Source organism: Hyperolius riggenbachi, chromosome 6 (assembly GCF_040937935.1).
Source record: "Hyperolius riggenbachi isolate aHypRig1 chromosome 6, aHypRig1.pri, whole genome shotgun sequence".
Lineage (NCBI taxonomy): Eukaryota > Metazoa > Chordata > Amphibia > Anura > Hyperoliidae > Hyperolius > Hyperolius riggenbachi.
In genome coordinates, this window is record NC_090651.1 from 243,100,994 (window position 1) to 243,245,172 (window position 144,179).

Genomic DNA, 144,179 nt, shown 5'->3' on the forward strand with positions numbered 1-144,179 from the left:
ACACACCAGAGAACAGTGCAGACACACACCAGTGTACAGTGCTGTCACACACCTGTGTACAGTCACAAACCAGTGTACAGTGCAGTCACACGCCTGTGGTACCACACACCAGTGTACAGTCACACTCCAGTGTACAGTGCAGTCAAATGCCTGTGGTACCACACACCAGTGTACAGTCACACTCCAGTGTACAGTGCAGCCACACATCGGCGTACAGTCACACACCAGAGTACAGTGCAGTCACACTCCAGTGTACAGTGCAGTCACACACCAGAGTACAGTGCTGTCACACACCAGAGTACAGTGCAGCCACACACCCTTGTACAGTTACACACCCGTGTACAGTCACACACCAGAGTACAGTGCTGTCACACTCCAGTGTACAGTGCAGCCACACACCAGTGTACAGTCACACTCCAGTGTACAGTGCAGCCACACACCTGTGTACAGTCACACACCTGTGTACAGTCACACACCAGAGTACAGTGCTGTCACACTCCAGTGTACAGTGCAGCCACACACCAGTGTACAGTCACACTCCAGTGTACAGTGCAGCCACACATCTGTGTACAGTCACACACCAGAGTACAGTGCAGCCACACACCTGTGTACAGTCACACACCAACAGTCCAGAGTACAGTGCAGTAACACACCTTTGCACTCACACACTAGTACAGTGCAGTCACACACCAGAGTACAATGCAGTCATACAAAGCTCGCACTGTCAATGCAAAGCTTCGTCATTGAGCTTCCAGGTCCAGCCTGACAGCTGCTGGATCACGTGACCACCATCTCACACAGCCAGAGAGGATCTCTGGGTAAAGATCAGGAGAGAGGAAGTGAATGACTGTGACTCTCCTTTATTTATGCACGAGAAAGACAAGAATAAGACAGAAGCATAAGCACCAAGGAGGACTACTAGCAACTAGGATCGTGTTGTTCCTTCCCTGCAGGTGAGTGAGTCCTGCTGCACAGTGGACGTTCTGTTACCCTACTGCACAGCCGCGTGCATTGCCCTGTGTGTACAGATCAGTCTGCTCTGCATGCAGAGTCCCAGGCAAAGCACTGCAGTGACACTGTCCTCTCATCAGATGCCGGGGAGGGGATACAATGCTGGACTTTGTGTATTGTGGGGGAACAATCTAAATAGCTTGTACATTGCTGGAACTTTTTACACACGCACGCGTTCGCTTTTGTACAGATCATAGTACTATTGTTATTGATATACTATTAATTACTGAGCCGGGGAGCCCTCACATGTTTCCATTGCTTGTTATCTGATAAGCCCTGAGCAAAGTTCCAGTTCAGCCCCTACGCCCGTTTCCGATAGCACGAGAGGAAAACACATTTAGTAGATCTAAATGCCTGGCTCTGCCAGTTTTCAGCGACTTGTCCCTGAAGTCCAAAGTATAGTTTGTTGCCAGTAGCCACTTGTTTTTGACTGGATCTATCTTAGTAACCATCTTGTATCAGGCTGAGAGCACAGTTGTCAGTCAGTTTTATGTGGTGTTTTTCTGCATGTGTTTTATGCACACCATGGGCCCTTATGCAATTCCCCCTTTCTTCTGAGTTTTCTCCTAGATCATTTTTCTTGTTCTGTTTAAAACACATTTTCAGTACTCTGAAATTGAAAAAGTACCAAAAAGTATGTGTAAAGAACTAGCAAAATTATTTTGAGTATTTTCTTTCCTGCTGGTGGTTTAAATGGCATTTTATTGACAAGTTGTGAAATATCACCTAGGAGAAAATTCATGAGAACATTGTAATTGCATATAGGCCCATGTGTGTATGTATGTGGGAAAACCTGCTTTTTTCGTATATAGCAGCTATACTCTCCCATGTGTAGCTTCCCATCTGCAGTCTTATCTTTCATCTCCAGCCAAACCCTTTGGCAGCAGCTATCTTGTGCTGCGCCTAGGTGAACTTTCCAGAAATCCTGCTCTGGCTTGAGGTCAGGCATAGTAATCCACACTTTACATGTAAGAGGACTTTTAGGCCTTCTTCACACCAAGACGTTGCGGTTTAGGGGACGTTAAGGTCGCATAATGTGCCCCTAACGCAACGCATGGTGGTGTTGAAATTGGACAGCACATTGAGCCGCTTTATGAGGCTCTTGGTACTATCCTGGGAAGTCTAGATCTTTTCAATGATGCGGATGATTTGAATCGGATCATTGAAAAGATCCGGATCTTTGAACCGAATATTTGAATCATTTTACTAGGGAAGCAGGGGTGCAGCAGAGTGAGAGGTGCAGAATGAAGGCACATTGAGGGTGCTAATGGGGAAGGGAGAGATGCAGCAGGAAGATTGTGCTTGTGCACAGAAGCTGCAGTTCCTGTTTCTTCCAGACATCCACTGTGAACCGAATCCTACATTGTGGTGATCCGGATGATTCAACTCACAAAAAAGATCCAAAGATCCGAATTGTTCATGAGCTGGACAACGCTACAGTGCAGTGAATATTAATTAGCCATGTGGCTAGGAATAATACTCTCTCCTTACTGAGCATGTGCAAACAGTCTAACGCAGCAAAAACCACCTATAACGCACAGCATGCTGCACTTTCTTTGAACGTCCAGCGTTACACTGTAGCGCAACGTGGGCACTGTGAACAGCCCATTGATTTTTCATTACTGTGAGTTGGGCTGCGTTACAGGCTGCTCTAACCTGCGCCTGTAACCTCCCACTGTGAAAGCAGGGCTCTTTTGCACATGCGTCTGAACTGCGTGCTCAGTGAGCATTTACCAAGCAACAGCGAGCAGTTGCCAGGCAGCAGCCAGCAGTTGTGAGAGTTCATAAGTCTTTTCTCTGCCTATCAACGGCTTGTGGAAAAGGGTCCTTCTATAACTTGTAAACTCTTGTTGGAAGTTTTAGTAACACAATCAGTCCCCAAATTAACCTCCCTGGCATTCTGGGTAATGCGTACATAAGTACGCATTACCCTTTTTGTTAAATATTTTTTTTTCCGCTTGCTGTAGCTAGCGTATTGCTAGCTACAGCAGTACGCTATGCCGTCCGCATCCACCCTCCCAATCCCCGCCGGCCATACTTGCGCATCCGAGATCCCGCGAGAAGGGTACTTCCTATTGTCTCTTCTCCCGTCGCCATGGTGATGATTGGACATGACATCATGGGGAGCTCCGATCCTTCCCATTGCGCAGCCTGGCGGTGATTTGCCAGGCTGCGCTGGGCATTTCGGGGGGGACAGCCCCTTTATCTGCGCATCGCGGCGGTCGGACAGAACATGTAGCTAGCAAAGTGCTAGCTACATGTTCTGAAAAAAAAAGTAAGTAAAAAGACCCTCCAGGGGCTGAGCAATCCTCCTTGGCGTACATGGACGAGCTGAGCTCGTCCATACCGCCAAGAAGGTTAATTCCTCCATAATCTTTAATCTCCCTGGTAGTAACCCCACGCAGGAGGTTTTCTCAGGCCCTACTGGGCGGATTTGCTTAATTTTTTTTTTTTTTTTTTTTTTTGCTGCACGCAGCTAGCACTTTGCTAGCTGCGTCAACACACCGATCGCCGCTGCCCCGCGCTCGATCGCCGCTATCCGTCGCCCGTGCGCTGCCTGGCCAATCAGTGCCAGGCAGCGCTGAGGGGTGGATCGGTACTCCCAATGACGTCCCGACGTCGGTGACGTCATCCCGCCCCGTCGCCATGGCGACGGGGGAAGCCCTCCAGGAAATCCCGTTCTTTGAACGGGATTTCCTGATCGAAGCAGGCGGGGGGATGCCGCTGAGCAGCGGCTATCATGTAGCGAGCCCTGGGAGTTGTCTCATTCAGTAGTAGTGATTTGATTTGTGAGCCGCTCTGATGGACAGTTGGTGACATGACTGTACACTCTGTAAAGCGCTGACATATATAAATATTAATAATTCAGTTTTGTTGAATGGGGTTAGCTTTTGCAACGCAGAGGACATGTTTGTGCAGAACGCATGGCTACCTGCATTGCAAAGGAATATGATAATGTGTCCCGGCCCTAAAATAACAAAACAAACATGGGTTATTTATAAAATGGCAATGCTTTGGTGCAGGCGGATTGAGTGATAGCATTTGGCTGCAACTGCATCTATGATTAGAGAAGGAAAGATTGGGTACCCAGTACTGAAGACAAAAAAAGATGAAGGCACAAAAGATGACTATTAGTTAGGTTTAGGTGTAGATAGGAGAGTTAAAGTGAACTAGAGATGAAGCACCCTCATGTATTTTACCATATATATCAGTGGGAACATTCGAGGAAAACACCTACCCTGCTCTCTGTTTAATCCTTCACTGCTCAGCCTGCTTATTATCAGCCCTGATAAAATCCCTGACTGAGCATTCAGTCTGGCTTTGCTCAGGAATCATTATAGCTGAGTCTGTCTTCTCTGATGTCTTTTCAAGCCCAAGCCTGCCCCCTTCTGGCTCTGCTTTCCTGTTCTTCATATTCACAGCATCACAGAGAGTTGTGATGAGATGGAAGGAGCTGCTAATGTAAGGGTATATTGAGAAAACTTTTTTTAATCTATATTTGTTAGTCATAAGAGGTTTTTTAGAAATGGTGATTTCATTTTGCACACAGCCCACTAAATAATATGCTTTTCTGATGAACTGTGTTTTGCATGTAGTTTTACTAAAAAAAACACAAAAACCGGTACACCAGAGAGGCGAAAATACCAGGTATAACATTTGTTTTGTAAAATCTATCGGGGGATATATTTATTTTGTGCCAAAGCATTCGTCTCTGGTTTCCATTAAGGGATAGGGTAGGGCTAGGATTGGTTTAGTTATTATGGTCAGAAGGTTATGGGAAAGGGGTTATTGAAAGGAGTTAACGTTAATGGGGAAGGTTTACAGTTAGCCTCCAGGAAGAGGTTAAAGCAATCCTGGGTCCCTCTAAACCTATTCGGAGTAGCAGGTTGAATACGTTTCTTCGGTGTACTATTGGGAGTACCATTTGCGCAGGCCTAGTAGAAAGAAGGAGCTTGTGCACGTTTTTTTTGGGTAGCCTTTTGAACTACTAGCATCCCCGTTAATTTAGTCTTTTTATGTTGTGGTGCGAGTGAGGAGATGTTAGAAAGTCTGGCATGTTTTTACTGACCTTGTGATACATACAGTAATAAAAACCTGACAGAGGTACTAATCTATCTACACCCTACCCAAAGCTGATTTATTTATTTTTTTGGGTGTGCTCCACTTTAACAAGTGAATAATGTGAGGTGGTTTAATGAGAACATCCTTTTATGTCAATGTTTTTATTTGCTTTTTCAGTTTTGCAGACTTGAAGGAGTTTCATTGGTCTTCACACAGGAGGAATGTGCTGTAATTTCCAGTGCTTGTTTAGTATTGAGTAGATTTAACAAAAAAAAAACCTCATCATTACTATTGTTGTTCATGCATCAAAATCCTTTTTTTATTTATGAGAAGGAACTTCAATAGCATGTCCATGAATCGTCTTGCAACCAATCAGATTTTATCCATTGGTGATATGGCTGCAGAAAATGCATATGATACTGCAATGAGAGCGGAATATAGGCTTCCATATCTAGTCCTCTGAGTTGCAGACACAGAACTAGTCAGGGCTAACTTTACTGGGTGCATGAGGCATTTTGTAAAAATAAATAGGGATGGCAACCTATACCTCCATCCCCCCCCCCCCCTTTTTTCCCCCTTTTTACTACAGAATTATCTTAAAATGGAACTAAACTCAAAATTTCCTCTTTGCTGTAAAACAGTAGCCACTGCATGATAACCTTTATGGAGAAAACCATTTCTTCATTACAATTTATAAAAATCCTAAATGAACTGAAGTTTACAATTTTTGGTTTCACTGTGCAGGGAGCACTGAAAGTGTTAAGCCTCCGTGTTTACTGTGTTGGGAGAGCTGCCTTGGCAGTGCTCCTGCATTATATTCAAAGCTGCAGTGGATCTTTTCAGCAACTATATGTTGAATAAATACTTTTTATTGTATGCTGTGCAAGAGATCGGGTCCACTTTAAGTAAGTGCAGGTTTTTGTCCCCAATGTATATACTGGTAAAAAAAAACTAAATTCCCCCCCCCCCCCCCCCCCCCCCCCCATTGCATTCAGCCTCTTTTTTTTTTTCCCCCCTCCAGGCTATGCACTGCAATGTGTCTCTGTGAACATAGCCTAAATCTAGCCACACACTGTACAATTTTTTTTTATTTATTTATTTTTTTTTTTTTTTGCCCAATTAGACATTTGAGTAAAAAAATGGCAGATTGGAAATTGAAGTGAATTTAAACGTTTGTGATCAATAATACAATCAATCTAAAGACCGATTCGCAGTATTGTTCTTTAGTGGATTGTAAAGAAATCAATCATAATATCGTCTGAAAACAGAATTGAATTGTAACTGAACAGTGTATGGCCAGCTGAAGTGATGTCACTGCCTATCTTCCAAAAGAAGATGGAAGGTAAACGGGTAGTGCCATAGCGGATGTACTGATGGCTGAGGCTGTGATTTGCCAGCCAAGGTTAGAGCACTCTGTGATGGGGTTTACGTTCTGCTAATCGGCCATGATGACATCACTATCTACAGACCAGATCTCACTATCAGGATGTCCTAGGTAGAAAGTCCAATGTGCTTTTTTTGGGAGCAAAAGGATATCTGTGAACACCTGTAGGGAAAAGCTGCCATATACTGTATATGCTCACTATTACCATGGTGTGCTTCCCACTCACTGGTACAGCACAATAATTGTTCACTATTTTTGTTACCATTACCAGACTTTTAGGTCCCTTTGTATATGGAATGGCAGTCACCTCAAATGTCAACTTTTGGCTGGATTGGGTGAAGATGGCACATCTCCAGGATTTAGGGCTGGTTCACATGGGCGGTCCTGGGACGTGAAACGACTGCTTTGATGCTTGTCGTTTAAACGCTGTCCATTAAGATTAATGGACAGCCGACGGTGCGATCGATGCGGTCGCTAACTGTCGTTAACCGTTGCACACACACCCTGCATTTTGATCCCGATTTTCGTTGTCATCTGCCCAGCGCTTAGCCGATCCTAGAAGCAACATGGAACTTGCTGGAGTTGCGTGTTTATTTAATATTAATAGCAAATTTAGTAACTTAGATATACAGTATATACAGTCTGTGGGTTAAATGTGGAAATGTACACACTTTTTTTATCCTCTTGTAATAATAATACATTTTGATGGCATTTAGGACAATAGACTATTTGTTTGGATGTCATATAGGATAGGGGGACAAATGTCTGAAAGGATTGTTGGTTTTTGATCATTTAGATCAGGAATGTCCAAAGTCCGGCCCGCGGGCCATTCGCGGCCCGCCGGGCAGTTAGATGTGGCCCTTTGGACAGCCATCACTGTTTTAGGCAATGCGGCCCGTCCGCCGCTATTCTGGCCGCATCATGGGCCGCATTCTGGCCGCATCATTGGCCGCGTTCTGGCCGCATCATTGTCCGCATTCTGGCCGCATCATTGTCCGCATTCTGGCCGCATCATTGGCCGCATTCTGGCCGCATCATTGGCGCGTTCTGGCCGCATCAGCGTGGTGTGGGGCGTGGCGGTGTGACGCGGCTGAGTGGAGGGGCGGGTGACGGCGGCGAGGGTATACACACCCCCTTCTCACAGAGCACAGCTGGAGGGGCGGGCACAGGGGCGGGCACAGGCGAGGGTTACAGACAGAGAAGTCACAGAGGCGTGTGACGTCATATGCCGGCGCCTGTGACACAGTGGACGGACTGCCAGCACTGAGAGCCTCAAGGTCAAAGGAAAGGAGAAAGGAGGGGGTCAGGAGTACTGCAGAGTGACGTGAGCTGAGACAGGAGCCAGAGAGACAGCCAGTTGAACAGAAGACTGTGAGACAGCAATTTAATGTGCTTGGATATCGGGAGCTGGACAGGGGTAGGCCTAGTTGTGAAAGCAAGTAATACTTAAACCTGCCAAGTTCAAACAACACTGCATCCTTCACCCTGCCCCTTCTGTCCAATTTAAAAAATGGCTACTACAAGTAAGAAAAGGAAAGTTGACAGTGAGGGCCGCCGTTTCCAGGAAAGGTGGAAAGTGGATTTTTTTTTCACAGAAATAAGGAATAACTGTGTTTGTCTGATATGTCAAGAGACTGTGGCCGTTTATAAAGAATTTAATATCAAAAGACACTACCAGACAAAGCATAGCAGCACATATGACAAACTAACAGGGCGTGACCGCAGCGAAAAGTTAAAGCAACTTGAAGCAGTTTTAACGTCACAACAGCGATTTTTCACAAGAGCCCGTGAGTCAAATGAAAATGCCACAAGGGCAAGCTATGATGTGGCATTGTTAATTGCTAAAAATAGCAAGTCTTTTACTGAGGGTGATTTTATTAAAGAGTGCGTTATGAAAATGGTTGAAAATATCTGTCCTGAGAAAAAGCAAGAGTTTGCCAATATATGCCTGGCTCGTAACACTGTAGCACGCAGAATTGAAGACATATCATCAGATATTAAGAGACAGTTGATGTCCAAAGGAGAGGTTTTTGACTTCTTTTCAATAGCCTGTGATGAAAGCACAGACCTATCTGACACAGCTCAGTTGCTGATTTTTTTGAGAGGGGTGGACGATGAAATAAATGTGACTGAAGAGCTACTTGACCTCCAGAGCCTTAAGGACCAAACTAGAGGAAAAGATTTATTTGTTGCTGTTAGTTCTGCAATAGATGACATGAAACTGCCCTGGAACAAAGTTTCTGGGATTATTACTGATGGGGCACCTGCTATGGCTGGTGAACGAAGTGGCTTATCAACCCTAATCTGTAACAAGGTTATTGAAGAAGGAGGTGAAGCTATTAAACTCCATTGTATCATTCATCAACAAGTTCTCTGTGCTAAATATTTCAAATATGATCATGTTATGAAACCGGTTGTAAAGACTATTAATTTTATTCGTGCTAAAGCTCTGTACCACCGTCAGTTCAAACAATTTCTACTGGACATCCATGCTGAATATGAAGATGTTTTATATCACAACGATGTTAGATGGCTCAGTCGAGGGTCTGCGCTGCAGCGTTTTAACTCTCTCAGAAAGGAAATAAAAGAATTCTTGGAAACAAAGGGACAACCGATGCGAGAACTATCTGATCCTATTTGGCTGGCTGATTTGGGGTTTCTAGTTGACATAACAAGTCATCTGAATGTACTAAACACGAGTCTTCAGGGAAAAGATGCAGCGGTGAACCAGCTTTATTCACACCTCAAGGCATTTGGAAGAAAGCTGCAACTTTTCCAAAGGCATTTGTCACAAACACAGGCCAATACCATACATTTCCCAGCATTGCAGGAAATAATGAACAGTTTTTCACAGGACAATATCAGTGTGCAAATGAGCAGGTATGCAGCAGACATCGCATCTCTGGCTGAAGAGTTTAAACGGCGCTTTCAAGATTTTGCAGCTATTGAAAAGGAGATCAGCCTTTTCTCCTCTCCATTCTCTGTTGACCCAGATGATGCTCCAGAACAGCTGCAGCTTGAGCTCATTGAGCTGCAATGTGACAGCGAGTTACGCAGTCGTTACCAACAACTCTCTCTTGTGAACTTTTACCGCCAACTGGATAAGGGCAGGTTTCAGGAGATTCGAACACAGGCTAAGAAAATGCTGAGCTTGTTTGGCTCAACATATTTGTGTGAGAAGACATTCTCTGCCATGAACTTCAACAAGAATCGTGTGAGGACAAGACTAAGTGACTCTCATCTGCGTGACATTTTGCGCATCAAAACCACTGCCTTTGTACCGGACCAAGCCTGTTTGCTGCAGCACAGATCTCAGTTTCACCCTTCCCATTAGTGCAGGTAAGTTTTTTTTTTTTAATTTATTTCAAATACATTTTGAAAACTCAGCTTTTATGCAAAATAATTCATTTGCATTTAATTGTAATTGTTCAAAGAATGTTCGGAAAAATGTTCGGCCCTCCGGCATGTTCACTTCATCCAATCTGGCCCTCTTTGAAAAAAGTTTGGACACCTCTGATTTAGATATACAGTAATCATGCCACCAAATTTCTGATAAATTTTTGGACATTTTTATTGATGTACAAAGCTACCAGCTCAACCGATTCTTGATTGTATTACTGCTAAAATTCAACTGTGAGCGAATGGTGAAAAATACTAAAATGGATCGCTACTCCCAGACTTTTAATTTGCATTTGTTGTGTGATTTATGCCGTACCTTACAGGGTTTCCGATGGAAGATTGTTGCTGCATCCAGACCGTTGGGGCTGTTCTTGGAGTGTTGGTGACTACTGTGCTGCTATGGTTGGGGCATCGCTTGGGGGTGATTTACCAGCTCTTCCATAAGGTGAGATACCTGCCAGCTGCTGACAAGCACATCTAAAAGCAGATGTTTAAATCGCCAGTTTAGGCGTGTGGCTTGTTTATTTGTTTTGTTTATGAATATTAGGCCTGACGCCCTAGCTCAGGCCTTTCTTAAGTTGCCCATACAGTACTCTATTTGCGGCATAGCTATTTGGCAGATGCACCAGAGATTGATGCTACAAAATGGCTTGGTCGGGTGCACAGCAGATGGATAGGCCCCCTGCCAGTCTCCCTTCCCCCCTCCCCCCCCCCCCCCCCCCCCCAAATGTGTACCTCCTAGGCGGTGCAGAGTGTTGCAGGCGCACCCCTTCTGTGTCCTGTGACTTTCAACATTGCCACTGGGAGCGTCTGTACCCCATGATCCTGCTGTATGTACATTTGGCGGGGTCACAGGGTACATGTGCCCCTGGCAATACCGGAGGGGGATCGGTGACCGTTCAACACTTTTCACAGCCAGGGGAACTTATTACACCGGGCAGACCGGGGGAGGGGTGGGGTGGACAGCAGGCAGAGGCATGCAATCTGTCTGCAGATGTGTGGCAGCAAAAGATCCCTCTCTGATCTGATTCAGTCATCAGAAAGGGATCTATTTGATGATTGGATCTGCTGCCCCATGTGCCAGTGTATGGACACCTTTAATCTTTTCCATGAAAATGCGCCTATAATAACCTAATCCTAAAAGCCATACACTTGTTTAAAGGTGCATTTACTGTTGCCCATAGAGATCGGTAATCGGGGCTGAGAGCTCTACAGATGTGTAGCTAGCCTATAGGCTAACAACACATTCTGTTGTTATGGAAGTGGGAGGAGGGACAACAGTGTGGCTTATGACTGAGTGGAAGGAGTAAGCAAAAGAACAGTGGGCTCTGCCAAGATGATGGCACTTCAGATCTCTCGACGACGCAAGTGAGCCACCATACTGATGCTAGATTCTCGGCAGATATGGCCTCAGTTGAGAATTTTATAGCGTGTGTAAAAGGCTTATCACCAATATCCTATACCCCTAGCCAGGCCAGACTTTGGACTAAACTTTCTAACCCCTGGTACTATATTATTTCCCAATAATTGGATCTCTTGACACTGCGTCAAGGTAACCTGGTGCTGAAAAAGCTAGTTTGGTTGGGGCACTGAGCTACTGTAACCCCCTTTCCCATTATAAGGGGGTTTCCATCTCTTTGGTGAGTGCAGACATTATTAATTTTCAGATTCATTCAAAATGTCAAATTGAAATCGCACTTGAAAACTCAGTTCAGTAAAATATGAACACCTGCACACAGTAGGTCAAACTAAAGAGGAAGTGAAAGGCATTGTGGAGATCATGTGAGTGAGAAGAAGAAAACCAAAAACTGCAGACAGCACAGCTTGAGAAATCGAGGTCAGGCTTGGTACATGTCTGTTGTACTTTTACATTTTGCTATGTAAAGTCCTGATGGTGATTGAAATAAATGGTTATCTTCCCAAATAGATAGGAGATGTGGGTAGAGTTCACTGGTTACATTATAGCAGGGGTGCCCATTAAGTAGATCGCGATCTACCGGTAGATCGCGAAGGCCTTAATGGTAGATCCCGACCCAACTACATTTTCCATTCTGTATATACAAGTGTGCTCCTAAAATTGTACATAGGTAGATCACTTTGACTTGCTAATTTTTAAAAGTAGCTCACGAGCCGAAAAAGTGTGGGCACCTCTGCATTATAGAATAATGTGTAGCACAGAGCAGTGATGTGATGTGACCTGATCTACCAGTCATGAGAGTAGCTTTCACACAGAGATGCAGAGATATTACAACTGGTATTTGTAAACAATAGTCATCTGGGGGACCTCTATTTTTTTTTGGGGGGGGGGGGCAAAATCAATAGTACATCATTGATATAAAGAGTGGATTAATACATTTAATAGTACATTTTACCCTATTAATTAACAAAGCATTTTTTCCATGATTTTTCTTAATTCTCTTAATGTTTTAAAACTAACAGAATGCATAATTCTCTGCTCCACTGTTTACTGCAGGTGGAAGCTCAAAGTTCTTGTCATGGAGGAGAGGTAGTTGCTAAAGTCTTACAGTCCCACGGAGTGCAATATGTGTTCACACTGGTTGGCGGCCACATTTCACCCATCCTGGTGGCCTGTGAGAAACTGGGAATACGAGTGGTGGACACGAGGCATGAAGCCACTGCTGTCTTTGCTGCTGATGCCGTGGCCAGACTCTCAGGTGAACTATTTTCTGTTATTTATAACAACTGTTCTGAAACTTCGTTGCAGGGCAACCAATTTAATGTTTTCCGCCGGTTGCTTTCCTGATTCTACGAGCTGCTGTGTTAAACTCTAGTTGGGTGTTCACTACTGCAGAGAGGCATAGTTCAGCCCTGTGTCAGTATCCCTGTCATTGCTGAGGACTCGTACTAGAGAGGTGTTGAAATGGTAAGGTTTTTGGACAGAGGAATAAGGTACATTGTTGTGGACTTGGTGATGTTGGAATTGTAAGGTGTGGGCAGACAGCGCATGAAGGAAGTAGGCCAAGATACTCAAACTGGGGTATAGGAGCTATTAAGACTTGGGGTCCTACCACCCACCCCGAACACTGCATGTGCGGCCCCGTGCTGTGTGCCCACTCCATCTGTGCGCTTGCGCAGGACATAATACAGTATTTGCTATTGTGCATGCACAGAACACTCCCAGCCATGGGAGCACAATTGAGGACACGTGCAGCCTGGCATGCGCAGTGACCGGTGACTAGCCGAGTCAGCCAGCTTTCAGAGGGGGACAGCAGAGGAACAGAGCAGAGTGACTACAAGGGATCACAAGGACTTCAGAAACCTTGAATAAGCCCCAGGTAAGTAGCTGGCCACATTTCTTTTCCCCAAAAAGCATCACCTATCACTTGGATTTCAATGATGACCTTGCCAGAGTTTCACATAACAAGCAGCAGGTGCATGCTTGAGGCACATGCAGCCCACCCAGAGAGTGGATCTACATTTATGTATATTAACTATTTAGAACATTTTAGAAAGTCGATGAAATTGAACATTTCAGCAGATTTCGCATAACTTTTTGCTGTATTGTTGCAGGTACTGTGGGCGTGGCTGCAGTGACGGCAGGTCCTGGCTTAACCAACACTGTTACCGCCATTAAAAATGCCCAGATGGCAGAGTCACCACTGTTGCTGATTGGTGGGGCAGCTGCCACTCTCTTACAGGTAGGTAGATAAACCAGTTCTTGATCTGGTTTTCTGGGTGCAACTGCTCATCCTACAGACTGTTGTCAAGCTGTTACAACAACTCCTCAAGCATTCTGATTGTTATCGAATAACATGGCTAGCTGCAGACTGAAGTGAAGAGATCATTTTGAATAATATTGAATTACAAAATGTAACAGTAGTTCAGCAATTTTGCATCATATACAGTAGCTTATCTTGTGTATAAATTACACTTATCAAATCTTAAATTAAATGCACTTTCATCAATAGTATGTCACCCCTAAATATTGTCTGTAACCTAAACTAATGTCCAGCGCTGCGTAATATGTTGGCGCTTTATAAAGAATAGGTAAATTGCAATAATTCATGAACTGTTGTGCTATAACATTCTCAGATATGTGTACTTGTGTAAGGTGACAAAACTTATGTTATAATAAACATTTAAAGCCCAATTGTTCTTCTAAAATCATTCGCTTGGTAAATATGTTCAACTAGGCTAGGGTGATAACTATTAATACCAAGACACTAACCTTACACCCCCCCCCCCCCCTTCCCATATTGTGAGGTTGGCAATGGCAACCTCCTCATCTCTGTCATGTCAGGTGTACCTTGATAATAATTATCAAGGCATATACCTGACCTAATGATGGGAATCCCTTTGGTGAGGGAAACATATTCATCACATTGGGTTGGATTAGAGAATACAAATAGTGTCCTTTGAACTTGGGCATCTGATTGTGAATACATTTGATTGCCTTTGTCAGGCATCTGTCTGTCGTTTTGAAATACAGTATACTTTGTTATATGAAAAACAGAGAATCATGGAGTATTTTTAAAGAGAATCTCAGACCAAGAATTGAACTTTTTCCCAATCAGTAGCTGATACCCCCTTTTACATGAGAAATCTATTCCTTTTCACAAACGGACCATCAGGGGGCGCTGTATGGCTGATATTGTGGTCAAACCCCTCCCTCAAAGAAATTCTGAGTATGTACTCTTGGCAGTTTCCTGTCTGTGAACCTTGCTGCATTGTGGGAAATAGCTGTTTACAGCTGTTTCCAACTGCCCAAAAAAATGCAGCAGCTACATTACCTGCCAACAGTAAAATGGCACCATGTAATAAATTTTAGAATGTAAATCAGGGATTTAAAGGATTTTACAATGGGCAAACACTGACTAAACCATTTATACATAATTATTGTAAAAATGAAGCACTTTTTTATTACATTATTTTCACTGGAGTTCCTCTTTAAGCAATAAACTTGATGTTCAAGGTGACTCAGTTTGATGTCGTAATGCTCTATTTATGTCAGGTATTATTTATTTATTTATTTATTGTATTTATAAAGCGCCAACATATTACGCAGCGCTGAACATTAATTTAGGTTACAGTCAATATTTAGGGGTGACATACAGCAATATGACAATACAGGAATAATAGAAAACCAGATCACACGGCACAGTATGAGTGCCAGGTAATGCTTAGTCATTGGATTGAGCATGTAGATTAGGCAAGTTAGGTTCACTCAGATGCATAGCATGGGTTCACAGTAATGGAGGTGCATGATCAGGTAGGACACAAAAGGAGGAGGACCCTGCCCAAAGGCTTACAATCTAGAGGGAGAGGTAAGGACACGAACGGTAGGGGACCAGAGTTCAGCTGTAGGTTTAGAGCACTTGTGAGGGGTAGTAGGCCAGAGTGAAAAGGTGAGTTTTGAGGGCTTTCTTGAAGATGTTGAAGGAGGGGGCTGCCCTAATGGGTGTAGGTAGGGAGTTCCATAGTGTTGGAGCAGCTCTTGAGAAGTCCTGGAGGCGTGCATGGGACTGGGTGATGCGGGGGGCGGTTAGGCGAAGTTCATTGGAAGAGCGGAGTGAGCGGCTAGGTGTGTACCTCTGAGTAAGATCGGAAATGTAGGTTGGACAAGTTTTGTCGACAGATATGTAGGTCAGACACAGTATCTTGAATTTGATTCTGGACTGGATAGGAAGCCAGTGGAGGGATTCTAGGAGGGGATCTGCCGTGGTGGAGCGATGGGAACAGTGGATAATTCTGGCTGCCGCATTCATGATGGACTGCAGTGGGGCTGTTCGGGTCATAGGGAGACCAGACAGCAGGGCATTGCAGTAGTCAAAGCGGGAAATTATGAGGGCATGGATGAGGAGTTTGGTGGTGGCAGAGGTCAGGAAAGGGCGAATCTTACAGATGTTACGAAGGTGGAAGTTGCAGGACTTTGTGAGGTTTTAGATGTGGGAAGTGAAGGAGAGTGCGGAGTCCAGGGTGACACCCAGACAACAGGCTTGAGAGGTAGGGCGAATTGTAGTGTGGTTAACAGTGACATGCACATCTGGGAGGTTCGTGGATGGCCGGGGTGGGAAGATCATAAATTCCGTTTTGTCTAGATTTAGTTTCAGGAACCTAGCGGACATCCAGGAGGAGATGGCTGATAGGCAGGAGGAGACCTTGTCCATGGTAGTGGTGGATATGTCAGGGGTGTGGAGGTAGATCTGGGTGTCATCTGCATACAGATGATAGTTAAAACCCATGGAGGAGATAACCTTGCCAATGGAGGATGTGTATAGCGTGAACAGTAGGGGGCCAAGGACCGAACCTTGGGGGACTCCCACCGAGAGGTGGTTGGGGGTGGACGAGGACTCATTGAAGGCAGTCGTGAAGGAGCGGTTGGAGAGGTAGGATGAAAGCCAGGACAGGGCGAGATCGTGAATGCCCAGGGACTGGAGGAGTAGGGGATGATCTACTGTGTCAAAAGCTGCTGAAAGGTCAAGGAGGAGGAGAATGGAGTATTTACCTTCAGCTTTAGCTAAGGCAAGGTCATTGACCATTTTGGTGAGAGCAGTTTCGGTTGAGTGGGCAGGCCGAAATCCAGATTGCAGTGGGTCTAGGAGTGAGTTGGCATTGAGGTGCTAGGTCAGGCGTTTGTGAACCAGACACTCCAGGAGTTTTGAGGCAAAGGGGAGGAGGGAGATAGGACGGTAGTTAGAGGGTAGCGAGGGGTCGAGGGAGCGTTTCTTGAGCAGGGGTATTACAGTGGCCTGCTTGAAGTCTGAGGGGAAGGTGCCTGTGGATAGGGAGAGGTTGAACAGGGTAGTGAGGCTGCAGTAAATCAGAAGGGATGGGGTCAAGGGGCGAAGTAGTGGTATGGGAAGTCTGCAGTAGGTGGTTGACTTCCTCGGTGGTAGTAGGAGTGAAGGATGTGAGGGGAGAATAGGGTGGAGGAGGAGCTGGTTGGGAGGGGGTGGGAGGTGAAGATTGGAGATTGGATATTTCTTGGCGGATGGAGACAATTTTGTTGGTGAAGTGGGTGGCTAAATCTGTGGCAGAGAGGGAGGAAACGGAGGGTGGGGGGGTGGGTTTAAGCAGGGAGTTGAAAGTGGCAAAAAGACGCCGGGGATTGGAAGCTTGTGCTCCGATAAGCTTGGTAAAGTATTCCTGCTTCGCATGAGCAAGGGCAGCGTGGAACTGCAGCAGGTTGGTCTTGTACTGTAGGAAATCCTGGTTAAGTCTAGTTTTTCTCCATTTCCGTTCAGTGGCACGTGTTTTCCTCTGGAGGTTGCGAGTATGGGTAGTGCGCCAGGGCTGGGGGTTAGGGGGTCGGTGGCGGCAAAATATTGGTGGAGCAGCTTTCTCTAGGGCTGATGAGAGAGTTTGGCGATACTGAGCTGCAGCAAGATTAGGACAGGTTAGGGTGGGGAGAGTGGAGGAGAGGGCATGGAGGGGGTCAGCAAGGACGCTAGGGTTGAGCTTGCGTAGGTCTCGCTGCCATCGACCAGGTGGGTGTGTGGGTAATTTGGAGGTGCTTTCCGTGAGGAGGTTGAAGGTGAGAAGGTGATGGTCTGAGGGTGGAAAGGGTGCGATGTCAAGGTCTGCAATGGTGGTGGATTTAGTGAATATAAGGTCGAGAGTGTGACCTGCAGTGTGAGTGGGGGTGTTGGCGTGTTGTACTAGTCCAAGTGAGTTGGCAATGGTGAGTAGCCGGGTCACAGCGGAGCTCTGGGCTTCATCGATGGGAATATTGAAATCCCCAAGGATGATGGTGGGGAGGTCAGAGGAGAGGATGTGAGGGAGCCAGGAGGCAAGGTCATCGAGAAATTGTGGGGTGGAGCCCGGAGGGCGGTATAAGACCGCAACAATGGCAGGGAGAGGGTGGTAGAGGCGGATGGTGTGGGCCTCAAATGATGTGAATTGTAGAGAGGTAGGTGGGGTGAGGACACGGAAGGTGCAGGATGGTGAGAGGAGCAGACCCACCCCTCCCCCGGTCCTATTGTCTGGTCTGGGGGTGTGACTGAGGTGAAGCCCCCCGTAGGAGAGGGCAGCCTCTGCGGCAGAGTCAGAGGAGGTGAGCCATGTCTCAGTAAGTGCGAGGATGGTGAGCGATTTGGAGAGGAAGAGGTCGTGGACTGCTGTAAGTTTATTGCGGACGGATCTGGCATTCCAGAGACCGCAGGGTAGGGGGAGTATGTGTTTGTGGGTGGGATGGATGGAAATAAGGTTGGAGCGAGGATGGGTGTTGAGGTTATTTGTGGACAGATGGCTGTGAAGTGTATGAAACAGGTCAGCAGGGGATGCTTGTCTGGCAGCAGGCTGTGGCCCAGGATTGGGTGATATATCACCAGCTGCAAGTAAGAGTAGGAGGGAGAGAGTGAGCAAATGTGAATGGGATTTAAATGTTTGTGAGGTTTTTGAGCTGCTGGAGGGAGAGAGAGATTTCAGGAGAGCTAACAGTTCATGAGAAGCTGAGTAAGGTGAGGAAAGCAGAGCAGGTGAAATGAATATGGAGTGTGGTACACTGGGAGGGTGCATATTGCAATGCAACTTGTAGATGTTTGCAGACAGGCAGAACGTAAGAAAAAGTGCAGTAAACATGGTAATGGTCTCTGATTATAACCAGGAAGTTCCCAACCACTAAACAGTTTATATGAGTATGCAGTTAGTGCAAGCAAACCTGTGTAAATAAAGAAGCAGAGTCTACTTGGCTGTGCAGCATATGTCCAGCAGTGGCATTTGTAGCAATAGCATTGGAGGCAGTTGTAGATGCAGAGTAGTTGTTTCCAGCAGAGTCCTGTGGCTGTTGAATCCTGTTTGAATTCCTGGGTGAATTGTTGGTAAATTCTTGGTAAGTTGTAAAGCACTTTGTAATAAATGGCACTTCGAAATTAAATGGCACAAGTGACCTAGGCCACGAGTGACCAAGCTCCAGCGCTTGGGCAAACTTGGCCCTCCAGGTGTTAAGGAACTACAAATCTCACAATGCATTTGCCTTTGAGTCATGACTGTGGCTGTCAGACTCCTGCAATGCATTGTGGGACTTGTAGTTCCTCAACATCTGGAGGGCCAAGTTTACCCATGCCTGCTCTATGTAAACCCCCATTATTATTATTATTATTTTAGTATTTATATAGCGCCGACATATTACGCAGCGCTGTACAGTATATATATATATATATATATATATATATATATATATATATATATATATATATTGTCACTAACTGTCCCTCAAAGGAGCTCACAATCTAATCCCTACCATTGCCATATGTCTATATTATGTAGTGTAAGTACTGTAGTCTTGGGCCAATTTTTAGAGGGAGCCAATTAACTTACCTGTATGTTTTTGGAATGTGGGAGGAAACCGGAGTGCCCGGAGGAAACCCACGCAGACACGGAGAGAACATACAAACTCTTTGCAGATAGTGCCCTGGCTGGGATTCGAACCAGGGACCCAGCGCTGCAAGGCGAGAGAGCTAACCACTACGCCACCGTGCTGCCCATTGGTGATTTGTTTCTTTAATGTTACATTGTAGAGGTGGGAGGAGATCACTGCTTATTTATTTGTGCAAAGGAGTGAGGCAGGCACACCATCAGAAGCTCGGTGCTTAATGGGGTGACACAGGCAATGTCACTTAGTACTAGATACAAACACAGTCCATCAGCACACCAATTAGGATGCAACACACTTTATTGTGCAGTATTCCAAATCCTACAGAACCGACAGTTTCGGGCCTCCCAGGGTCCCCCTTTATCAAGGCGTGTGGTAAAGGGGGACCCTGCAAGGCTCTGAAACAATTGTCGGTTCTGTATGATGTGGAATACTGCACAATAAAGTGAGTTGCATTCTAATTGGTGTGCTGATGGACTGTGTTCGTACTTATTATTTGGCAATTTATGTACTCTATGTTGTGTTTAATCTGTTATTGTGGTTTTTTTTGTTTTGTTTTTTTAAGGGGAGAGGGTCTCTGCAGGATATAGACCAGTTATCTCTCTTCAAGCCTATATGTAAATTCTGTGCTTCTGTCCGGACAATACGAGATATAGTCCCTATATTGCGTAAGGCATTGGCTGTGGCCCAGTCTGGAACACCAGGTGAGCACAGCTTTTTAAAAGAGATTACACTTTTATCTACCGTATTTTCTCAAGTATAAACTAAGATTCTTTGCTCCTAAAATAACCTTCAGAGCAAAATCTCAGTTTATACTCATAAAACCGGGTTTCCAGTGGTTCACCCCCAACCCCCCCCCCCCCTCCCCCCCCCTCCCTCTCCCATAGATTGTTCCCTGGTGGTCTAGTTAACCTTTAAACCAACGGATTGCTGGCAGCTTGGTGATATGCAAAACCTTTTCAAAAAAATAATTACCCATAGAGCCACATCAGCCCATACCATGCACTGATGAGGAATAAAACTCTGAAACAGCTGTATGCATGTTGGATCGCTGTGGCTCTGTAAAATGTATAATCTACAGGCTCGCTATACACCAGGGGTCAGGCACGTGCATAGGGGGGTGCTCTCGGTGCCCAGGCACCCTTCCTTTTTAAAATCTTCAAAAAAAGCCTCTCTAGTCTCCCTAGCTGCACCCACTGATCTCTCCCTCCCCCAGCAGCCACACTGACCTCTCCCTCCACCTAGCAACCACAGTGACCTCTCCCTCCACCTAGGACCCATTCTGACCTCTCCCCCAGCACCCGCAGTGACCTCTTCCTCCACCTAGCATTCACAGTGACCTCTCCATCCACCTAGCACCCACAGTGACGTCTCCATCCACCTAGCACCAACAGTGACTTCTCCCTCCACCTAGGACCCATACTGATCTCTCCCTCCCCAGCACCCACAGTGACCTCTCCCTCCCCCAGCACCTACAGTGACCTCTCCATTCACCTAGCACCAACAGTGACTTCTCCCTCCACCTAGGACCTATACTGACCTCTCCCTACCCAGCACCCACAGTGATCTCTCCATCCACCTTGCACCCACAGTGACCTCTCCCTTCACCTAGCACCCACAGTGACCTCTCCCTTCACCTAGCACCCACAGTGACCTCTCCCTTCCCCAGCACCCACAGTGACCTCTCCCTCCACCTAGCACCCACAGTGACCTCTCCATCCACGTAGCACCCACAGTGACCTCTCCCTCCACCTAGCACCCACAGTGATCTCTCCATCCACCTAGCACCCACAGTGACCTCTCCCTTCACCTAGCACCCACAGTGACCTCTCCCTTCCCCAGCACCCACAGTGACCTCTCCATCCACGTCGCACCCACAGTGACCTCTCCATCCACCTAGCACACACAGTGACCTCTCCATCCACCTAGCACCCACAGTGACCTCTCCATCCACCTAGCACCCACAGTGACCTCTCCCTCCACCTAGCACCCACAGTGACCTCTCCCTCCACCTAGCACCCACAGTGACCTCTCCCTCCACCTAGCACCCACAGTGACCTCTTCTTCCACCTAGCACCCACAGTGACCTCTCCATCCACCTAGCACCCACAGTGACCTCTTCCTCAACCTAGCACTCACAGTGACCTCTCCATCCACCTAGCACCCACAGTGACCTCTCCCTCAACCTAGCACTCACAGTGACCTCTCCATCCACCTAGCACCCACAGTGACCTCTCCCTCCACCTAGCACCCACAGTGACCTCTCCCTCCACCTAGCACCCACAGTGACCTCTCCCTCCACCTAGCACCCACAGTGACCTCTCCCTCCACCTAGCACCCACAGTGACCTCTCCCTCCACCTAGCACCCACAGTGACCTCTCCCTCCACCTAGCACCCACAGTGACCTCTCCCTCCACCTAGCACCCACAGTGACCTCTCCCTCCACCTAGCACCCACAGTGACCTCTCCCTCCACCTAGCACCCACAGTGACCTCTCCATCCACCTAGCACCCACAGTGACCTCTTCCTCAACCTAGCACTCACAGTGACCTCTCCATCCACCTAGCACCCACAGTGACCTCTCCCTCCACCTAGCACTCACAGTGACCTCTCCCTCCACCTAGCACTTACAGTGACCTCTCCCTCCACCTAGCACTCACAGTGACCTCTCCCTCCACCTAGCACTCACAGTGACCTCTCCCTCCACCTAGCACTCACAGTGACCTCTCCCTCCACCTAGCACTCACAGTGACCTCTCCCTCCACCCAGCACTCACAGTGACCTCTCCCTCCACCTAGCACCCACAGTGACCTCTCCCTCCACCTAGCACCCACAGTGACCTCTCCCTCCACCTAGCACCCACAGTGACCTCTCCCTCCACCTAGCACCCACAGTGACCTCTCCCTCCACCTAGCACCCACAGTGACCTCTCCCTCCACCTAGCACCCACAGTGACCTCTCCCTCCACCTAGCACCCACAGTGACCTCTCCCTCCACCTAGCACCCACAGTGACCTCTCCCTCCACCTAGCACCCACAGTGACCTCTCCCTCCACCTAGCACCCACACTGACCTCTTCCTCAACCTAGCACCCATACTGACCTCTACCTCCCCTAGCAGCAACTATGCCATTCACAGCAGCACCCACAGAGACCTCCCCTTCCTCCATCACCCAAAATGACCTCTACTTCCCCCAGCAACCACACTGACCTCTTCCTACCCTAGCAGCAACTATGTAATTCATATCAGTACCCACTGTGACCTCCCACCCCCTGCACCCAAAACAATCCCACCAATATTCAGCACCCACATTACACTCAACCAGTAACCCCCACTATAACAAGCACCCAGTACTTGCACCAAGTACCCTGCACCCAATACTCACATCTGGCCTCCATATGGCATTTAGTACTTGGATCAAACAGCCACATGACACTCGCTACCTGCTCCCCTTCACCCCATAGCTGGCACCCAGTACTCACACCTACATGGCACAGTACTTGCACCCAACCCTGACATGGCACCCACTACTCACACCTGCACACAGCCTCCACATGGCACCCACTATCTGCGCCCACATAACCAGTACTAGCACCCGAAGTACCTGCAACACAAATGACACACAATGCCCACCCATAGCTAGCACTCAGTGCAGGCATGGCACCAAGTATTCCCACCTATGTGATACCCAGTACCTGCAACCAACACCCACATGTTTCATCTGCAGTAGTTCCAGTTGCACTAAGCCTCCACTTGGTGCCCAGCATAAACATCAAGCACTCACATGACATCCAGTACATGCATCCAGAACTCACAAGGGACTGAGTACCTGCAATCAACACCTACATGATGCTTGATACCCACCTATACAGCTGGAATCCATATGACATTCTGTGCCAGCACCCAGAACCCACATGGCACCCAGCATCTGCATTTAGCACCCACATGCCAACAAATACCCCACTAGCCAGCACCCATCGTCCATATGGCACCATGTACCCACTTGACACCCTATAACCCCCCCCATACTCAACACCCACATGGCACAGTACTCGCACAGCACCAAGTTCCCAGGCCATTATATGCACTTAGTACCAGTCCCTTACGTCCGAACCCATATGCGACTCAGTACTCGCACATGGCACTCCCTACTCACTCATGTCCAGCACTCACATGGCTCCCTGTATTAGTTAGCACTCACATGGCACCCACTATTGTTTATTACCATCTGCTACTTATGCAGCACCCAATACTACTTAGCACCCACTGCAAATAAGCACCCAATACAAACTGGACCTTGGTACCCACAGCAGCTTGACACAGACTGTACTTTGGCACCTCAGCACCCACTGCAACTTAGCACAAACTGAACCTTCGCATCTTACCACCTATTGCATCCGGGCACCCACTGCACCTTAGCACTTACTGCAGTTTTGCACCTGCTAATGCTTAGCAACCACTGCATATTGGCAACCACTTCTTCTTTGCCTGAAAAGAAGCTTGGGTGCTGATCAAGAGGGACAGAGGTTCCCAGTAATAAAAGGTGAGTCCGTGCCTACCTCAGGCTCCACTGTGCCCACTCTAATAGTGGGCACCTATCACTGCTGAGTTGAGGGTGGTGGCGCCAAAAGACTTGGTTGGAAGGAGACACCAAGTCTGCCTGATACTGCTATAAAAAGGTGTGTGTGTGTGTGTGTGTGTGTGTGTGTGTGTGTGTGTGTGTGTGTGTGTGTATACTGCTTTCTGGGGAGGGGGTATTACATACACAATTCAGCATGATTGATCGATTAGGGCCCCTTTTTCAAATTTGAGGATCCCCTGCACGGCCCTGCCAGTAGTTCTGGATGTGTGCCTGCCGTTTAGGAGTGATTGCATTCTGATAAACCACACTTGCTCACTTAAAGCTCAATTATTTAAAATATCTTCTGTTTTTAAGAAGTCTAAATTACATTTCTCAACAAAACAATCTCAGTCATTTTCACTCTTTTGGGCCGCCTCCCTATAGTGCATTTAAAACATCGGCTACATATTACCTCTCTTGCTGCCCACATTCATTTAGCAACCAGCCTAGCCAAGACAGGGCACCTTGCTCCACTCACATCTCTTCCAGATCTCGTGGTAATATGGAAGGTATGGCTGTGATGTCATTGCACCACACAGCAAGGGGCTGGATCTACACATGTAAGGCTATGTGCATAGATCCAGCAGCTAGGGAGGGTGCACAGATGTATTCTTCTCCTGTATGCTGCTTCTGAATTCCCCCCGGAAGAAACGTGAGTGAAGTGGGTGTCTGACCTCAGGCCATACTGGGCACTGTACATCGTCTTCAGGCAGAGGGAGAGGTAATGTACAATATTCTTAATACACTATGAAAAAGAATAGGACTTTTCGAGGGGCAAGGAGGTAATTACCTTAGGCTCTGAGCACCAGAGGGTCCCCCAAATCACAGGTTACAGAACTCTGGTTCAGAAGAGGACCTGGCTGGGATCCCTTTCTCCATCTGCAATACCAGCACAGCAGTCGGCAGGGATGGATGAAAAATTCAGTATAATCAACAGGCTCCATTAATGAGCTGTCTCCAGTCCTCACCTGTCTCACATCCACCTCTCTCTGCCAGCGCATGCCAAGTGGCAGGATTCAGATGTCTACATTTGATATCTCTTTGGCTGTGTTTGCTTTTTTAAAGGGAACCTGAAGTGAGAGTGATAAAGAGGCTGCCATATGTATTTCCTTTTTAAAACCATACCAGTTGCCTGGCAGTCTTGCTGGTCTCTTTGGCTGCAGTAGTGTCTGAATCACACACCTGAAACAAGCACGTGGCTAATTCAGTCAGACTAGAGTCAGAGCACCTCATCTGCAACAGCCTATGAGGGCTAAACTGAAGTAAATCATTAACTCATTCCCTTCATTCATCTGAAGGGAAAATCATGGGATAAAGGTCCATAAGGGAAACCATTAACAGTCAGATGACAAACTAGTAAAAAATTAGTAAGTCACCAGTTCCCAAATGTTTGTAGATAAGTAATTTGTGAACCATGTAGTGAAAAAAAGCTCAGCTCAGTTTCTGTTGAAGATCATTCCCCGTTAATTTTTTTTCCTGTTTGCTGCTCAGCTCATCATGCGGATGCCGTCCATAATAAAAATACTACTCTATAGAGGGTGAGAGATTTGCAAAGCGTTTCCTATTCAGTGGCTCCTGTTTTTGCATAAGTAGAAAAAGTATTGAGATATGTGGCCTTTTAATACAGCGGCTCTAGACTAATAGCACAGATGTAGGAGTCTTGAGGTCATCGGCCTGTCCTCTATACTGTATTACAGGCAGTCATTGTTCTACCATGTGGTACTACCCCCTCCCACCTTCCACCAATAGAGCTGGAACTTGCTTCACAGATCCAGTGAGCATACTGTACTTTCTTCTTTTACAGTGCAAATAAGTGTGACAAGGTTTATAAAATATTTTATTCATTTTATAAGGCTAAGTGGAGAATGTCTATGTTTAAAGTTAGTTTGTTGAAACTCTGGAAACTCTTTTAATCTCTTCCCTTATTTTGTTCTTTGTTTTGAAGGACCTGTATTTGTGGAATTTCCAATAGACATATTGTATCCATATCATGTGATCCAAAAAGAACTGGCCCCTAAAGGAGCACCTAAAGGAATTGTTGGCAAAATTATCAGCTGGTAAGGGCATTGCTTCATATGTAGAGCTGAGAAGCAGCAAGTGCAGTGATTGGCCCAATGACGGAGCCATTGTCCTGCCTGTGAGACCATCGGCTCCAGTAGAAACACAAGTTGCCATACTTTTTTTCCCCTTACTGCAGCTAGGGCTTACTTTCGTAATAGGGCTTATATTTCAAGCATGCTCGAAATTCCTGCTAGGGCTTACTTTCAGGTGATGTCTTAATTTCAGGGAAAGAGGGTATGTTTCTATGAGCTTTGGGCCAGCTTGCACCCGGATGCCGTCTTGTTTATCCGGGAAAGAAATGGCCACCACCACACCCGTAGTCCAGCACTCGCCAGTGGTTCCCAACCTTTTCCGGCCCGGGGAACACTGCCTGACCAAATTTTTCTCCGGGGAACGGCGGGGGGGGGGGGGGGGGGGGGGGGGCGACGGGCGGGGTTGCGGCTGCATAGCTAGCATAGTTGCCCCAGTGTAGGGAGTTTAGTTGCCTCAGTATAGCTAGTATAGTGCCCCAGTATAGTGCCCCAGTATAGCCAGTATAGTGCCCCAGTATAGCCAGAATAGTGCCCCAGTATAGCCAGCATAGTGCCCCAGTATAGTGCCCCAGTATAGCCCCCCAGTATAGCTAGTATAGTGCCCCAGTATAGCCCCCCAGTATAGCCCCCCAGTATAGCCAGAATAGTGCCCCAGTATAGCCAGCATAGTGCCCCAGTATAGCTAGTATAGTGCCCCAGTATAGCCAGCATAGTGCCCCAGTATAGCCCCCCAGTATAGCTAGTATAGCGCCCCAGTATAGCCCCCCAGTATAGCCCCCCAGTATAGCCAGAATAGTGCCCCAGTATAGCCAGAATAGTGCCCCAGTATAGCCAGCATAGTGCCCCAGTATAGCTAGTATAGTGCCCCAGTATAGCCAGAATAGTGCCCCAGTATAGCCAGCATAGTGCCCCAGTATAGCCCCCCAGTATAGCTAGTATAGTGCCCCAGTATAGTGCCCCAGTATAGCCAGAATAGTGCCCCAGTATAGCCAGAATAGTGCCCCAGTATAGCCAGCATAGTGCCCCAGTATAGTGCCCCAGTATAGCCCCCCAGTATAGCTAGTATAGTGCCCCAGTATAGTGCCCCAGTATAGCTAGTATAGTGCCCCAGTATAGCCAGAATAGTGCCCCAGTATAGCCAGCATAGTGCCCCAGTATAGTGCCCCAGTATAGCCCCCAGTATAGCTAGTATAGTGCCCCAGTATAGCCCCCCAGTATAGTGCCCCAGTATAGCCAGTATAGTGCCCCAGTATAGCTAGTATAGTGCCCCAGTATAGCCAGAATAGTACCCCAGTATAGTGCCCCAGTATAGTACCCCAGTATAGTGCCCCAGTATAGCCAGAATAGTGCCCCAGTATAGCTAGTATAGTGCCCCAGAATAGTGCCCCAGGATAGCCAGTATAGTGCCCCGGTACAGTGCCCTCCCGCCCGTCCCCGCGGCCAACGCTGTTATTACCTTAACAGCTGCCGCTCTCCCCTCTCCAGCGCGTGTATATTCTAGCATCCGGGCAGCGGCTTCCTGTAACGGCGATATGTATCGCCGTTACTATGGGAACCGAGCCCTCCCTCCTTCCGCATCACACAGACAGAGCAGCCGGAGATACGCTGCTAGCATATACAGGCGCCGGAAAGGGGAGAGCGGCCGCTGCTATGCTAATAACAGCGGCGGCACGGGCGGGACGGGGGAGAAGAGGACGGCACACCAGGCAACGTTCCGCGGCACACTAGTGTGCCGCGGAACACTGGTTGAAAAACACTGTTCTAAGACCCTCTATCAGGGCAATAGACACCTCCAGGACCATTATCGGGTCATCCATCACCTCCCTGGCAATAGCTGCTTCCTCTCTGGGCTCCTTGACAGATCTGTCCTTTTGCCTCATCACAATATTTGCAGTCAGCCAGTACCTCAAATTAAAAAGTCTCACATAGTGTAAAACCATATATATTTATTTAAAATAAAAAGCCATTACACTCGCATGGCAATAAATAGTAAAATCACTCGAAGTCATTTTGCCACAGGCTCTCCCCCCATTTATGGGCCACCACTGGTGTGCTCTGCACCACGTTTCAAACACCCCGTTCTCTATGTAACTTGTCAGAAGCCACACATACAGCTGGCGTACACTCACTCTCAGTCTCCAAGATCCAGCTGGGGAAACACGTGGGTCTACTTCCGCCTGGTATCGCCTGGTTCAGTAGTGACCATCTTTACTCAAGACAAGGAAAAACGGGGAGTATCCCTAAAAGCAAATACTAGTGTAGTATACAAAGCAGGGTTTTAGGATAAATAATAATCTAAGCTGGATAACTTGCATGTATGGGTATCCAGATCAGTCAAACACCCTCACTCCGGTTTAAGTGTTGAAACGAATTAACCATTAGGAGGTTCAAAAAGTTATATGGTAAAACAATAAAAAAAAGGTTAAAAAAAAAGTGGCGCACTTACTTTAAAAAGAATCAACTCTGCATGCATGCTGCCGCAAATCCTCAAACGTTAAAATCTAGTTCAATATACAATAAGAGTACCACTGCTCACCAATACGATCCAGGAGCAGGATAAGGTTTCAGCCACAACAGGATCACATATGATGAAAGGATCCAGGATGTAAAAGAGTCCAATCTTTATTTAGACAGTCGCAGACAAGGCATTATGATCACGTGTATTACAGCTGCAATCGCTAGTTAGTCATAGCTATGACTAAAGAGCAATTGCAGCTCCGATACAGGTGAGCATAATGCCTTGTCTACGACTGTCTAAATAAATATTACACTCTGGTTTGAGTGGATTCCTTTCTCGTTAAATCTATTTTTATTAGAACATTTAACAACAAATAATAGATATGCAGTCACGGAATGAGAATGGAAACAAACCATACATACAAAGTACATACAGTCCCAGAAGAAAAAAATTATACATTAACCTAGGCGCAATAGGCAACTGTATAAAAAGCACACCTTTCAAACTGTGGATAAGGAGAAAGAAGAGAGAAAAAAGAAAGAGAGAAGGGGGAGAGGAAAAAGAGAAAATGGGGGGGTACGGGGACTGGAGCCGGCTTCAGACCCTCCCCATAAGAGAAAGAAAGGGAGTGAAAAGGGAAGAGAAGAAAGGAAGGAAGGTCAGGGGAGCCATGAGATGAGAAGGAAACTACAGTAAGAAAGAGGTAACAGGAGAAAAGGGAGAAGAAACAGAACAAAACATATCATACAGGTAGAAATCCTCACATCACAACTGTTGAGATTTGAAAAAGATCAAGCATCACATATTTAAGTAACACAGCCAAAATCAATAACTGAAACAAGGGGCCACTTAAACCAATGGCAGCCGCCAAGCCAAGGGTTTTAGGGAAGGAGATACCTTAGAGGGAGGCACGGGGAAGAGGGGGAAACCCAATAACCATGGGGGGAGGGTGGGGTCAGCAAGAGAACATCTGTTTAAATAAACCAGAAGACCTGTAATCAATCCAAATGGCCCAAGTCATTTTTGGATACTTTTCCAATTGTAAAATTCTGAACAGTTATTTATAGAGAATATGAAAATTATCTCCTGGGAGAGAACTTAGGAGAAAAATATTACATATGGGCCATAGAGCTTGATTCACAAAACAATTATTAGCTGCTATGCACACTGTGCTCGCTCTTTGCGCTCATGCCTTATTTAGTTATGCGCTACACTCGTGCCTTATTTAGTTATGCGTGTTGCTTTCCTAGCAACGCGCGCTCCTTTAAATACTGGCCGCTGCTGTGAAGTATCGCAACCGGGATACTTCACTAGTGTGGCTGCTACTATGTTAACCATTTTAGCCGAATGGACGTGACTGTCAAGTCCATTTGGCTGCTGCGCGCTCCCGCGCCGCCCCCAGTTAGCCCGGAGATCAATGAATGGGTACATAGTTCCCATTCATTGGTCTAAGTCCTTGGCAGAAAGACTGACGGCTTATCAGAAGCCGCAGTCTTTCTGAGGAAAAAAAAAAGTTTCCCGTCCTTCCTATACTTCCTGGAAGTGAGAGCGTTCGCTTCAAGGACTTTAAAAAAAAAACTTTTGACTGTGACCAAATAGTAAAACTACACCCACATACATTTTTTTTTATTTTTTTTTTTAAATGAAATAAACACATATTATTACATTTAAAATTAACTGTTTACCTCCCACACCAAAAATTACCCAAATAAAATTTGTAATCATAATAAAAAAAAATTACACTTAAAAAACAAAAAAAAAAAAAAACACAAATAGTTACCTAAGGATCTGAACTTTTTTCATATGCATGTGAAGAGGGTGTATTACTAATATTTTTTAAATGATAAGCTTGTAAATAGTGATAGATGCAAAACTGAAAAAAATGCAACTTTATTTCCAAATAAAATATCGGAGCCATACATTGTGATAGGGACATAATTTTAAATGGTGTAATAACTGGGACAAATGGGCAAATAAAATACATAGGTTTTTAAATATGGTAGCATGTATTATTTTAAAGCTATAATGGCCGAAAACTGAGATTTATTTTTTTCAATTTTTTTTTATATTCCTGTTAAAATGCACTTAGAAAAAATAATTCTTAATAAAATGTACCACCCAAAGAAAGCCTACTTAGTGGTGGAAAAAACAAGATATACGATCAATTCATTGTGGTAATTAGTGATAAAGTTATTGGCAAATGAATGGGAGGTGAAAATTGCTCGGATGCATAAGGTGAAAAACGACTGAGGGCTGAAATGGTTAATTAACATAGTTACTATGCATAGTAACTATGTTAACATAGTAGCGGCCGCACTAGTGAAGTATCGCAGTCACGATACTTCACAGCAATGATCGGTATTTAAAGGGGTGCATGTTGCTAGGTCAGCAACGCACGTAACTAAGTAAGGCACACTATGCTGCAAGGCGTAGTGTGCATAGCAGCCGCTGATTGGTTTTTAACGAGCGCTGCTGAAGCCGCGCACATTTGTGATTCAAGCTGATAGTGTCTACTTACTGGAAGAGAGATCACATCAATGTGTGAATTCTTTTCACAGTCTAATCAGCAAGGTTTGTATGACAAGTTTCTATATTTGCTTGGTGCAGAGTACAGAAAGTGAAGTTAGGAAGATGGCCAGGATGTCTAGAGCTCTTGTTGGATATACAATCTTTTGTCAGTAAAGCAGTTTGCATGTATTTGTCTTTAATGTGCCTGCAGTTTTGTCGGAGCACAGTAAGACTTAAAATGTTTTGTTTCCCATTATTTTTAGGTATCTGCAGAATCATCTGAATAATTTGTTTGCTGGTGCATGGGAACCCCGGGACACCAAACCTCTGCCTGTCGACATACCTCAAGCATCAACAGAGCAGGTGTGCTAAATGTGTTAGGCTGAATGTTTTATGTACATGGATAAAACAAATAAGGAGACAAAGGTTTTCAGTTACATTATTAATTCTTGTAATACAAAATCCCCTGCATGGGAATAATTAACAGTCTTAACTTTATTGATCTCAGATTCCCCATTAAAACCTCATTAGGGTCCTTCATGTACAGTACATGGAGAGCATACTCCAACTCCCGAAACTGGTCTGCCACCATGCTCATACGAACCACAAAGTATTTCCAATTACTCAAAACAAATATAAAAATCTAGCAGCAACATGAGTTAAAGGGAAGGTTCAGGGAGTGGGAAAAAAAAAATCCATATCCACTTACCTGGGGCTTCCTCCAGCCCGTGGCAGGCAGGAGGTGCCCTCGCTGCCGCTCCGGAGGCTCCCTGTCGTCTCCAGTGGCCGACCTGGCCTGGCCAGGCCCGGCTGCCAGGTCGGGCTCTTCTGCGCTCCAATCTGCGGCTCACAGGGGCACGCTGATGTCATCGGACGTCAGCATGCCCGCGTGGAACGCAGAAGAGCCCGACGTTGGAGCGCAGAAGAGCCCGACCTGGCAGCCGGCCTGGCCAGGTTGGGTCGGCCTCCGGGAGCCTGCAGAGCGGCGGCGAGGGCACCTCCTGCCTGCCACGGGCTGGAGGAAGCCCCAGGTAAGTGGATATGGATTTTTATTTTATTTTTCCCACTCCCTGAACCTTCCCTTTAAGGACACTTTGGGGAAAATTGTGAATACTGTACAGTGTACCATATGTTCTCTGTTTTAAAGTTCAGCTGCAAGAAAAATGTTAGCTGGTTTGAAATGGGGTTAGAATGTCGCTTGTGTTTTTATTGCTGTCCAGTGTCCCTATTTGTGAGAATTCATCTCATTTTGTGCTCTGACAGGAAATTGAGAAATTTGTTAAATAGTGATAATGTCAGCTAAAATAGAATATTTTTGCGTAGTGAGGAAGCGTTAGAATCCCGCACAAAAGTTTTATTGCTGTCTTTCATTTCCTGTCCCAGGGACTGCCATTTTCCGTGTTTTTAGCCCTGAAATTCAGTGGAGGTCCTTGAGATATGAAGTGATGGAAAATCTCTGCAATGGGAACACTGGCAGTGTCTCCAATTTATAACTGCCTGCCAAGACTGTCTCTCCTGTACACTTGCAGAGTTTGGCAGCAGAATCTATGCTTTAAAGTGTAACTGTCGGGCATAAAATCAAAGATCCATTCTTTATTTGTATCTGGTAAATAAGTAATACGGATGCTAACCAGGCAATCCAAAAGTTAAAATCTCGATTACTTTTCTTGTTTATAAATGATCATTCCCCAGTTTACCTGACTCTTATTTGGTACATTGTCGCACAAAGGAAGTTGCAGGGCACTCTGGGTTGTCTTTTTTTGCTTCTGTACATTAGTTACGTCTGAGGGTAAATAAAGAAGCAAAACAAAAGACAACCCAGCATGTCCTGCAACTTCCTTTGTGCGGCCACGTACCAAATAAGAGTCAGGTAAACTGGGGTATGATCATTTATAAACAAGAAAAGTAATAGAGATTTTAACTTTTGGATTGCCTGGTTAGCATCCGTATTACTTGTTTACCAGATAAAAATAAAGAATTGATTTTTGATTTTGTGCCCGACAGTTACACTTTAAGGACTATATTCCCTTCGCTATGCTTTGATCCCCAGCATCCTTGCCAGCCTCCTGACCTGATAATGTTGTTATAGACTGGAACTTGGAGGTCGTGCCAAAGGAAGCTGGTGAGGAGACTTGGGACACAAGCACCAACAATAAATAGCTGCGTGCATCACTGGAATGAGTGACATGTAAATGCAGCATTGGTTCTGCTGCCAGTCTCGGGAGAGGGGTATTGAATTGAAGGGAGGACTTCCTTACTTAATGCTCTATTGATCCCCAGTGGTAATAAGCACAGGTGTGTAATTTGCCCTTTGTGCTCATTGGTAGACCGCTAAGGAATGAATATATATATACATATATATATTTTTTTTTATTTATTTTTTTATGTACAGATCCAGCAGTGTGTGGAGTTATTGAGCCGAGCTAAGAAACCTGTGTTCATCCTGGGCAGTCAGGTGACACTTCCTCCAACACCTGTGGATAAGCTCAGGTAGGTGATTGTTGGCCTTGTTTATGAAAATGTCCGGGGGGTGAATTTTTAAGGTGGCCCCATACGATTAAAACTAAAGTTTGATTTTCCTGTTTACAGAAGAATCTTGTTATTGTAAACTCCCGATATAGTAAACCTCTGGATTTAGTAAACTCAGTCCTCAGGTCCCAGCAAATGTGCTGTTTAAATATACATGTAACACCAATTCTGATATAGTAAACTTCTGATGTAAATGACTGCGGTGGGAAAAACCTGAAGTGAGGGTAATGTGAAGACTGCCGCTACCGATCTTTAAAAATGTCAGTTGTCTGGTTGTTGTGCTGATCTGTTCATTTCAGATGTTTGAATAAGACATCTGGAACAGGCATGCGGCCAATGCAAATAGAATACCATAGGCTAGGTTTGAGCTCCACAATTCAGAATCTGCAGAGGATCAGCAGGACAGTCAGGCAAATGGCATTGTTTAACCACTACAGCGCTAAAGTATTATTTCCCAGGGTCGTCTCCAGGACAGCAACCCAGATGAGATTACCCTTCCACCTACTATTGGACAGGAAGAGGTTAATCCATGGAACCAGGCAGGGTGTATATATATATCTGCCCCTACCAGACATACCTCAGTTTTATTCCTGTCCATGGACGGAGGAGGTCATGGATTTTCTGAGGGCTGACGCCAGATGGTGGGGTCCTGGAGCGGGGGTCTTCCGTACATGCTGGCCAGAGTGGATCAGCTAGGGAGAGCGGCCGTCTCCCTGTCATTACAGGTTGTGAAATGTCCGGCCGCTTTTGAACGCGTGGACGTGCGGGCAGGGCGGCTGTGATTGGCTGGCAGAGTCAGATGACTCTTCATGACGTCGGCAGGTCCTGGAGCAGAGGATTGACCAGGAAACGGGCTGTGATTCGCGGCGGCGGCAGCGTGGTGGCAGCGACACGCCCCCTAGTCTTGCCGGAAGCCGGATTAGCGTGGCCACGGGGGGAGGAGGAATTAACCCCTTCAGCGCCAGGAACTTCAGAGTTGGGAGGCGAAATGATGTTCCAGGAACCCTAAGGTGGGTCATGGTGGCCGGAGGGAACTTTTGTTTGCGCACATCCCAGATCTTTTTTAAAGCATCTTCCTCTGCTGGCTCATTTTGTTGTAAGCCAGCATGGAGGCAGCCGAAAGCACACCGGACGCTGGGGCAGTGGTATGTGCTGTGATTTGTGGCTGGACATGCTTGTGTATATATATATATATATATATATATATGTATGTATATATATATGTATGTATATGTATATATATATATATATATATATATATATATATATATATAATGTGTAGACAGGTATGTTATTGTGAACAGGTTGGGCTCATTAGTTCTTTTCTCTCCCATTACTTTTCAGCCAAAAATTGACAAGGCTGCCAGGGGGAGGGAACCCAAAAAGGGTAGCCAGAGTCAGGCTCGCCCCTCCGGCGATTCGTCTGCTGCCCCTATGGCATCTGTGGCTGTTTCTATTCCAGAGCCAAAACGGGATAAGAAGAAATGTGTTTTGTGTGCTGCTAAAATACCTCAAGCTTCTAGTAAGCCTCTATGTCAATCCTGTATCCAGGAGATGGTTAAGGAGGAATCCCCTTCTATATTTAAGGTGTATGCCACTATGGACATTAAGGAGGAGGAGCGTAATCTGTCCACGTTAGATAAGATGTACCAAAGTTTAGCGGAAGGCAAGAAAACTTTCATTCCGGTTCATAGCTCCCTAAAAGAAATGATTAAAAAAGAATGGGAATTTCCAGAGAAAAGAGCCTTCTGGCCTAGATCTATGAGTAGAAGATATCCCTTTAGACCAGAAGACCAGAAGTATTGGGGTCCGGTCCCAAAGGTAGATCCTGCACTATCCAGAGTTTCTCGAAGATCAGCTTTGCAGTTTGAGGACTTTGGTGTATTAAAAGACCCACTAGATAAGAAGGTTGATAATCTTCTAAGGAGAGCATGGGAATCGGCCTTAATTTCTTACCGGGCATTGCAGCCACGGCTTTTTCTAGGTCTCTTAACCACTTCCCGACCGCCCACTACACAGGGGCGGCGGGGAAGTGGAGCCCTGCAGGACGGCCTCACCCACAGAGGCGGCGGTCCATTTAAGGGCATGGGCGGAGCGATCGCGTCATCCGTGACGCGATCCTCCGCCGGCGCCTGTCACCGCTCGCTCGCCGCAACATCCCGCCGGCTATACGGAAGCGCCGGCGGGATGTTAACCCCGCGATCGCCGCATACAAAGTGTATAATACACTTTGTAATGTTTACAAAGTGTATTATACAGGCTGCCTCCTGCCCTGGTGGTCCCAGTGTCCGAGGGACCACCAGGGCAGGCTGCAGCCACCCTAGTCTGCACCCAAACACACTGATTTCTCCCCCCCCTGCCCCAGATCGCCCACAGCACCCATCAGACCCCCCCCCTGCCCACCCCCCAGACCCCTGTTTGCACCCAATCACCCCCCTAATCACCCATCAATCACTCCCTGTCACTATCTGTCAACGCTATTTTTTTTTTTATCCCCCCCCCTGCTCCCTGCCCCCTCCTGATCACCCCCCACCCCTCAGATTCTCCCCAGACCCCCCCCCAGACCACCCCCCCCTGTTTACTGTATGCATCTATCCCCCTGATCACCTGTCAATCACCTGTCAATCACCCATCAATCACCCGTCAATCACCCCCTGTCACTGCCACCCATCAATCAGCCCCTAACCTGCCCCTTGCGGGCAATCTGATCACCCCCCCACACCAATAGATCGCCCACAGATCCGACATCAGATCACCTCCCAAATCCATTGTTTACATCTATTCTCTCCTCTAAACACCCACTAATTACCCATCAATCACCCATCAATCACCCCCTATCACCACTTGTCACTTTTACCTATCAGATCAGACCCTAATCTGCCCCTTGCGGGCACCCAATCACCCGCCCACACGCTCAGATTGCCCTCTGACCCCCCCTTATCAATTCACCAGTGCATTAATTACATCTGTTCTTCCCTGTAATAACCCACTGATCACCTGTCAATCACCTGCCAATCACCTATCACCCATCAATCACCCCCTGTCACCCCCTGTCACTGCCACCCATCAATCAGCCCCTAACCTGCCCCTTGCGGGCAATCTGATCACCCACCCACACCATTAGATCGCCCGCAAACCCGCCGTCAGATTACCTCCCAAATGTATCGTTTACATCTGTTATCTTCTCTAAACACCCACTAATTACCCATCAATCACCCCCTATCACCACCTGTCACTGTTACCTATCAGATCAGACCCTAATCTGCCCCTTGCGGGCACCCAATCACCCGCCCACACGCTCAGATTGCCCTCTGACCCCCCCTTATCAATTCACCAGTGCATTAATTACATCTGTCCTTCCCTGTAATAACCCACTGATCACCTGTCAATCACCTGCCAATCACCTATCACCCATCAATCACCCCCTGTCACTGCCACCCAACAATCAGCCCCTAACCTGCCCCTTGCGGGCAATCTGATCACCCACCCACACCAATAGATCGCCCGCAGATCCGACATCAGATCACCACCCAAGCGCAGTGTTTCCATCTATTCTCTCCTCTAAACACCCACTAATTACCCATCAATCACTCCCTATCACCACCTGTCACTGTTACCTATCAGATCAGACCCTAATCTGCCCCTTGCGGGCACCCAATCGACCGCCTACACGCTCAGATTGCCCTCAGACCCCCCCTTATCAATTCGCCAGTGCAATATTTACATCTGTTCTCCCCTGTAATAACCCACTGATTACCTGTCAATCACCTATCAATCACCCATCAATCACCCCCTGTCACTGCCACCCATCAATCACCCCCTGTCACTGCCACCCATCAATCACCCGCTGTCACTGCCACCCATCAATCAGCCCCTAACCTGCCCCTTGCGGGCAAACTGATCACCCACCCACACCAATAGATCGCCCGCAGATCCGACATCAGATCACCACCCAAGCGCAGTGTTTCCATCTATTCTCTACCCTAAACACCCACTAATTACCCATCAATCACCCCCTGTCACTGCTACCTATCAGATTAGACCCCTATCTGCCCCTAGGGCACTCAATCACCCGCCCACACCCTCAGAATGCCCTCAGACCCCAGCCCTGATCACCTCGCCAGTGCATTGCTTGCATCCATTCCCCCCTCTAATCACACCTTGAGACACCCATCAATCACCTCCTGTCACCCCCTAGCACACCTACCCATCAGATCAGGCCCCAATTTGCCCCGTGTGGGCTCCTGATCACTCGGCCAAACCCTCAGACCCCCTTCCGATCACCTCCCCAGTGCATGGATTGCATCTATTTTCCCCTCTAACCACCCCCTGAGACACCCATCAATCACCTCCTGTCACCCCCCTAGCACTCCTATCCATCAGATCAGGCCCAATACAACCTGTCATCTAAAAGGCCACCCTGCTTATGACCGGTTCCACAAAATTCGCCCCCTCATAGACCACCTGTCATCAAAATTTGCAGATGCTTATACCCCTGAACAGTCATTTTGAGACATTTGGTTTCCAGACTACTCACGGTTTTGGGCCTGTAAAATGCCAGGGCGGTATAGGAACCCCACAAGTGACCCCATTTTAGAAAAAAAAGACACCCCAAGGTATTATGTTAGGTGTATGACGAGTTCATAGAAGATTTAATTTTTTGTCAAAAGTTAGCGGAAATTAATTTTTATTGGTTTTTTTTCACAAAGTGTCATTTTTCACTAACTTGTGACAAAAAATAAAATCTTCTATGAACTCGCCATACACCTAACGGAATACCTTGGGGTGTCTTCTTTCTAAAATGGGGTCACTTGTGGGGTTCCTATACTGCCCTGGCATTTTAGGGGCCCTAAACCGCGAGGAGTAGTCTAGAAAACAAATGCTTCAAAATGACCTGTGAATAGGACGTTGGGCCCCTTAGCGCACCTAGGCTGCAAAAAAGTGTCACACATGTGGTACCGCCGTACTCAGGAAAAGTAGTATAATGTGTTTTGGGGTGTATTTTTACACATACCCATGCTGGGTGGGAGAAATTTCTATGTAAATGGACAATTGTGTGTAAAAAAATCAAACAATTGTCATTTACAGAGATATTTCTCCCACTTAGCATGGGTATGTGTAAAAATACACCCCAAAACGCATTATACTACTTCTCCTGAGTACAGCGGTACCACATGTGTGGCACTTTTTTACACCCTAAGTACGCTAAGGGGCCCAAAGTCCAATGAGTACCTTTAGGATTTCACAGGTCATTTTGCGACATTTGGTTTCAAGACTACTCCTCACGGTTTAGGGCCCCTAAAATGCCAGGGCAGTATAGGAACCCCACAAATGACCCCATTCTAGAAAGAAGACACCCAAAGGTATTCCGTACGGAGTATGGTGAGTTCATAGAAGATTTTATTTTTTGTCACAAGTTAGCGGAAAATGACACTTTGTGAAAAAAAACTATTAAAATCAATTTCCGCTAACTTGTGACCAAAAAATAAAAACTTCTATGAACTCACCATACTCCTAACGGAATACCTTGGGGTGTCTTCTTTCTAAAATGGGGTCATTAGTGGGGTTCCTATACTGCCCTGGCATTTTAGGGGCCCTAAACCGTGAGGAGTAGTCTTGAAACAAAAATGACCTGTGAAATCCTAAAGGTACTCATTGGACTTTGGGCCCCTTAGTGCAGTTAGGGTGCAAAAAAGTGCCACACATGTGGTATCGCCGTACTCGGGAGAAGTAGTACAATGTGTTTTGGGGTGTATTTTTACACATACCCATGCTGGGTGGGAGAAATACCTCTGTAAATGACAATCTTTTGATTTTTTTACACACAATTGTCCATTTACAGAGGTATTTCTCCCACCCAGCATGGGTATGTGTAAAAATACACCCCAAAACACATTGTACTACTTCTCCCGAGTATGGCGATACCACATGTGTGGCACTTTTTTGCACCCTAACTGCGCTAAAGGGCCCAAAGTCCAATGAGTACCTTTAGGATTTCACAGGTCATTTTGAGAAATTTCGTTTCAAGACTACTCCTCACGGTTTAGGGCCCCTAAAATGCCAGGGCAGTATAGGAACCCCACAAATGACCCCATTTTAGAAAGAAGACACCCCAAGGTATTCCGTTAGGAGTATGGTGAGTTCATAGAAGATTTTATTTTTTGTCAAAAGTTAGCGGAAATTGATTTTAATTGTGTTTTTTCACAAAGTGTCATTTTCCGCTAACTTGTGACAAAAAATAAAATCTTCTATGAACTCGCCATACTACTAACGGAATACCTTGGGGTGTCTTCTTTCTAAAATGGGGTCATTTGTGGGGTTCCTATACTGCCCTGGCATTTTAGGGGCCCTAAACCGTGAGGAGTAGTCTTGAAACGAAATTTCTCAAAATGACCTGTGAAATCCTAAAGGTACTCATTGGACTTTGGGCCCTTTAGCGCAGTTAGGGTGCAAAAAAGTGCCACACATGTGGTATCGCCGTACTCAGGAGAAGTAGTATAATGTGTTTTGTGGTGTATTTTTACACATACCCATGCTGAGTGGGAGAAATATCTCTGTAAATGGACAATTGTGTGTAAAAAAAATTAACAAATTGTCATTTACAGAGATATTTCTCCCACCCAGCATGGGTATGTGTAAAAATACACCCCAAAACACATTCTACTACTTCTCCTGAGTACGGCAATACCACATGTGTGGCACTTTTTTGCAGCCTAACTGCGCTAAGGGGTCCAAAGTCCAATGAGCACCTTTAGGCTTTACAGGGGTGCTTACAATTTAGCACCCCCCAAAATGTCAGGACAGTAAACACACCCCACAAATGATCCCATTTTGGAAAGTAGACCCTTCAAGGTATTCAGAGAGGGGCATGGTGAGTCCGTGGCAGATTTCATTTTTTTTTGTCGCAAGTTAGAAGAAATGGAAACTTTTTTTTTTTTTTTTTTTTCCTCACAAAGTGTCATTTTCCGCTTACTTGTGACAAAAAATAATATCTTCTATGAACTCACTATGCCTCTCAGTGAATACTTTGGGATGTCTTCTTTCCAAAATGGGGTCATTTGGGGGGTATTTATACTATCCTGGAATTCTAGCCCCTCATGAAACATGACAGGGGGTCAGAAAAGTCAGAGATGCTTGAAAATGGGAAAATTCACTTTTGGCACCATAGTTTGTAAACGCTATAACTTTTACCCAAACCAATAAATATACACTGAATGGGTTTTTTTTTATCAAAAACATGTTTGTCCACATTTTTCGCGCTGCATGTATACAGAAATTTTACTTTATTTGAAAAATGTCAGCACAGAAAGTTAAAAAAATCATTTTTTTGCCAAAATTCATGTCTTTTTTGATGAATATAATAAAAAGTAAAAATCGCAGGAGCAATCAAATAGCATCAAAAGAAAGCTTTATTAGTGACAAGAAAAGGAGCCAAAATTCATTTAGGTGGTAGGTTGTATGAGCGAGCAATAAACCGTGAAAGCTGCAGTGGTCTGAATGGAAAAAAAGTGGCCGGTCCTTAAGGGGTAGAAAGCCCTAGGTCCTCAAGTGGTTAAGGTCTGGTTGACGCAGTTAGAGATGCATATTGCAGGAGGTTCTTCCAGAGAAGTTATCTTGAAGTCTTTGCCTAATATATTTCATGCTGTGAATTATCTCTGTGACGCGGCAGATGACTCAATTCGGCTAACAGCAAGAACATCAGCCTTAGCAAACTCTGCGCGGAGGGGGATATGGGTCAGAACATGGAATGGAGATACATCATCTAAGGTGAATTTGTGTGGAGTACCTTGTGAGGGCGCTTTGTTGTTTGGCACCAAGCTAGATGAGACATTGGATAGAACGGCAGACAACAAGAAGAACTTCCCGGAAAGAAAGAAAGTTTTTAGGTTTAAACGGTCCTTTCGCTCATCAGGAGGTCAAGATCCAAACTACAGGTCCAGTAGAAGGCAGTGGAGACCACAAAAGGATCAGAAGGGGAAGCCCTCCACCCCTTTCATGCATAATCCCTCTAATCAACCAAAGAAGCAATGACGCCAGGATACCAGTAGGGGGAAGACTGGCACACTTCTTCGAGAACTGGGAGTCCCTGTTCCAGAACGAATGGTTACTAAAGATCATTTTGGAAGGTTACAGACTAGAATTTACCGAAGTCCCCCCAACCAGATTCTTTCTGACATCACTTCCCCCATCTCAGGCAATGTCCTCAGCTCTACAGGTTGCTGTGTCAGATCTGTTAGAGAAAAGGGTTATAAGGCAAGTTCCTCGATGCCAAGAAGGGAGAGGGTTTTACTCGCCAATCTTTCTAGTACAGAAACAAGGAGGCGATTACAGGCTTATTCTCAACCTGAAGCTTCTCAACAAATCCATCAAATACAGGAAGTTCAAGATGGACAGCATCCGCTCGGTGCTGAGCCTACTACAAAATGATGCATTTATGGTGTCACTGGATCTCCAGGACGCTTACTTACATCTTCCGATCCATCTGGACTCACAGGCATACCTGAGGTTTGCGGTCCGTCATCACGAAGAGGTAAGGCATTACCAGTTTACGGCATTACCGTTTGGCTTGTCATCTGCCCCCTGGCTTTTTACTAAAATTATGACTGAAGTGTTAGCCTATCTGAGACTGAATAATGTACAGGTGATTGCCTACCTGGATGACCTGTTCTTTTGGGGGGACTCCGCTTTGGCGGTTGCTACAAGGGTCCAGACCTCACTGGAGGTGCTGGAATCCCTGGGATGGATTATTAACTGGAAAAAGTCTTCTTGGGAGCCATCACAGACTATTTTGTTTTTAGGCTTTATTATTAACACTGTCGATCAGAAAGTTTATCTACCTTCACCCAAAAAAGACTTGTTACTAACAAATGTTTTCTCCTTTCAGGAAGTTTCTACCATCTCCATAAGGGGCGCTATGTCCTTACTAGGACTTATGACATCCTCATTCCCGGCTGTCCAGTGGGGCCAACTGCATTCCAGACAGCTCCAACTGTGGATTTTCCAGGTTTGGAACAGGGGAATCAGAAATCTGGACAAAAAGGTGTTCATCCCATATTACATAAAAATTTTGCTTCAGTGGTGGTCGGAACCAAGTCAGCTCACAGTGGGTTGCCTGTGGGACTTTCCAACCCAGAGGATCATCACTACAGACGCCAGCAGTTGGGGGTGGGGCGCTCATATGGACAGTTCGCCAGTCCAGGGAGCCTGGAACGGTTCCTTGAGGCTAGCACACTCCAACATCAGGGAGCTGGAGGCAGTGAGACAAGCTTGGTTGCACTTTCAGGATCAGATAAGATTTCAGCATGTAACCATCAGGTCAGACAACAGCACAGTTGTAGCTTACCTAAATCATCAAGGGGGAACAAGGAGCAGGACCATCATGATGAGAGCAGAGAGAATCCTCTTATGGGCAGAGAAGAATTTAGCTTCGTTAAAGGCAGTACATCTCAGGGGTATGTTGAATCAAGTAGCAGACTTTCTCAGCAGGTCAGAACTGAATCAGGACAGTTGGTCCCTGAATCAGGAAGTCTTTCTAGAAATAGTGTCCAACTGGGGAATGCCGACCATAGATCTTTTTGCAAGCAAACAGAATGCCAAGTGTCAGATGTTTTGTTCCCTGTGTCCGAGCGACAAGCCCTGGGCAGTGGACGCTTTCTCACTCAAATGGAATTTCCCTCTCCTATATGTGTTCCCCCCTTTCAATCTGATTTCCAGGACTCTCAACAAGATCAACCGGGACGGTTCTGTGGCAATAATGATCGTTCCATTTTGGCCAAAGAGATCGTGGTTTTCACTGCTGAGGAAGCTAGCTGTAGTGGAGCCAATACTGCTGCCAGATCGCCAGGACTTGCTGACGCAGGGCCCAGTCTGCCACCCTCAGGTAAAGATGTTACATCTATCAGCCTGGATGCTGAGGGCGAACTCCTGAGAGGTAAGGGTTTTTCTAAAGACCTGACAGAGACTTTGTTACTGAGCAGGAAAATGGTTACGAGAAAGATATATCTCAAGGCTTGGCGTGTTTATAACAACTGGTGTATGGAGAATGGTAGGAACAGAGATGAGTCCTATTCTGCTTTGGAGTTTCTGGAGTCTGGCCTGAAAAAAGGACTGAGTGCAGGTACCCTGAAAGTACAAACTGCGGCTCTCAGTGTTTTTTTGCAGAGAAAACTGGCAGAAGATGAGTTTTTCATTCGCTTCTTTAGAGCAGTACACAGAATTAAGCCGGTGATTAGGAGCCAGGTTCCTCCCTGGGACTTAAATCTGGTTCTGCAGGCACTCATGGAGGAACCTTTTGAACCATTAGAGGAGATTTCAGAAAAATTATTGACTTTAAAGACTGCCTTCTTGTTGGCCACTTCCTCTGCAAGACGGGTGGGGGAGATCCAGGCCTTATCCATTGCTGAACCTTACTGTATCATTTCAGAGGATAGAGTGACTCTTAAGCCTGATGCAGCTTTCTTGCCTAAAGTGTGTTCTCGTTTCCACAGGTCTCAGGAGATCTATCTACCATCATTTTGTAATGAGCCATCTAATGATAAAGAAAGACGGTGGCACTGTCTTGATGTTAGACGTTGTGTTATCAAGTACTTGGAGGTTACAAAACCTTGGAGGAAATCTCAGGCATTGTTTGTTCTTTTTTCAGGTATTAATAGAGGTGGTCAGGCCTCTAAAGCTACCATCGCAAGATGGATTAGACAGACTATTGTTCTAGCTTACCAATCTCAGGGCAAGGAAATACCGAGTATTGTCAGAGCTCACTCGACTCGATCCATTTCCGCCTCTTGGGCGGAGAGGGCTGGAGTTTCGATTGATCAAATTTGCAGGGCAGCTACTTGGTCTAATAGAAATACTTTTGTGAAACATTATAGGCTGGATTTAGATGCTAGGAGAGACTTGACCTTTGGGAGGAGAGTTCTTCATGCTGTGGTCCCGCCCTAATGCTATGTAATCTTTGATTCTCATCTGGGTTGCTGTCCTGGAGACGACCCTGGGAAAGACACTGAGTTACTTACCGGTAACGTCTTTTCCAGGAGTCGGAAGGACAGCACCCTTACTACCCGCCCTAAGTGGGTTATTTGTATTTGTAAATAAAGTTTGTTGAAGCAGTATATAATGGTATCTTTGTTATTTCTGAGGTATGTCTGGTAGGGGCAGATATATATATATATACACCCTGCCTGGTTCCATGGATTAACCTCTTCCTGTCCAATAGTAGGTGGAAGGGTAATCTCATCTGGGTTGCTGTCCTTCCGACTCCTGGAAAAGACGTTACCGGTAAGTAACTCAGTGTCTTTCTCAATTTTCAGCCATTAACCCACATATGTTATTTGCCCATTTGTCCCGATTACAAAGACGTCTAAATTGTGTCCCTAGTACAATATACAGTGACAATATTTTTTTTCGAAAATTAGGGTGTATTTTTTTTCCATTTTGTGATTTTGGTTTTCTCGTACTTTATTATTTATTATTAGCCATTATTTGCAAAAATAATAATATACTCTAATGGCATACATATACAAAAAGCGAAGTCCCTAACATAACAGTTTATGTATTCTCTTTTAAAGAAGACCTGTGATGCATTTACACCAAAGTAAAATAAACATATTACCGTTTCCCCCGTCATTCCCCTCTTCATTTTGCCTATTTTCGCCGCGCCCCGCTGCCAATAAATAGCTTAATTATTAAAATGTAACTTTTATTCATTTGGCCAAGATGGCTGTGATGCAAGTTAACTCTGGAAGTGCTTCCGGGTCATAGCAGATGATGACAGAGGATGAGAGGAAAGCGCTGTCCCTGACTATCTCCTTTGCAGGGTCGAGCTGAGCTGAAGCAACAAGAGGCAGCTCTCCCTCCTGCTGTCAGGGATGACTCATAGGATGAGGGTGCAGCAGGGGGAGGGAGAGGCAGATAGCAGGGAGGAACAGCTGCTGTATTGTTTGCCTCTTCCTGCAGCACAATATTCCTCTAACTAGACGAATAATTAGAAAGGAGCAGAAGAGAGACAGCACAGCTGTTTCTACATGACACAGGGAAAAAAAAGATTAGTACTTATGAAAGGAACATATCATTTCATTTAAATTGAATTTTGGAAAAGGGCCACAGAACCCCTTTCAATTCCTTCAATTTGTTTTTCTTAGAAGTTATTTATTTTGGTAAGTATGGGGGCAGGTTAAGGGATAAAGAGTTCATGGCTTTTATTCTTTTTTATTATTATTATTATTATTTTTACACACTGTAATATTAAATGTGGCCACTAGATATCACCTGCTTAGAATGCTAAAGCATTCCCATGCGGCTGGCACAGGGAGGACGTGATGAATATCTACACCCCCTGGGGCTAAGATGAAGTCCTGTGGGGTGTAGATATACTGCCTAAATTTCAGTAAGTGGTTAAAAGGCAAGAAATATGTCAGCCTTCATATCACTCTCAGTTCAGGTGTGCTTAACCCTCTGGGCGATATGACATTTTTAAATTTATTTTTTATATCATGAAGCGAGCCCTGGGCTCGCTACATGATAGCCACTGCGCAGCGGCATCCCCCCACCCACTCCGATCGCCTTTGGCGATCAGAGTAAGCAGGAAATCCCGTTCAGGACAGGATTTCCTGCTGGGCTTCCCCGGTCGTCATGGCGACGGGGCAGCATGACGTCACCGACGTCATGGACGTCGTCACATTAGAGGGAGTCCCGATCCACCCCTCAGCGTTGCCTGGCACTGATTGGCCAGGCTGCGCAAGGGGTCGGGGAGGGGGGGGCTGCACGGCGGGTAGCGGCGGATCGGCGGCGAGCGGTGGCGATCGGAAGTTACACGCAGCTAGCAAAGTGCTAGCTGCATGTAACAAAAAAAAAATTACGCAAATCGTCCCACCAGGGCCTGAGAACTCCTCCTGCGCGACATACCCCGAGCTCAGCTCGGGATTATCGCCCAGGAGGTTAAGTAATTTACCATTAAAAATCAGTCATTCTTATAGTTGTGTTCCATTTGACTATTTTGGTCCTTCAACATTTTATATTAATAAATCAAACATAGAACATTTTTTGGATAGAAACGGTGGGATTAGAAACGGAAACGGAGGAAAGCTAAATAAATCATTGTACTTTCAAACTTTTAGCTGCAGATTTATTTAATAGAACTGAGTGTGACAGGAAACCTAAAACTGCAGAAACGATGGACAATATCTAGCAGTGGCAGCAGTTGATTCAGGCTAAATAATGATCTATTTAAATCCCAGAATCTTATGCTGTAAACTAGGAATTCTTTATAGCACTGTACTCTTCAAAGAAATCAAAGTTTATTTTATTGGTAATTTTTATTTTATTTTTCAGAAGTGCAGCAATATGACTGACCATAGATGAAGAATTTGCATTTTCACTTAAGGCCTGCATTAACTTTGAATTGCTGTTTTTGTTTTAGACAGGCGTTGGAGTCCCTGGGTATTCCATGTTTCCTGGGAGGAATGGCCAGGGGCATGCTGGGAAGGAACAGCCCTATACATATTCGACAGAACCGTAGGGATGCACTAAAAGATGCAGATGTGGTTATTCTAGCAGGTAAGAAAGTGCACAAATCTGTCAAAGAGGAATGCCACCTAAAACTTGTTTTACTTATGGATAGAAGAAGGCTTACAGCCTTTGTCAGGCTTCTATTGCTGTCTGAGGTCTACTTGGGGAGATTTTCACTAATTTCCTGTACCAGAAAAAGGGCCTGATTCAGTGGAAACGTCTTACAAACCCATCAGGGCTCCTTATATATGCATTATCTCTACTAATAGAAGCGCTTACCAATGCATATCTGTAAATGTTTAAAGTATCTCAGTGAGGAGCATTGTGTTTTGAGCAAACCTGTTCTTTATACAGGTTTCCTTCCAAACAAAGACCTGCACCGCCAGCAATTTGTACAGAATGCCGCCTCAAGGCTGTTAACTAGCCAACCCCACCATTGCCATTGCTCAGCCACTACACCCCTCACACCACAACCACCCCCTGCCGCCGCAGCAACGTCTGCACAATCATCGCAAGGCCGCAATGCGCATGCCCACAACACGCATGCCCCAACCTCCTGTACTGTCCAATGTCCGCCCGCGTGCTGCGCATGCGTGCTTGCAAAAAAGGCATGGACAGATGCACACAGGAACACGGGTTTTATTGTATACAATGTTTGTAAAATGTTGCCCTATCTCCATCTTAAAGTAATTGGCATGCTTACTATGATTCCATTATTGCTTCTTTCCTATAGGTGATTTCTACTGCCTGTTTTTGCCTACATTGTTGCTGCCATCTTGTTTTATTACATCAGCACTATGTACTGCAGTATGTGCTTTATCAGTTAATTATTTGCAGGGGAGAGAATCCTGTGACAAGAGTACCCAAGTACTGTACACAGGAAATAAATGTATCTCTTGATCAGATTGCCGTTTGTGCAAAGGCTTTTCATTATGAATATTTCTGTATTCAGTCTGCCTACTTTAATATTGGCAGCCATTGCCAAAGGCATATGTGAATAAGCAGTCTATTGTCTAAAGGTGCCTACACACGCACTACCACCGGCAATGACAGGTCCGCCGGACCCTCCCGCTGGCCGGACGTTCAGCCAACAGTAGTGTGTGTGTATGTGCTGTCGGCGGACTGATGAGGCTGTTTCTGAATGATCCGCTGAGCGGATCGTTCAGAAACAGCCTTATCAGTTCGCTGACAGCGTGTACACACGCACTACTGTCAGCTGAACGTCCGCCCAGCGGGAGGGTCTGAAAGATGTAGTGCGTGTGTATGCACCTTAAGCCATTCTGAAATGACCAAGCAGTCAGCTTCTCCTACCTCATTGTTTTTGATCCCAGGTTTATTTTAATGTTTATATGTGTTGTTCTTCTAGGCACAGTGTGTGACTTTCGACTTTCTTATGGGCGTGTCCTGAACAGACGCAGTAAAATTATTGCAGTGAACAGAGACAAATCCCAGCTACTGAAGAACTCTGATATGTTCTGGAAGCCTGCTGTTGCCATACAGGGTAATTCTATTTATCACCACAAACTGTAGTTCAGATGCATGTATTTGTCGCCCTGCTAAAAGCTGTCATAAAAATAACGTTTTGCCCCTGCATGGAAATTCTACTTTAGTCTTAAATACAATAGTTCTTTATAACAAAAACACAACCCTCTTCAAGACGGGTCCATACATTGCAAGGATTAATTTACTAACATTACAGATTCCTACCTTATCCTGTTGTACATATGAAAATCCCTTTTGCAAAACACACTTGGTCAGTGCCAGGTTTGTAAAAAAAAAAAAAAAAAAAAAAATTTTTATAAGTGTATAAAGAAGGGGGGGGGGGGGTTGAGCAATTTCGATCGATATTTGTTTCATCTAAATCAGTAGCATGTGCACATGTACTTCCTTTTAATGTGCTTTTTTTTTTCTTCTGTTGGAGCTTCCTTCACTACATAATTGACAAAACATTCATTTCCGTGCAGGCGACAGATTCGTTTTCGATCAACTATTGATATTTTTATCAAGAAGTTTTAAATCAGGATGATACCATTTATTGGCTAACTAAAAATGAATAAAAATAAGCAAGCTTTCGGCCTTGCAGCCTTCGTTTATGTAACCTGTACATTGAACTGAAAGTCAATCAAACTTAATCGATTCATATTTGCCTAGTTTTACTGAGGGGATAGTGAGTGACGTGCATTGCTCACTACTGTACTCACTAGTTACTGACAAAAATGTTTTTAAAGAGGAGCTGTCAGCCATACTATCTCAAAAACAAACAAACACATATATAAGTAGATAAATACTTGCTCTACGTACATAACATTGCACTGTCCACGTTTTGATTTCAGTGAATTCTGTTTCAGGAATTTACCGTATTAATGCCCTCTGACTGAAGCCAATACTGATGTCATTTCCTCCCTTACTTTGGGAGGAGGGCGGACAATGCAAACACACAGTCTTAAGACACTCCTACCGAGCTCTACAATAGAAAGTGCATTGTCATTGTGTGAGTCTAGCTTGAGAAGCATGAGAAATATTGGCCAATCAGAGAGGAACAGAGGTGTGGGAGGGGAAAGCAGGAGGGAAAGAGGCTTCAGCCAATCAGGATGCATTAGTTGAGTCTGAAGGGGAATTGGAGAAGCAAAAAAAGACAACACAGCATGCCCTGCAAATTCCTTTTTGTGTACCAGATTTTGTGTGTACCAAATAAGAGTCAGGTAAACTAGGGAATGATCATTTACCAAGAAAAGTAATAGCGATTTTAACTTTTGGATTATCTGGTTAGCATCCTTATTACTTGTTTACTACATAAAAATAAATAATTGATTTTATGCCTGACAGCCTCGAAACCTTAGGGATTTAGAGATGATCTGCAAAGAGGAGTGGACCAACATTCCTCCTAAAATGTGTGCAAACTTGGTCATCAATTACAAGAAACGTTTGACCTCTGTGCTTGCAAACAAGGGTTTTTCCACTAAGTATTAAGTCTTTTATTGTTAGAGGGTTCAAAAACTTATTTCACTCAATGAAATGCAAATCAGTTGCTATCTTTTATTTAAGGTTATTTTTTCGATTTTTCCTTTTGATGTGCTATCTGCCACTGTTAAAATAAACCTACCATTGAAATGATACTGTTCTGAGACTTCATTTCTTTGTCATTGGACAAACTTACAAAATCAGTGAGGGGTCAAATAATTATTTCCTCCACTGTATGTATATGTCCATTGACTTTCGCAGCCCCATACATTGCACATCCTGCACAGTCCACATTAAGATCTGCTTCTGTGGCATTTAATGACTAGCATCTGGGCTATTGTTTTCCCACTAATGAGCAGTGCATATGAGGCCTGTACCAAAGCTCCTCATCTTGGCACTGGAGTAATAAAGGGAGGTCAGATTTGCATGTTTTTTGTATATAATGTAAGAATAGTCATCAAAAGTATTATTAGTTCCAGGTTTCTCTCGTGTTGATCCTCACACATTAATGTGTTTTTAACCAGTAATGCTGTCATACCTTTCTAGGAGATGCTGGCTCATTCATCGTCCGTCTCTCAGAAGGACTTCGAGGATACACAAGTCCCAAAGACTGGGCAGAAGGTCTGAAGTCAGGAGATGAAAAGAAAGAGAAAGCCAATCAGTAATGTATCCATATCTGAGATCTGATCCATTGTTGTGGTAATAGCATTTAGCTTCCAGGGAATCCATCATTAATCCAAGCTTTCAGTTACAAAGCAGTTAGCACTTGTTCAGCATCACTGAGTGAGGTTCTGAAACTGTAGAAATGCATCATGTTAGTTGGACATTGTTACCTTCAAACAGGCATTTAGCTTCACAACAGTGTACAAATAATGTGAAATAAATTAGAACGGAGACAGCAGCTGAGTGTACTAGGACTGTGTATTTATGTAGCAACAACTGCTATGGAGAGGGGGGGGGGGGGGAGGATGATGGTGCACAACAGACTAGCTTGCGACAGGTAGGGTATGGAAGGGAAAAATGCGCTCATACAAGATAATCCAGTTCTTTAGGCGGTGTATCTGGGCAGCTATACCCATGCTATACTGTTGGCCAAGGCGGCCCCCAATGGCTGCCTTTGTCAAGTTCCATCTAGTGTGTCTACGAGACGTTACTGATACCACTTGTACAGCTTCTGTGTGCTTTACCATTACCATAATGTTTTACCTGCTCTTCAGTAATAACTATCTCTACTCTCAGGCCACTCTGAAGCCTGGTACACATCCAATTTTAATTGGCGAATCATTGGCCAACCTCACCCATTCCCCATAGTATGAGAGCTTACCTACACAATTTGCTTGTAATATTCAAATACTTTTGACCCTCAAACAACACGGACATGGTAAAATTGGTCAATGATTGGCAAATCAAAGTGGATGTGTGGATGGGGCTTAAAGATTCAGAATGGTGATCTGGGAATCACCATGGTAAACAGTTATGTCTGTGTAATTCAGTTTGTTAATACACTTAAAGTGTACTTGAGATGAATAAAAAGAAAACATTCATACATACCTAGGGCTTCCTCCAGCCCACTTTAGTCTGATCGCTCCCTTGCTGTCCTCCTCCGCCTCCTGGATCCTCCACAATCCTCCCGTTAACTTTGCCCAGTCGGCGCAGGCACAGTGCTGCCATGCACATGTTCCCCTGTCTTGCTCCCGTGGCCGGCATCGTTTTGTGCCTGCGCAGTAGTACATACCAGGTGCTTCCTCCAGACCCCTTCGGCCTGATCTGTCCCTCGCCTTCCTCCTCCACCTCCTGAATCCTCCGCAATCCTCCCAGTATCTTCGGCCAGCTTGCACAGGTGCAGTGCGGCCATGAACACTCCACTGTCGTGCTCCCTTGGCTGGAGCGTGACCACACCCATTTTCGACTCGAGTGCCCAAAAGTGCCCCGGATCTCTTAGTATGCTCCTGGCAATGGGAGCGCGGACGTGCATGCGCAGTAAGCCCTGACTTCTGAAGTTACAAGGAGCCATAGTGGAGGATTCAGGAGGCGGAGGAGGACGGCAAGATCATGCTAAAGGGGGCTGTAGAAAGCCCCTGGTATGTATAAATTTTTCATTTTTTGCTCATCTCAGGTGTACTTTAAAGAGACTCCGTAACAAAAATTGCATCCTGTTTTTTATCATCCTACAAGTTCCAAAAGCTATTCTAATGTGTTCTGGCTTACTGCAGCACTTTGTACTATCACAGTCTCTGTAATAAATCAATGTATCTTTCCCTTGTCAGACTTGTCGGCCTGTGTCTGGAAGGCTGCCAAGTTCTTCAGTGTTGTGGTTCTGCTATGCACTCCCCCTTCAGGGGGGAAAGAAACACACAAATGATCTCTTGAGATTCAAAAGGAATGCTGTATACAGCCTGCTTGTGTATGGATGTATTTTCTATGTGTGGACATACTGTACATCAACCTACTTCCTGTTTTGGTGGCCATTTTGTTTGTTTATAAACAAACTTTTTAAAACTGTTTTTAACCACTTTTAATGCGGCGGGGAGCGGCGAAATTGTGACAGAGGGGAATAGGAGATGTCCCCTAACGCACTGGTATGTTTACTTTTGTGCGATTTTTAACAATACAGATTCTCTTTAAATATTAATATATAGAGATTATTTAAAATCTTTATCTCTAGTTTTCTTTTGTGAAAAAAGTGTTTGTGCTTCTATATACAGTATATGTCTGGAACTGCTGGGCAGTTTGAGATGTGGTTTCTGGGATCCTGACAACAATTTTTGCCTTTACACATAAGATTTACTTTTTTTCCAGAGAGAAGGCTGAAGAGAAAACAGAAAGGCACCTGAACCCCTTGAAGGTGCTACATATGGTAGATGAAGCCATGGCAGAGGACAGCATCATTGTCGCAGATGGAGGGGACTTTGTGGGTAGTGCAGCCTATATCCTACGCCCAAGAGGACCACTACGCTGGCTGGACCCAGGTAACTGCCTCACATTTCCTGTGATCTGAAGCAACAATCTCATGGCTGAAAATGTCTTTCCTAGTTTGCTCAGATCAACCAGATCTCACCATCTTTAAAAGCAACATGGAGGAATAAAAGGGAGAGTATAATTGGTAACTATGGGCATCAAAAGTCATCAGACATGCCTGACCTTTAAGTGGAAAATAAAAGTGAAATCCGAAACCTCCTCAGTGTGGAAACAAAAGGATAATCCAGAGGCTTCCCGGATCCACTTACAGCTGACCGTTCCAGCACTGGGTCCTTCTTCATTTGTTCGACAATGGGTTTCTTGTAGCCGCACTCCTGTAGTGTACTAGCCTCCGGACTTTGCACCTAAGACTAATGTCTGCACATGCCCAGTAGAACAAAGCAGTCGTGCATAGAAGTAAAAAAGCCCAGCTGAGCGGCTTCATTTTACTAGGCATGTGCAGACGTTTCTCATTAATGCCTAGTTCACATGCGCTTGTACGTGGCTGGGAGTGAGTGGGCCCACAAGAAGGAAAGGCTCCTGTGCAAGAATGGTATGTTTAATGAAGAGTTGGGAAGCCCCTTCAACAATCCAGAGGCTTTCCATTACTGAGGTAAGTTAGTAGTTACTGTAAATTTTATGCCTCTTCCCTATCACAGGTTTGCTTTAAGCACCTGTAATAATGACTCTAAAGAAGAGTAGATTATCTAATAAAGTCACTTCACTAATAATCATAACTCTTTACATTTTTTTTATCATTTATATATAGCACCATAATCCTTCAAGGTGTTCTCTAAAGTAGGGTACAAACCTGGGTGGATAATGAAAGGCTTAGTACATTATAAAAAGCAAATTCCATTTGCATAGTGACACAACATTTTGCAACTATGTTGTAACGATCTGTGTCAGCACACAGAGCGAATCTGATCATTGATGATCTGCAGAATCATCAACAATACAGATGTATACCTGATTATGGATGATCTGCATAATCACCAATAATACAAGTATGACTAACCTCTGGACACCTAATGAAGTGTAAGTGTTTGGTGCAACTGTAGTCTATCTCCCGTGAGGCGGGAGACACAGATACTTTAGCCAGCGACCACCTGAGGAGCAGGTGGCCCTCGGCTGTGCAGGGACTATCTCCTAATAGAGATAATCTGGCAGCCAGTGATTCCCTGGTAAACCGGTAATCAGACTGTACTGCAGCCAGGGACTCCTATGGGGTAGAGGGCACTGGCTGCACTGCAGGTAGGACTCTGAGGAGTAAGAGTCCTTGCAGCTAACCGACACTTGGTGGAATAGTGTCACGGGTAGTACAGACAGACTGAACACTCGGAGGAAGTGACAGCCAGGAAGGCCGGGCAGGCCAGGTCGGCAACACACGAGCAGATAAGGTACAAAGACTGAAGTCTGATTCGGTAACTGGGTACAGGCAAAGTTTGGCAACTGGTAGACAGATAGGCAGAGGTACCGAATCAGAAAGCAAGAGAGAGGTCGACAGAGCAAATGGTCATAACAGATATAAAGCACAATCCTAGTCTGGGGTGTGAGGTCATTGGTCTCGACACCCTGGAACTAGTCTAAGGAATAACACAGTATCCTATGCTTGGGTGTGAGGTCCTTGGTCCCAACACCCTGGAACTGGTCTAAAGTATAACACAGTAATACAAGAGTGTAATCTGGCTAAGTGTAAATTCCCAGGTCCACCTGGTTCTAACACACTGTGGGATCTGACTGGGGTCTGAGTGCTCACACGTAAGTATTCGCAACGGCAGACAACCAGCAACTGACAGGCAAGATGTGTGCAGTGTTCTCCCCAGGACTTATTAAGTGGGCGGGCCGCCCGGCTGTTTTGAGCCACCGCCCGCCTGTTTTGAAACCCCACCACCGCCTTTTTTCTGAGTATTTACACTTTCTCTGAGCGGCGATCCTCAAGAAAATGGCCGCCGCAAAGCCATGAGCAGGGGACACTTTTCAAGCTCACAGTGTACTGGGCGGGAGGAGTCAGCGTCTTCCACAAATTAATGCGCGTCTGCACCACCCACCGGCCAATAGGAGACCTCGCCGACCCGACCCGCACTTCAGTCACGTGGTGTGGTGTCACCAAGGAGGGTCCTAGCGCTGCTATATGGCGAACCTGAGCGATGGAGGAGCGTGTTCACAATGTGGTTGACTCCAGCCTTGCTCTCCTTGTCGTAGTTCTGGCGGTAAGTCATGATGCTGGTGGGATTCGGTGTTGTCTCGGTTAATAACCAGTGAGGATCGGTCCGGCGCACAGAAGCCTCTATTCCGTTCAAACAAGAACCGAGGTATCTGCCAGACGTGTATTTACAGGAGTGCAGTATATCTCACCCAGCCACGCTCTCTGTTTAGATAGCATGAGGTTCTGTTCAGCCAAGCACGCAGCCTGTTTGCAGCATAGCTGTATTCTGCAGTCTGCCTAACGGGTCACTCATCCTCTGTAGTGGCTGCGACGTCATCTGTCTCTGCCCCGTCCCGCGCCCATGGCTCTGCTCATGTTGCACGTGGAGGTCTGGTGTCATTAATCTTTTGGTAAGACACTCTTCTCTGTACTCCCCCCCCCCCCCCCCCCCCCCCCACACACACACACACACACACCCCCCTCCTCTTTAAAGCACACATTCCATTGCGTTTCTGCTTCTCATTTCACTGTGCCTGATGCAGGTAACGGCACACCGTTCTCACTTTGTTTATACAATGCTTTCTGCATTCCTCACTCTGGCTGGTATTGCTTTATTTGTACATAGCACTTTCTCCGCTGTTCAGCCGTTTGGCTGCTCAGTGATTTATATTTGTTTTTTTTATCTTGTATGACTGTATTTTACTGTTGCACTGTTTTATCATTTACTATATTATTTTCATTAACTGCTGCACTGCCACTTTATGCTGTATGGGCAGATCGACCAAGATACAGATCCCTCTCTGATCAGAGAGAGATCTATTGGCTGCCCATACACTGCAGACTGATTACTGAACAACTTTATGACACTGCTTCATCCTCTCCATTGCTGTCCCATCCAAATGTTAATCTGCTCCCCTGCAGCTGCTCCTGGTTCCGAATTCATGTTGCACATGGCTGGTGTATGTGTGATGTTACACGCCTTTTCCTTCACGCACCTGATTGACAACATTGGTCTGAAATTTTACAGCTTGCTCGATTGTGATATTGGTTTTGGCTCAGAATCTGTTGATTCATTGATTGGGCAGGCTTGTTGTGACACCAGTTTTAATTTAATTACATAAAATTATCCAAATCACTAGATGGATGGACACCTTAAGAACGCCTCTATTATTTGCTAAATGACTTCCTGCTTGAAGCTTTACTATTCTCAGAAAAGCATGGCGTATTATATCAATAAACTAGCCATCTGGTCTTCAACCAGTGCAGGTGGGGGAACAACATGCAGAATCTGAGACTAATCATAGTGCTGCATTTATACTTACCTGAGGATTCTTCCAGCCACCTGTGGTCCGTGGGCTCCAACGCCATCCTTCCGGGCCGCTCTGGTCCTCCGCTGGCTGGCCTAGTCTCTTCCTTCCGTGGCCCAGTTGTGCTGTAATGCCTATATAAGGACAGTGAGCACACGGTCCACAGGGGGCTAGAGGACACCCCAGGTAAGTATAAATACAGCACTTTGATTAGTCTCAGGTACACTTTAAAGAATGCATTAACCACACACACCTCCAACTAGTAAATTAGCGTTACTGGCTGCCAATTGATCCCCAGCACCAGCCAGATCTCTGTGACATAAATCGCACTAGCCAGTGGCTTACAGAATATGGCTGTTTAATTTTTGTATATAGAGACACTTGGCTACTAATTTTATCTTGAGGCACCTAGCTATTTAATAAAAAATTGGCTATTTTATCTTGATGCAAAGGAATACTTGATTCTTTTACCTGGATTCATGTGACTACTTGATTCTTGAATCTGGAGGCATGTGATTAATCAGCTATTGGGCAATGAATTTTGTTTTTTAATATATAATCGATGATTCAAAATTTTTATTCTGCATGAAGGCTAGTTTCCATTAGGGGTTATTTGCAGCATTACCCTGCATGTAAATGAATTTGCCTCGCCGTGGACCCACCCCACAGTGGTTGGCATGCACACCACTGGCTGGCAGAGGAGGATGGAGAAATCCGGGCAATCAGCAGGGATGAGTACCGAGGTGGATGGATCACGCCCATTATCCGCCCCATGTCATAACCACGCCCATTTTACTCCACCCGGCTACTTTTTCATGCCACCCGGCTGGAGAAAAATTCTGGGGAGAACACTGGTGTGTGTGTATATATATATATATATATATATATATATATATATATATATATATATATATATATATATATATATATACTCCAGCGCTCCTCAGCGCCGCCCCCAGCCACTCAGCCAATCAGGAGTTCCGCTGGAATCAGCTGATTGGCCTGATCAGCTAATACCTCTCCTGCTGGCATAAAGGTCCTGCCTTCTAGCGCGCGCGCAGCTCTCCATCTGTGTGCACTAGGAGGTCCAGACAAACCAGACGCATTCTGCTGTGCGGAAACCGCCGGTCTGAACGCGGAGACAGCCGCCCCGCCGCCAGACCGCGCGGCGGCATCTCCGCTATTCATTACATATGTACAGTGGGATGCGAAAGTTTGGGCAACCTTGTGAATCGTCATGATTTTCCTGTATAAATCATTGGTTGTTACGATAAAAAAAATGTCAGTTAAATATATCATATAAGAGACACACGCGCACGCACGCACGAAGAGAAATGAAGTTTAATGGATTTACAGAAAGTGTGCAATAATTGTTAAAACAAAATTAGGCAGGTGCAAAAAAAAAAAAAAAGAAATGAAATCAATATTTAGTAGATCCTCTTTTTGCAGAAATTACAGCTTCTAAACGCATCCTGTAGGTTCCAATGAGAGTCTGGATTGTGGTTGAAGGTATTTTGGACCATTCCTCTTTACAAAACATCTCTAGTTTTTCAGGTTTGATGGTTTCCGAGCATGAACAGCTCTCTTCAACTCACACCACAGATTTTCAATTATATTCAGGTCTGGGGACTAAGATGGCCATTCCAGAACATTGTACTTGTTCCTCTGCATGAATGCCTTAGTGGATTTTGAGCAGTGTTTAGGGTCGTTGTCTTGTTGAAAAATCCAGCCCTGGGGCAGCTTCAGCTTTGTCACTGACTCCTGGACATTGATCTCCAGAATCTGCTGATACTGAGTGGAATCCATGTGTCCCTCAACTTTGACAAGATTTCCAGTCCCTGCACTGGCCACACAGCCCCACAGCAGGATGGAACCACCACCATATTGTACTATAGGTAGCAGGTGTTTTACTTGGAATGCTGTTATTTTTCCTCCATGCAGAATGCCCCTTGTTATGCCCAAATAACTCAATTTTATTTTCTTCAATCCACAGCACCTTATTTCAAAATGAAGCTGGCTTACCCAAATGTGCTTTAGCATACCTCAAGCGGCTCTGTTTGTGCTGTGGGCAGAGAAAAGGCTTCCTCTGCATCACTCTCACATACAGCATCTCCTTGTGTAAAGTGCGCCGAATGGTTGAACAATGCACAGTGACTCCATCTGCAGCAAGATTATGTTGTAGGTCTTTGGTGCTGGTCTGTGGGTTGACTCACTGTTCTCACTATTCATTGCTTTTGTCTATCCAAGATTTTCTTGGTCTGCCGCTTCGAGCCTAGCTTGAACTGAGCCTGTGGACTTCTATTTCCTCAATATGTTCCTAACTGTGGAAACAGACAGCTGAAATCTCTGAGGCAGCTTTCTGTATCCTTCTCCTAAACCATGATGGTGAACAATCTTTGTCTTCAGGTCATTTGAGAGTTGTTTTGAGATCCCCATGTTGCTACTCTTCAGAGAAAATTAAGAGGAGGGAAACTTAAAATTTACCCCCTTAACCACTTCAGGACCGGCCGCCTAACCCCCCTTAAGGACCAGGGCAATTTGCATGGAGGGGGGGGGGGGCGCGGTTGGGGGGGGTCGGGCAGCCGGATCCCGTCTGTGGCTGGCTGGGCATGGTGTCCCCCATGGAGGCAGGTGTCCTCCTGTAGCTGTAGCCATCACTCAGCTTCCAGGCTCCAGCGATGAGCCGCAGTAGCCACCTCTTCTCCAGCCGGCATCTCCTCTCCAAATGACGCTCAGGTCTGGGTCGCGGCTTGATGACGTCATCAAGCCGGGACCCGGCGCTGACGTCAGACGGAGCAGAGATGCCGGCCAGAACAGAGGGGGCGCCGATCGTCGCTGGAACGTCACGGAGGTGAGTGGATCCTCTTCTTTTCCCCCCTACCGCCGCAGCTGTCAAAGTGATCACTACGATCCAACAGCGATTGTAGTGATCACGTGATCAGCAGCCATACACGATGGCTGCTGATCACTGTAGGGAGATGCCAGCTGTCATATGACAGCTTAATCTCCCCTCTCCGGTGCGCACGATCGCGCCGGGACGGTTTGTTAGCGCGAACGTTTAATCAACGTCCGGTCAGAATGGTAGCACCACCTGCTGGACGTTGATTCAACGTCCGTGGTCGGCAAAAGGTTGAATACTTTCTCATAATTGGATTGATCTGTGCATGTAGGTCAAGGGTCACTGAGCTTACCAAGCCAATTTGAGTTCCAGTAATTAGTTGCAAAGGTTTGGAATCAATGCCCAAATTTATGCACCCGCTTAATTTGTTTAAGCAATTATTGCACACTTTCTGTAAATCCAATAAACTTCATTTCACTTCTCAAATATCACTGTGGATGTCTCCTATATGATATATTTAACTGACCTTTTTTATCGTAACAACCAACGATTTATACAGGAAAATCATGATGATTAACAAAGTTGCCCAAACTTTTGCATCCAACTGTATATAAAAAATCACTGTGTAGTTGTGCTTGAACACAAATACCTGTATGTCTCATGTGTTCACTCACTCAGCATTGGTCAGGCCAGGCACCACCAGGATCTCAGCCAGGGACAGACAAATAATTTTAAATCGTTGAACTGGTCAAATATGTAAAGCACTGCTCCATAAAGTCTAGAAATTCCTCTGTGCAGGTTGGGGGAACAGAGGGAATTTGGAGGCTCTGCCCTCTGAGCTGTGCCAGCTCACATGGCCTATAACACTAGGGGGTACTCTGCAGAAAAATACCCTTAACACACTCACTTGCAAAATGCCCTTGTCCTGGACCAACTAAGCTCATGCTGACATGACCTGACCTGTTTGGGCCAGCATTTCATAAGCAGGGAGGTTTCCTACCTTTTCTAAAAGAATGAATAATCAAGCCCCTTCTCAAAAAACCTTCCATGGACCAGATGTAATGAGCAGCTACAGACCCGTCTCCAACCTCCCCTTTTTAGGGAAACTTATTGAAAAGGCTGTCTATCTGCAACTTTGAAGCCAGACTTACAGGAAACAACATCTTAGACCTTCTAGGGTCTGTCTTCAAGAAACCCCACAGCTGTAAAATAGGCCTCATCCAGGTCTGCAACAATCTGCTCGTGGCAAGGGACAGAGGGGAATGTTCCATCCTAATCCTGTTGGATTTTTAAGTAGCTTTTGATACAGTTGACCATGAAATCTTGCTCAACAGATTGCAGGAGTGGCTTAGTCCTCCAGTGGTTCAGATGACTGACAGAACACAGAGCGTATCCCTAGGATTTGTCCTGTCCAACCCTACACCTCTAAAATTTTGAGTGCCACAAAGCTCAATCTTATGCCCCCTGCTATTTGTCATCTGCATGGTACCACTTGGTACAATTAACAACATGGCCTAATGTACCACTGCTATACTCAGATATACTTGTCCATCAAACCTGGTATAACTCTAAAAATTCTTGCTTAGCTGAGCTAAAGGAATGGATGAACGACAACTGAGTGCTGACAAACCTGAGGTCCTTGATGTCTGAGGCCAGATCTGGGCATCAAATCGGCCTTACTCTAAATCGACACCAACGAGGATAGGGAATTCAGACATAAATACGTAGCTCCCACCTTGTGCGCAGCCTTGGTGTGCTACTTGATGGGAAATTAAGCTTCAGAAACCAAATCTCCACTGTAGTCAAGTATCCCTGCTGTCATCTGAGGAACATTTCAAAAATTAAACATCTTATTCCCCCAGAGGATCTTCCAACCCTACTTCACTAGTTCAATCTTTCATCACATCACAGCTGGACTACTGCAATGCCCTCTATATGGGCCTTCCAAATAAGGATCTGTACCGCCTGCAATTAGTACAGAATGCTGCAGCCAGTTTGCTAACAAACCAACCTCACCACTTTCACATTACACCGATTCTTTGCTCACGTCACTGGCTACCTGTAGAATGGAGAATACTCTGCAAATGCCAGGCTAAACAGGTGGCCAAATCTTCAATACTTGTAGAATTTCTTCTCTATGCTACAATTTACCATTTAACCATTTACTGGTCTGAGCCATGTTTATGCACTTTAAATCCTATGGCAGAAAAGCACTTTACAAATGTTGTTTGTTAAAGTGGATCTAAACTCTGAATATGTCCGTGCCTCTTTGACAAGAGGTATTTTTATAAACCTGTTAGAATAAGATGGTCATTTTGCAGATACACATATTTAAATTACTTCTACAAACAAGTCAATAAAAGTTTAACTTTAAATATGTTGTTTTTAGGTGCTTTCGGTACCCTTGGTGTTGGAGGAGGATTTGCCTTAGGAGCTAAACTTTGCCGCCCAGAATCAGAGGTATCCGTATATGAAACAGCTGTCATTCATGAATGTGTGGGGCCAGTTTACAAAAACCGCATTGGTGACAGTACATTTTGCTTTTCTGCACACACAATTAATCTTGCATTAATTGACGTATCTAAAAAAAAAGTGAATAATGCTAAGTGAATTGTAAGTTACTAAATGCTATAAGCTCACCAGTGCTATGAGTGGTTTTCTTATGGAGAGCTTTATAGCAGTACTGTGTATAATGAAGGGATACAGCAACTGCTCTAAGATGAGACCAGCAGCTGAATGCTGGGCCTTTGGAGTTGGCTGTGCATTGTATTGTTTAGCAGGAGGAGAGGTGATATATGATAATGTATACTATCTTTTACAGACATGCAATGGGAGAAGTGGGGCTTATGCAGTGATATTTTACAGTAGATGGAAGATTAATAGAACTGTATACTGTGACCTTCTGATCTGTTTTACTTATTAGCTGCTGCTGTTGACTTGTAATGTCTAGTCAGTGCATAAATATTTTTTCTTTCTTTTATTGTCTGTTTTGAAGATCTGGATTATATTCGGAGATGGATCTTTAGGATACAGTATTGTGGAGTTTGACACATACACTCGCCATAAGGTAGTCTATTATTAGAAAAATAATTATAATGGTTGTAAAAAAAGATTAACATTTCTTTAAATTTGAAAATTATTTTTCAGCTGCTAAAATTAGCCAAATATTTCGGTAGAAATTCTCTTTAGAGAATAACTCATCTGTACTTGTGATATCTGGGGGTAAATGTTAGTAGCAGCCGACAGCTGTAAATTATTTGAGATATTTATTGCTATGAAAAAAAATATAGCTGGATTTTCACTTTTGGGTATATTTCATCACCTAATGTCCGGTGACATTTCAATTAAAAGTCAAATGACCAAGTCTCGGCACACACATTGATGAGGAGCTTTTAGAAGTATGTCTTTTTAGCACAAGCCACTCTCACATGTAAGCACATTCCCAGTAGTGCTGTGGGCCTTTTTAACCTTAGTATTGTATCCAAGCCACTTAATAACAGATAACCTGATATCAGACTTTGTAAAAAGTGAGGTGTTTTTTTTTTTTTTTGTTTGTTTCATTAAATGTACGGTAAATACTTGAGAGGGGAAAGAAGGTGAGGAAAGCAGAAATGGATGACGGTGGTGGCAGCTTGAAAAGTGTTTGTGGGTACAGTTTGTTTGTGGGCAGTAGACTGTCTTTCTCCAATTCCCTATGCCTGTCTTCCTTGATGAGCTCTTCCAGCTGGCAACGTATTTTTCTAAAATGTCTCAATGTAGTCCACAATTGTACCCGTTGCATCCTGAAACCGGCTGCCATCACCTTCCCCACTGAAATAACACATAACTTTTTTTCAGCTGGATAATCTGCAATTTCCTACTTATTTTATTTTTTGATCAAAGTGATGAGCCCATGATTAATCCTCAGTAACAACACAGAACAGACTTTTTTATGCGGGTGGGGAGGGAATTATAGAAGTTAAGATGAACCTGATTCAGATCTGCCACCTGAGATGCATAAATAATAATAATGGCAGTATTTGTATAGCGCCTTTCTCTTGTCGGATTCAAAGCGCTTGTAAAGACTCCAGTATCATTGTCTGACATGGCTGACATTTTCTGTGGTAGAGAGTCAATGAACCTCATCCTGCTTTTTCACAGAAACCACCACAAGGAATCCCCCTATTCAGCTTCTCTACAATGGAGAAAGTTGTGGCACCATTACTCCATTTCAGCCTCACATTAGCATGATTCTGCTGAGGAAATCTACCTTTCAGGGATAAAATGTTAATCTCTGTTCGCACTTTATTTACACACTCACACCACATGGTTGGTTTTTATGCAGTGCAATACAATAACTTGTAACCCATTTAGTGTAAATTCAAATGAGAATACCAGGTTCTCGACTTTAGGACTAATGGTAGCAACCTCTTTTTGAATATAAAGGCTGAATCATCACTCTGTACATACACTTACACAACTGGAAACCGATTCACCTAAGACAAGTTAATAGACTTTACCAGAATGTTGTTGGGAGAGTTCATTATTTTAGTAATGTGTAGCTGTCTCTGACTTTCATTCACTGACTTCATATATTTTTGGATCCAAGCTTTTAATGATCAGAGTTTTCTTCTTCAGGTATGTTATCGGGCATAATGTAATACAGTACCAATATATCCGAGGAACAGATAACAAGTATTCTCTAGAATAATTCTTCTATTTTCTTCTGCCTGTGGCTAATGTGGTTCCATATAATACTACTTTCAGACTCCTGTCATTGCTCTTGTCGGAAATGATGCCTGTTGGAGTCAGATTTTCAGGGAACAAGTTCCTCTCCTTGGCAGCAATGTCGCCTGCAGTCTGGCTTACAATGGTAGGTCTTCTTCTGTGTCTGGTCTAGTGGTAAACCATTCATTGTTATGTTGTGCACTTTTATTTACTTATACCTCAGTATTTATGGACTCAAGTACCAAGATAATGTCATGTAATCTGCAGTGTGACTCATGTGAAAGCATCAAGAAATTCAACCTGGCCTTCAGCTATGGAGGCATATAATGACCTCTGCTCATACGGGGGTCCACTGATAGACTCATACCGTCCCTTACATAGCCACCACAATACATGATTGCCCTCACACTTCACTAGTGGTCAGTAGTTTTGGTGTTTGAATTTGGAACACCGTTAAGTATTCACCTGACACAACACTTCAGCACCATTTAGCACTAAACCGGGGTCAGGGAGAGTTCCCTTCCTTACACTTTACGGCACATTTCAGATGACTCCAATACTACCTCATTTCGGCCTTGGAAGGAGAAAGTATGGAGTCACATGAAACATGCTGTGAAGCACAAGTGAGCTTACCTTTGACCATTCAGTGCTGAATGGTGCTGAAATGTGGTGTTCATGTGAATTCAGAACAATGTTGCGAATTTGAACACCAACACTAGTGGTCAGCATAAACCAGAAGTTGCCCTTCTAATCCTGGGGATTTTTATATTCTGTTTACACACGCAATTGTACTTCTATTACCATTGCTGTTGGTTACCCATGGGGAGTTTTAATCATGTGTTAGTCATGGTTTTTGTGCCCTAATGTTTTAATAGCATCATGTGGTGTTTATGGATTAAAGTTTTGTCATTTGTATACATACTGTACATTATTACTACCTGCTGAATTGTTAGTGCAACTTTTCCAAAGGGATACTCTTTTCTTCTTATTTGCTTTCACTTGCTTATTGCATACCTAGCTGGAACAATTTAACAGTTATGCAGCCATATATTCTATGTTAGTAGTTGTAACAAAGTTTTGAGTTTATTGAGACTTAACGTAGCATTTTGAATATGAGAAATTGTCCATTTTGGTGTAAAATATTTGGCATAAACTGCATCAAGAATGTTTATTTTTTTCACAGATTACCATGCAGTGGTGGAAGGGTTTGGTGGTAAAGGTTTCTTGGTCACTCGGGAAGATGAAGGCCGAATCACTGACATCATCAAGGAAGCACAGGAGGCGGCTAACAAAGGGAAACCCACACTTATCAATGTGCTGATAGGTCGGACCAATTTCCGAGATGGTTCAATTTCTGTTTAGGGGTGGTGTTTTTAAAAGGCGAAGATTATGAAACTAAAAAATATATTTTTTCAATGACTCAACTTTGGGAACTTCTGAATAATCTTGATTAATCATTGTAAACATTGTCACTCAGAACTGGGAGAGTGTGGAGAATGAACAGAAAAACCTTGGCTTTTTACACATGATATTTCAGTGTTTAATAGTGAAACACCTTGTGGCTCTAGATAGCTTACCACAGCCTGCAAGTTCTGCTACTTTAAAATGGACCAGTTACTGTATAGTATAGTACATGCTGCTGATGGGTAGTGAGGGGTAGAGACTACTTGAACATTTCAATTAGACATTTATGTGTACTTTTAAATTATGAGCCAGGCCCTAATCCTGTTTAGTTGGAAATTGTATTTTCGTTTAAAGGGGCACTACAGTGAAAAACTGTAAAATTTAAAATATGTGTAAACATATACAAATAAGTGTGGTTTTTTTCTTAGTAAAATGAGCCATAAATTACTTTTCTCCTATAATGCTGTCACTTACAGTAGGCAGTAGAAATCTGACAGAAGTGACATGTTTTGGACTAGTCCATCTCTTCATAGGGGATTCTCAGCAAGGCTTTTATTCTTTATAAAGATGTTGCCTAAAAAGGTTTTAAACAATGATGCTGGCCAGCCTCCCTGCTCCCTACACAGTTTTTTGGCAGTTGGACAGAGCAACTGCCATTCACGAAGTGCTTTTGAAAATAAATATATCCCTGAGAATCCCCAATAAAGAGATGGACTAGTCCAAAACCTGTCACTTCTGTCAGATTTCTACTACCTACTGTCAGTGACAGCAACATAGGAAAAAAAATAATTTATGGTTCATTTTACTCTGGAAAAAAGTGACCTCCTTATTTGTATATGTTAGCACAGATTTTAAATTTTACAGTTTTTAGCTGTAGTGTCCCTTTAAGTTTCTGTAAAAGTAGATCACTAATGCAGACCTTTTTGTAATTTAATGTAGCTGTAATGATCTGTAGCCAGTAAATGTCCTAAGCTTAAGAGTAATTCATTCATTTGTCCCTTAAAGGAGGTCCCAATCCAATATTCCAACCAGTCTAGAGACGGTTGTCTGAGGAAAGACCATCCATATCTTATTTTCAAAGCTAATGAACTGAAAAGTGGCAGTATTCTGGGTGTCTGTCACTTGTCATTTGTCTATGCCAGGCCCGGATTTACACACAGATGTCCTGGTATTCTAGACTTCGCCCTCCATGAGCCTACAAACTCCCACCGAAACCACACTCCAAGTGTTTTGACTGGCTTAGCTCATGCTTCTTTTTTACTTCCCTTGCCCATCATGGGTAACTACATGTGTCTCTTAGCATAGAGGTACCCTCAGTAATGAGTATTAAGACTGAAGGGAGATCTCGTCAGAGAGCTGAGTGACTAACCTCTCATTTACGCTTTGCTTGGGACTCTACTTAGAGAGGAAGGCACAAGGGGAGGGAGTGAGCCGCCTTTCCATCATAAGGCGCTTGTGGGCACGAGACTACAGTGCCTTATGGTATATCCGGCCCTGGTCTATGCAGTGATAAGGAGTGGCGTAGCAATTCTGGAAAATGAAAACCTAAAAACATTATAGTCATTTTAGCTTGTGTTCCAATTATGTCACTGTTTCCACTGGCTGAATTTGTTCAAACAAAATGGCTGCTTTCACTGGGATAAGGTGTGAAAAATCATGTAAACTGTGCTCTGAAATGGAATATAAATGCTTTTGAATGTCATTTGACACAATATTTTATTATAAATTGAATTTACTTCTTTACTGACTGATGTGGGGTGGACCAAAGAAACCGAGGAACGGAAAGACACAAAAAAAAAATACCAGGAGCCAATAGTGCAATAGGTATATACACAAAGATAAATATGTGTAAAATAATACTTACAAATTTCGGGTTGCAGGAAATGCAACCACCAATATGGCTTACGGAGGAAAGTGCCTCTTTGCCGAAAGTAGACTTCGACATTATGGCTAAGAGGCTCTTTTTGATGGTTTTTATTGGCCTGATGAAGTGGGAGATACCCAAGAAACCCGTTGTCTGAACCCTTTGTGCAATAAATGCTTGAAAATCTTAATTGAGTTTTTGATTGCTACATGTGCTACTTCATCACAGGAGAGGTAAGCTTACCATACCTCTCCTTTTTATATTTTTTATTGTTTTATACTTATTGGGCGCCTCCATTTTACATTTATCCTTTCGACTGTGCTGAAGATAAAGTACTGCTATTGAAAAGATACCCAATGACTGCAGTATATCTGTTTACTAAAAAGATGCTCTATTTTTTACTTGATTGTATTTTTGAACATGTGGCATATATACTCTAGGTAGAATGAGTACATTGATTTATGGGCAGTCTGAAATATTTACTGTATATGCACAGTTAATTGTGATTTCCATTAACTCCATTAATTCCTTTGTGACCAGTCTGTAAACTGATGAATGCTGAATTCACTATTAAAGAGAAACTCCACTTTCATTTTTAAATAATGTTTGCCTAGTTAAAGAGAACCAGAGATCCTGTAAAGAAAATAAGTTGTACATGCCTGGGGCTTTCTCCAGCCACATACGCGCTATCGATCCCACGCCGCCGTCCAGCGCTGCCCGCAGCTATGAGAACCGGGACCCCGCTCTGCCGCCAGTCGGAGCCAGTCTAGCATAGCAGAGGTGCGCTCTTTGCGTATTTCTGCAGCAGTGTATGCAGAGATACATAGAGGGCGCACTTCTCCTGTGTAGCCTGGCTCCGATGAGTCGGTTCTCGTAGTTGCGGGCAACGCTGGATGGCGGCGTGGGATCGATCAGCCGGGCCAGTGTTCTCTCCAGAATTTTTTTTCAGCCGGGTGGCATGTAAAAGTAGCCGGGTGGGGCGAGATGAAAATGCAGGGCAACTCTGCTTACAGCATAGGAGGAGGTGAAGAGGTGAGCCGATGACAGCCGGGGTGGTCACCAAATCTAGCCGGGTGGAGCACCCAGCTAAAAGAGCCTGGGGAGAACACTGAGCCCGTATGGGGCTGGAGGAAGCCTCAGGTATGTATAACTTATTTTCTTTACAGGATCTCTGGTTCCCTTTTAAATGTTATCAAAGGACACCTTAACTGACCACCAAAATGTTAAACTAAATATGTGAATGTGTGTATTGAGGGGCCTGACATTACAGGTCTCCGTTTGGCCAGGCTCCCCTCCATTGGGCTGCCCTGCCCCTTGTTCATGTCTTGGACTGGAGCCAGTAGAACAGAAACTGAAGTAGTGTCACATGTTCTGTCTGCGCTCCCTGTATCTTTGCACTGTACAGCAGCTGCAGCCAGTAGCTTTCTGGGCATGCATTTCTTGATATCCTTCAGTATTAATTTGTCTTTAAACTCATTTTTTTTTTTTCACTTCTTATGTTTTTATTGTCTCCGCTGAATGATGACCGTCTTAGATGTTAGTCTCTATCTTAAATGATTGTCTTTTTATCCATTGCTTTCACTCAAGAGTTTTTTTATAGCCTGTAATTAGTTATTAGCAAAACGTGCGCTACAATCCAAAGTTTGACTGGAGAGAAATTGTCCTTCAGAGCTCTGGAACTTTAACTCATACTTTTGTCCCTTTTTTCTGTCTCTCAAATTAAATGTATGCTAGGCACTGTACATACACATGTTTATCACATAATGTTACTTGTCAGTTCAGGTATCCTTTAAATATTACACTTCTGCTATGATATGAAAAAAAGAGACATTTGAACTTACCAATACTTTTATAAACCAGGCAAATGTATGATGCATTGAGTGCATATTAATCCCTAGACTAAGGTCAATTTTGGGGCATGAAAGTAAGCCGTTTGTCATGGTGTTTTGAAGGAATGGTAGTTTTATGTTAGCTGGGTTTTTTTTAACAAGTAGGATTACCTTTGCCTGCAACATTATTTTTTTCCATTTATAAAACCTGGAGAAGAGGTTTTTTTTTTTTTTTTTTTTCAAGAAATGTGGAGGTTTACTTTAAATCGCCACTTATTTATCTTCAGATTTCTCCATTGACAGAGCCAGTTGTACACCATCAATCATCCTCCGATTTTAAATACTTACAAAATATCAGTGCTGGGAGTTGCAAATTTGAATTTTTGGCTATATCGACAATTTGTATATAGACTCCTACACAATCACCAGCATAAATCCAGGCACATTTTTACTTAACCATTTCAGCCCACGGGTATTTTTCACCTTATGGATGAGAGGAATTTCACCTATCAGCGCTCCTCCCCTTCATTCCCCAATATCTATCACTACTTATCACAACGAAATGATCTATACTTTGTTTTTTCCGCTACCAATTAGGCTTTCTTTGGGTGGTACATTATGCTAAGAATTATTTTATTTGAAATGCAATTTTATCGGAATAATCAGAAAAAAATGCATTATTTTTCAGTTTTCAGCCATTATAGTTTTAAAATAATTAATGCTGCCATAATTAAAATCCCCGCATTTTATGTGGCCCGATTATTGCAACGCTAAAATTATTTCCCTAGTACAATGTATGGTGGCAATATTTTATTTGGAAATAAAGGTCAATTTTTTCAGTTTTACATCCATCACTCATTTTAAGCCTATTAATTAATAATTATATGCCCTCTTGTCATAGATATTATTTTTTTTCCCTTAAAGTCAGTAGGTGTGTTTTACTATTTGGCCTCAAGATGTCCCCGCTGAGCAAAAAACCTATTAGCGTACTATGTACTCTAATAGGATACAATGTATCACTACATTGTAACTAGGGGAAGTGACGTAGGCTTCGATCACAGTGGCAGAGGGGAGTTTATGAATGGAAACATTGTTTCCATTCTTAAATTTAACGGTCAGCGGAAACCGACGGAAATCAGCGGCAGGAGATAGTGCGGCAGCTGTATGTAAAGAATAAACACTGTTTTTGAACAAAAACAGTGTTTATTCTCGGCAGACATGCTCGGATTGGCACAGGGGACTTTTGTCCCCTGCAGCCAATCCCCCCCCCCCCCCCCCCTGCTAGCAGCAACAGCGCGATCATGGGCATCTGCCTGCAGGATCGCCTGCAGTCCCCCCAAACTGCAGGGACGTGACTAGCGCGTCCCTGCGGCTCTAGCTGCTGCCGCTGCGGACGTGAAGCTCACGTCTGCGCGGCTGAAATAGTTGAATAATTATTGTGATTCTGAATAATCATTGTGATTCTTATTTCCTACCTGTGTTCATTTTATCCACAATAAAAAAATCAGTTTCCTTATGCCCTCATTAGTGAAGTTGTAGTTAATAGAAAGCAAGTCAAAATTAGAAATCAGTTTAACTTTTCTGGGGCTTCTTGCCCATGACATTTGTCCGAGTCCCTTTGGCAAGCAGCAGTGACCCTTGCAAAGCTAGCCGGCCACGTGCCTCCTAACTGCGCTTCTGCACAAGCACAGTATGTGAAAATCGCTAATGCGCATGTGCATAATGCTCATGGGAGCGCCCAGCTCGGGGTTACGCATGTGCAGTAGCCGCCGACTGGCAGCGACCGGCAAGCTTTGTGGGGGGCGCCACTGCTTGCCGGAGGGACAGAATGACTCCAGGTGGCTGCAAGAAGCCCCAGGTAAGTTAAACGCCTTTTTAATTTTGACTTAACTCTATCAAATATTTGTAAAGTGATGCGCCACTTGCAAGAAAAGTACAAGCTCCGCTGAAGAACCAGTTCTAGCAACTAAGGCTTTAGGCTTGGTTCACACATACATCTGTACATTTCCAGTCCTGTCCTGTCTTGTCAGTTTTGTATGAATTTTCTATGACTTTGTTAAAAGGTGTACAGTTCCCTTCCAGTCCTGTCAGTTTTGTATCAGTTTTCTATGGATGTATCACGCATAAAAGGGTAACAGTTCCAATCCTGTCAGGTAAAACTGATAGAAAACTGACAGGACTGGACCAGAAATGTATAGATTTATGTGGGAACATAGCCTTAGTGAGCTTTTGCATTAAACAACAAACTACCATAAACTAAACTGGCTGACTTCTATAGTTCTGACAAAAGGCACACGGTCAAATGTAAGCTGCTACAAAAAATACTGAGTATAGATGGGCTTTTACCTTGGAAAGCAGAAGCTAGTTTGCCGTCACGTCATTTTTGAAAATGACAAAATACCAGCCTACCAATATTTGTGCATTGGCTGCTGATATTAATATAAAAAGCACATCTGTTGTATGTAATACAGGGGCGTACCTAGAAAGCCCCGGGCCCCCCTGCAAAAAAAATTTCAAAATTCACATACAGTAAACACATACAGTTTCTGGAGATGTACTTATTATGAAGAGCTCATCCGTGTTCCCCAACCCTGTCCTCAAGGCCCACCAACAGTGCATGTTTTGTGGAAATCCACAGAGGTAGGTAATCAGCTCTGCTGAGACACGAATTACCCCACTTGTGCATGTTTGTGGTTTTCTGCAAAACATGTACTGTTGGTGGGCCTTGAGGACAGGGTTGGGGAACTCTGGGCTAAATGATATATTTTAATATTTTTAGAACTAAATAATTTTAACATCTTTCTTACTACAAAAAATGTTCTGTAAATCAATGTAAAGTATTTAATTAAAGAGGTTTTTAATAACTCTTAAAGGTTTTCTGTCATTTGCTTTCTCATATAATTAATATGTGTTCAAAGTGAGATGCATTATTGCCAAGTACATGTGAATTCTCTGTCAGCAGCCATCGGGAGTCCTTACCAAAGCATTCTGCAAGAGGTAATAGAAGCTACCTTGTTTCTCATAGGTCAATGTTCTTCCATATGCCCTGATGGTGACCACATGTAGAAAACTGAAGTGTAGCATCAAACTATAAAGTGTTAGTAGCTAAGGACATGCCGGCACAGAAAATTTAGACAAAACTGAACTAAAACTTGCTGTGAACAGCAGATTTGGCGACATTGTTAGGGCCTTGCATAAACTGAAATGTAGCTTTAAACCATTACCTTGAGCTGTAGCTGAGGACATGCCAGCAGAAGAAATTTAGGTTAGTACCGGCTAAAGGTTGCTGCAATCGGCAAACTTGGAACATTAAGCTCCTCTGCGCACTGTACTGCTCATTGTGTGAGTATGGGTTTTAGAAGGTGTTAAAATGTACCTGAAGTAAAAAAAAAAACTTACCATCGCAGTGGGAAACTTCTAGAAAGTCCAGAGGCTTCCCCGATCCTCTTACCCTCCACCATTCCAGCTTAGCCAGGTCAGGACCACGTGTAGTTAAAACTACGCCACACTTGTGGCTGCCTAAGCATGATGTTAACGACACATAATTCAGAGCAAGGGAGGCAGTAGCGCATCCCTGCCGACACCGTTCTCTACTTTCTATAGAGCTCCGCAACTCGTTCAGGAGCTGTTTTCATTTGCTCCTGACCCTCTGCTCATTGTGAGACAATCACAGTGATCAGGAAGTGTAAAAATAAAAATCTGTGATGGGACCAGAGACTCCAGTCCCAAAGTAGTTAAGACACCAAAAGTGAGAGTGATATGGAGGCTGTCATATTTATTTCCTTTTAAACAATGCAAATTGCCAGGCTATCCTGCTGCCTCTGATACTTATCCATAGACTCTGGACAGGCATGCAGATCAGATGCTTGACTGGGTTTGCTGCTTGCTTGTTTCAGGTGTGTGATTCAGACACTGATGCATAAAAGATCTACCAGACTCCAGGCAACTGGTCTTGTTTAAGAGAAAATAAATATGGCCGTCTCCATATCCCTCTCACTTCTGATGTTCTTCGAAAGCAAAATGTGCAAATAAGTGGCCAACGCCCTGCATGCTGTATACCACCTATAATGGGGGCTCACAGTAGTAAGAGCTGTCATAACAAGTCCTGCATAACATAACAAGTCCTGCATGCACAGTTGGTAAACTTGTAGACAAGTACACTTAGATTTCAGAGGACCTCATCCACTTAAAGATTAGTAGTATAACAATAGACTTAATGTCAGATCCCATCTACATGAGTTGGCTGAAAGCTACATTGCCATGATTTTTGAGCACTTTTCAATGTGAGTTAGAGATAGTTTTCAATATGAGATAAAGACAGTCACCGTTTTAGATTTTAAGTCTTGGAAACAGAGAGTATCTCCTATAACCCGTAATGTGCCATCAAAATAGGATTTAAACATCAGTGTGCTCCAGGATCTTAATCATCATTTGCTGTAACTCTTGTACTGCACATACAGTATGTTCATGTGTCAGCCCACTTATCTCTGTGCAGAGGTTAATACTTTGTGTCCTGCTAGCCATTGACTTCACCCAATGGGGATCAGTGTGGGACGCAGAGGTTTTGACCAGCTCACGGAAATGCTACGGGTCCCATGCTAATTGTGAAGGGCCCTGTTGATCCCAGCACTGGTGGAAGGCACCGGCTCTTCCACAGAATGGAGAGGGTACAGATATTCACCAAAGCACTCTGCAAAGGATGATGGGCCCCCACCCAGCTTCTCTGGATGCACATTGTGGAAGGCCTTCAGAAGCCTCGGTGCATGAATATTCCATTCTACCTATCAAGAGTTCTCTTTAGGACCAAAACCCTTCTGCGTTATCAAATACTGAACATCTTCTAGAGCCTAGAATCTTTTCAACCTAAAATTCTTCATTCCGATAAACAAGAACAGGAGGTAGTGGTTCAGACAACCATCTTGTGAAATATTCTGGAGTAATAGGCAGGATACATGAAACATTGGGTGTATTCAAAGAGACTTGGGTAATTACAATTTAAACTCACGGATATAACAGAGGCGCCAAAGTAGGATAAAAATGTTTAAAAACTGCTTAAAAGGAAGGGGGTGGGTGGATGCATCTCCCTCAGGTAAACAATGATCAGGCAAAATAAGCCGTTAAATGTAGAACAATGATATTTATTACAACAAGTCTCCAGATGTGCAACGCGTTTCACGGGCAAACATCCCGCTTCTTCAGGCAATTAAATGCGGAGAATACAATGCTGATCAATCAGAGAACCAGAGCGCCATAACCCTTTTTTCTATCTACGGAGAGCGACTATTTTAAACCTGAGTGGGGTCAGGTCCTAATTCTCCCCACCTGTCTGATCAGTGGTTGCCTTTGAGGTGACCCACACTTGTGAGTATATTTCTTACACTAAAAATTATTTCAGTTTCATCGTAAATACTACGTTAGATTGGGATCTCGGTTTCCATTTTTTTTCGTTCAAGCAAATACAATTTGAAGACTACTTGAAGGACAGATGAACTTTGGCCCCAATCTCTTCGAAGGACACTCAAGCTTCTTATTAGCAGTGTACAGCCAAACTATGTCCCCAATCTTGAAGTCAGGGCTCTCTATTCTTATTTACAAAATTCCTGTTCCAAGTTAGTTTGGGAGAGTGTGGAGTCATGAATTCAAGTAGCTCTTATACTGAACAATCTACTGAACAAGGCAAAGTGGGCTGATGGTAGCCATAGCTGCCAAAAAAAGGGAATTTGACTGGTAGAATGAAAAGTGGTTAAAAGCAAAGTATGCAGTGGACAACAATGTAACCACATTTTGCTGAAAAACACAAGTAAAGCAATAGATGTATTGCTACAAAGTATATTTTGCTCTCCTGGTCTGACCATTAGAAGGTGTAAAATATAATAATTGCCAGCTGTAAGCTAAAGAAAATCCTAAACACTAAGGGCCCGTTTCCACTAGCGCGAATTCGCATGCAGACAACGCATGCGGATTCGCATAGGCAATACAAGTGGATGGGACTGTTTCCACTTGTCAGTTTTCATTTGCGTTTTTATGTGCAGGATTTTTCTGCACGGTAGACCCTGCAGAATTCGCCTGCGTGTGGAATGCAGGCGATTCGCAGGTAATGTATTTAATAGGGAAATCGCATGCGTTTTTTTGCATGCGTTTTTTCCCGCGATTTCGCATTGAAAGTAATGTAAATTGACACAGGCAGTGACATGGTTAAAATCGCATATACCCTGCCTATGCGAAATCGCGGCAAAAAACACATGCGGAATCGCACCCGCATGCGATTTTGTCAACGGAGATATGCGGCGATTCCGCACCGCACTAGTGGAAATGGGCCCTAACACTTATTCAGGTTTAACCAGTAATTGTTTTGGGGAGGGATTTTTTTAATTATTGGAATATCTTGCAGTGTCGCAATTTCATTTTAGAAAAAAAAAAGTTTCATATTAATATACCATCCTGCAGTGAGGGTGCTTCTTCACTAAGCTAATGTGCCATAATTTGTTTTCTTTTGTACCAACGTTCTAATAATTATTAATTCATCTTCAGATTTTTCTTTTTTTTTATATAATCCCAAAATGGGCTATATGGATGGCGATTTGGGGGTTACTTTGTTTTTTGTTTGTTTGTTTTTTTGCTTTTTTCAAATTCTGCCCAGAGCTTCTTCAGTCTACAACAGGACCGACAGATATGACTATATACGTACCTACACTCAATTTACATCTCCAACAGTGGTGGTTTTCTATATATCCTTTGTCTGCTGTAACATACCACTCAGTGGCGGACATACGGCCGTGCAGGCCGTGCCGCCGCACGAGGGCCCCTGAAGTTCTGCTGCTTCAGGGGCCCATTAAGTATTGCAGGTTTTTTTATTTTTTTTTTTTTTATTTATTTTTTTTTTAACCTGGGGGGCCCAACTCCTGTCCTCCCCCCTCACCTCGCCCCCCCCCCCCTCATGCGGCGGGAGAGCGGAAAATACAAGAAGTCTCCGGCCGGGGCGGCAGCTGCCGCTTGGTCTCCAACTTTGGAGACATATCGGAAACTAAGCAGCAGCTGCCTCTAGCGTCTGCTGCAGCCCCGGCCGGAGACTTCCTGTATTTTCTGCTCTCCCGCCGGCTGCAGCGCATACAGGGAGGGGGGCCCCGAGGTGAGTGAGGGAGGATAGGAGTCGGGCCCCCCACCCGGATAGCTACCCACCCGGCTACCTTACCCACCCACCCGGCTACCTACCCCGCTACCTAACCATCCACCCGGCTACCTACCCGGCTACCTAACCAGGCTACCTACCCACCCACCCGGCTACCTAGCTACCCACCCGGCTACCTAACCACCCTGCCGGCTATCTACCTGGCTACCTACCCACCCGGCTACCTAACCACCCTGCCGGCTATCTACCTGGCTACCTACCCACCCGGCTACCTACCCACCCGGCTACCTAGCTACCCACCCGGCTACCTAACCACCCTGCCGGCTACCTACCTGGCTACCTACCCACCCGGCTACCTAGCTACCCACCCGGCTACCTGACCACCCTGCCGGCTATCTACCTGGCTACCTACCCACCCGGCTACCTAGCTACCCACCCGGCTACCTAACCACCCTGCCGGCTATCTACCTGGCTACCTACCCACCCGGCTACCTACCCACCCTGCTGGCTACCTACCCACCCACCCGGCTACCTACCCACCCACCCGGCTACCTACCCACCCACCCGGCTACCTACCCACCCGGATACCTACCTACCCACCCGGCTACCTACCCACCCACCCGGCTACCTACCAACCCACCCGGCTACCTACCCACCCGGCTACCTAACCACCCTGCCGGCTATCTACCTGGCTACCTACCCACCCGGCTACCTACCCACCCACCCGGCTACCTACCCACCCGGATACCTACCTACCCACCCGGCTACCTACCCACCCACCCGGCTACATACCCACCCGGCTACCTAACCACCCACCCGGCTACCTACACACCCACCCGGCTACCTACCTACCCACCAGGCTACCTACCTACCTACCCACCCGGCTACCTACCAACCCACCAGGCTACCTACCCACCCACCCAGCTACCTAACCACCCACCTACCCACCCACCAGGCTACCTACCCACCCGCCTACCCAGCCACCCACCAGGCTACCCACCCGGCTACCCAGCCACCCACCAGGCTACTTACCCACCCGGCTAAGGGCTACCTACCTACCCACCCGGCTGCCTACCTACCCACCAGGCTACCTATCCACCCAACCACCCATGGGAGCTGCGCGCCGGATGGAGGCTGGGACAGGAGGTCTGCTGCTGCAGGTGAGTAAATGTTTTTTTTTTATTATTTATTTTAGCAGGTGTATGTTCTGGGCAGGTCTGCCACATGATTGCGTGTATGTTCTGGGCAGGTCTGCCACATGATTGCGTGTATGTTCTGGGCAGGTCTGCCACATGATTGCATGTATGTTCTGGGCAAATTTGCTACATGATTGCATGTGTTTTCTGGGCAAATCTGCCGACATGATTGCACGTATTTTCTGGGCATATCTGCCGACATGATTGCAGGTATTTTCTGGGCATATCTGCCGACATGATTGCAGGTATTTTCTGGGCATATCTGCCGACATGATTGCACGTATTTTCTGGGCATATCTGCCGACATGATTGCACGTATTTTCTGGGCATATCTGCCGACATGATTGCACGTATTTTCTGGGCATATCTGCCGACATGATTGCACGTATTTTCTGGGCATATCTGCCGACATGATTGCACGTATTTTCTGGGCATATCTGCCGACATGATTGCACGTATTTTCTGGGCATATCTGCCGACATGATTGCACGTATTTTCTGGGCATATCTGCCGACATGATTGCACGTATTTTCTGGGCATATCTGCCGACATGATTGCACGTATTTTCTGGGCATATCTGCCGACATGATTGCACGTATTTTCTGGGCATATCTGCCGACATGATTGCACGTATTTTCTGGGCATATCTGCCGACATCATTGCACGTATTTTCTGGGCAAATCTGCCGACATGATTGAATGTATTTTCTGGGCAAATCTGCTCACATTATGTGTATTTTCTTGAGAAAACCTGCACAATTATGTGAATTTTCTGGGGAAAGGGTCACCAAAACTTGGGCCCACTGTCTTTGCGTTGCACTTTTCAAGGGAACCTGAGGTGAGAATAATATTGAGGCTGCCATATTTCTCTCCTTTTAAGCAATACCAGTTGCCTGGTTGCCGTTCTGGTCCTCTGCCTCTTATTCTTTCAACCATAGACCCTGAACAAGCATGCAGCAGGTCAGGGGTTTCTGACAATATTGTCAGAACTGAGAAGATTAAGCTGCATGCTTGTTGCTGGTGTAATTCAGTTTATTACTGCAGCCAAATAGATCAGCAGGGCCGCCAGGCAACTAGTATTGTTTAAAAGGAAATAAATATGGCAGCCTCCATATCACTCTCACCCCGGGATCACTTTAAATTCGCGCGCCGCAGGTTATAGCTGCACCCGTTTTTGGGCGCGGCGCGCTTCGCGCGCCGCAGGTCAGGGGGGCCCACAATTGATATTTTGCACAGGGGCCCACTGCTGCCTGTGTCCGCCACTGATACCACTTGCTTATTAAGTTCAGTCGCATAGCCTGAAATCTTGGATCTCATATGCACCTGATGTTTTTGATACATTTGTGTCCATTCTGTCTCATCTATCCCGCATATCAACTTCCTTTCCTATCTCACCTGTGAAGTTTTTTGTTGTAAGGAGTTTCTTTTCGAAAAGTTCTTACACGATTTAGATAGTGTCTTGTCCTGAGTTCAATCCCCCAGTTGGTCACGTGGGACATTGCTTCGTCCTATACATTTTGTCAAATCCTAGAGTAATTTATATGCATAGTGTAGATTTTGATACTGATTGGATTGGGATGGGTGATTTATGTGCATGATGTGGATCTAATATCATTGCACTGTTTTTAAGGTATGGAGGGTGTGGTGGTGTGTGATTAATTTATGTGCATGATGTAACACCTGGCATCTTATGGGAATAGTATGAGTAATCTATGTGAATGTGGACTTTAACGTCTCATGCGCTGTTCTTAGATTGATGGAGAGCGCAGTGATGTAGAGTTTTATGCATAGATATTATTTCAGAATGTTAACCTAATGATTTCATATTGTGTATGCCGAAAATTTTATTAAGTAAGTCTACCGCACACATAGATGTCTCCTTTGAGGATCTTGGGGGCATTTGTGGCAAATGCATAGAAAGTGCTTTGATTCCTTAATGTAAATGGTTGGGGGGACTTGATTGAGGATTTAGGTGCCAGTACAACGTCTGACATCAGCCCCTGATGAGTCAATGATTTGATGAAACGCAGACGAAATGGAGTGTTGATTCACTTGGAGAGATGAAGGGTGACATTGGTATTGCACAGGGGACGCTATGTTATGTTCTCTCTCCCTTTTTTACATATAACATGTTGGAAGACCGGTCTGACTATGGAGCTCCTCCCATTCCTCTTGTTTTGGCAGTGGATTGGATCCTTGGAGGTTGCTTTTAGTGGTATATGACACTGTACCTTTTGAATATCATTCAACATAATTGGACATTATTTGCATTTACAGCAGCGCACAGATCAGCGCATCACGTTGTTAGGTGTTTTCCTTGTTCCCACTAGCACATACTGTTTTGTATTTATAAACCTCTGAAATAAATAAGGAAATAGAACAAGAAGACATAAGGTATTTTTGTTTGTTTGTAACCTAAAATATTTCTAATCGATACATGGTTGTGTTTTTATATGAAATAATATACACCTGTGTCTACAGTACGAAATCTAGCAGGAATTGCATACGTTCAGCAACATTCAGGTGAGAGGCTTTGGTCGGACATAATCCATACATTGTCACCAGCAGGGGGCACCACGTGCAGGTATACCTCTCACTGTGTCGTTCCCCCCCCCCCCCCCCCATCCAACTAAAAACACACATGCTGGGGCACATGGCAGGCGGGGGCCCCAAGCTCCATCACCTCCCGAAACCCCCAGAGACCCAATATTGCCGTGCGCTGACAACACATGGCACTTTTACTGGTACTAACACCATGGAAACACAGCCTATTGATCTAATCGCACCAGACACATTACCAGGATATCACGTGTGTTGTTATGGTAATGCCAGTTGCCATATTGACGCACATATTATGCTAATTGTACCGAACTGGTAAAATTGCTGTGCACTGCTTGCACATGGGAAGTTGGGTGAATCAGGCCCCATGTGTCTTAAATTGGGGCACATTTTGATTAATAACGTAAACGTCTTATAAAGTCACCAGATCTTCCACAATAGAAAGCACAAATTCGCTTCTTTGGATCTCTGGTGTTCTTTGAGGTGGACTCGACATACTGGGAAACTGACCAAAGTTTGGATGAGGTTTGGCTGTCCAGAAGATGTGTACCTATCTTTTCCAGTGCCCTTACATGTAGCCGCCAATCAATCTGAATTACTGTACCAGTTAATTCAAGTCTTTAAAGAGAACCCGAGGTGGGATTTAATTATTTTACTGGGGCACAGAGGCTGGTTGTGCACACTAAGACCAGCCTCCGTTGCCCCATGGTGTGCCTCCATGTCCCCCCTGCACGCGGCTATACCCCCCGCAGTGCTGGCGACACGCAACGCGTCGCCAGCACAATGTTTACCTATGCGCTGTCGGTCAGCGCCGCTCCCCCGCCTCCTCCGCATCGGCGTTACCCGCCCACGTCACTTCCCTCCTATCAGCGGGAGGGAAGGGACACGGGCAGGTAGCGCCGATGCGGGGGAGCTGCGCTGACAGACAGCGCTTAGGTAAACATTGTGCTGGCGACACGCTGCGTGTCGCCAGCACTGCGGGGGTATAGCGGCGCGCAGGGGGGACATGGAGGCACACCATGGGGCAACAGAGGCTGATCTTAGTGTGCACAACCAGCCTCTGTGCCCCAGTAACATAATTAAATCCCACCTCGGGTTCTCTTTAACACTTTCTGATATCCCTACCATGGCTAACTCATCTTTGAGATTTCTGAGAAGACCTTTTCGAAACTCATAGTTCAAAGCAGGTTTGATCCAGTGAGTGACACCACTCCAACAATAGAAATTGGACACCTATTCAGTGGGTCGTCCTCCTTTGCAAAGAGAGAGCACCATAAATTGAGTAGAAGCAACGCTTCCCAAATCGTTGGAAAGTTCTACCAAGGTGTGGAAGAGTGCTGATACAGAAAAAAGTTCTTCATGGTATTGGTCTTACAAATTAAGTGCCCAAGCTTGTGGTTCCGCTTGCAAAAGAGACATGATCATCCCAACCTTGAGGTGTTTATCAGCAAGGCTTCTGGTTAGCATTTAGAAATATAAGATGCAGGTGCTCTTAAAAGTTCTGAATCTTCTGCGTTCACCAGGGGAGTGGTCTGGAAGGAGCACCAAGTCCTTGATTGCAAGGAAAGCATCCAATACCTTTTTAAATGTAGATATAGAACCATCCATAACTACTTCCTGTGGTTAAAATATTTAACATTTTAACCACTCTTACAGTAAAGAACCCTTTCCTAAATAAAAAAAAAATGTCCTTCATCCACATATCATGCCCCTTTGTCCTTTGTACAACCCTAGTGACAAAAATCTTATCTGCCATGCTTAGTGGCTGTGGGTCTTCACCAGAGCACTCCACAAGGCATGATGGGCTGCCACCCCTGTTGGGTGGCGGACTGCTTTACTGTATGGTAGCCAACAGGTCCCAACACCTGGAATTTTCCCATCCATGATGGAAAGATCGAGGAGGGCGAATCATGCAGCGTAGAGAAGGCAAGACAGGTTCAATGAGACTGACAAGACAAACTGCACTGGACTGGCAGGGTGGACTGAGAGGACAGACAGGATTGGACTGGCAGGGTTGGACTGACTGTACTGATGGAGCACACTGAGCTAGACAGACTGAGGACAAAGCTGGCAACACAAAGACTGCGGACAGAGCTGAAAGGGTGGACCGACAGAAAAGACTGTGGACTGGATTGGCATGAGCATACTGACTGGACAGACTGCAGGCATGACTTGCAGGGCAGACTGACAGGACAAATTTCAGACAAAACTGGTAGGAAGGACTGAGAATGTAGACTGTGGCCTGGAATGGCAGGAATGGACTGACTGCAGTGATGGAGCAGACTGACTGGACAGATTGCAAACAGAACTGCTAGGGCGCACTAACTAACAGGACTGGCAGACAGGCTGGTAAACAAGACAGAGTGCAACACATTGTGGCTGTGGTGGCAAACAGAACTAAGCTCTTTTTGGTAAGAGTTTTAATTAACCCAGTCTTTTACGCCACCGCTGTGGCTCCTGAGGATGTCGACTAGCAGGAACATCTGGTGACCCTATCCTTTTGTATCAATGCTTTGGACTACCATCCCACACCTTGCCTCCTTGTACACAGCTTGCCCCTCCCTATTGTTCTACCCCTTAGACTGTAAACTCATTTGGGCAGGGCCTTCTCCTCTAATACCTATTAATTAAGAGATTATTGGGCAAGAGTACGTAACACTGCAAAGTGAATGTTCTTAGCCACGTGAGCGCAGCCCCAAGAAGGGCGTGTGCAAGTACACGTGCATGTGCAGATGCCGCCGGGTCGGAGACCACAGAAGAGTGGCTGCCAGCGGAGCTGCGAAGAGGGAAACAGAGACTTCAAGGGGCTAGAGGAAGTCCCAGGTAATTAGATCAGCATTTATTGGTTTTCGCTCATGTATCCTGTATCACCTGGGGCTTCTACCAGCCCCCTGCAGCAGTCCAGTGCCCTCACAGCCACTCACTAATCCTCTGGTCCCCCGCTGCCAGCTAGTTTAGTTTTTGCCGACAGGCCCGTCAGGACTGGCCATGCGTAGCTTTTTCCGCATTCCCGACTGCAATTAACGCTATTGCGGGCCGCAACGCGTACAAAAATATGCGTTGCCGCATATCTATGCTTTCGTAATGCAGTCGGGAATGCGGAAAAAGCTACGCCAGTCCTGACGGGCCTGTCGGCAAAAACGAAAAAACGAAGCTACCTGGCAGCGAGGCACCAGAGGATTAGTGAGGGGCTGCGAGGGCACAGGACTGCTGCAGGTAGAAGTCCCAGGTGAGTAAAACTCATTTTTTTTCTGGCTTAAAGGACTTACGAGCCCAAATAGTAAAAAAGAGTTAAGTACCTTAATCATTTTTAAATGCACGGAGGACGCCGTCCGCGCCCTCCGTGCTGTTCCGCCGGGTCCCCGCAGTCTGATCGCCCCCCGTGCCGCTCCCGACCCCACGGACGGGGTCGGGCTCCCCACGGCCGCGGCTGCGCAGTCCGCATACGCGTTAGTGCGGCTGCGCAGCTCTAGGGCCTCCCCCCGATCCACGCACAGTAGCGTGGATCGAGGGGGGAGGCCCTAGAGCTGCGCAGCCACACTAACGCGTATGCGGACTGCGCAGCCGCGGCCGGCTCCGGCGGCCATCTTGGGAGAGGAAGGGGAGCCCGACCCCGTCCGTTGGGTCGGGAGCGGCACGGGGGGCGATCAGACTGCGGGGACCCGGCGGAACAGCACGGAGGGCGCGGACGGCGTCCTCCGTGCATTTAAAAATGATTAAGGTACTTAACTTTTTTTTACTATTTGGGCTCGTAAGTCCTTTAAGTGTCTCTTTAAGGACTTGCTTACTGCTGTAGTAGAGCAACATTCTCTTGTATTTAAAGGGGCACTACAGCAAAAAACTGTAAAATTTAAAATATGTGCAAACCTATACAAATAAGTACATTTTTTTTTCCAGAGTAAAATGAGCCATAAATTACTTTTCTCCTATGTTGCTGTCACTTACAGTAGGTAGTAGAAATCTGACAGAAGTGACAGGTTTTGGACTAGTCCAGGCATGGGCAAACTTGGCCCTCCAGCTGTTAAGGAACTACAAATTCCACAATGCATTTGCCTTTATGAGTCATGACTGTGGCTGTCAGACTCCTGCAATGCATTGTGGGACTTGTAGTTCCTGAACAGCTGGAGGGCCAAGTTTGCCCATGCCTGGACTAGTCCATCTCTTTATAGGGGATTCTCAGGGATATATTTATTTTCAAAAGCACTTAGTGAATGGCAGTTGCTCTGTCCAACTGCCAAAAAACTACAAAACTGTGTAGTGAGCAGTGAAGCTGACCAGCATCATTGTTTAAATCCTTTTTCAGAAATATCTTTATAAAGAATAAAAGCCTTGCTGAGAATCCCCTATGAAGAGATGGACTAGCCCAAAACCTGTCACTTCTGTCAGATTTCTACTGCCTACTGTAAGTGACAGCATTATAGGAGAAAAGTAATTTATGGCTCATTTTACTCTGGGAAAATGTACTTTTTATTTGTATATGTTTGCACATATTTTAAATTTTACATTTTTCGCTGTAGTGCCCCTTTAAAAATTAAAGTATTTTCTGCTAAATAATAGCAGAATATGCTAAACATACATTACACATTCTTTTTAATATTTTTGCTTTGAAAGCCGTTTTGTTCACTATGGTACTGTGTGACTGGCCAAAGGATTGATTTTAATATCAGTTAGACTATATGCATTATACATTGTATGGAAGCCACAAATAACACTATACAGTTAAGAGAATGATGTGCAACACTTAATTACTAAACAGTAAAAACACTTGTGGTGAGGCTGGATGAGCGTAACTGATTAATTGCTTCTAATTTAACCAGGTATTCTCAGTAGATTAATTGGCTGCTAAGAAAAAATTATAAGATTGATCTACAATCTCCCAGAGGCCTTACCTCATTACTGCGCCGATTGTTTGATAAACATCAGGATGCCCACAGAGACTGCACCTTATTAGACAACAAGGCGCTACAAGCACAAGATCATTTAATTAATCTGAGAGTTCAACATATTCCACTGACAATAACTAAAAGAAATCGTTTTTAAAAACTTTTTACACAATGTGCTTAGAAATGTTACATTGCAGTCAATTGTTTATACATTTGTTATATATTACATCAACCAGTATAATACTTACAAACTTTCAGCTTAAACATAATGGCAAAGTATGTAAACAAGTTAAAGTAGTATTTCACAAAACTATGGAAAACTGCCCCAGTTTAATACATTTAGGGCTGGTGCACACCGAGCAGCTTTTTCAGCGTTTCTGCAGCCGCTTGCGGCTGCGGATCCGCTTGGTCAATGTATCTCAATGGGGTGATTCACACCAGAGCGGGAGACATTTTGCAGAAACGCATACTCCCGGGGTGAGGCATTTTTTGGATTGTGGATGTGTTTCTGCCTCAATGTTAAGTATAGGAAAAACGCAAACCGCTCTGAAAAACGGCAGTTCAGAGCGATTTTGCAGGCGTTTTTGTTACAGAAGCTGTTCAGTAACAGCTTTACTGTAACAATATCTGAAATCTACTACACCAAAAATGCTTCACAAAACCGCAAAATGCTAGCTGAAACGCTACAGAAAAATAACATAAGGCGTTTCAAAATCTGCTAGCATTTTGCGGATCTGCTAGCGGGTTTTGGTGTGCACCAGGCCTAAGGCAGTCATTTTGAACAGTCACCAGAACAGTCATTTTGAGACATTTGGTTTCCAGACAACTCACGGTTTTGGGCCCGTAAAATGGCAGGGCAGTATAGGAACCCCACAAGTGACCCCTTTTTAGAAAAAAGACACCCCAAGGTATTCTGTTAGGTATATGACTAGTTCATAGAAGATTTAATTTTTTGTCAAAAGTTAGCGGAAATTGATTTTTATTGTTTTTTCACAAAGTGTAATTTTTCACTAACTTGTGACAAAAAATAAAATCTTCTATGAACTCACCATACACCATACAATACCTTGGGGTGTCTTCTTTCTAAAATGGGGTCACTTGTGGGGTTCCTATACTGCCCTGGCATTTTAGGGGCCCTAAACCGTGAGGAGTAGTCTAGAAAACAAATGCCTCAAAATGACCTGAGCAGTACAGGAACCCCACAAATGACCCCATTTTAGAAAGAAGGCACCCAAAGGTATTCCGTTAGGAGTATGGTGAGTTCATAGAAGATTTTATTTTTTGTCACAAGTTAGCGGAAAATGACACTTCGTGAAAAAAAACAATTAAAATCAATTTCTGCTTACTTGTGACAAAAAATAAAATCTTCTAAGAACTCACCATACTCCTAACGGAATACCTTGGGGTGTCTTCTTTCTAAAATGGGGTCATTTGTGGGGTTCCTATACTGCCCTGGCATTTTAGGGGCCCTAAACCGTGAGGAGTAGTCTTGAAACCAAATGTTGCAAAATGACCTGTGAAATCCTAAAGGTACTCATTTGGGCCCCTTAGCGCAGTTGGGGTGCAAAAAAGTGCCACACATGTGGTATCGCCGTACTCAGGAGAAGTAGTATAATGTGTTTTGGGGTGTATTTTTACAATTTGGGGTGTATTTTTACACATACCTATGCTGAGTGGGAGAAATATCTCTGTAAATGGACAATTGTGTGTTAAAAAAAAAAATCAAAAATTTGTCATTTACAGAGAGATTTCTCCCATCCAGCATGGGTATGTGTAAAAATACACCCCAAAACACATTATACTACTTCTCCTGAGTACGGCAATACCACATGTGTGGCACATTTTTGCAGCCTAACTGCGCTAAGGGGCCCAAAGTCCAATGGGCACCTTTAGGCTTTACAGGGGTGCTTACAATTTAGCACCCCCCAAAATGCCAGGACAGTAAACACACCCCACAAATGACCCCATTTTGGAAAGTAGACACTTCAAGGTATTCAGAGAGGAGCATAGTGAGTTCGTGGCAGATTTCATTTTTTTTTTTTTCGCAAGTTAGAAGAAATGGAAACTTTTTTTTTTTTTGTCACAAAGTGTCATTTTCCGCTAACTTGTGACAAAAAATAAAATCTTCTATGAACGCACCATGCCTCTCAGTGAATACTTTGGGATGACTTCTTTCCAAAATGGGGTCATTTGGGGGGTATTTATACTATCCTGGAATTTTAGCACCTCATGAAACATGACAGGTGGTCAGAAAGGTCAGAGATGCTTCAAAATGGGAAAATTCACTTTTGGTGCCATAGTTTGTAAACGCTATAACTTTTACCCAAACCAATCAATATACACTGAATGGATTTTTTTTTATCAAAGACATGTAGCAGAATAACTTTCGCGCTCAAATATATAGGAAATTTTACTTTATTTGAAAAATGTCAGCACAGAAATTTAAAAGTCATTTTTTTTGACAAAATTCATGTCTTTTTTGATGAATATAATAAAAACTAAAACTCACAGCAGCAATCAAATAGCACCAAAAGAAAGCTGTATTAGTGACAAGAAAAGGAGGTAAAATTAATTTATAGGTGGTAGGTTGTATGACCGAGCCATAAACCGTGAAAGCTGCAGTGGTCTGAAAGGAGAAAAAGGCTCTGGTCCTTAAGGGGTAGAAAGACTGTGGTCCTCAAGTGGTTAAGGATCTAGCTAAAACTTGGGGAGCCTTTGAAAAAATATAGATTAACCTTGACCAGGGTCTTGCATGGAATTCCCAAGGAATCCAGTCTCAAGATGCTTCTTGGTCTGAGAAAATCCACTTCCTCCTATAAGAATCTTTCCTTATGCCTCCATGGCAGCACATTGGGTAGTGGCCCTGCCAACACTACACCATTGGACGAGTGAATATTCAAATAGTTTGAGGTGGCAGAGAACACTGCTTTTCTTCTCTTGTCCTCACCTCATAGGGCAAGATGCAGTTTTCTGCAGGTATTTTTCTTTTACCCCCTTACCTGCCGCATCATGTGGTGTCCACACAGTTCCCCTCCCCCTGTGTGATGGCCCCTGTTCGACCTGTAAATTGAGTTTATGGTGGCACCCCTGATCTGCTGGTCTTGGGGGGCTCTTAGGCATAGTGGTGGCTTGTGGCTAACTGCTGCTTTGCCCTGCAAAAAATCGCGCCTAACTTACTTTTTCACTCCAATGGAGTGTGATGCGCAGTGTCTTCCTCTCTGGATGGCCACGGCGTGTGCTTCTGGCGTGCGTTCCATGGTCGGGGTGTGTGGTCGTGAGGTCACGCAGCTCCTTTTCTGCATTCACCTATTTCCCTGCGCTCTCCGTCGCTGATTCCCCACCTTCTGCCTCTTCATTCCTCCAAATGGCTCCCCATTGCTATGGTAATGGGGGCAGAGGTAGACAGTCTCCTGCAGCCAATTAGGGAGGTGGTCGGGTTGGAGGCGGGGAGTGAGCGGCCGTACGTCTTTCTCCCTCTATTTATTCAGCAGCAGCTGAACGGAGCGCTGTGGATGCTCGTATGCTTGGCTGCTGTAAATCCTGGATAACTTCTCAGCGTGGTTATATCCTTAGGTGAGCCTCTCTTGGTGCTTTGGGGGAAATCTATGATATGCGATAGCTGGGTTAGAACCGGAAAGCGGTGCATATATATATTTTATATATGTATGGGAAAATCAATAGTGAGTTCTTATGTTAGATTCTATATACACTTTCCTAAGTCCTTATCTCTACTTCCTTCTATCTTTGTAGTGGGTTTCTGCTGCTCAAATGGACACTCAAGCGACCAAAATAGACCAGCGTCCTATTGATAGTTAAGGGGGTTCAGGTAAGTTTTACTATCTAATGGGAGTTATTTTCTTTGAAATTCTAGTAGTCATAATTTTGACTATTTTTCAGCCCCAGAAGATCCCGACATAAAAAGTCGAAAAAATGCTCGTCAAGAAGAAGATCCGATTCTTGTTGAAGATCTCGTTCTTCTCGTAGACGTTGTTCTTCTCGGAGTAGGAGCAAATCTCCAGTTCGTGACCTATTCATCCCTCACATCCAATTAGCGGTTGCTGGGCCTGTGGGGACACGGTGATCCCTGGAAAACGTGTATGTGCCAGTTGCTTCGCAGAGATGGCGGGAGAACCAGAGCAAGCTACAGTTGACGTGTCAGCTTTGATTAAAAAAGCAGTACAGGAATTGATGGAGACCTATGTAGCAAGTCTACCTTCAGCTACTCATCCAATGGCTGAGTCCCAGCCCTCCACTTCAGCTGCAGCTGTCTCTGAGGAAACGGATAATATTACGGGAGGATTCTATTTCTCTCTAGTACAGCCTTTCATCAGAATCGTTAGAGAAGTAATCGATTGGGAACAGGAAGAGGTTACTGAGGAAACCCAAGACGGAAAACCTAAGAAGCGCAGATACTACAAACACCTGGATAAATCGAAAGACCCGTTCCCCTACATGATAGAGATAGAAGAGATCATCAAGTAGGAATGGGAAAAACTAGAGAAGAAGCCTTCTTTATCCAACCAACTAATGAAACTGTATCCATTATCATAGGAAGAGGCTAGGCCTTTGGATAATGCACCAGCCATGGACGCCTCTGTCATCCGTCTTGTCAGACACATGACTCTCCCTTTAGAAGAGAAGACTCTGTCTCTTTCATTGACGCTTTACACCGCAAAGCAGACTTGGATCTAAAGAAAATCTATATTTTTCGGCTGGTGGTGCCTACAAACCGGCAATTGCTCTCACGGCTGTAGGCAAGGTCATTTGGGCCTGGACAGAAAACGTTGAAGATACGATCAGGTCTGACATGGAAGAGGAGTCCATCATCTTAGCATTAGAAGATCTAAAGCTCTCGGCAGATTTTATCGGAGAAGCTGATTTCGACGTTATAAGGTGCTCGGCTCGCTCAATGGTATACTCTGTAACCGAAAAAAAAAAGGGCTCTCTGGTCGAGATCATGGTCGGCAGATTAAAATTTTTGCCAACTATGGTGCAAGATCCCCTATAATGGGAAGGCATCTTCGGTGAAAAAATGGACGCAGCTATCACCCGTGTCATGGGGGGTAAGTCAGGACTACTACCACAGCACCGTCGAGGGAAGAAACCTAACACTTCTCAGTCCTCCCAGCAAACCCATTTCAGAAATACAAAGTCATACCATCCGGGTAGGAATTATCGTAAGAACTGGCAGAGCTCTCAGTCAACTCTTCAGAAAGTTACTAAACAAAAATCAACAGCGAGTTCTGGAAAACAGCAGAAGTCTTTTTGACAGTGTCCTGGATGGTCTGGTAGGAGCAAGTTTGAAAATGTTCTCGAACATTTGGAGGGAAAAGATTCCATCCCCTTGGGTGAACAGGACAGTCTCAACGGGACATTACTGGACTTTGAAAAAGATTCAGAGGAACCGATTGTTAAGCTTGGAGGTGTAATCTCCACAGTCAGCATACAACACATAAGCTGACGTGAAGGAGGTACACACACCAGCACAAGGGATCAGGATATCCCCAGTTTAGTGGAGGAGAGGACTGACTCCAATAGGAGATTGTGGTGCACAGAGCCGGTGCAGATCCGAACAGCCACAAACAACACTTTCGTAATAACGTCTCAGCGCAAAGTAGCGCTGAGCGCATAAACCAGGACTGAGGAGATCAGAACAAGTAGACAGAATGAACGCTTGCTAGCTAGCGGCTACTTAGCGACAGCAAGCGTCCAAAACCAGACAGACTGGAATGAGGCAGCCAATGCGTTGCGGCGATGGCGTGCCTCACAAAGACAGGACAGGAATAGTCAGAAAATAGCAGGATCGAGATAGATGAACGTAACACAGATAAATATACAATAAGTATGTTTTCCTAGCGTATTACAATTACAGCTATCAATGAAACTCTTTGTAAGGTCTGACTAACATATGTATATATCGGCAATGAACCGATATATGACATAAGCAGGAACGCTGACTAGGACTGGAGTAATACAGGGAACAGGACTCAGAAGGATTCGCTATCTCTTCGCAGAGATGAACGCAATCCACAAACAGTAACAGAGCAGGATTCAGAAGGATTCGTTATCTCTTCGCAGAGATGAACGCAATCCACAAACAGGACCAGGAACAGGATAACTAGCTCAGCACGGGTGTTCACGGTACGCGCAAACTACCAAAACGTGCTGGAAAACTGACTAACTGAACACAGGAAATAAACAGTTCGTGTACGTATATATCAGCGACACTGATATATCAACGTAACACAAATACAAGGAAAATAACAAAATGCGCAAGTATGCGTATATATTGGCGATGAACCAATATATGACACAAGACAAGCAAGTAGCAACTTCTAGAACAAGAGCAGAACTAGGAGGACTCGCTGACCCCTTCGCAGGAGTCAGCGCAGTCCACACGGACCAGGAACGAGGTGGGGCACGAGCAGAGTAACAGATACAATCTGAGACTATGGTAGCCCATGAGACATTGCAGGAAGCAGTTCTTTATACTGAGGTCATCCAATGGGAGCAGACCTGCAGATTCCCACACAAGTGAATGGTAATTAATCACAGGCTGATAGCAGGAAAAGGCAGACAATGATATGCAGCCTGCAGGAAAGGGACTGCCCCTCCACTGCAGCAGACAATGTTTGTTTACACAAGAGCATGTTAAACTGTCATTAATTTCAGAGTGACTGCAGATGGAATCAGCAACTAGTTTAAGTGCAAACCAAACTATGCAAGAAAATGCATGTAATGACATCAGAACTGCTTGGGTTACAATACCACTGCAGCCAGCAGTAAACGCTGCAGACATGATCATAACATTACCCCCCCCCCCCCCCCTTAAAAGCGGATACCAGACGCTTTTCGAAACTGAAATTCCCAACAAAACAATCTGACTGATAATTCATGATGACCGGGACAGCCCGGCAAGACCAAATTCCAGAATCAGTCCCCACAAGACTGGACCCATCAGAACCAGAACCTACAGAACCATGCCCGTCAGCACCACAAGCCTCAGTGTGATACCCATCAGAACCACGACTTTCAGAGAAAAGCCCCCAGAAACTCTCTGAGCGATACCCACCGCCTTCCCGGGACTGTCCAAAAACGCCAAAGCCTTTGCAATGCCCACCGGAACTGTCCCCACCAACACAAAACCCACCGTTGAACCAGTCCAAGGTACCAGGACAAGTTTCCTCAGAGATCTCCCAGAACACTTGGAAGCTCCAAAGAGATCCCCACAGGTCAGAACGCCCCTTAGGCTCACATGGAGAACCATCAAGAACCCCTATGGAACCCAGGGCAACTCTAGAGTCAGGGTCACAAGGACAAACATCAAGATCAGGGTTTTTAGGGACCAGAACCATCTCCGGGCATGCAGGCCAACCGGCAACATCAGAACATGTCTCCACTAGGGAAGCGTGTAAGCACGCCGACACAGACACACTTGGGCACTCTGGCATACGAAGCACATCTGGGCACACCGGCACAAGAGAGACTTCTGGGCATGTCAAGGAACTGCAAACCTCAAAGTCAGTCAAGGTAGGACCGAAACCAGGACTGGGCAAAAAAAAATCATCATGACTAGACTTCACAGTTACTGGATTCTCACTAAAAAATGCAGGATCAGACTTAGATGTCTCTGATTCCAGCAAAGTTATTAACAAATCATGTTCAGGGGCATTTACAAGACAGGACAAATCTTCTGATGTATGCACCGAACTAGACAGGGTTCCCATAACTTCTTCTGGACTAGACAGAGACTCATCAAATACACTGGATTGGAGCTCATGAAGGGCTGCAAAACAAGTCAGTAGTGCAGCAATCCCCACTGAACTAGGCAAAACTGAGTAACTCACTGGACAGGAAGGGGACTCAGGAACTTCTGCCACACCGGCCAGAGAACCAGAATTTTCCAGGATACAGGGCTGGGTTTCAGAAACACTCATTAACCCGGACTGAATGTCTGAGATTTCTATTATTTTTTCCAGCGAGTCAGAATTATCCATGTTACAGGGCAAGACTTTTGAAACATTCAGAGGACAGGGCTGGAGTTCCTCGGCTGTTACAACACTGGAGAGGGACTCAACAACATTGGTTGAATCAGACTGTGTACAGGGCAAGGTATCTAACACACTTGCTGACGAGGACAATATTTCAATGGCTTCTGCTTCGCTGGGCAGAAATTCATCAAGTTTTATTAGAGCAGACTGTAATTCCAAAACAGCTGCTAGACAAGTGAATATTACTGCAACACCAACTGAGGTAAGCAGTGCCTCAGACTGTTCTGCTAGAGGGTTTGAAGTATCCAAAGTACTGGGTGAAGCATAAGACTCCGTGACCACAGCTTCACTGGACAGGATCACCGAACAGTCCACACTGCAGGGCAAAACCATGGAAGCACCTGCTGGACAGCATAATGATTCTGTGACCTGAGTTTCATTGGAGAGATCTACTGCACAATTCATGGTACAGGGCAAGTTCACTGGAACATTTTCTGAACACGGTAATAATTCTGCGATTTCGGACTCACATAGCAGACGCTCTGAGTTATTCATGAAACTAGAGTGAGGTGTAGAAACAGGAAGATCAAAACACAATGTTTGCGCATCTAAATCACCATTCAATTGTGAAATTGGAAAATTCAGATGCTGGGGTTCTGAGATTTCTGGACAGGATTGCTGGGACTCAGAAACTGATGTAGTGCATCTATTGGCATCTGCTGGATCAGACAGGAGTTGAACTTTATTAACACAGGTAATTTCTGCAGAAGTGTTTGCAGAGACAGGCAAGATTTTTCTGGTGTCTGTTTCACTGAACAAAGACTCATGAGTACTGGCTAGGCTGGACTCAGAAGTCAGCAGGACCTCTGGGTCCTCTGCTGAGAAATTTGTGCAGGGCAAGATTAAGGAAGTATTAGTAATTTCTGTCTTACTGGGAAGTAACACTGAGTTATCCATGGTACAGGGTGGAATTACAGGAACTTCAATTTCACACAAAAGGAGCTCTGAATCACTCGCTGAATCAGCCAAAGGTGCTGAAGCAGGCGAGTCCTCAGGAACTGAGGAAGTGGAACAATCTCCACTTGACAGTGTGTCTTCCCTGGTATCAACTGATTGAATCGCATAAAAATCGTCCAGAATCATTCTCCACACATCGATCAATGGAGCCACAAAGTCATACCCACACACACCAGTTTTTATTAGGTTATAGGCAGACTTAATGCATGCATTCAATACTAATTCACTTTTTGCACTGTAAAACTGACAAAATGAACTTGCATCTTTCTTCCATTCATAGACCAGGGCTTCCATCTCTCCTTTCTCAAATGGAGGATCCCATGCATATTTAACAGCTGAGTATTCCGGCTGATCATAGTTTGCAAATGTGTTAGTGGCAGAAACATACATTGGGTTATGTAGCAGGTGATTGGCCGATTTCTTATTCCTAAGGATCTCCAATACCTGTAGCAAGTGTTGAACTGTAGTGTATGCAAATTTCCCTTGCTGCACGAATAAATTGATCTGTTCAATACTCTGTAATATATCTTCATAATCATATTCAGATAATTCATTTAAACAAGAACTTTTATTTTCCCTGGCTAGCAATGAAAGTTCATTAGTAGTTTCATAGGTCCATTTGACTCCCCTGAATGGTGACTGAATTTCATTATCTGCTAATGGTGGAGTCTCGTTACAGATCTGATGCGCAGTCGCTAAGGGCAACGACTCCGCTGATTGTAACGCTTTTCTTTTGGAGCGTTTACGTTTGGCTTTAGACCCTGCTGCCTTAGCAGAAGAAAAGTTATCAGAACAATTATCTGCTTGCTGATTATTTTTGTAGGCAGTAGAAGGAGCAGCTGATTGACAAGCTGCCAGGAGCTTATCAAAAGGGCTAGGCAAATCGGTTTTGCGCAGCCAGTTATGGATCACAAACGCTAGAAATTCCAGTGGTCTTTCTTTTAAATTGGTATGATCCAAGACATCGTAGGCCCACTGGAACAAATTTCCCTTAAATAAAACATAAACTAGCTGGGGGGCCCACGTTGAAACAGGAGTAGCCTGGAGCTCGGGATTGGCCAGGAACCTGGTACATTCAGAAAAACACTCATTTTCTGTTTCAGAATTGAGCTTCTCAAATTTCTTAAAGGAACAGGAACCATAACAAACAGTGTCATTTTTGCTGGGAACCCCCCCCCCCCACAATGGGGATTGGTAATGGGGCTACCCTAATGTTAAGCTTGGAGGTGTAATCTCCACAGTCAGCATACAACACATAAGCTGACGTGAAGGAGGTACACACACCAGCACAAGGGATCAGGATATCCCCAGTTTAGTGGAGGAGAGGACTGACTCCAATAGGAGATTGTGGTGCACAGAGCCGGTGCAGATCCGAACAGCCACAAACAACACTTTCGTAATAACGTCTCAGCGCAAAGTAGCGCTGAGCGCATAAACCAGGACTGAGGAGATCAGAACAAGTAGACAGAATGAACACTTGCTAGCTAGCGGCTACTTAGCGACAGCAAGCGTCCAAAACCAGACAGACTGGAATGAGGCAGCCAATGCGTTGCGGCGATGGCGTGCCTCACAAAGACAGGACAGGAATAGTCAGAAAATAGCAGGATCGAGATAGATGAACGTAACACAGATAAATATACAATAAGTATGTTTTCCTAGCGTATTACAATTACAGCTATCAATGAAACTCTTTGTAAGGTCTGACTAACATATGTATATATCGGCAATGAACCGATATATGACATAAGCAGGAACGCTGACTAGGACTGGAGTAATACAGGGAACAGGACTCAGAAGGATTCGCTATCTCTTCGCAGAGATGAACGCAATCCACAAACAGTAACAGAGCAGGATTCAGAAGGATTCGTTATCTCTTCGCAGAGATGAACGCAATCCACAAACAGGACCAGGAACAGGATAACTAGCTCAGCACGGGTGTTCACGGTACGCGCAAACTACCAAAACGTGCTGGAAAACTGACTAACTGAACACAGGAAATAAACAGTTCGTGTACGTATATATCAGCGACACTGATATATCAACGTAACACAAATACAAGGAAAATAACAAAATGCGCAAGTATGCGTATATATTGGCGATGAACCAATATATGACACAAGACAAGCAAGTAGCAACTTCTAGAACAAGAGCAGAACTAGGAGGACTCGCTGACCCCTTCGCAGGAGTCAGCGCAGTCCACACGGACCAGGAACGAGGTGGGGCACGAGCAGAGTAACAGATACAATCTGAGACTATGGTAGCCCATGAGACATTGCAGGAAGCAGTTCTTTATACTGAGGTCATCCAATGGGAGCAGACCTGCAGATTCCCACACAAGTGAATGGTAATTAATCACAGGCTGATAGCAGGAAAAGGCAGACAATGATATGCAGCCTGCAGGAAAGGGACTGCCCCTCCACTGCAGCAGACAATGTTTGTTTACACAAGAGCATGTTAAACTGTCATTAATTTCAGAGTGACTGCAGATGGAATCAGCAACTAGTTTAAGTGTAAACCAAACTATGCAAGAAAATGCATGTAATGACATCAGAACTGCTTGGGTTACAATACCACTGCAGCCAGCAGTAAACGCTGCAGACATGATCATAACACCGATTTATACCAACAAGAATACCTCATTGTCTTTCAAAACAGGAGATATTGTTTTCTTATGTAAGGGAGTTGATCCAGAAACAGGCCATCTTAGAGCTACCTTTACTAGAAAGAGGGAAAGGGGTTTTACTCCCCTCTTTTCTTAGTACAAAAGAAGTCGGGAAAATTACGTCTGGTCTTGGACTTCAAAGAGTTAAACTAGTAGATATATCTAAAATGTTTCCAGTTGGAATCTCTACAATCCATTATGCAGGCAGTAATCACAAACAATTGGATGCTATCGGTCGACCTGGAAGATGCCTATCTTCACATTTCCATCTAGCGCAATTTACAGAAATATCTGAGGTTTTCGGTGGCGGATCAGCACTTCCAATTTGTCTGTCTCCCATTCAGGATATCGACAGCTCCGGGGACTTTCTCAAAAGTATTAGTGTCAATAGTAGCTCTGCTTCGTCTACAGGGCCTGGCGCCTTCACCATTACCTGGATGACCTGCTTCTCCTCTCCGACAACAATTATACTATTCTTGCACACAGGTCCCTTTTGCTACAAACATTGAAAGACTTCGGGTGGTTGATCAATGTCATGAAGAGTCAGCTGCAACCAGTCCAAGATCTGATTTTTCTGGGAGCCCGATTCCAGTTGTATCGCAATTCGGGTTCGTTACCGGACGAAAATATTCCTGTCATCCAAGAGGAGAGTATTGGAGTATCCACCAAGGCGACAGCGAAACAATGGCTGCTAGGAACTCTCTCCTCCACCTTCCATATGTTTCCCTGGGGCCCACTGGCACATCAGAGGGTTCCAGTTTGGGTTCCTGAACCAGTGGAACAGGTGGAAGTTAGATCAACAGATCATAATCTTCGATTCTATGAGGAAGAGTCTAGCCTGGTGGTTGGAGAGAGCCAACATCACAGCTCATGTCCCGCTACGGATGATGAAACCGACCATAATAACGACCAATGCCAGCATGAAAGGCTGGGGAGGTTGGGGAGCTCTTTGAAATGGGCGAACAGCGCAAGGGAAATGTGACTACAGAACCACCGAACTAGCTAGAACTGAATGCAGTCCTTTGTGCTTTACAAGCCTTCCTACCTCAGATTCAGGGGAAGAATGTACTTTTGAGAATCAACAACAGAACAGCAGTGTCGTACATTCAGAGGCAAGGGGGCACTCGCAGTGTACCACTCCTATCTGTCACCAGTCAAATCTTTCGATTTGCGGAGTATCATCTTTCAACACTAAAAGCAATTTACATACCAGGACTCCAGAACATAGAAGCCGATTTCTTAAGTCGAACGACTTTGGACAACAACGAGTGGTGACTACACCAACAGTTGTTCAAGGACATAGACCTGATGGAATCCAACACCAACAAGAAATGCACAAGATTCTATGCCAGATATCTGTACTGCCAAGCGGAAGCCATCGATGCTCTATCAGTTCCCAGGAACTTCTCGACGGCGTATGTCTTCCCACCGATCCCGATAATTCACAAATTACTAGTCTGTCTAGTTTCAGAGCGGGTGACCCTCCTAGCAGTAATTCCAAACTGGCCAAGACGACCTTGGTTCCCTCTACTGTTGAGGATGTCAGTGGAAGAGCCATATCCACTTCCCCTCAGGAAGGATATACTAACTCAGGGTCCTATCCTATATCCCAACCCGGAACGTCTAAACTTGACTGCTTGGAAGTTGAGAGGGGGAAACTCAGGAGATTAGGCTGCTCAGATGGTGTCATTGCTACACTGCTCCAGGCAAGGAAAAAGATGACTAACCCAACCTACCACATGATATGGGACAGATTAATTAAATATGTGTCAAATTGATCCTTTGATTTCCTTCCTTCCTTCCTTCTTGCAAACGGGCCTTGATAAAGGACTGAGCTACAATGCATTAAGAGTCCAAATTTCAGCTATCTCAGCTCTTACTGACAAAAGATGGGCTTTTCACCCTCTAGTGAAACGGTTCGTTTCAGCAATTTTAAAGATCAGACCTCCTATTAAGACAACTTTCCGAAATGGGACCTGCCACTAGTCCTTAACCATCTGTCAGGAGATAACTTTGAACCCATTGAAGAATGTTCACTCTGGAATCTGACCCTTAAAGCAATTTCCCTACCAGCAATCACGTCGGCCCGGAGGGTCTCCGAGCTACAGTCCTTATGTCACAAAGAACCCTACACAGTATTCTACTATGATAGGGTACAATTAAGACCAGCTAAACACTTCTTACCAAAGGTTTCATCTGTCTACCACATAAACCAAGAATGGTCCTTATCTGTGTTCCGGGATAATGATTATTCACAAATACAATCTTTGGATATTGCAAGAATTCTGAAAGCCTACATCTCAAGAACAGAGTCCTTCAGGAAATCTGATAAACTCTTTATAGTCCCAGCAGGCTATAGGAAAGGGCAGGCCGCTTAATCTCGGACAATAAGCTCATGGCTTGTGAAGATCATCCAACAGGCTTACCAGGCTATCAATGCGCAGCCGCCAGAACATATCAGGGTGCATTCAACATGAAGCGTGTCCACGTCCTGGCCTGCTTTCGCGAAGGTGCCTCCTGTTAAGATCTGCCAAGCAGCAAATTGGTCATCAATAAACACCTTTATTGCACATTATAAAGTTGATGTATCTGCCTCCACTTCAGTGGAATTCGGGAGAGCCGTTATCTCCTCTTCTTTGGCAAAAAAAACGAATAAATGTATGTTATCTTTTCCTTTCCAAACTGCAAATTGTTTCCCTCCCTTATTTTATTGTTCTAGTTAGATCCCAATGTGCTGCCATGGAGGCATAAGGAAAGCAGAAAATTGTATACTTACCTACCGGTAATTTTCCTTTCCTAATGCATCCATGGCAGCACATGGATCGCACCTGATTATTCGGTGAGTTAAATAGTTACAAAAGCAGTGTTCTCTGCCACCTCAAACTATTTGAATATTCACTTGTCCAATGGGGTAGTGTGGGCAGGGCCACTACCCAATGTGCTGCCATGGATGCATCAGGAAAGAAAAATTACCGGTAGGTAAGTATACAATTTTCCGCTTTCCACTTTATGCTTTCCTAACAAATGCCCCACAAACAGTGACATTGAGATTAGGCAGGTTATAGGAGGTAGAGTTAGGACAGAATATTGATCCAGCTACAAGGTCTCTTATTAAAAAATAAATGTCACAGTTGCAGTACATAATATCGACTAATATACAAAATCTTAAAATAAATCATACCGGACTGTAATTTTATTTATAACCTTGAAAAAAAGATAACTGATGAAGATGCCAGAAAGTACTGGGTAGCTGTGAGCACATGTGGTGGTCTTTCTCGAGAATTATGGTACTGAGTTTTGGTCAGAGCTAGAAATATTTTGCCTTAGCCCTACAATGAAACAAAACCATTTTATCGCTACATTAGGGATGGACACTACTATATAAATATTTGTCTTTTGGTAACAAGGAAATGTATAGCTATTGACTGGCTTCAAGTGCATCCTGAAACTTGAAGAATGGTTTGCTCTAGTTGCCTCAACCCTGACTTCTTGGAATACAAGACCAAGCTGCAGTTCTCTTCTCAAGCCCACCTCTCCCCCCTGAACTCCACCCTTAGACAGCGACTTGGTCAACCACTTCACCAACAATATTATCGCAATCTGAAGAGAAATCTCTCCCCACCACTCTACCACCTCTACCTCTTTCCCTCACACTGCACCCACACCCTACCACCCCTCACCACCTCCACTCCTGTAATGCTTAAGGCAGTGAACTAGTTACTGGTGGCTTCCTCTGCCACTTCCTGCTCCCTCTACCCTGTCCCATTTGATACCCTCCAATCCCACTTCCCTGACCTGGCTCTAGTCCTCACCACCCTGTTTAACCATTCCTTCTTAATGAACACCTTCCCCTCAGACCTGAGACAGGCCACTGTAGTTCCCCTGTTGGAGAAACCTTTGATTGATCCCTCACTACCCTCCAACTACCCCCCAATCTCCCTCCTCCCTTTGCTTCAAAGCTCCTTGAGCGCCTGGTCCACAGACATCTGACCCAGTTTCTCAGCACCAACTCTGAATTTGACCCCCTACAACTGGATTTCGGATTTCCCATTCAACCGAAACAGCACTCACCAAGTTGTCAATGACTTTGGCCTTGCCAAAGCTGGAGGCAAATATTCCATCCTTCACCTTCTTAACCTCTCAGCTGTGTTTGACACCTTGGACCATCCCCTTCTCCTCCAGTCCCTCCATGGGCATCCACAACCTAGTCCTGGATTGTTTTCCTCCTACCTCTCTTCACTCTTTTAAGACCTGCTTTAATGGCTTTTCTTCCACCTTCACCCCCCTCTCAGTTGGGGTTCCACAATGCTCTGTTCTTGGCTTCCTACTGTTCTCACTATACACCCCTGCCATTAGCAAAGTCATCTCCTCTCTGCACTTCAATCATCACCTGTATGCTGATGACACCCATATCTACCTCCACACCCCGGATGTCTTCACCACCACCATGGACAAAACCTCCTCCTGCCTCTCAACTATTTTCTCCTGGATGTCCACCAGATTCCTGAAGCTGAACCTGGACAAAACCTGAGCTTCTGATTTTTCCACCCCACGCTACACAACTCACAATTGATAGCACAACCATCTGCCCAAGCCCGCTGCCTGGGTGTCACCCTGGACTCTGCCCTCCCCTTTACACCCCACATCCAAAACTTCACCTGTTCCTGCAACTTCCAACTCCGCAACATCTCCAAGATCAGCCTCTTCCTGACACCGCTAAACTCCTCATTCATGCATTTATCATCTCACGCCTCAACTACTGCAACTCCCTTCTGTTTGGCCTCATTTTGAACCACATTGCCCCTCTACAACCCATCATGATTGCAGCAGCCAGACCAATGTATTCTTCCCATCGCTCCACCTCCATGAAGCCACTCTGTCTACCCTTATCAGGATAACCTTCGAAATTCTGTTCCTGGCCTACAACTCTGTACACAAGACCTGCCCCACCTACATCTCTGATCTCCACAGACATATACCAGGGCACACCCTCCAATCCACTAAACAACTTGTGCCTGGGCGCCCCGCACATCTCCCACTCTTATGCGAGACTGCAGAACTTCTCAAGAGCCCCCACACTTTTGAACACCCTTTCACCACCTATCAGGCTTGCCCCATTCCTCAACACTTTCAAACAAGCCCTTTAGATTGTAAGCTTCTTACAGAGTCCTCTCCCTTGTGTATCCAACTTGATCATGCACCCCCTTCATCGGGTACCTTTCCTCCAGACTGCCTATGTGGTCTCTAAGACTTAAAGTGGACCCAAATTAAAAATACAAGATTTCAGAAATAAAATCTATTTTCTAAATTATAATAATAAATAGCAGCCTTTTTTCAGCTTTATGATGACAAATATAAAATATTTTACATTTATTGGAGGAACCCCTCCCTTCCTTTCATATTGCCGGGACAGAATCCGGCAAACTGGTGGAGTAGGTGGTGTCCAGCAAAGGAGGAATTGCTAATGGCTGCCACCTGTATAACCCTAGTTATGAAAAGAGAAGGGTGAAAAGCATGCACTGAAATGCTCATAGGCTTGAAGGAGTGTTTATTTATCTTTGTATTTGTCAAAGTGGTGCAACTAAATATTTTGAATTAAAAAAATGTTTGGTTTGGGTCCGCTTTAAGCTCCGTTGCATGATATTGTAACCTGTACCTTGTTGTTTGTCTCCCTATTTATCTATTGTTTGTTCCTCACTGTAGGGACCACCTACAGTGAGGAACCAACCTCCCATGACACAAAGCTCCAGCGTCCATCATCTGAAAATCTTCACCTAACAACATCCGGGCAGCCAGCGGAACACTGGCCCAAAATCTCCATCTTCTTATTTCTTACAAAGGCCTCTGGCCGCATGGCGACCGCCATCTTGGACTTTTCGCCTAAGACTTGCGATTGCTGCATGGATTACCAATAACAGTATTTGAACTGTATATTAAGACATTCTGTTTCTTTTCATCTCTATTCTCTTTCTATAAAACCAATCTGTTCTGCTGGACAGGTATATCTATCTGTGGGCCAAATTAAGCTGTGTGTATGTAGTTTTAGAATAAAACCAACTATTTTATCTTTCAGTCTTGTGTCTGTTTTAGTCATCTGATTGCTGCTATAATGAATCTGCCCTCTGAAGAGTCAGTCATACTACCGCATTGTTTTATTATTTGCTTGTAAATTGTTGATTTGCTAGCTAGGTTGTAAATAACCATTTCTTCCTTCTAGGATTAGCTAGTACCTGATTTCCTGTGCAAAATCGATAACTTTAGTTTCTCGATTGGACATACAATTTGAGATTGCATCATATATGGACCCAGTAACCCTTCTTTAAACGTCACATTGCTCACAGTCTTTAAGCCTTTGGAAGTGACTATTCCCTGAACGGTGACTGGAGCATGTCGAACGCGATTGGGCTGGCTACCGTATTATGATAGCGTTGGGGATTCTTCGCCCTAGTCGGAGACTGTCTGCTCCATGCTTTCAATCTGACAGTGGTGGCAGTGAATTTATCCGATTTCTAGCGCAAAATCGATATTTTTAGTTTACCGATTATATATACATTCAGGATTGTACATGTATGGGCACCTCCAACCAATCTTAACCGTTTACTACGCACACAGTGAATTTGCCTCCAGCAGTCTCTAGTGCATGAGACCTGCGTGGCAACAGTGGCCTAGTAATAAGGGATTGGTGAGGGATTGTCCCATTACATATTGTCGTCAGCTGCGCGATCCATCTTCATTGTCAGTCTGTTCACAGTACTTCCTGCGGATGCTAACGGGAGCAGATTAGACAGGATTGGCACGCTCTGTCGCATTAACCTTCTTCCTCTGATGATCCAGCAACCGGTCTTCGCTGCCCGTCTGCACCCGTACTTCCTGCGTACGCTAACGGGAGTAGATTGGACGGGATCGCGGGGCTGGATTGTCACACCTTGTACTTCTCCACTTCTGTTTAGGTTTAGAGACATGCTTGGCCAGTCCAGCACTTTTTACGCTCAGTTTCTTTAGCAAGGCAGTGGTCTTCTTGTAGGTGTGTTTGGGACCAATATCATGTTGGAAAACTGCCCTGCAGCCTAGTTTCCAAAGGGTTGGCATTATTCTCTGCTTCCGTATGTCTCAGTACATGTTGGTATTTATGCTTCCGTTATTGAACTATAACTCCCCAGTGCCGGAAGCACTCATGCAGCCCCAGACCATGACAATCCCACCATCGTGCTTAACTGTAGGTAAGACACACTTGTCTTTGTACTCCTCACCTTGTTGCTGCCACTCACAGTTGACGCCATTTGAACCAAATTAGTTTATCTTGGTCTCATCAGACCATTGGACATGGTTCCAGTAATCCATGTCCTTAGTCTGCTTCTCTTCAGCAAACTGTTCGTGGGCTTGCTTGTGCATCCTCTTTAGAAGAGCTTCCGTACTGTGACAACAGGCATGCAGACCAATTTAATGCAGTGTGCAGTGTATGGTCTGAGCACTGAGAGGTTTACCCTTCACCCGTTCAACCTCTGTGGCAATACTGCCAGCACTCATACTTCTGTTTGCAAAAGACAACCTCTGGATATGATGCTGCAGTTGGGGTCAGTGGGGAGAACAATGCTTTCAGCCAGCTTTCCACCAGGCTGAGCAATGGCCGAGGTATCAGTGAGGCTGCTGTACAAACTCTAGATTCTCTACAGAGGCAGTTGTTATCGTCCGCCTACGCTGAGACTCATCTATTGTGTGTACAAAGCTTAGCCCTGTACTGTGAATGCCTTTGGTTATTTTACTATTAAAATAAATGTTATTAACCTATTCAAGATATAAGTGGTTGAAATCAGCCAGGGCTAGTTGAGCTTGAAAAAGAGAGGATTCCTCTCTCGAAACATCAGTGACTTCTAGCCTGTTTTGCTAACTTTATGCTATGGAGCCAGGGCCGGCCCGCTCATGAGGCGGGGGTGAAACTTTTGCCTCAGGCGGCAAATTTCCAGGGGCGGCATCCGCCCGTCCGTGCGGGGAGCCGGCCGCCGAGCTGGAGGGGTAGCTGCCAGGACGGGGGTATTGGGCCTAGCGGCGGGGAGGGGGGGTCGGACCCCCCCCCCCCTCGCCTGGGTCCCCCGTCCTCCGCTCCCCTCCAGCCTTACATAGAAGCAGCCGCTATTTGTAAGAGGCACGGGCGGGGAGGACTCACCTCTTCCTCGATCCAGCGTGCGCTCCACTGACGTCACTTCCTGCAACGCTGCAGGAAGTGATGTCAGTGGAGCGCACGCTGGGAAGAGGTGAGTCCTCCCCGCCCGTGCGTCTTACAAATAGCGGCTGCTTCTTCTATGTAAGGCTGGAGGGGAGCGCAGTTCGGGGGACCCAGGCGGGGGAGGGGGGGTATGACCCCCTCCCCGCCGCTAGGCCCAATACCCCCGTCCTGCCAGCTACCCCTCCAGCTCGGCGGCCCCCCAGAGCGCGCCCCCCCCCCACCCCCACCGGGGGGGGGGGGGGGGGCAGTAAAAAATTTTTTGCCTCAGGCGGCAAAAAGTCTAGGGCCGGCCCTGTATGGAGCTATTCGAATGTTGCAGAGAAATACGCTTTAACCGCTTGAGGACCTTAGGCTTACACCCCCCTTCCCCAGTGACCAGGCTATTTGTTACAATTTAGTGCTCTGCAGCTTTAATAGCTCACTGCAGAGCCATATCACTTAGCACACAAGTGAATCCCCCCTCCTTTTCTGCTGACCAACAGAGCTTTCTGTTGGTGGGCTCTGATCGCTGCTGCAATGTTTGTTTATTTTTTTGTTTGTTTAGTTGTATTTTTTTCTAATAAATGTGTCTATTTTCTTCTGTGTTTGTTATTTTCCCCCTCCCACCGCCAGCTAGTCACGGCGATCCCATCTTATCAGGTATCAGGGTATCAGCCCATGAGAGGGGATCATGATCTGAGCCTCTCTGGGGGACAGCCGAGTGACATGGCTGTCCCCAGTACAGTGCTGCCATAGATCACAGCTCTGTACAATGTAAGGGGAAGCGTGTGCATCGGTGCGTGATCCCCTGCAAAATGCCGTCCCAGGACTTGAAGCCTTTTGGCATTAGGACTGTCCTGGGGCTGCCACCTTCCCGACACCTATTGGTGTTAGGTGGTCGGGAAGATGGTTAAACCATCTCTGAAGATGGTGCTGGGTCCCAATCTAATTTTTGACGATTGAAATCTACACCATGTTTACTGCCTCCTATCCCTACCAGAGTGTAGATTTCAATCTACCATTGCCACACCCTCCCACTGCTATCATTGCTCTGTTGATGCTACACTCAGCTGTCTAATTACAGCTGAGCTCCGTATTCCTGACCCCGTGATTACGTGAGCCAATCACAGTGGTCACAGTCAAAAACAGCAGGGAAAAAAGCCTCTGAATCTTAAAGGACTTCTGAGGCCAAAACGAAGAAAATTACACTTTTTCTTAGCAGAATCCACGGAGGACGCTGTCAATGAAGGCCTTTCCGTTCCCCCAGGGCTTGCCCCGACCCCACCGAACGGGTCGCATCGATGCCACCCCTAAGATGTCCGCCAACTTGATCCGCGGCTGCGCAGTACGCTTTGCCACGATTGCGCAGCCTTTAGCCCGACTCCTGCCGCGCTCGACGTACGCTTCAGGAGGATGCCGGGACCCACTACGTGGCGGGAGGCGGGCTAAAGGCTGCGCAGTCGCAACCGCTAAGAAAAAGGTAAAGTGTAAGTTTCTTCGTTTTGGCCTCAGAAGTCCTTTTAGGAGCCATAACCCATCAGACCCAAAATAGTTAATGATGTTTACCGTCTATCAACAAAACTGTTTTCCTATGTGCAGTGGATCTGTACCAACACTATGAACAAAAGTTTGTACCTATTCAATAAAGTCTTCCAAAGTGTTGGTAAAAAATAATAATAATAATAGTAATAATTCTTTACTATTATTACATCTACCGTATTTCAGATAAAAAAATATAATGTACATTAAATTACTAAATTTATTAGAAAATAAATAAAAACATTTTTTAGTCAGAAATTAGAATTACTGACATTCGGCTGTTGGGGTCCTCAATGATGACATCTGAAAAATACAAAACAACAATTAAACAATCCATATGGGCACTGATAACATCGCATTAGGCTAGGGATTTTATTTTATCCCAAAGGACTACTAATGCCTGTATAAATTCAAGCTGTTGTCTTCATGGGTACGTTTCTTGATATAACATCAAAATAACCTCTTCTACATGCTAAGAGATCTGCAACATTACACAATAGCATTTTCTTCTGGATTACTGAAAAATAAATGGTGAGATTTTCTTACAATGCGCAGACTAAACAGTGATATCATTTGAACACCCTGGACCCATATGCAATTCCCTTCTTCACCTGAGTTTTCTCCTTGGTGATAATTTTTCATCTTCTCTTTAAAATAACTTTTCATCACTTCACAATTAAAAGACAAGTACCAAAAGTAGTACAGAAAATGCTATCAAAATTATTTGTTTTGTATTTTCTACCTTGCTGGGGATTTAAAAGGCATTTTATTGACAAGGTGTGAAAATATCTTCTAGGAGTAAAAGTTATTTGCATATGGGCGCCTGTGTTTTCTCCAAAAAGATAATTTTCATCTTCTATTTAAAATCACTTTTCAGCATTTTACAATTGAAAAAGTACTCAAAAGTTGGTGAAAAAGTACTATCAAAATTATTTTAAGTATTTTCTTGCTTGCTGGTGGTTTAAAGGGCATTTTATGAAAAGTTTTATGAAAATATCACCTAGGATAAAACTCAGAAGAAAAGTGAATTGCAAATGGGCCCCGTCACAAATAAAACAAACAGCAATCAATAATCTTGTTATCAAGCTCTTATATGGTGCTGAGCACAAAGGTGTTCAAACCAAGTTTTTTTTACTGAGAAATATTTACAGAGTTTACATCTATTCATTTCCAGGTGCTTTTACTTTTAAAAAACAATGTGACATTTTGTTTAAATTATAATTTTGCCCGACATTTTGCCATTTACATGAATATTATCTGTCTTGTAATACAAAAATATACTTCATTGATTGGACTAACATTAGTATACTTCACAATAAATATATGAAATGACAGCGGGACCGTTCGTAATGAAAAATAATGGCTAATGCTTTTTCAAAATGATGTAAAAAAAGAAAGCAGTATGCAAATAGCATATCCATGCCCATATTCTCTTTGTTTCCTCTTCACCAGTAATTCCCAAGTACCGGCGTATAAGACGACTGGGCGTATAAGACGACCCCCCAACTTTTCCAGTTAAAATATAGAGTTTGGGATATACTCACCGTATAAGACTACCCCTCTTCCAAAACACACCAAATAAAAATAAAAATTAAAAAATCATGTACTGGTGCTGTGTATGAACAGATACTGGTGCTGTACTGTATGGGTTAACCAGTATATAACAGTATATAGTCAATTGACTTGTTGCATTGGTCAACTCTCCTTAAGTAGACTGGTCAGCTCTCCTTGTCTACCTGTTTATCAGAGCGGTATGGAAGAATAGATTGCGCTCCCTCCGCAGGGAGATCTGAGAGGTGGTAACAGGATAGGGCGTATCACCCGCATCAATGACACCCGGCGTATAAGACGACCCCCAACTTTTCAGAAGATTTTCAAGGGTTAAAAAGTAGTCTTATACGCAGGAATATACAGTATATCGTCAGGTTATTCTGACAATCTTGCTTTGTGCCTAGCCTTGCATACAAACACCATAGATGGAGTAATAAGTGGCCTATCAGTTGCATTTGAAATAAAGTAAAGTTCGCACACCAGATTTTAATTTATAGATTCCATATGAGTCTAGCAATATACACAATGTGTAGGGCTGCAGAACATGATTTTATACATACCATACTTATAATACAAAACTTATCCCATATATAACATAAACAACACATTACATTTATGTTGCTGTAGTACCTGTATAGTCACTGATTAACATTATCCGTTTTATACAACTGTGTACAGTTCCTCTCTGCTCTATAAGATACGCAACATCATAATAGCCCGAGGGATCAAATTACAACTTGTGCTTAGTCACAGGTGAGGGGAATAAGGCTACATTTATTCTCTAAATACAAACAGGCTGCATTTCTCTGTTTTCCTCCTGTCCTGTGCAAGAGTTCAGGTCCACTTTAATCTCAGACTGTTGGTGGGAGAACAGATCTGAGAAATGCTGCTTTACATCAGGGAGACCTATGATTAGAAATATAGAAAAGTCTAATAGAAGTAAAGGAGACTACACAGGACATCACTTTAGAATTCCACAATTGGTGGCTAGTTTTCAAACTATATTCTATGTGTACTAGAAAATAGGATACTAGGAAGTTAATGACAGATGAGAAAAATACCAAAAGCAACATTTATAGGGAAGGCACGTTTCCATATGGTTCTGTGCTGAAGGCAGGAATCATCTTTTTGCTCTGCATGTTGTTTATATTTTCACCCAAAAGAAAAAAAAACATTTTCATTTTTTGTGGAAATGAAAATATTATCACAATGCATTAAAGTTAAGAGATGCGGAGAAGGAATTTGCTGAAAACGTATAATTTTGCGATAACTAGCATATTGCGAATATGTAACATATTTTCTGCTCAAATGGTGTAAATGTACCATAATCTGTTCTTTCCTTATAAATGTAGAAGTGCGCTTTATTCACTAAAGATACAGTATGCTTACTCTGCATCACAGTGCTAACAAACTTTCCTCTTCTCAGGCAGACCTGGACTCTTCATCCTAGTGGTACCTAAGCAAGATGCTTTTCAAATATTTTGAATATAGACTATTCTGACGTGCAGAGGTGGCCTTAGAGTACGCGGGGCCTGGGGCGAGTGTCATATGCGGGGCCTAGAGACATATGCTATGGATACACGTTGTGGAAGCACACACTGTATAGGTTAGATAGGTAGGTGCCTCCAGTATAGGTTAGATAGGTAGGTGCCAGCCAGTATAGATTAGATAGGTAGGTACCCTGCAGTATAGATTAGATAGATAGGTGCCTGCAGTATAGATTAGACAGGTAGGTGCCCTGCAGTACAGATTAGATAGATGCCTACAGTATAGATTAGTCAGGTAGGTGCCCCACAGTATATATTAGATAGGTGCCTGCAGTATAGATTAGATAGGGTGGTGCCCTGCAGTACAGATTAGATAGGTGCCTGCAGTATAGATTAGACAGGTAGGTGCCCTGCAGTACAGATTAGATAGGTAGGTAGGTACCCTGCAGTATAGATTAGATAGGTGCCTGCAGTATAGATTAGTCAGGTAGGTGCCCCGCAGTATATATTAGATAGGTGCCTGCAGTATAGATTAGATAGGGTGGTGCCCTGCAGTACAGATTAGATAGGTGCCTGCAGTATAGATTAGACAGGTAGGTGCCCTGCAGTACAGATTAGATAGGTAGGTAGGTACCCTGCAGTATAGATTAGATAGGTGCCTGCAGTATAGATTAGTCAGGTAGGTGCCCCGCAGTATATATTAGATAGGTGCCTGCAGTATAGATTAGATAGGGTGGTGCCCTGCAGTACAGATTAGATAGGTGCCTGCAGTATAGATTAGATAGGTGCACTGCAGTATAGATTAGATAGGTGCCTGCAGTATAGATTAGACAGGTAGGTGCCCTGCAATACAGATTAGATAGGAAGGTGCCTGCAGTATAGATTAGTTAGGTAGGTACCCCACAGTATATATTAGATAGGTGCCTGCAGTATTGATTAGGTAGGGTGGGGCTCTGCAGCACAGATTAGATAGGTGCACTGCAGTATAGATTAGATAGGTGCCTGCAGTATAGATTAGTCAGGTAGGTGCCCCGCAGTATATACTATATAGGTGCCTGCAGTATAGATTAGATAGGGTGGTGCCCTGCAGTACAGATTAGATAGGTGCCTTCAGTACAGATTAGATAGGTAGGTAGGTACCCTGCAGTATAGATTAGATAGGTGCCTGCAGTATAGATTAGTCAGGTAGGTGCCACGCAGTATATATTAGATAGGTGCCTGCAGTATAGATTAGATAGGGTGGTGCCCTGCAGTACAGATTAGATAGGTGCCTGCAGTATAGATTAGATAGGTGCACTGCAGTATAGATTAGATAGGTGCCTGCAGTATAGATTAGACAGGTAGGTGCCCTGCAATACAGATTAGATAGGTAGGTAGGTGCCCTGCAGTACAGATTAGATAGGAAGGTGTCTGCACTATAGATTAGTTAGGTAGGTACCCCACAGTATATATTAGATAGGTGCCTGCAGTATTGATTAGGTAGGGTGGTGCTCTGCAGCACAGATTAGATAGGTGCCCTGCAGTATAGATTAGATAGGTGCCTGCCTGCAGTATAGATTAGATAGGTGCCTGCAGTATAGATTAGATAGGTGCCTGCAGTATAGATTAGATAGGTGCCAGCCTGCAGTATAGATTAGATAGGTGCCAGCCTGCAGTATAGATTAGATAGGAAGGTGGCTGCAGTATAGATTAGATAGGTGCCTGCAGTATAGATTAGATGGGTGCCCGCAGTATAGATTAGATAGGTGCCAGCCTGCAGTATAGGTTAGATAGGTGCCTGCAGTATAGGTTAGATAGGTGCCAGCCTGCAGTATAGAGTAGATAGGTGCCAGCCTGCAGTATAGATTAGATAGGTGCCAGCCTGTAGTATAGATTAGATAGGTGCCTGCAGTATAGATTAGATAGGTGCCAGCCTGTAGTATAGATTAGATAGGTGCCAGCCTGCAGTATAGATTAGATAGGTGCCTGCAGTATAGATTAGATAGGTGCCTGCAGTATAGATTAGATAGGTGCCAGCCTGCAGCATAGGTTAGATAGGTGCCTGCAGTATAGATTAGGTAGGTGCCCCGCAGTATAGATTAGATAGGTGCCTGCAGTATAGATTAGATAGGTGCCAGCCTGCAGCATAGGTTAGAAAGGTGCCTGCAGTATAGATTAGATAGGTGCCAGCCTGTAGTATAGGTTAGATAGGTAGGTGCCCCGCAGTATAGATTATATAGGTAGGTGCCCTGCAGTATAGATTATATAGGTAGAAGCCCTGCAGTATAGATTAGATAGGTAAGTGCCCCGCAGTACAGGTTAGATAAGGTGGCTGCAGTGCTGGGGAAAGCGGGCATAGTTGTTAAAACTCACGTGTCTTCACCGATGCTCACAGCTACCATCTAGTTCCTCTCCCAGCATCTGTGTATTGGTAACAGTGCCCCCCTGTGGTGACATGCAGTCACGTCATCCCAGGGGGCGCTGTTACCAATGCACAGATGCTGGGAGAGGAAATAGATGGTGGCTGTGAGCATCGGTGAAGACACGTGAGTTTTAACAACTATGCCCACGCTCCCCAGCACTGCAGAGGGTGCGGGGCCTCCTCAGGCGCGGGGCCCCACTTGCCACCCCCAAAGGCCGGCTCTGCTGATGTGTTATTGAAGATAAAGGGTAAAAGGTATCGTTCATCCTTCAACTTTATTGTTCCCCTGTGTGCTTTACACAGTGGAGTCAGTACAACGGCACGTGTGCAAGTTAACGAAATAAATACCTGACATAGTAAACAATGTATGCTCTTATAAAGCCTGCTGTGATCCTATACACAGTCTGCCTCATTTATTGTAGGCTTTCCAGTTCCACATAGTAGATAGTAAATTATTACCAGAGTTAGGCATCTTTTCCAGGGGCAGCTGAAGGCAATGAATTCACTGCCTATCCGTTGCTCCTGTTTGCCAGCTGGGAGCTTGCTTGACACATGGCAGCCAATCAGGTTGCACTCCCTCCTGGACCCCCCCCCCCCCTTTATAAAAAGCAGCAGCGTCTGCCATGTTCTCACTCTGTCTGCTGCCTGCTTAGTGAGAGGAAGGAAGAGGTTGCTGGAGAGATAGGGAAAACATTAGTTAGGCTGGTTAGCTTGCACCTCGCTGGAATTTGTTGCTGAAAGCACCCCAAAACAGCTCTTTTGAGAGCTAATATTCTTCTGATGTGTTTTTTTGTGTGTGACACAGGCGCATAGATACAGCCCGGTTGCAGCTGGCCCTTGCTTGCTGACACACTGTATTACCACCAGTGCATTTCTTCCCACTCTATTTGTGTAATTTAATTTACTAAAGCATAGCTCTCTTTGTGGGTGACACTGCATAGATACAGCTCACACACAGTTGCTGGCTGCTTGGTATTTGTATTCCCATTGACTGCCTGCACATTGTATTACCACCAGTCCATTTCTTCCCACTCTGTGTGATTTAACTTACTAAAGCATAGCTCTCTTTGTTTTAAAGGGAAGGTTCAAGCAAAAAAAAAAATGAGTTTCACTTACCTGGGGCTTCTACCAGCCCCATGTAGCCACCCTGTGCCCTCGTAGTCACTCACTGCTGCTCCAGTCCCCCGCTGGCAGCTTTCTGACCTCGGAGGTCAGGGCCACATTGCATACATTTTTATGCATTCCAGCTAGTGCAGGAACAAAAATTTACGCGTTGCACCACTAACACGTAAAAATGTATGTGTTAATGTTCCTGCACTAGCGGGAATGTGTAAAAATGTACGCAATTCGGCCCTGACCTCCGAGGTCAGAAAGCTGCCAGCGGGGGACTGGAGCAGCAGTGAGTGACTAGGAGGGCACAGGATGGCTGCATGGGGCTGGTAGAAGCCCCAGGTAAGTGAAACTCATTTTTTTTTTTTGCTTGGACCTTCCCTTTAAAGCACTTTATGCCTCCAATTTAGCAATGCAATGTGATTTCTGCCCTTTTGGGATTATTACCCAGCTCTGCGTTAAATACGTAATTTTCCCAGGGACTTTTGGCATGTATCCCACTCTGCCATGCCCCCTTGAAACCACTTGAAACCACTTTTCCATCACTTTTGTGACCAGAAACCATTTTTGTAGTTTTTAAAATGTACCTGCCCATTGAAGTCTATTACGGTTCATAGTTACATAGTTACATAGTTATTTTGGTTGAAAAAAGACATACGTCCATCGAGTTCAACCAGTATAAAGTACAACACCAGCCTGCTCCCTCACATATCCCTGTTGATCCAGAGGAAGGCGAAAAAACCCTTACAAGGCATGGTCCAATTAGCCCCTAAAGGGAAAAATTCCTTCCCGACTCCAGATGGCAATCAGATAAAATCCCTGGATCAACATCATTAGGCGTTTGCTGTTAGCGAACTCAAAAATGGAAGTTCAGGCCATCTCTATAGAAAATATCACCTAGGAGAAACTCAGCAGGAAAAGTGAATTGCATATGGGCCCTTATCTGTTTACCTCATGCATTATCTCTCCTTACTTATTTACCTCATGCATTAGCTCTCTTTACACTTAATGTGAAAAATAAGTGAGCTTTGTGAACCAACCTCATTGTTGTTTACCTACTATAAGGTTAATATTTTTCATGATACATTTGGTACAATTTTGTATTCCAGAAAAGGAAGGTGTTTGCAAGTATTCGGCTTCATATGAGCCATAATTAACTTCTATAATACACCTATATTACCGACATCTATAACATTGTTTCTATTTTTAGGTGAAAAGATGGATCACTTGAATAAAAGTAGGGTTTCTGAGTTCATTCTTGTTGGGTTTCCCACTCTGTACAGCTATGGTCCATACCTGTTTGTATGTCTTCTTCTCCTTTACCTTCTTACTATCACCGGGAATGTGCTTATATTTGTAGTTATAAGACTGGAGTCCAGGCTCTATACACCTATGTATTTTTTTATTAGCATGCTCTCTTTCCTGGAGATCTGGTATACTGCAGTCACCATTCCAAAGATGTTGATCAATCTTCTGGTACCCAGAAAAAGCATATATTTTAGCAGCTGCCTGTTGCAGACTTATTTCTTCCATTCTCTCGGAGCCACTGAATGCTATCTTCTCACTGCCATGGCCTATGATCGCTACTTAGCTATTTGCCAACCACTGCACTACCCTTCCATCATGATCCCAAAACTGACCATCAAGCTAGTAGCCATCTGTTTTACTATTGGCTTCTTGTGTCCAATCACTGAAGTGATTCTTATATCAAAGCTCCCTTTCTGTGGGAGCAATGAGATACAACATATCTTCTGTGACTTTCCACCCTTGCTTAGCCTGGCCTGTACTGACACTTCCATCAATGTCCTGGCTGACTTCATCATTAACAGTTTTATCATCTTGGTGACATTCCTTTTTATAATGATTTCATACGTTAAAATCATTTTTGCGATCCTAAAAATAAGGACATCAGCCGGGCGAGTGAAGGCTTTTTCTACTTGTGTATCTCACCTGACTGTAGTATTGTTATTCTTTACCTGTATCATGTTTATGTACGTGCGGCTTACAGATAGTTACTCTTTGTACTATGACCGTGTCTTTGCAGTCATTTATTCCGTGCTTACGCCTATATTGAACCCTATTATATACAGCCTGCGGAATAAAGACATCAGGATGGCTTTGAGACGTAGAATGTTTAGCAGAAGAGAATGTAATTCTAATAAAGACCAGAAGTTGGAGTTAGAAGCCAAAAGAGGAATGTAGAAAAGCTGCTCAATTTGTCTTGGTTATGTAAAGTCCTTTTAGCCAGGTTTATCAAGATTTCAGTGTTTTTGAATGGCACTTTAGCCTCTTTTCACATGGTCCTATGCTTTGCACCAATCTCATACTCTAAGGAGGGTGCATTTGGCTCAGACAGAAGGTAATACTTGAACTAGCTGAGGTAGCAACTTCTTTAGAATTGTGGCAAGGATTGCAGTCTGCACAGAATGAGCAAGCTGAAACCAAGTGTCACTCAGCGAGTAGACAAGCTATTCTGGGTCATTTTAAATGAAGGATGACCATGCTTACCTGGCTTTTTACCTTTGTGCTAAGAACAACTATGTGTTGAGACCATATGAATGCTACAGACTCCAGAAGCTTATCCTTTATGTCTATGACTGCAGGCCGCAGACAGCAAAAAGCTAATGTCTATGGCCAATGAGTGTGTGGCAGTTACCCCAACCCAAAAAAACCCCCCAAAAAACAATCCTCTATATACAGTAGTTCAAATGTTTTATCGAACTGTATTACACAGATATACATACGTTTGCTTTCCTAAAACAGAAGGTATTTGTGATTATTCAGGTTGGAGTGAGCTCTGCGGTGTCACACAGTGCATCACTGCTGAATATGCAAATCATCTCTTTGTTGTCCCTTATAGCTAAACACACCACCAGAACCGCTGGCATGCAATGATGTGTCTACAGAGCCAGGCTAATCCAACATGCATACTAACTGTTTCGGATTGGTTGATCCTCATCAGTGCATGGCATAGATTAATATGGCTCTATGGAGTAGGACTTAAAACAACCAGAGTTACAGATTACCCAGCAACCTCATGGAGAACCAGAATTTCTAGGATTGTGTAAGGGGCTTGTACAAACCTGCCTTCCTCTCTAACTTCTTTAGGGGGTTGAACTTTAACCACTTGAGGACCCCAGTCGCTGGGAGACTGAAGGCAGAGCGGTAGTTAAACGTGGTAGACTTGTTCACTGGAATAATGTGTGTATTACTAAAATGCATAGCATGTTATTAAGGAGGCTTTTTGGTCTCTTTCAGCCCCTTATACACTCTTATAAGTTCTGGTTCACCACAAGCTTGCTGGGCAATCAGTAACAGACATATATGTGATTGCTCTGGTGTTACAGTTTTTCCCAGGTCACTTTTCAGTAACTCTGTAAGTTTTACCTTTGTTCTCCCCCTAAGATAGGCGTGAATGCTGTAAATGGCATATAGACAGAGTCAGCTTCCCTACAGGTGTGTTGGATCCCTCAATCCTGTGGAATGAATGTGCCATTGCAGTAAACCCAAAAAGTTGGGGTGTGAAGGGATAAAATAAAACTAGGCATTCACAGGTCCATTATGCCCCAATGTGTCTAGCTGGTAGATCCCTATCTGATTGGAATTCAATTAGTAACTGATTCCTACCATACACAACAAGCTTATACATTTTCAGCAAGCATTCTGTGCATCTGGGAGGGCACACGAGACTCCCTGAATAATTACATCAAATATCTTAATTGGCCTAGCTTTCATTGGCAACACCCACCCCACCACTATTGATTTCCTGGACTTCACCATCACAGCGGACCCCACCCCATCCTCCCATCACAACCAAAGCCTTTAATAAAAAAAAACAGATAGCAACAGTTTCCTGGACTATAAAAGCAATCGCCATAAACCTTGGCTCAAAAATGAAAAAAATTGTGCTCCAATATTTTCTGGTAACATACTGTATACAATTTGGCATCACGTTTCACTGTATTACCTATGACACTATAGCGTCTGCATTCCCTTGAACGTAAGAGATCCAACTCCATGCTTCACAGTAAGGATGGTATACTTTCATTACAGGCCTTTGTTGTGTTCTCTCCCAACTTAGCATTTATGGTTGTGGCTATTTAGTTTTATTTTGGTCTCATCACTTTAAATGACTTTGTTCTAGAGGATTTGAAGCTTTTTTAGATGCTGTCTGATATACTCTTACCCACATAATAATTTCCGGCACTTGGGTATTGGGTATTCTTAGGGTAAAAACTGCTGTGAATAGTTCTAGTACATAAAATGGCAACCAACTGAAAGGAGGATCTTTCATCTGAGATTTTAACATTAACATAGGTAGCTGTGAATCTATATATTCATCTATTTCACCTTAATGGCTAACTACTAATAACAACAATCTACGACTATAACTAAGACCACTCATGTAGAACTGGGTTATACAAAGTATCCTCATTCAGATGATATTAGATGAAAGCCTTGTGCCTTGTATCTCACCTTGGGATGATATTCTGGCTCGATTATACCTTTCCATAGTTAGGTTATGTTTGATCCATTCAATATATTAACTCCTTTTACTCTTCTACTGCATAAATTTGGTTAGAATGGATAACAAAGATTTCATCATTAGTTGCCAACTTAACACCCAACCCTAACCTCTCCTCCTATTGCAAACTCCTTCTTAAATGTCCCCTATATCATGGGGAACTTCAACAGGGCCAACCTCTACCAAGAGCTACCACACTTTCATAAGCACATCGCCTGCCCCACTAAGAATGCTAACACCCTTGACAACTGCCACAGGGTCCTGAAAGATGCATACAAGGCTGTCCCGTGGGCAGCACTAGGTTCATCTGATCACTGTCTTATCCACCTGATACCCACTTACAGAAGGCACCTGGAAACTGCTAAAACTGTCTTTTCGGTCTTCTACAACTTCAAGCCTCCTTTGACTGCATGGACTGGAAGGCCCTGGAAGCACCAAACTTGGATGAATGGGCGGATAATGTAACCTCCTACATCATTTTCTGTGAGGACTATTGTATTCCATCAAAAACCTTCAAACATCTATCCGAACGATAAACCAGGCAATTGCGTAGAAGTAAAGAAGCTGCACACAAGTCCAGCAACCAGGAGGACTGCAGGAGGGAAAGAAACAACCTAAACATGGAACTAGGGTCGGCCAAAAGAGCCATGCGGAAAAGCTGAAACAGAACCTCTCCTCAAACGACTCACGAGCTGTTTGGAGGTGGCTTAAGGCTGCCACCAACTACAGTCCGCCCCCTCCCCCAACATGCATCACCCAGCATTGAACTTGCCCTAATCTAAGCGACTTTGACTGCAGATTCAAGAACAGGTGGCAACTGCAGGGCTCCTGGAGCCACCTGCTCTCTCCCTTGCCTTAGATGCTTCACATCCAAACTCACCTCCTCTGGCTGTGAATGAGGTCTATGTTCTGTGTCACCTGTCAAGGTTAAATGCTAGGAAAGGCTCAGGCCCCGACGGAGTGTCACCAGCCTGCCTGAAAACGTGTGCACAGCAGCTCGCTCCTATTCTATACTCTATCTTCACCAAATCCCTTCAGGGAGGAAAGTCCCTACATGCTTCAAGAGGTCCACCATCATCCCTGTCCCCAAAAAGCAGGGAGTCTCCAACCTCAACAACTTCAGTCCCAAGGCGCTCACATCCGTCATCATGATAACTTTTGGAAGTATGGTCCTGCCCCTACTTAACCTTTCCACAGAGGCCCTGCTGGACCAGCACCAGTTTGCGTACAGAGCTAACAGGTCCACCGATGACGCTATTAACATCTGCCTGGAGATTGTCAATGATCACCTGGATAGACAGGACTCATACGCCAGGATCCTCTTCCTTGACGGCAACTCAGTGTTTAATACCATCAGCCCCCAAATACTTCAAAAGAACCTAGCCGCACTCGTGGTCCATCCTACACTATGCCTGTGGATCACAGACTTCCTCACAAACAGATCTTAGGTTGTCAAGCTGGGGGCTATCACCTCACAACCAAAAACCACCAACACAGGGGCCCCACTAGGCTATGTCCTGTCACCAATTCTGTTCTCCCTATACACGAACAGCTGCAAACTCTGTCAAAGTAATCAAATTCTCTGACGACACCACCATAGTTGGCCAAACTACAGAGGGTTGTCAAATCAGCGTAGTGCATCATCGGGAAACCACTTCCCCATGCACTTCCTCTACAAATCCAGACTGCGCTCCAGAGCACTGAGGTTTCCCTCACACCTAGGCTACCACTACTTCAATCAACTCCCTTAGGGCTCGTACACACTAGCGGCGTTTTCTGCCTTTTTTTAAGCGCAGGCGACTTTTAAAATTGCAGAAACTTTTTTGCTACTAAAATTGCCTCCAAAACGCTTGTGCAATGAATGTCTATGAGAAGGTTCATATGAGCACAGTTCATGCGCTATGCGTTCAGCAAAGTAGTGCCTGGACCATTTTTGGGGCGATTTTGCTATAATGGAAGGTATAGGAAAAACGCAAAATGCTCACAAATTCGCTTTGTGCAGTGATTGCGTTCGCGTTTTAAAGAATAAATATATTGTATTTATTATTTTCCAGGTCAAAGAGTTCACTTCCTGACTTGCCTCAGGAGTGAATAAAAAAAAACGTTTGGGAAAAGTGCTTAGAAAAGCGCTTTTCACAAAAACCAAACACCCACCCAAGCGCCAGGAATTGAAAAAAAAAATTACAATAAAAAACCCCAATGCGAACGCTAAAGCGAGCAGAACGTAATGTGAAAGAGCCCTTAATATCGGACCATCTCCACCAGGATCTCAACACATAGGAACAGCTCCTTCCCCTCAGCTGTCAACTCTCTGAACTCCCTTCACGCACTCTCCACCCCTTAGGCCGTTTTGTTTTCCTCCTTTCTGTGCTGTAACAGACAAACCATCTTTGAACTGCTACATATTGTACATAGTTGAGGTCAAATTGTATATTAACCTCCTTAGTGGTAACCCCGAGCTACAGTTGGGGCAGGCCGCAGCTTAAAGTGGTAACCCCAACCTACACTCGGGGTAGCCGCCGGAGGTTCTATGCAGAGCAATGAGCGCAGCGGGCGTTTCAACTCACCTCCCAGGGGATCCCGACGTTGGCCACCATTCTTCTTCCTCTCCTTCGATGCTCTGCTTCCCCCTGGCGAGATCGCTGACTGTCGTCATGACAACAGCCAGCGATCTCACTACAGGGTTACAGTATCACCCACCCGGAGGGAAAACTGCAGCGCTGGAGCCCAGGGAGGTGAGTAAGTGCTGGGGCTGCTGCAGACTCTCTCATGGTATGAATTTTTCATGCTTTGCAACATAAAATGATTCTGATTCTGAAATGCTAAACTGCTCACCCTGACTATTAATTACAGTATATCTTCCCTGAACCAACCCCCTAGCACTAACGCTCCTAAAACTGGGCACCCATATTAACTGTTCCCTGTTGACCTGTTACTGGATAACACATTTAAACTGACATACTAAGCCAACCAAAGTTTTATCAGCTTAAATTACTTATCAGTTAGAGTATGCAACTGCAAAAGTTCGACAGTAGTTTGACTGCAGAAAAAAAATGCCATTTAGAGGCCTGAATCCTTAAACCTTGCAATGAGAAAAAAAGAAATAAGGAGATCTTGCTCTAAGTAGAATTTATTTTTTCATCTTGCATGTCACTTCAGGTACCCTAAAGCGGACCTTAACTCAGAAATTCTTTTCTGATATACAGTAGCTATTAGAAATCCTGTAATAAATCTGAAATGTGTCTACTTCTTGCATTTATGGAAGCGGACAAAGGGTTAACGTCCTGTGTCTACAAATTACCTGCTCTGCCGATTCCTGTGCTGACACAGCTGAGAGATAAAATTACAGTTGTGATTAGCCACAGACTGGGGGAATTAAACAAGCTAAACTCTCTAAATACATACAGGGTGCATTTCTTTATGCTTTATTTCTGTGCAAGAGTTCAGGTCCACTTTAAATCTTATTCAGGGCTCACTTATTATTTAATCTCAAAGTAAAAAAATGGTGCTATTATTTCACAATTGCATAATTGCCTACTTGTAGCAGATATAGTACAGTGTTAATGAACTGTGTGCACCACACACGGGAATAATATTCCTATCAAATTCAAAGCTATTTAAGCATTGTACATAATATTTCTCATTCAGCATGTGAAATAAATAAAACAGTTGGCTAATTGTAGAAGAGAAAGCATAACTGGAAAGGTAAAAAATATTCATCTGTGGGCAAAAGCTTAGCACCCAGGCTCAGCTAACACTACACGAAGGACTCCAGCTACATGGAGTTTGTATGTTCTCCACATTCCTGTGATGGTCTCCTTCACACACTTCCCTTTCCTTGCCCAAACAAGTGGTGGGGATCTGGTTGTGCCGTTTATATGACTATGCTAGAGACAGGTGATGAGAATAAAACTTAATAGGACATTTTGATTCCATGAAACTAGAAGTTGCTGAACTTTGAGGGGGGGGGGGATCAGATTTGAGAGCTGCCAACTCATTTACTGAAGGCTTGAACTATTATCAGGTACCAGGCAGTGCCATTAGTCAGCAGCTCCTGATTCTGATTAGCTGCCTACAATGTTTCCGTTCAGTCCCTGGAAATTTCAGTTCTCGCGAAACCAAAATTTGCACTTTGTCAAATTTCATGCTCATCAGCTCCCTGCACACTGGAAATCCGATTTGCAATTCCGATTTGCGATTCTGATTTTCCCTGGATGCTATCAAAAGAAAAATGCAGAAAAACGCAGCACGCCGTACCCAGTGGCGTAGCTACAAACCTCTGGGCCCCGATGCGGAATCTGGATGTGGGCCCCCCCCCCCCCACGGCAACAACAGCCCCCCTCCCCTGGTGACACCCGACGCACACACATATCCAAATCCCTATAGCCAGCTATAGGTCCCCCCAGTATAGCCCAGTATAGGTAGCCAGGCATAGGTAAGCCAGTATAGTTGCCCCCGGTATAGGTTAGCCAGGTAGGTGCCTCCAGCATAAGTAGCCAGTATAGTTGCCCCCAGTATAGGTTAGATAGGCAGGCGCCGCCGGTATAGGTTAGATAGATAGGTGCCCCCAGTACAGGTTAGCTAGGTGGGTGCCTCTAATATAGATAGCCAGAATAGTTGTCCCCAGCATAGGTTAGATAGGTAGGTGCCCCCAGTATAGGTTAGTTAGGTAGGTGCCTCCAATATAGGTAGCCAGTATAGTTGCCACCTGTATAGGCTAGCTAGGTGCCCCGAATACAGGTTAGACAAGTAAGTGCCCCCAGGTTAGATAGGTAGGTGCCCCCCAGTATAGGTTAGATTAGGTAGCTGCCCCCCAGTATAGGTTAGATGAGGTAGATGCCCCCCAGTATAGGTTAGGTAGCTGCCCCCCAGGATAGATTAGGTAGCTTTCCCCCAGGATAGGTTCGATTAGGTAGCTGCCCCCAGGATAGGTTAGAGTAGGTAGCTGCCCCCCAGGATAGATTAGGTAGCTGCCCCCCAGGATAGATTAGGTAGCTGCCCCCCAGGATAGGTTAGATTAGGTAGCTGCCCCCCCCCCCAGATAGGTTAGGTAGGTAGCTGCCCCCCCAGCATAGGTTAGGTAGGTAGCTGCCCCCCCAGGATAGGTTAGGTAGGTAGCTGCCCCCCCAGGACAGGTTAGGTAGGTAGCTGCCCCCCCAGGATAGGTTAGGTAGGTAGCTGCCCCCCAGCATAGGTTAGGTAGGTAGCTGCCCCCCAGGATAGATTAGGTAGGTAGCTGCCCCCCAGGATAGGTTAGATTAGGTAGCTGCCTCCCCAGGATAGGTAGGTAGCTGCCCCCCAGGATTAGGTAGGTAGGTAGGTAGGTAGGCCCCCCCCCCCCCATAATGAAGGGGGGAGCCGCAGCTGCGGGGAGAGCAGCCCGACCTCTCCCTCCCTTCCTCTCCCCGGGCCCCCCCCCCCCCTTCAAATGCAGAGTGCGCGGCGCACGGAAGCGCTGTAGGCAGAACTCACCTCCGTCCCTGCGCCGCTGGTCTCCTCCCGCTCTGTATAGATGTTGTTACACACTGCTTCCTGTTTAGCCGGAAGCAGTGTGTAACAACATCTATACAGCGAGAGGAGATCAGCGGCGCTTGGAGCGCAGGGACGGAGGTGAGTTTCAGCCTACAGCGCTTCCGTGCGCGTCACTCTGCATCTGAAGGGGGGGGGCCCGGGGAGAGGAAGGGAGGGAGAGGTCGGGCTGCCCTCCCCGCGGCTGCGGCTCCCCCCCTCCCAATAGCGCGCACGGCGCACGGGCCGCACTCAGTCCTGGCCGCACTACAAAAAGACATGGGCCCCCCCGGGCCCCTCCCCCGCCTCTTCAGGAGCCGGGCCCAGTCGCGCATGCGACCGCTGCGACCTCTATTGCTACGCCCCTGGCCGTACCGATTAAAAATCGGAATCGCATGTGAAAATCAATTGAAAATCGAAATCGGAATCGCATGTAGTGTGCAAGAGGCCTTATGGAGACACTAGTCTCACAAAAGCTAATGTGTGGCTGAATCAGTGTTCTCTGGACAATGCTATGGAAAAGTAGCTGCCTCATGTACAATATCAATTTCAAAACTGTACAATTTTATAAATTCTGGTCTCTCTCTTGGTTTCATTTATAAAAATGCAAAAGAATCAATGTTGTCTTAAAAGGAAAATTACACTTTTGTTAAAAAAAAAAAGAGTTATAAACATGTGGCAGCCAGGGCTAAGTGGGAACAGTAAATTCGGGCGCCTGAGGCAAGTGGACAAATCGGGCGCCGCCATTCACTCCCATAATAAATATCGTTTAATGGGCGCCCGACAGGAAAAAAGGGCGCCGGAGAAAAATAACGTTTTATAAGCGGCGCCCGGAGACTTTTACTGTTTTATAACTGCTTCTCATGATTACACATTATTTTATGATTTATAATTTTTTAAACATTATTTTTAAACGAAAAACAGTACAATCTTTTTTAAAACATTATTTTTAAACGAAAAACAGCACAATATTTTTTTCACACGTTATTAATGCTTATCACAGGGGGGTCTTAGGTTTAGGCACCACCAAGGGGGTCTTAGGTTTAGGCACCAACACGGGGGTCTAGGGGTTAGGGGTAGGTACAGGGAGGGTTACTTACTATTTTTTTTTAAACGTTATTATACGTTTCACTTTTTAAACGGAAGATTAACGTTTTCACAATTGCCAATTTCATGCAAATTATTTAATGATTTATAACTTTATAAAACATTATTTTTAAACGAAATATAGTACATTATATTTTTTAAACGTTATCCATGCTTATCGTTTAAAACCCGGCGCCCTTTTTTCCCGGCGCCCCTTTTTAACGTTCGCAGGCTAAGTGACTCTTTCCTTTCTTTCTTTCTTTCTTTCTTTCTTTCTTTCTTTCTTTCTTTCTTTCTTTCTTTCTTTCTTTCTTTCTTTCTTTCTTTTCTTTTGCGATTTCAGTTTATAAAAGTATTAGACAGTATAGTGAGTCTGCTCAATATTATTTGTTTTTTTTTTAAACTTCCGGCGATAGGCGAATAGGAAATCCCGTCATGACGTCTAAGGGAGACCCGATCCACCCCTTAGCGCTGCCTGGCGCTGATAGGCCAGGCAGCGCAGGTGTCTAGGGGGGGGGGCTCTGCGGCGGCGAATCGGCACGGGGCGGCGGCGATTGGTGTGCTGACGCAGCTAGCAAAGTGCTAGCTGCGTTCAGCAAAAAAAAATTACGCAGATCGGCCCAGCAGGGCCTGAGAAAACCTCCAGCGCGGCTTACCCCTTACTACGTTCGGGGTTACCGCCAGGAAGGTTAAAGTGACTAAAGAGTCACTTTTTTTAAACAGAAAGGTTTTTTTTATTAATCATCAATTGTCATGGTATACAAGATACGATGTAAACAGTATTATAATCCAAGAATGCATTAGGGCAAATAGTACAGACAAATATTTAGTAGCAATAGGGCATATATGAAAAAGTGGTTTACAGATGAGTAAAATTAAGGGTATATACGTTATACAACATGTGCAAGTATAATTGGCGTTACTTTTACACTACACAATTAAGGATTTCAACTGGTTGTACATGCTGTACATACAAAAGATTTGGAAAGTCCAGTCTGAGTACCTTGGTTGTTGAGGAGTACGTACTTTTGTTTATGCAATACATTAATAATAATACTAGAGCTTAGGTTTTATTACTCCACCTGTCCTATATTAAGTGAAATTGCTTTATACAATTTCTGTGCAGGTGTACCAATTCTTTATATGGCAATCCCCCATTGAGTCTTTTCCGTCAGCGTGCAAAAGTGGATAGAAGCGCAAGACCACCCAAATCACTAGGATTAATAAGTAGGGAGTGCTTGACTCTGGCACGTTTATTGTCCCAGATAAATGCAGTAATAAGCAAATGGAGCCATTTGAAGAAGCGTATTGGGATGTATATAGGGGATTGGTGCAGTATGTATAACATTTTGGGCAGCAGTACCATTTTAACTAAATGAATTCTGCCAATGATGGAGAGGTATAGCTTGGACCATGCTTTACACTTGGACTGGACTAATTGCAATAAAGGGAGAACTTCAGATTGTAGATAGGCACGTGGGGGAAGACTTATCTGGACTGCAAAGTATTTAAATGATTGAACAGTTTGGAGCTCCAGATGTGGAAGATGGGTATTAAGAGGTATTTGGTCTATGTGCATAAGGACTGATTTGGATTTGTTGAGTTTAAGGCCAGAATAGTAGCCTGACTCTTCAATAGTAGCTAGTGCACAGGACAGGGATTCTCCGGGGTCGGCTAGGTAAATAATTGTGTCATCAGCATACAACCCTATTTTTTCCTCGTGAGCTGTGCGGAAGCCGTGAATCAGGGGATGAGCCCTAATACGGCAGGCCAGAGGCTCCACAGCAAATGCATATAGTAGGGGAGAGAGGGGGCAACCCTGACGTGTTCCACAGCCAAGGTGAAAGGATTCTGAGATCCAGCCATTAGTGCAGACCCTAGCTTTGGGAGACCCATAAAGCATGTGCACCCATTCACAAAAAGTCTCTCCAAACCCAAACCTGAGAAGGACAGCCCTCAAATAGGGCCACTCCACTGTGTCAAAGGCCTTAGCCATGTCCAAAGAGGCTACTATTTTGTTTCCGCAGGTAACTAAATGGTCACTTTAAACTATGTCCACCACATCACCCTTCAACTGTGTTCTTTACATAGTCCTGTGCCCCCACTTGTTCAGCATAATGTGTGCCTGAAATCAGTCACTCAAGCATCCCCATCACAACTCCTCCATCTTCCCCCTTTTGCAAGGACCATGTCCCCCATTACTTACAACAGTGACTGCTGAAGCACTTAGAAGGCCCAAGGACCATAAAAAAAGAAAAGGGTGCTCATGGGACTGTGTGATGCTTCTTTCATGGCTTTAACTTATTTATTTTAACATTTAGGCTCCCTGCACACTGCAAATCCGTTTTCTGATTCTGATTCCGATTCCGATTTTCAATTCTGATTTTCCCTGAATACATTCAACAGAAAAACGGATCAAAAAACGCAGCATGCAGTAAAGATTAAAAATCGGAATCGGAGGTAAAAACCGATTAAACAGCGGAATCGGAAATGCATGCAGTGTGCAAAAGGCCTTAAGGCTCCAGGATCCCTGTCACCCGCAAGGGAGGAGAGGGGTAATGGCCGTGAAGGGGGGGTGCAAATTGGATGTGTTGAGAACACCATAGTAGAGGCCAGACAATAACTCCAGGTGTGCCCGAATCAGAGCAAGAGGAGGAGGGTGCGTTAATGTTCTGAGAGGAAGCGGAAGTAGATGGGGTTTGATGTGTAAGCCAGCCAACTACTTACTCAGCCATTTTGGGAGTTCGGGGTATGTGGCCCCTAAACACTGGGCATCATTCTAGGACCACAGGAAATCACACCAGCATGACCCCTACAACCATTGCTGTGTGGCCTGCCTCTGCCTGCAATTTTTTTCTAACAATATTAAAAAATAGAAAATACCCTGCCAGTGAGGAGGAACTGGATCACTTTGCACAGGTCTGTGATATAACACAATCAAAATACAGCAAGAATAGCACTTATGATGTTGTGGTGTATTGCACCTCTGCACACAGAGTCTGTGACATACAGCTCAAGATATATCGTCATCATCAGCTGCTTCACTTGTTTCTGACAACTCACAATAGGCACCAGCAGCGGGTACATTATCATCATCATCATGACACCTTACATCCGTGTGTGTAATGACGCCTGACTGAGACATATCAGGTGGTGTGACATCCTTATCTCCTGCATCTTCTGGAAATAATGCTTGCACATCACTAATTTCCTCAAACTGATGAGTGAATAACTCCTCTGACACATCAAGTGAAGCAGCTGTGGTGCTAGTAGTGGTGGTGGTGTGAATGGTAAATCCAGAGGTGCCTGAATCAGAGCAAGAGGAGGATGGTGCGTCAAGCTCCCATTCATCTAAAGTACATACAACGAAGGAATGATTGGGGTGGTGTACTGTGCAGCTAAAGAAACAAATGTGCAAACTACTTCCACGCTCTACCCTTGTCACTGCTACCTTCACTGCCTTTTACCACCAGCTTCAGACACTTTTTTCCACTGTAATGCTGGAAAATGTAGTCTGGCCTTGTTTTTCCTACTTCAGGAGTACTTGGCCAATTCTGATTGACCCATCGCGTGGCTAAATTCTGAGAAAACTGTATTGCAGTTCCCTTAGGAAAAGGCTATTCTATACACCAAATTGCTTTATTTACTGTTTAAAGAGCCGAAAGTAGATCACTGGTACCCCAGAATAGATTTTGCAACGGTCACTGTCCCAAGGTAAATGGTGAAAGTTTGAAATGTTATACAATGTAAATGTAACGCTCTTACCTGTCAGCGGTTCCAGCGCTGGCTCAGGTGGCTCGGGTTGCGGAGTACGGCCGTGAGCTTCCTCTTCGGATTCATCCAGTGGCATCCCCAGAACTCCTGCGGCGGTGGCTGGGAGTGCGAGTCTCCCCTGCATCCCTGGGTGGGCGAGCGCGGCTCAGAGACGCTTTTATGCCTCCCGTCCAGACGTCGGCAATGATAGTGTCAGCTGACAGATTGGTCAGCTGACATCAGATACATACTGCATGCCGATTGGTTGCTGTAGGTTGGGGCCGGCTTAGACAGGCTTTAGGGTATTTAAATCCCTGACTCTCATTCAGTCCTTGCCCGTGATAGCAATCAGTATGCTGGTGCTGGGCACTCTGTCACTCTGTGATATTATTGTATGTTATTAGTCTAGTTGCTCTGATATATATGCAGTGTTTGCAATTTTCCTGATTTACTGTGTATGACTTTTGCTATTTCTTGACCTCGACTCTGTCTCAGCCTATTGCACCTCAGCCATCTGACCACCTGTGTATGATCCTAGCCTGTTTAACGACCTAGATTTTGTCTCAGCTTATTGTATCTCAGCCATCTCACCACCCGTGTATGATCTTAGCCTGTTAAACGACCTAGCCTTTGTCTCAGCCCATTGTACCGCAGCTATCTGATATTTCGTGTATGACCCTACCTTAGTTTTGACTACGACTAATCTGATCCTCTGCGCATACGTCTTATACCAAACAAGATAGTAAATTAACAGTACACTTCAAAACAAAACAAACAAAAAACAAAACAGAAAAAAGTTCTGGGGTTTCAGTAGAGACTCCAAGTACCGAGGACTGGTGTTGCTATCTTGTTGCCCTTCTTCATAAGCTAGGAGTGTGTGACACCTATATTACCTTCACCTGTATTCTTCTACATTTATCTAGGATGGTATAGCTGTTTATGTTTAGGTTTAGAGTAATCTGGAAACCTGGGGGGGGGGGGGGGGTTATCAAAAGGGGACCAGGAGCCGCTAAGTGCAGTACTTCAGTTAAATTTGATTAAACGTTTCATACTGAAAAAGTAGGGTTGCCTATGTATTATACATATTCCCTCTTGCATACATGTGTTTTAGAATAATAAGAAGACTCTTTTTTTTTTTTTTTTTTTTTTTTTTTTACTAATTACACTCTGTGAAATAAAAATTCCCATAACTACTCATTCTTTCAGAACCTGGCTCATTGCCAATTTACTGAACTATTTCACATGGGAATAAACGTCACATTCACAGCTATATAAGCTTACGAGATAAAACATCTTGCACAGAGCTTGTGAGCGCAGTAAGTAAAATGTGAATGAATGAGGGGCAGTTTCTTGGCATGGTTCATCAGCCAAGGTCAGTAGGAACAGGTCTCTGCATCCACATCTCGCCCGGTAACAATCATCTAATACAGCTAATACAGAAGAACTAATCTTTTACAAATAAAATAAGGATTTCACACAAGATATATCATATTATTTTAATGGTACAGCTGCTTTAAATTTAACCTAATGGATTCTGAGATCTCAGAAGTGCTGTTGATGAATTACAGTAGATCACACTATCTTTTAACTCTAACACAGGATCTATACAGTCAGTACGGGAAATTCATTGCCAGCCCCAGACTGAAATGTAAAGGAAATTTTTATCAATAGTAATAAGTTGTATAAACGTGTGCAGCCCTGATATAGCTGTAGAGAAAGTTTTTAACAAGAGTGAAATTACTCTATAAAAGTAAGAATAACACTAGGTCTGTGTTTTCATGGAATGCTGTATTACATGGAATGGGGCCTGCAACTAGTTAGATCCTTGTAGTATAAGTACCCCTGAACTGACACAAGATCTGTGGAATAAAGCTCATGGTGGGCTAGATTACATATTGCTGAATGTCCTGCGCTCATTGTCATTAGAGTTTTCGCCTAGGTGATATGTTCGCACCTTGTCAATAAAATGCATTTTAATCTTCCAGCAAACAAAAACATGTTCAAAATAAATTTGACAGCACTTTCTCGTCTTATTTTTGGTACTTTTTCACAATCTAAGTTATTGGCCAGAAAGTTTAACACTCCCAGCCTTGACAGAGTTTATATGAGCAGTGTGGACTGGCTAAGCATCTAAATTTAAATATACAAGGTAAGCAATTACAAATAATATGTGCCCTCAATATTAGTTTGTAAAGCTGAACTGGTGGGATAGTTTATTTCTCAACAAAGGTAGAATTTCACTTTACAATGGACTTAAAGTAAAAATTTAACTTGACTAATATTTTTTTCAGTTATTTAAAGGGTACCTGAAGTGACGTGTGCCATGATGAGATAAACACCGGTACATATAGTACTAGTCCTGTAAGAAACTATCTGAAGTCTCTTTCTGTTTTTCTGAATAGCAAGTGCTAAACACCTAATTCTGTTTCTTTTTTTATGTAAATGCGGCAATCAAACCAAAAGTCAATTGTTGTCCAGAAAAGTAAATAGAAAGCAAAATAGTTTTGTCTGGCTGGGGTAGCACTGGTGATAAGGTTCTTAGCTGAAATTTTCAAGGGGTCATTACTTCTGTTTGTTTTACAGCAGAATGAAGCATGTGTGACATCAGGCTGTCATGGCTGCTGACTTCTTCAACTGAAAATACAAATATGAGACTCTGTTCCATGTTACAAATGTTCTATGCAATCATTAGGTCTAAAGAAAGAAGTTTTGAATCAGGATGATACCATTTATGGGCTAACTTAGAGATAAATAAAAAGTAAGTTTTGAGCTAATAATAAGCCTTCATTGGACTTGATTCCTGCATATACTGGCAAGATGGAAAAACACAGCTTATATGCACTTGACATTCAGACTAAAAACATTCTTTTGCAAACATACATAAATGTAATTAGATGCCTTAATTGCCACTACAGCAGGGTTTCACAGACATGCTAGCTAAATAGATAAGATCAACAGTTTCCTAAAACCACATACAATCTTTTTTAATTCATGCAGAAGACCTTCATCCTGTTTTGTGCAAGGATCAGAGACTGAGAAAGATATTCCCTGAACCTCCCCTACTGGCATACCAACAGGCACCCAGTCTTAAACAGATGATTGTCAGGAGTGGCTTAAAGAGACTCTGAAGCGAGAATAAATCTCGCTTCAGAGCTCATAGTTAGCAGGGGCATGTGTGCCCCTGCTAAACCGACGCTATCGCGCCGCTAAAGGGGGGTCCCTTCACCCCCAAACCCACCCCCGCAAACATTGGTCGTCTTTTGGTTGCAGATTTATTGCTTCCTGGAGGCAGGGCTAACGGCTGCAGCCCTGCCTCCAGTCGCGTCTATCAGAGGCCCATCGCCGCCTCTCCCCCGCCCCTCTCAGTGAAGGAAGACTGAGAGGGGCGGAGGAGAGGCGGAGATACGCGCTGACAGACGCGCGTGGGGCAGGGCTGCGGCGGTTAGCCCTGCCCCAACCAGATAGCGCTCCCCGGCTGTACAGAGGAGATTTGGGGGATCAGGGACCCCCGTTAAGCCGCGGGATAGCGGCGTTTTAGCAGGGGCACACATGCCCCTGCTATCTATGAGGTCTGAAGCGAGATTTATTCTCGCTTCAGACTCTCTTTAAGTAGGCCAGAACAGAATGGAACATTCCCCTGCTGCGGGAAGAGGTGTGAGACCTGTAAACACATCCATTCCACAGACAGGATACCAGTACCAGGTACACAACAGGAATTCAAAGTACAAGGCAACTTTTCCTGCGATTCATCTAATCTGGTATACCTGATCATGTGTGCAAAATGCCCCAAAGGAATTTGTGTGGGAGAAACAGGACAAACTCTACGTGATCGCATGAACCACCACAGGTTCACTATTAACGGCAAGAAGATTCAGAGAACAAAATATATTGATCTCCCATTACCCACACACTTTTGTTTAAGTGGACACAGTTTAAGCGATTTTTTCATCATTGTATTAATGGGTGACTTCAAATCGCAGAAAGAGAGACTAACACAAGAAACGAAATGTATACATGTATACAAGGGTTTTTTCGCCTTCCTCTGGATCAACAGGGATATGTGAGGGAGCAGGCTGGTGTTGTACTTAATATAATACTGGTTGAACTCGATGGACGTATGTCTTTTTTCAACCAAAATAAATATGTAACTATGTAACATTGGTTCAAAACTGTAGAAGAAAGTTTAAACAAGGGGCCATATGCAATTCACTTTTTCACCTGAGTTTACTCCTAGGTGATATTTTCACAATTTGTAAATAAAATGCCTTTTAAACTGCCAGCAAGCAAACAAATACTCTTTAAACTGCAAAGTGCTAAAAGGTTATCCTAAATTGAATATGAATATTTATCTCCCAGGAGAAAACTCAGGAAAAAAAGTGAATTGCATATGGCCCAAGGACTCTAACTTCTTGTCCTGGTACGATGGGTTTTAACCACTTGAGGACCATAGGCTTTACCCCCCTTAAGGACCATACCCTTTTTTTTCCATTCAGACCACTGCAGCTTTCACGGTTTATTGCTCGCTCATACAACCTACCACCTAAATGAATTTTGGTTCCTTTTCTTGTCACTAATAAAGCTTTCTTTTGGTGCTATTTGATTGCTGCTGCGATTTTTACTTTTTATTATATTCATCAAAAAAGACATGAATTGACAAAAAAATGATTTTTTTTTTACTTTCTGTGCTGACATTTTTCAAATAAAGTAAAATTTCTGTATACATGCAGCACGAAAAATGTGGACAAACATGTTTTTAATAAAAAAAAAACCATTCAGCCTATATTGATTGGTTTGGGTAAAAGTTATAGCGTTTACAAACTATGGTGCAAAAAGTGAATTTTCCCATTTTGAAGCATCTATGACTTTTCTGACCACCTGACATGTTTCATGAGGGGCTAGAATTCCAGGATAGTATAAATGACCCCATTTTGGAAAGAAGACATCCCAAAGTATTCCCTGAGAGGCATAGTGAGTTCATAGAAGATTTTTTTTTTTGTCACAAGTTAGCGGAGAATGACACTTTGTGACAAAAAAGAAAAAAAAAAGTTTCCATTTCTGCTAACGTGCGACAAAAAAAATGAAATCTGCCACGGACTCACTATGCTCCTCTCTGAATACCTTGAAGTGTCTACTTTCCAAAATGGGGTCATTTGTGGGGTGTGTTTACTGTCCTGGCATTTTGGGGGGTGCCTAATTGTAAGCACCCCTGTAAAGCCTAAGGGTGCTCATTGGACTTTGGGCCCCTTAGCGCAGTTAGGCTGCAAAAAAGTGCCACGCATGTGGTATTGCCGTACTCAGGAGAAGTAGTATAATGTGTTTTGGGGTGTATTTTTACACATACCCATGCTGGGTGGGAGAAATATCTCTGTAAATGACAATTTGTTAATTTTTTTTTACACACAATTGTCCATTTACAGAGTTATTTCTCCCACTCAGCATGGGTATCTGTAAAAATACACCCCAAAACACATTATACTACTTCTCCTGAGTACGGCGATACCACATGTGTGGCACTTTTTTGCACCCTAACTGCGCTAAGGGGCCCAAAGTCCAATAAGTACCTTTAGGATTTCACAGGTCATTTTTGTTTCAAGACTACTCCTCACGGTTTAGGGCCCCTAAAATGCCAGGGCAGTATAGGAACCCCACTAATGACCCCATTTTAGAAAGAAGACACCCCAAGGTATTCCGTTAGGAGTATGGTGAGTTCATAGAAGATTTTATTTTTTGTCACAAGTTAGCGGAAATTGATTTTAATTGGTTTTTTTTTCACAAAGTGTCATTTTCCGCTAACTTGTGACAAAAATTAAATCTTCTATGAACTCACCATACTCCTAACGCAATACCTTTGGGTGTCTTCTTTCTAGAATGGGGTCATTTGTGGGGTTCCTATACTGCCCTGGCATTTTAGGGGCCCTAAACCGTGAGGAGTAGTCTTGAAACCAAATGTCGCAAAATTACCTGTGACATCCTAAAGGTACTCATTGGACTTTGGGCCCCTTAGCGCACTTAGGGTGTAAAAAATTGCCACACATGTGGTACCGCCGTACTCAGGAGAAGTAGTATAATGTGTTTTGGGGTGTAAAGTATGCCTGTGAAACCCTGCTGAGGGGGCAATTAAGGCATCTAGTTACATTTATTTATGTTTGCAAAAGAATGTTTTTAGTCTGAATGTCCAGTGTATATAAGCTGTGTTTTTTTTACATCTTGTCAGTATATGCTGGAACCATGTCCAATGAAGGCTTATTTTTAGCTGAAAACATACTTTTTATTTATCTCTAAGTTGGCTAATAAATGGTATCATCCTGATTCAAAACTTCTTTCTTTTACTGATGGGTAACATGGTGCAACACTTCACTGCTTTTCAGTAGGTCTACACATATAATGTATAATGTCCTGTATCCCTTTTTTTCCTTTTTTGCTTAAGTTAAAGTTTAGAATCTAGGACTTACAATTAATTAGAGGTCATAAAACTCCTGTGTTCCTAATAAACACTTTTGAGTGCAGGGAACAAATACAAAAAATCCAATAATTAAAGATGTTTCGGTAATAGAGCTAGATAAACATTTAAGACTGTTATTATTTACCTTAGACAGTTGAAACTTGTATTTTTAACCTTTAAAATCAAAATAAGACTGAGGCATTCCAGTAAAGTCCTATTTAAGATTAGGATTATAGATACAGTGGGTTGCAAAAGTATTCGGCCCCCTTGAAGTTTTCCACATTTTGTCACATTACTGCCACAAACATGAATCAATTTTATTGGAATTCGACATGAAAGACCAACACAAAGTGGTGTACACATGAGAAGTGGAACGAAAATCATACATGATTCCAAACATTTTTTACAAATAACTGCAAAGTGGTGTGTGCATAATTATTCGGCCCCCTTTGATCTGAGTGCATTCAGTTGCCTATAGACATTGCCTGATGAGTGCTAATGACTAAATAGAGTGCACCTGTGTGTAATCTAATGTCAGTACAAATACAGCTGCTCTGTGAGGGACTCAGAGGTTGTCTAAGAGAATATTGGGAGCAACAACACCGTGGAGTCCAAAGAACACACAAGACAGGTCAGGGATCAAGTTATTGAGAAATTTAAAGCAGGCTTAGGCTACAAAAAGATTTCCAAAGCCTTGAACATCCCACGGAGCATTGTTCAAGCGATCATTCAGAAATGGAAGGAGTATGGCACAACTGTAAACCTACCAAGACAAGGCCATCCACCTAAACTCACAGGCCGAACAAGGAGAGCGCCAGGGCTGGCCCGCACATGAGGCGGGGTGAAACTTTTGCCTCAGGCCGCACTTCTGGGGGGGCGGCACCCGCCCGTCCGTGAGTGTGGGGGGCCGCCCGAGCTGGAGGGGATAGCGGGCAGGAAGGGGTATTGGGCCTAGCGGCGGGGAGGGGGGTCAGACCCCCCTCCCTCGCCTGGGTCCCCCATCCTCCGCTCCCCTCCAGCATAAAAAAGTTACGTTGCTGCCTGCAGCTATTGTAAGAGGCAACGGGCGGGGATAACTCACCTCTTCCTCGTTCCAGCGTGCGCTCCACTGACGTCACTTCCTTCCAGGCGGCAAAAAGTCTAGGGCCGGGCCTGGAGAGCGCTGATCAGAAATGCAGTCAAGAGGCCCATGGTGACTCTGGATGAGCTGCAGAGATCTACAGCTCAGGTTGGAGACTCTGTCCATAGGATAACTATTAGTCATGCACTGTACAAAGTTGGCCTTTATGGAAGAGTGGCAAGAAGAAAGGCATTGTTAACAGAAAGCATAAGAAGTCCCATTTGCAGTTTGCCACAAGCCATGTGGGGGACACAGCAACATGTGGAAGAAGGTGCTCTGGTCAGATGAGACCAAAATGGAACTTTTAGGCCAAAATGCTATGTGTGGCGGAAAACTAACACTGCACATCACTCTGAACACACCATCCCCACTGTCAAATATGGTGGTGGCAGCATCATGCTCGGGGGGTGCATCTCTTCAGCACGGACAGGGAAGCTGGTCAGAGTTGATGGGAAGATGGATGGAGCCAAATACAGGGCAAACGTGGAAGAAAACCTCTTGGAGACTGCAAAAGACTTGAGACTGGGGTGGAGGTTCCCCTTCCAGCAGGAAAATGACCTTAAACATAAAGCCAGGGCAACAATGGAATGGTTTAAAACAAAACATATCTGTGTGTTAGAATGGCCCAGTCAAAGTCCAGATCTAAATCCAATCGAGAATCTGTGGCAAGATCTAAAAAAACTGCTGTTCACAAACGCTGTCCATCTAATCTGACTGAGCTGGAGCTGTTTTGCAAAGAAGAATGGGCAAGGATTTCAGTCTCTAGATGTGCAAAGCTGGTGGAGACATACCCTAAAAGACTGGCAGCTGTAATTGCAGCAAAAGGTGGTTCTACAAAGTATTAACTCAGGGGGCCGAATAATTACGCACACCCCACTTTGCAGTTATTTATTTGTAAAAAATGTTTGGATTGATGTATGATTTTCGATTCACTTCTCACATGTACACCACTTTGTATTGGTCTTTCACGTGGAATTCCAATAAAATTGATGCATGTTTGTGGCAGTAATGTGACAAAATGTGGAAAACTTCAAGGGGGCCGAATACTTTTGCAACCCACTGTACAATTTTGTAAATCGGTTCATTCTTACTTCAGATATGTTTTTAATACTGCTATTAGTCTTTATATACATTAGTTATTATAGGTATTCTGTAACAATTAGGGGCTGTTCACACTATATTTGACTTTGGATGAATTTTTGCTAAACTGTTGTTAGCTGCATATCCAATGTATCATCCCCCCCCCCCTCCCCTTTCCTTCCCCTTAAATTTCGTACAGACAATCAGCACGTTCCGAAGGAACCGGGCAAGGCAATAAAAAATCAGTTTCATCAGCACGCTCTTTTGCCTTGGCCTAATTAGCAACATAGTCCGCTTATATTTTATTTATAATTATACTTAAATTAGACTCTATAGTACAGAACATATATGATTACAATAGACAAAACAAGACAATAAGAAAAATAAAATAATGAGGAGAAAAAATAAAAAACACAAACAGAACAACAGATAATCAAAAGAAGCTGGCTAGAACAGTTTACTATCAATATTCAGTACTTTCTTGATATAAGCTCTAGAAAAAAAAAAAAACTTACGGTAAGCTATTCTTCTAAACTAAAGATCCAAAGCATATAAGAATTTACAAGGGGTTCAGCTAAATTGCTTAATATATCTAAATTAATGTTTTCCTCAATTCTTAAATAAAAAGAAGTTTTTCCCTTCCATTCGCTCAAGCCAGTTGTGGATGTAGTTTTCCAGTGATCTACAATTATTTTCCGAGCAATTAATAGTGCAAAGTTCACAAGTTTCCACATAGTGTCGTTCTCTATGCCAAAACCTGGCTCTTTGCTGCAACCAAACAGTGCTGTATATATGTTGACATCTAAATTAAGATCAAAATGTCTATTGAAATAATCAAAAATACTATTCCAAAAAGGTTGAATTCTAGAGCAATGGTACCACATATGTAGATAGTTAGGGTTGGGTTCATTACATCTCCAACATGAATTTTCAGAGCTATGCCTACCTTTGAAAATCTACCAGGAACATCATGATGGCATTGCATCACAATCTTATATTGGACTAATTGACAGGCGGGTATTCTTGAGAGCCAGATTCTGTCCAGGATTTTTTTCCAGACTGGTATTGGGATCTTAAAGGACTTACGAGCTGAAATTAAAAAAAAAGTTAATTACCTTAGTGCACTATTAGAGCTCTGTGTAGAGGATCTGTGCCTCCCTTGTAGTTTCCAGACCCTCTGTTATCTTAATCCTCTTATCATTACAGGCCCCGACCCAGCCCAGGGTCGCCTTATCTCTGTGCACTACAATCGTTGCTTTAAAATCCCTCTGCCTGCTTAGCTCAAAGAGACGTTGCCACGTAGGATCGCAGCCCATCGTCACGCCGTACACTGAGTCATAAATCATGTGGGCGTCACCACATGACCGCCCACATGACTGATTTCACTTCAAGCCAGCCGTCTCTTTGAGCTAAGCAGGGTACTGCAGCTGGAGGGGTAGCGGGCAGGACGGGGATATTGGGCCTAGCAGTGGGGAGGGGGGTCGGACCCCCCCTCCCTCGCCTGGGTCCCCCGATCTGCGCTCCCCTCCAGCTTTAAATCGTTAGGAAGCAGCCGATAGTAAGAGGCACGGGCGGGGAGGACTCAACTCTTCCGCGTTCCAGCGTGCGTTCCACTGACTTCACTTCCTGCAACGCCGCCCACTGTATTGTAAGTGGGCGGCGTTGCAGGAAGTAACATAAGTGGATCGCACGCTGGAACGCGGAAAAGGTGAGTCCTCCCCGCCCGTGCCTCTTACTATCGGCTGCTTCCTAACGATTTAAAGCTGGAGGGAAGCGCAGATCGGGGGACCCAGGCGAAGGAGGGGGGGGGTCCTACCCCCCTCCCCACCGCTAGGCCCAACACCCCCATCCTGCCCGCTACCCCTCCAGCTCAGCGGCCGGCCCCCCGCACCTACGGATGGATGGGTGCCTCCCCCCCCAGAAGTACCGCCTGAGGCAAAAGGTTCACCCCGCCTCATGAGCGGGCCGGCCCTGCCTGTCTTAGATCCTTAAGAGTAGACCATTCTGTCAGGCCCAATTTAGACAACCAGACCTTGTCCTTAAATTTTGCTAATCCAAAACTTTGCAAGGATGTAATCGGGGACAACATCCTGGTGTCCCTCTTGGGTTTAATATAATCACAAAATGCATGTATAGTTGGTCTTATTAACGGATGGAAAATACGTTTAGAAAATGTAAGTAATAATTTATAATTCCAAGAGGATACGATGTTGTCCTCAATCCATCCCAACTCTAAAGTAGACCAGATATTGGTCTGATCATCCCTTCTCCATGACAGCACCCTGCTCAAGTGGACAGCTAGGTAATAATTATACAAATCGGGGGCACCCAGTCCACCATAGTATTTGTCCTTCGTCAATGTTTTATAACAGATTCTCACTTTTTTTATGCCACATGAATTCTGAAAGAAATTTATGGCAATCTTTAAACCATTGTTTAGGAATGGAAATTGGCAGGTTTTGAAAAAGAAATAACATTTTGGGTATAATCATCATCTGAATGATGGCAACCCTGCCTATACTATTAAAGCAAAAGCATGTATCCAGGAGCACCTACTTAATGCTCAGCAGTAGATGAGTGTGTGCCCAGATCCTCACCCTTGTACCACAGGGTCAAAGCAATCTGAAGTCCACAAAGGATCGGCACCACACATCCTGCTGTCAACTTTTACTATGCAATAAAAGTTTAAGAGCTACTTAAATACATATATTGTGTGGTGCCTATACTATTAAAGCAGTCGATCCCAATTATTGAAGAGTTTTCTGCACTCTGTGGTCACATTCCAGTAATTGAGTAGAAAAAGATTGTTCAAATTTTTACTAATCTTTATTCCAAGACATTTAATGAACTTATTACGCCAAGCCAAACTATATCTCTGACTTATGAGTTCTTTTGTTGCAGGGGCACAGTCTAGATCTAAGATTAAAGTTTTTTTCTGAATTAATCTTAAATCCTGATAACTTGCCAAAGCTTGAAACAAGCTCCAGGGCTCTAGGGAGGGACTTACTTGGGTCCGTAAGTAACAACATTAGATTGTTGGCATATGCCAAAACTTTAACATTTGTATGGTTATAGATCAATCCACAGACAGTCTTATCCTGCTGGATTAACTGAGCCAGTATCACAATAACTAGATTAAAAAAATAAGGGGATAGGGGGCAGCCTTGACGAACTCCTCTGGACACCGGGAAGGTATCGGAGTCAAATCCGTTTGTCTTTACAAATGCGTATTGATTCTTATACAATTTTTGAATGCGTTCTATTAAATTAACCCCAAAACCATATCCCTTCATAACCGTATAAAGAAAGTCCCTTGAAACCATATTGAAGGCTTTTTCTGCATTCAAACTTGCCAGAACAGCTTCTGTTTGAGAAGTCGGGCAGTTATAAATAAAACTGCAAATGGAATAAATATTATCACAAGTGTTTTCCTCTCCGAAAGCCCGCCTGTTGGCTTCCTAAAATTGTTTCCATAACAGACTCCATTCTAACTGCAAGGATTTTAGAATATATTTTAACATCAATGTTGATAATAAATATTTGTCGATAACCTTCACAGGCGGTCCGCGATTTGCCCTCTTTATGTATCACAGAAATTGCTGCAGTATTTGTAAGTTTAGAAAAAATGGAGGTTTTATTATTTACATTCGTCATGACGCAGAAAGGTTATCCAATGTATTTTAACATCGTCACATTTATTCAGCTTTTTTTTTTTTTTTTTTTTTTTTTGCTTTTTCCTTTGTGTGGCTTTTTTTTTCTCAAAATCACATGTGCTTGATAAACAGAGTATTGGTACTATTTTGGATTGCCATGCAGCAGTCATTGCTGACTTTGGTTTAGCCTCCAATAAATTGCCTACGCCTAATTGATCTCTTTTACAGTTAATCCTTTCCTGCCATATAACCTTCTTCATCAATGTTAACATTTTTCTGATACCTAACCCTAACCTGCCCCCCAAAGAAAACCCTTTGTGATCCCCAACTGTAGCCTCTTTCTATTAACTTATACCTTCCTGATGCATAACCCTAAGTTAGGGTTAGGCATCAGGAAGAGTCCCTAACATTTTCCTCTGATGTTGATCCCTTCCTAACACCTAACATTAGTCTTTGCATTGTCCTCTCTAATGACAATGCTAACCACCCAGTACCCTATCCCATAGCATTAACCCTCCTAATCTATGCTTAACTCTATCTGATGCTTAACTTCCATCATCAGTTTCTTTTTCTTTCTATAGTAAACAAAGAAAACAAAGAAACCCCTGGGTACAGTGCTGATTATGTGGTTTTTCTCATGGTTGCATGTTGGGACATTTTACCGACCGATTTTGCCTTATTGTAGCACTGTCACAGATTATGCGACATTATAAGCTCTTGTAGATACATATTTATGCTAGGAATCTCCCATTCTACAATACTAAAAAGTGGTCTGTTGACTAGGAAGACTAAAGGGTACTGAATGTGGTATAAGGTACGTGAAACCTGTGTGAAACCACTTTTGGTTTGTTAATTATTGTGCTGGAAGTAGCCATTAGAAGATGGATACATTTTAGCTAAAAAGGAATGCATATGGTAAGCAGCAATACCCAAATAGGTCATTTAATGCAAACAAACATTGACTAGTATTAGTGGACCCAAAGTGTACCAAGAAAACATTCCTCTGTTATACCATAAGCTTGGTGTGAGGAAACGCGGAAAAGCTGCCGCGTGTACTAACGGCAGGACGGCTGAGTCCGCGTCCAGCACATCAGCTGGCATGCGGAGACGTGCGCCTGGCACCACGAGGGAACGCGGAAAAGCCGGCGTGCGGTTGGTGTGGCTGGGTCTGTTGGTTCATATGGACGACATGGAGAGCTACGCGCGCGCGGCCCCGATGTCAGGACCTTTATACCAGCAGAGGAAGTGTCAGCTGATCAGGAGGATCAGCTGATTCCTGCTGGACTCATGATTGGCTGAGTGGCTTGGGCGGGGCGGCAGACTCCAGCAGCTATATATACAGCTTGCTTGCCAGTTGCTGGTTGTCTGCCATTGCAAATGCTTTATGTGTTAGCACACAGACCTCAGTCAGATCCAACAGTGTGTTTGAACCAGGAAGGTCCTGGGAATTCACACTGAGCCAGATTACTTGTATTGTCAGTTCTATGTTATGCTTTAGACCAGTTCCATGGTGTTGTGACTACGGACCTCACACCCAAGACTAGGATACTGTGTCAATTCTATGTTATGCTTTAGACCAGTTCCAGGGTGTTGTGACTACGGATCTCACAGCCAAGACTAGGATACTGTGTCAGTTCTATGTTATGCTTTAGACCAGTTCCAGGGTGTTGTGACTACGGACCTCACACCCAAGACTAGGATACTGTGTCAGTTCTATGTTATGCTTTAGACCAGTTCCAGGGTGTTGTGACTACAGATCACACAACCAAGACTAGGATACTGTGTCAGTTCTATGTTATGCTTTAGACCAGTTCCAGGGTGTTGTGACTACGGACCTCACACCCAAGATTAGGATACTGTGTCATTTTTATGTTATACCTTAGCCCGGTTCCAGGGCATAAAGAATAGGCCCTCACACCTAGTTAGGGCAGGCCTGTTTATATTAGCAGCAGGGCTTCCTGCAACCAAGCCTGGGTACCTCTCCTAGGGAGCCTTTGGCCTAAGGGATTCACCCACAGTCCGGGGTGAAATCCCTTCTTCTTCCTACCTCCAGTTCCACTGGCGGTTCTCTCTCAAAGTGCTACTGTTACACTGTATACTCATATCTCAGGTGTCCAGAGGTTAGACATACCTGGATTATTAGTGATTCTACAGATCATTCATAATCTGGTGTATATCTGCATTGCTGGTGAATCTGCAGATCACCAATAATCAGATTCTCTCTGCGTGTCGACACCAATCATTACAGAATGGCAGACCCAACCCAAATGGACGAACTATGTAGACATGTTGAAGTCCTGACCACTGCGGTAAACCAGCTCTCCGGGATAGCTTTGAACCAGCAGAATCAGATCAGTCAGCTATTTGGGGCTATTCAGGAACTTCAATCTGCTATAAACATAGTGCGATCTCCTCTTGTTACAGACTTACGTATGCCTGTGCCCGAGAAGTTTTCTGGTCACAGATCTGACTTTCGAAACTTTAAAAATCGAGTGTTGTCTTACTTTGAGTTAAAACCTAATTCTTCGGGTACTGTCGCACAGAGAATTACCTTCATTAAGACACTGTTGATGGGGGATTCTCAGACCTGGGCATATAGCCTTCAACCTGGGGATGGGGCCCTGACTTCAGTTGAGGAATTTTTTAAAGCGATGGCCATAATTTATGACGATCCGGATATCGCTTCCACCGCTGAGCGGAAGCTCAAGTTGCTCAGACAGGGTCGTAAATCAGTAGAGGTTTACGCCGCTGAGTTTAGGAAGTGGTCTGCTTCAGCGAGATGGGGGGATTATGCCTTGTTAGACTGTTTTATAGCAGGATTGTCAAATGAAATTCACGATGTTATGATTGGATATCCTGAGCCTGAATCTGTGGACCAGGCAATTTCTTTGGCCATACTGATAGATCGCCGTTTGCGATACCAGAGACAGATTCGAGGTAGAGATACGGGAAGGACTATCTCACACGACTCTTCTCGGTCTCCCTCACCCCCAGCCGAACCAATGCAAATTGGGTATACAGGGCTGAGTCTAGGGAAGAAGAGTCACAGGAGGCCAAAGAGAAACGCTTTGTCGGGTTCTACTAGGCCAGACAAATGCTATCGCCTGGGATTAGTCAATACCACAGGTGAGCAGGTTTCGTCTCTGAACGATGGTCGGTTGTTCCTTCCCTGTTCGGTTACATGGGAGGGTTGGACAGGGTCCGCAGAGGCCATGGTGGATTCGGGTTCAGCAGCAAACCACATGGATTACGATTTTGCGAAAAGTTTGGGGATACCTTTGTCTGCACCGACCGGCAGATTTCGGTCACTGCAGTGGATGACTCTCCACTGCAGAGTGCTCAGTCTCTTTTCCAGACTCCCCTACTGTCTTGTCGTTTAGGGGCATTGCATGAAGAGAGGTTACGGTTCCTGGTCCTGCCGAAGAAAAGCTTGCCTTTCGTTCTCGGTATGCCCTGGTTACAGCTTCACTCTCCGCTGATCGACTGGGCTTCAGGACAGTTACTGAACTGGTCAGCCCATTGTCATGAGCACTGTTTGAAGAGAGCTGATGTGGGTAATACCAAGGTACAGGTCGGAGGAAAGGCAGGACAGTGTACAGAGTCCTCTAACGGATCCGGTTCCTCACGGTTACCTCACAGGTATAAATTAGATAGCAAAAGCTCCAAGGCAGACGCTTCAGATAGGGGGTTTGGGCCCAAACTCATTTTGCCATTGAGAAAACAGGCTGACAAGAGTTCATTCCCTGTGTCCGTGCCTAAACCGGCGGTGCACGTGGGTTCTGCTCCCTTCCTCCCCATGATGGTTAGTCATTGCAGGATACTAAAGGCTATAGATTCTCGGCTTGAGTGTCCGGAGTCCACTCCTCGGGGGGGGGGGGGGGGGGGGTACTGTGAGGAAACGCGGAAAAGCTGCCGCGTGTACTAACGGCAGGATGGCTGAGTCCGCGTCCAGCACAGCAGCTGGCATGCGGAGACGTGCGCCTGGCACCACGAGGGAACGCGGAAAAGCCGCCGCTGGTACTGACGGCGAGGCGGCTGTTTCCGCGTCCAACGCGGCGGTTTGCACGCGGCAGCGTGCGGTTGGTGTGGCTGGGTCTGTTGGTTCATATGGACGACATGGAGAGCTACGCGCGCGCGGCCCCGATGTCAGGACCTTTATACCAGCAGAGGAAGTGTCAGCTGATCAGGAGGATCAGCTGATTCCTGCTGGACTCATGATTGGCTGAGTGGCTTGGGCGGGGCGGCAGACTCCAGCAGCTATATATACAGCTTGCTTGCCAGTTGCTGGTTGTCTGCCATTGCAAATGCTTTATGTGTTAGCACACAGACCTCAGTCAGATCCAACAGTGTGTTTGAACCAGGAAG

At 44.5% G+C, this 144,179-nt stretch overlaps 3 protein-coding genes across 3 annotated transcripts; all 3 read left to right on the forward strand.

Moving 5' to 3' along the window:
• Positions 1-811: 811 nt before the first annotated feature.
• ILVBL (ilvB acetolactate synthase like) lies at positions 812-65,594 on the forward strand. The gene is made up of 16 exons (XM_068242767.1): positions 812-953; positions 10,180-10,301; positions 12,330-12,531; positions 13,388-13,515; positions 19,756-19,894; positions 25,757-25,868; positions 31,134-31,233; positions 33,263-33,360; positions 46,814-46,950; positions 48,269-48,403; positions 50,410-50,524; positions 52,663-52,832; positions 61,506-61,576; positions 62,112-62,183; positions 63,863-63,968; positions 65,007-65,594. Exons 2-16 carry the CDS (start codon positions 10,188-10,190, stop codon positions 65,183-65,185), a joined length of 1,878 nt encoding a protein of 625 aa, XP_068098868.1. The 5' UTR covers positions 812-953; positions 10,180-10,187; the 3' UTR covers positions 65,186-65,594.
• LOC137522145 (general transcription factor II-I repeat domain-containing protein 2-like) lies at positions 8,355-9,791 on the forward strand. The gene has a single exon (XM_068242175.1). It carries the CDS (start codon positions 8,355-8,357, stop codon positions 9,789-9,791), a length of 1,437 nt encoding a protein of 478 aa, XP_068098276.1.
• A 48,271-nt stretch (positions 65,595-113,865) lies between the features above and the next one.
• On the forward strand, positions 113,866-114,849 carry LOC137522146 (olfactory receptor 6N2-like). Its single transcript, XM_068242177.1, has one exon. The coding sequence runs from the start codon at positions 113,866-113,868 to the stop codon at positions 114,847-114,849; it is 984 nt and encodes a 327-aa protein (XP_068098278.1).
• The last annotated feature ends 29,330 nt before the right edge of the window (positions 114,850-144,179 follow it).

Bases quoted from the DNA above. Each gene is read 5' to 3' on its own strand.
- LOC137522145 (XM_068242175.1), top strand. From the start codon at position 8,355: ATGGTTGAAAATATCTGTCCTGAGAAAAAGCAAGAGTTTGCCAATATA.
- LOC137522146 (XM_068242177.1), top strand. From the start codon at position 113,866: ATGGATCACTTGAATAAAAGTAGGGTTTCTGAGTTCATTCTTGTTGGG.
- ILVBL (XM_068242767.1), top strand. From the start codon at position 10,188: ATGGAAGATTGTTGCTGCATCCAGACCGTTGGGGCTGTTCTTGGAGTG. The intron at 48,404-50,409 runs GTAATTCTATTT...ATACCTTTCTAG, and splicing joins GCCTGCTGTTGCCATACAGG to GAGATGCTGGCTCATTCATC. The intron at 50,525-52,662 runs GTAATGTATCCA...CTTTTTTTCCAG, and splicing joins AAGAAAGAGAAAGCCAATCA to AGAGAAGGCTGAAGAGAAAA.